Here is a 127323-nt window from a genome sequence, read left to right as displayed (position 1 = left end):
CCTTGCTGAATCAGGGTCTTAATTATAAATGCACTGAGGATGGAGGTCATTTTTATTTCATCTGGCCATAGGCTTGCTCTGGAGCCTATGAAAGTCCGGACTCCTGTGGCTATGAGTCTTCCCCTCACTCTCCCCAGCTTATTTTTCCAGCCAAGTGACGCTGTCGTGTGAGGTCATCATGATGAAGAGAGAGGCTGGGCCCAATATAATGCAGGGCTGGGAAAATCTGTACAGCGACCTTGATTTGGACGTAGTGTATCAGCACCAGCATAGGGAGCACCAAATTGGGGTGATATGTTCTTGGTCAGTGAGCAGATGAGGTGCTGGTTTCTAGTGGCCCTCTAGCATACGTAGCTTCCGAAGGAAAGCAGCACCAACATTACAGTGCCGGTGTGAGTATTTCGTGGGTTACTGCTGATTAATAATATCATAGCCTTTTCAGTCCTATTGTTCAGAGGGAGGGGAGGGAAAGAATCCCGGCTCAAGAGCAAACTTGCTGTAACCCCTTTGTTAACATTTTCACATTCCTTTAAGTGCCGCACGAAGCTTTTGAATGTTGCTACAGAGAGTTGTATTTTGTTAAGGAAGGCCACAGCAGGAGGTACTCGTTTTAGAAGGATGGTGCCATTCATGATGCTTATCACCCTTGTCATCATTTATCTCTCTTGACCTATCCATTTCCATCAGCGGTTTTTAAGCAAGTCTGCCACTGGGAACATAATCGCGTCTCATGTACACCTATTACACTTTCACTCCTAGTGAGCTCAGGGCTGTAAAGCTCTCCTCTCATAATTGACAGGCAAAAGCAATATATTTCATACAATGAAACATCTCCAATAGTCGCCAGCTGCTATTTCCAATAATAAGAAGAAAATAAAATGTAATCTAGCTAGTGGGACTCCATTAATGCAAGTGCAGTGGCGTTGCTTGAACTGGGCTACATAATTAAGAGATCAATGTTCTGACTAGACGTGTGCAATCCCTCTGTCCTTTTGGTGTTGTCTGAACCGGGGGGAAGGGGGGTCTTGCGACAAGATGTTTACTGCCAAGCACTTGTAAAGTTTGCAATAAAGAGTCACAAATCAGCCCCTGGGCTGCTGAGCTGTCAAAATATTTCCTAGTGAGTTAGAGTCCACCTAAGGTTCTGCAGCTATTGGGTGTCATGAGCTCATTCTAGAGGCATGGGTGGTTTTATTTTTGTTTTGTGAGGAAATGAAGAGAGGGGAGGGAGGGGAAAGCAGAAATAGGAGGAGAGTCCCCCTATAGAGCGCTGTCGTGAGCAATGTTTTAACTTTCACCATCAGAAAGACCAAGGGACAGAAGGAAAAAGGGGAGGGATTAGGATCTTGAGCTTTTAGAAGGCATAGATAGAGAGTCCCCAAAAAGCAGATTTAATTAGAGCTGTGAAAATCTGGGTGGGTTTGATTCACGGGGGATTCATATGAAACCCTTAATTCTGTACCTCATAAATTTACACCCCGTACATTTCACTTTGAAGAAATGCAAACTCTGAAGGCTGGATGTGACAGGATCCACCAGTTTTGGCTCAGAACCATGTGAAACCCCAGTGTTTCCACCTGAAACTCTAAATCTCTCACTGACCCACAAAGGAGTGACTATATTGTGGTGGTGGAGTTTGTTTTTAAATATGGAAATTTCACTTCTGAAACAACTCTGGAAATATTTGTCCTTTTTCCAGAAGAAATTATTTGTTGTGGCCCAATCCTGCAAATAGATGTACTGGTGCACACTTCAGTGAGACCAAGCATGGATGTTGTGGGTGGCACAAGCATGCATATGTGTGGAATTGGGTTCATTTTTGCAACAACAGTGTGACAGCTGCAAAAGGGGCTTTTTGAAAATAATTTATGGAAAAAAGGCTCCAAAATTGGAGGTGGTTTTCACAAAAAGAGCAACCAGGCAATTTTCTTTTTTTGGCTGATTCCCAGCTCTGTTCCTAACTGTGAGCCGCCGTGTCTGGACTTTGCATGCTCTGTGCCATTATTTCCACATGGTACAAAGAGAAGTAACCCTTTCCTTGGGCATAAAGCACATCTTGAATGTAAATCTTTGTCTTGCAAGTCCTGTTGGTGCTGCTGTGGCAGTCAGAGATAAAATCCAGATGGAAAACTTCCGGGGGGAGGGGGTTAATTAAGCTGTTAGACGGTAGCAATGTATTCTACAAGCCCCCTCTAAATTGCTTAAAGATCCTGAACAGAAGACAGATTTTATAGCTGCAGAAGGTGAGACTCTTGTGGAATAAAAGGGGCTTTGGGCCCGATCCTGCAGTCCTTAGGCAAAACTCCTGTTGACTCCAGTAAGAGTTTTACCTGAGTTTGGACTTCAGGATCAAACCCTCTTAAGAGTATTAGGGCCAAATTATGAGCTCCAGACTCAGTCCTAGAACTTCAAACCTCATGGAAGAGGCTTGTGAAGAGGCAGAGGCTCCTCTGATGGGAGGAGTTAGGAGCCTATAGATTTTGAGGCCTGTACCCCCCACCCCAAACCCAGTGGAATTAGAGCCATTCCTCAGGCAAACCTCGTCACACCCATCCCCAAGCATGGCAACATAGTTCCTGCATTGCCATGGGCTAGGCTTTAAGGCAAGTAGCTCAGCAGCAGCCACAAAGGGGACAAGGAACAGAGTGAGGTGGACAGTAGAGCTGAAGAAAAGAAGGAGCGGAAAGCATTCTTCGGGGCTTAAGGAGCTACAGTAGAAATCCCAATGGAAAAGCTATTAAGGCCTGGGCTACACTAGAAAATTAAGTTGGCATAAGTACAACGTAGCTAAGCTGAGCTAACCCCTGGTGTAAGGGGCTGTGTCGGGGAGGTGGATTACCTACACCATTGGGGGAATCCCTTCTGTTGGCATAGGTAGTGTGTACACTGAAGTGCTACAGCAGCACATCTATGCCTCTGTCGCATTTAAGTGTAGACAAGCCCTAAATGCTATTCTTTTTGTAACAGAGAAATGTCCCCTAGGAGGTTTCAGTCTTAAAGGGACAGGCATTTGACTGTACCCTCAGTCATCCCACTCTTACACTTGGTGTGTAGCCCCTTTAATTCACATTCTGCTTTTCAACACATTCTCTGGAGATGTCTCCAGATGAAGCTGAGAAAGGTTCCTCTTTTGCTCTAGTTAAAAGCAGAGCTTGAAGCCAAAGAGGGCCTTCCTCCCCAGGGAGGTGGCCTGTCATGTGAGCAACTATTTTATTTAGTAGGCCTCTGAATTGTACTGTTAACATCTGCTGAACAAGCAGAGCCTGAAGTAACTCCTCCATTCTTAGGAAATGTAAGGGGAAAGTTCCTCTTTGCTAAATAATTAAACCACTTAAAACTTTTCTAGGATTCAGACTAGTCACCAGATGTGTCAAGCATTTCAAAGTGGACAGAAGACCTTCCACGCACACACAGCTACTTTATTCTGTTGTCAGCAATCATGTTGGGTTAAGCGATTACAGAAGTTGGGTAAAATGCCTTCCCCTACCCTCTCCTCTTTTACACGTAAACAGGCTATTTCAGTGGCCTTGACACATGGCAACACTTCCTCAGTGAGGAGTGCCTCTGCAGCTGAGGATTCCAAGCACCCAGCAACAAAACCCACCAGCTTGATTATTTGTATCTTTTTCCTTCAGTGTGATCCGGGCTTGTTTATATTGATAGTCTATACAAGAAATAGGGTTGTCAGCTGTACAGAGATTTAAAGCCTCACTCAGGGAAGGGGAGGGTCTCTTGTTTGGGATTCATTGTAAGGCCATTTTAAAAGTATTTCATGATGGTGGCAAGAGATTTACAGTTTCACTTATTTTTAATTGTCACAATGCAGGACACTACTGATGTTACTGATTCATGTGCATGTGCTCACACACATGCACTTTCTCACTCCTCAAAAGGATTTTGGGCTCCAAAATGAGCACACTAAAATCAGATCTCTAAAATCATCTACTTGACACACCCTGTCAGAGGGCAACAGAAAAAATATACACGCCCTCTGCCCTGGAGTTAAGATGCCAGCGTTTTAACTTCACAGGATTCCCTTGCCTGGTGATACGTATAGTAGCTTTGGTAGTCTGTATATACGTTTCCATCTTCTGCTTGAATTCAGTGGGGCTACTCGGAGAGCAGAATCAGGCACTAATTAAGTACGAGGACAGTGGAGCAGACCCTGGGAACCACTGAAGTTGATGATTTTTGCATTTGACTTTTATGGGATCAGGATTTGGCCTGATGTTTCAGATTCTGTTTGAATTTTTGTTTGTTACATAGCTTCTGTGCTCATAGTATGTACAGCTTGCAGCGTGCACGCTGCTGAGTTGCAAACCATGGACCAGCCACTATGTTTAATTAATATCGCTAGCTATTCCACCGCTTATCTGGCCACCAGGGAGGGGTGAATACAGTGGCTATGAAGTCAGTGGAGTTATGTCAGGAGGAAATTTGACCCTCTCTCTCCATGTACCAAAAGTGTTGAGTCTTTTTTTGAGATGAGCCCATAGAAATAATATGCAGAATTCAGTCATCATCTTACAAATCCTTCAATTAGTAAAAGCTTTTTTGGAAAGGAAAATTTGATCGCAATCAACTTTGCCCTAGATGTGTCAAGAGCTGAGATTCCCAAGTGTCAGTTTGTAACCTTCGGATTAGAGCTGCCGTCGCTTCCTTTTTAAGATGTGAAGTAAATCTAGGTCATCCTGTGTATTTGTTTTTAATATGCCTAATTCAGATCTCATTCATGTTGTTTGCCCAAGTTTGAGATGAAAAAAATCCATGATTGGAGGCAGTAAGTCAGCATCAAAGTCGTTCTTTTAAAATCATATACCTCTCTGAGCATCTGAGCAAAGGAAGTGGTTTGATGTTTCTTCCTTAGGCAACGTTTACAGTCATTTAATATTCAAAGTATGAGAAACACAAAGTGGGTTGTTTTCTTTCAGATTTCTGCATTAATATGTTGAGTTGAATGAACTGGCTGGTGTCTAGTCACCTCTGGTAACTTGTTCTCTGGGCAATCACTGAATACCCAACATGAGGCTGATGCTCTGGAAATAGAAAAGGGGAAGTGGCAAGACATGAGGACTCTGGTTGGTCTGATGGTACTGCTCCTCTGGGCATGAAAGCATTCAGTGGGTTTTGCTTGTTTCTTGCTGATATCTCTTTGAGGGCATCAGTGCCGGGCCATTCATCTCAATGTGCAATTTTTAAAATGATTTGTCTTACAGTAGCAACTAGTGGCCCTCCCTCAGTTGGGAGGCTCCACTGCGCTTGGTCCTGTGAAACACCTAGTGAGAGACAGTCCCGGCACTCAATCCAAATAGATGAGACACCTCCACACCCTGACCTCCCCTCTCGTCCAGGGCCAGGTGAGACCTATTTTGCCCTTCACAATGTTTAATGAGGGGTACAAATCAAACCTAGCCATCCTCTCCCTGACTGTGGGTTGGTTGGTCTTGCCATGCAAGAACAGAACACGTTTTTAGATGAGCTCTCTGTCACTTTCTAATTCCAGACTGTGGAGACAAGTGGACCTGCCCTAACACTGGGCAAGGGAAGTCAGCAACAGGCCAGGTTAAAAACGAACAAACTAATTAACCCTTTCATTTCCGTGAATGGATTGGGGTCATGTAGAAATGGCTATTGAGATTGGAGCCAATTTGTTCTGACTGGGGCAGTTGGAAGAACTGCAAGGAACTATGTATTCTCAGTGAAATAAACACCACCTAAACAGCTATGGAAATCTCCACAGTGTGCCTGTGATGGGCTGAATATGTCTAGATCGATTTGCAAACTCTATTCTGTTTTCTGAATGCCTTTGGCAGGTGGACCAGGCCTTGAGTCCCCCTGCTGGAGGCTTGACGGCCCTCTCACACCTTGCCCCAGAAATGGGCAGTGGAGAGGGTCCTCCAAGCTGCCTAGAGTGGCACAGCCAATCAGAAAGGGGCTGCAGAGAGCAGCCAATCAGGGCCCAGCAGGCTATTCTAGGACAAGCTGAAGGCTAGTGTGAGATCAGTTCCTTGCAGGAGCTGGAGGCGTGTGGCTGGCTGAGCTACAGGCTCTTGAACAGAGCAGGGCTGCAGAGACCAGTGGGAATGAGAAGGAGCTCTGGGCTGGTGGCTCTCACTCAACCAGACAAGGCCCCGAGGTAAGGATGAAGAACGTGTTTGTGCTGCAGGGAATCATAGCAGCATTGCATCTTGATTAAAGGGACATGGCAGATGGCTGCTATCTTTAGGGTCTCTATGCTGGGACCTGGAGTAGAGGGCCTGGGTCCCCCTCACCAGCTACTGGAAAAATGGCCTGGGCTTTAATGCACCCCAGAAAGGGAACAGAACTCTTTTAGTGGCCCAGAAGGAGAGCTGGGGCCTGAGAGGGTGATGACATTGCCTCTAGGGCGGGAGCCTTGGATTATGGCTCAATGCCAGGGCTGAGGCTGTTTTAAAGACTGCTGGACTAATTAAAGGGCTGAGCCCAGGGAGGGCTACAGGGAAAGAAAGGCCAACTGAGGGGTACTGAGAGAGGTTCCTGTCAGACTGTTTCCCTGGAAGGTCTTTTTATTTCACATACAGACTGTGTGACTAGGCCGGAGGGCTGAGTCACTGAAGACCCACCACAAACAGAGATAGCGTGTGTGATCACATACACTTGGACAGGGGGCACTTGAGAGAGGCAAGTGAGACCCCATTACCGTGCCATTTTGGGCCCAATACAGCAGACTGGGGTCTGGGGAGCTCAGCCAGGGCTGTAACCGTGGTGGTGTGTGAAAACGAGACAGGTTGCTCTGCTGTGGCCTCGTAAAACGCTTTGTGTGTTGGTCTGTGTGGGTTACTCACTATTCTGAGGAGTTTAATTTTGGGGGGTGGTGGTGATGGGGAATCGCCTCTTGCAGTTTGATCAAGGCAAATACTAATACATGTAGATAAAACAGCAGCAGCAAAGTCCCACGGTGATGCCTAGGAATTGCTACATATACGGGGATGTTGGCCCTTGAGAGTACTTGCTGATGGCCCAAAATACTAGGGCTGTCTTGCCCCAGAACTGTGGCTATTCAATACTATGGTGGCCCCCATGTCTCCAACAGGGTGTTTATCTCACAGGCACCTGGCAAAGATGGACTTTTTTGCACCTCCCATGAAAGCACCCAAGGGAGACCTTTGTGAGCACCCTCTTCTGGAGTCCCCCCTCCCCCACTTTTCCATAGCGAGGAAAAAGGAGGAATTTTCCACTCGTGGAATGGGGTAGCAGTTCAGTCCTCAGAGGCCATGGACAGATTCCTTCCTCCCCCCCCCCCCACATTTCCACAGGAAGTCCTGCACCATCCACGTGAGCCCTTTGGCCTCTGTGCTGGCTCTGGGTTCTTAGCTCCCTTGTGACATGGTGTCATCAGGAGAGAGTCCCACCCTCCCTGTTCTATCCCCGAAGTCCTGGGAAGCTCCTGTGCAAAGCTACAGTACAGAGACTGCTGCAGGGTCCTGGGGAGAGGGAGATTTGCAACTGGTGGAGGCAATGGTGGGCTGGAGAGTGAGCCTGCCCTGCACTCACCCGGCAGCAGAGGCTCCTGTCCTGCTAGGCTGGGGCCACCTCCCCCATTCAGAGTGTTGCAACCTGGCCACAGGGCAGCTGGGCCAAGTTTGAGTGAGTGGCATTGCAACATGGCTCACTGCAGGGCCACATGACCCTGTGTGCCAGGTCGCCACACGCAGAGTGGGGAGTTGGGCAAGATCCCATGGGACAGGCACCGCCGTTGCGGGGTGAGCGTGGGATGGGCTCACTCTCCAGGACCATGTTGTACACCTCCTCTTGGCAGCTGCATAACAGGCTTGAAAAGGCACCACATTTACCCAAAGCTGCCTGGGTGCAGTTGCCCCTTTTCTCCCCTCCCCCCTGCCTTGTAGCTCCGCCATAGGGAGGCCTACCTGTTCCACCACGGTTTGCTCAGGGGCAATACTATTAAGTACCCAGCGTGCCAGAACAGGGCATGAATGGCTACGGGTGTGGAAGAGGGGCTTGTTGTCTTGCCCTGCCCGTCCGTGTTGTGACTTGGCATTCCCCAGGCTACGAGTCAGCTGCAGTCCTACAGAGATGTGATGGCCATCCTCATCCCCGAATCCCCTTGTTTAGATTTACACTCGTCTGCCAGCCCCAAGAAACACTCGCTCATCCTTCCATGTAAAGTCGCGATTCAGTGACTAGAGAGCCTCCGAGAGAAAACAAATTCCCCACAGATCAGAGGGCATCTCGTTTTGGGAGCAGACAATTTGCTGCGTGATGAGGCTTTTCTTGCCGCCAGCCGCTTGGAAGGCACTGACGGTGCAGCGTGTGTCCCAGCTAACTCCGCTTTTCTCAATGGCAGTGCCGTCGTGGGAGCGCTGCTAACAATCCTGCCAGGAAGGGGCTGTTTATAGGCTGAGCAGAAATTCCAGTGCCAAGCAGCTCGTTAGACTAGGAGTTAGCCCCATTCAGATCCTGTGTTTGTGAACTCAACCGTGTCCCCAGTGCGTGTGCATGCATTGTTTTCAAATGCCTCCTTCCCTGGGAAATGCAGTGGGAGGAGAAAGGGAATGAAGCAGCATGCTGGTAATAGCTCATCTAAAGTGATCACTCTCTTTACAATGTATATTTTTTCATGGTCTGTGTGTATATATAAAATCTCCTCACTGTACTTTCCACTTTATGCATCCGATGAAGTGAGCTGTAGCTCACGAAAGCTTATGCTCAAATAAACTGGTTGGTCTCTAAGGTGCCACAAGTACTCCTTTTCTTTTTGCGAATACAGACTAACACGGCTGCTACTCTGAAATCTGATTCCTAACATGAGAAGCTAGCCTCAACCATAACTCTTGAGGGGCTAGTCCCTCCTACAAGATCACTAATAGATTGGTAACGGGAATTTAGCATGTTTTGGCTAAGGCATAAGAACTAACCACATTGATCTGTGTACTCGTACCTGCTGGTTGTCCTATAGAGACTTTACACCTGCTTTAGACACAGCTGTAGTGGCAGAAGTCCTAAAGCCTCAAAGCTCAGGAAAAGCATTTTTGGACAAAGTGAGAAGGACTGTCCCCTCAGAGGGTTAAAACCATTGCAAATCCACCTAGCTCAGGCATAACTGTGGGAATACATGGGATCCCATTTCCCTCCCCATTCAAAATTATATGCTTCAGGTTGTACATGTTGTAAATAAAGTAGATTACAATGATCTATGAACTCTGTTTCTGTGTCCACTGATTTCTCCTTTTTAGAAGGAAATTACTTCTTGCATAAGCCCCAACATTCCTTCCTGTCTCAAATTTGTTTCCCTCCTGTGCTCACCAGAAATGAAATTTGCCACATTGGTACCTAGCAACCCCATTGCAATGGGAGATCTGGAATTCTATTTACTTGAACACCTACATATTGTGTCTGAATCCAAGATTTTGATTCGGCGCTTTATGGAGCAATGGCTTTGAGCAGTTCAGACCCAAACTATGACCGTGTTTAGATCCAGGGACCTGAGCATGCGGTTGCAGGATGGGACTAACTCTTATCACACCTTAACGTAGCGGGAGCTCTGCTGCAATTCAGTGGGAGTTATTAGTATCTGATGAGCAGCGAATCCAGCTACAGGTTTCTTGCTCGGGCCCATTCTCCAGTGTATTAATGACCGTGCCATAGCGCTCTGAGCAGGACCTCAGCTGTAACCAAGAAGCTCGTTTTAGAACAGGAGATGGGGGTGGGGGGGTCTCCCCTGATGCTCCAGTTTATGAATCGTCTCATGGGCTGACTGCCCTGCCTCTGAAATCAATCACCCCAATGAAAGCTTTTATTTCACTCCAATTTGGACTGTGATTTCTCTCCCCCCCCCCACAATTATCAGGTGCTGAAATACCTGCTCCTCTCGCCTTTAAGTGAGTGTTAATTATTTTGGCAAGCACCAATAGCTCCCCAGATTAGACTAAAGGAAATAGATATGTCATTTTCACTGAACTGGCTTGGCTACAGGGAAAAGATAAATTGGCCTGAAAGCTGATGAATTAACTATGGTGGTGTTTGTGGAGAGCAATCGTTGTCTTTGTATATTTGACAAAAATTAATTGTCTTGCCTACCTTGACTGAGTCAATGTAATCAGCTTGTCTCTGTGCAGAAAAAAAATCCATCATTTCTAAGTGATTCATTAAGCAGTATTAAAGCTGTCTCTAAAGACAAAATAATCTATTTAAGGAGGACTCTTGGTAGCGAGACAGCGGATTAACACCTCAGCTATTTTTTCAATTATGAGGGGTTTCAGTTGTTACAGTGTACCTAGTTTAACCCTTGCTGAGCTAAGTGATGTGCTGGGTATGGACAGGAAACGGGGACACTTTCAACCTAGCCAGCCAGTGACACAATGTTGCTGAGATGGATATGTACTACACAGCAGCAGGGAAAGGATTCACTTGCTTCTGACCTGCGCAGTCTAGACATCAGTGCAAACTGCACAATTCCAGCAGCATCTTTCCCAGACCTTAAATCCAGCATGGATAGAGCGTGGCTGTCCTCTGCTTCGCTCCTGGTAAAGTCCCTAATGTTAGATCTCCAATTGACACTAGACTTCAATTTATCCACCAGGCTAAAAAGAAGCAGCTCTCAGAACAGTAATTGTCAGCAATTACAGCTAAGTTTTATGTCCTGTAATGATGTGACTAAACAATTCTGCGCTTCCCGGAAACTCAGGGATGGACAATCCTCAGGCGTTTGAACTCCCATGTTGTTTAGACCTGCTCTCAGACCAAGTTCTCAAAAGTGATTTTTTTGAGGGCCTCTGTTCTTAGGAGTACAACTTGACACCCTATAAAGGGTTCTGATCTTTCAGAAAGAAACCCCTCTCTGAAAATCAGGCCCCTTTAAGGCATCTTGAGTCAAGAACCCAAAAATCACTAGTCACTGTTGAAAATTGTGGCCACTGTGGTTAAAACTCCACTGGCTGCATGCTAGTGGCTATGCTAGAAATCTCTCATTGCTCCCCTTGTGTGGTAACAGTCTCTTTTTTTCACCCTTTTTTTAACACAAGTTTCCTAAGCAGCCTCTTCTGAAGGACTGTTCCAAGAGCTGTCTGGATGTTTAAATGAATTATATTAATTGTTTTCTCCTTTAATATACTCTTCTGTTAATTCTTGCCAAGAATTTTAACAGTTCAGATCGGACTGATTTACCCTTCCAGGAGTCAAGCTGGCTTGTTGCTTAAATTATACTTCTGAGAGACGTTGTCTCATCCTGGTCTAAGTATGCAGGAGCCCCTGAATTCTGATCCTAGCTTAGATGCTGTCATGGTCATGTGTATGGTCCTGGAGGCAGAGGAGACTGTCAACTACCTTTGCGTCCTTGGGGTTCCTGGCTGCTCTGGGGGCCAAAATACCCTGTTGACTAAATTAGAGCTGTCTCAGGGAAGCTTGAATTTAGAGCATCCTCCCTAGAGCTGTCTTAGGGTGGTTCCAAAGCACAGAGTCTATGCCATACCTGCAAGCATCCCCTCTCGGCATAGTGGGGCATCACAAGGCAGGCAAGGGTGTGGCTGGAGTACATTGTATTCTGGCAATCCAGGATCAGAGTAACAACCCAGAGCAGGTTGTTCCCACAGCTGGCATAATTTAGAGCAGCTCCCGCCTTAGCCCTAAGATGATGAGTGAGGGAAATGGAAAGTTTACGCGAAGCTACCTTAGGATTAAGCCTGTATCAGTCCATACTGATTCACAGCACAGCTCTGCATATCCGTATGTTTCCCATGTTGGTTTTCTATAACTGGAAAGGCTAAATTCTGTGACCTAAATTAAAATCCATGGTGACTCTCCCTCTGCACTAAAGCATATGTTAAATGGACTGATTGAAACCTCCCTCTTTAATTCTTTTCACCTTTGTTTCCTGGTATAGCCGGGTTGTCTTAACTAGTCCAGTGAAGACATGGAGAAAACAGTCTGAAAATTATATGAAATACTCTACTGTAGAAAAATGCTGTTCACTGCACTTTATCATCATTTATTCTTTCTTTCTTTTTTTTTTTAATGTGGCAACTTCTGTACTTAGCAGACCAGAACTTCACACCTGTCTAACACCAGGGCAAACCTCTCTTTGCTACTTGGAACTGGTGAAGATCAGTCTAGTTAAGTAGAATTCATACTAATACTCTCCTAATTAAGCAGCAATCAACTGACATTTGTTATTGTTAGGCCAAACTGGTTCCATGGGAAAAATCTTAATTAAGGGTTTGTCTCCATGGGGAAATTGACCAGCATAGCTATAGTGGCATAATTATTCTTCCCTGGTTATGCTGGTGTAACTCTCCTGGGTGGACACGCTATTCGGGAATAAAAGTGGCTTTATTCCACAGTCAATTATTCCTTTCTATGCTGGTCAATTTCCTCATGTAGGCAAGTCCTATCCAGATTCCTTAATTCAAAGTGTCCCAGTGTAATAGACCATACACATCAATCCAGGATCTGACCGTGTGGCAGAAGAAGGCCAAATGCTTAATTCAGAGCTAAGGAAAACAACTCTTTTGCAGCCCTAGTTAAGATGTTTGTCCTTGCTTCGTTTCATATTTGGTTCTCTGCTCGCTCTTCTTGCAAACTTATCTGATGTCTTTATCTTTCCTTAGCTTCTCTCACCCCCCAGCTCCCTAGCCAACATTCCTCTCTTTCACTAACAGAATAGAATCCTTTTTCCTTCTCAGGCTCTGATATGCTAGCCCATGCTCCATGCCTGACTGCATGAACTGCAGATCATTACAGAAGCTGTCTAACATTGCTTGCATTTCCTTCTGTCCCCTGACGATACTTAGACAGGCCTGACCTAAATTATGAAGCCGTCTTACTTTGTTCAGTTGTTCGTTAACTTGAAAGACATGCTTAAACACAAGGTAGGATAAAGGAGCTGCAGCTTCCAGACAGAGGTTTGGACCAGTTTCAAGGACCAGAAAGCCTCACTACTATGATTTTGCTTGCCTTACTCACACTGCTAATCCCATTGATTTAAAAGGATCACTCATCTGAATAAAGACTAGGCACTGAACCAGCCCCGGGAATGGGGGCAGCAACCTTAGGCCTGACTCTCTCCTGTCTTGCAGCTTGTGTGGTTACAAGCTTGTGTGCAATATGGGTGTAAAATGCCACCTTTCCAGTCTGGTGCTGAGTTGCATGCCCTCAGCACTCAAGGCCCAGTTTCTGAGCTTAGTCCAGGCTGTGCTTGGTGCAGCTCAGCGGGGGTAGGCAAAAGTGTCGGTCTGCATTTCATCTTGATGCCTTGGGTTGGCTGGGACCTGGGCAGCTCTACTTGAGGCCCACATGCCCAAGCCCCAAGGGCCCAATCCAGCAAGCAGGAATAGTTGGAGGGCTGAGCTGCTCAGGAGGCAGGGTGGGGTAGAGCCTCTCTGCTCGCCTTCTGCCATCCAGGGAATCCCCCTACCCAGGGAGAATTCCCAGACAGCCAATCAAATTGACTTTCCAGCTGGGTTGAAGCTGTGGGAGCAGGGCTAAATGTGTAAACAGGTGTAAATGACTGTCCGAGGCAGCAGAGACTCCAAGCGCTTTCATGTGCTTGGTATGTGTATAAATGAGTTTAAATAGACCTGAATGTGTCTTTTCTCTGAGTCATAGAGTTTAAGGCCAGAAGAAACCCCAGATCATCTAGTCTGATCTACTGTATATCGCAGGCCACTCGCACGCTAACCCAGTGGAAATCAGGATCTCAATGGAAGTTGCAGATTTGCACTCTGAGCAGATTACCCCATATTCAAGGTTTTATACTGTGCAAAAGCTGGCTGGCTTTCTGCCCAGCTGTCCCTCATATCTGCCTCTCTAAGCAGTGATCAGTGCTAGCAGGGGCTGTACCTTTTGGGAGGAGGTGCATTTAGTTGTACTTGTGTTGTGGAAAGAAACCCAGCATAGAAAGTAAGGTGGGGCTTGTGTACACATCTTCCCCAACAGCATGTAGAATAAGTCTCTCTCCCCTCCCCCCGCCTTGTTGATGGTGCCAGTTCTTCATACATCACATGTAAAATAGGTTAAAAATAATAGCTATTCCCCAGGTGATGTGGCCTAATGGCTAAGCCACAGACTGGCATTCAGGCAGCCTGGTTCAAGCCCCAACTCACCTAGCTGAGTGACCTTGGGCAAGTCATTGTCTCCCTCTGCTTCATTTTCGCTGCCTGTAAACTGGGGTAATCATACTGGCCTCCTTTGTAAAGTGCTTTGAGATGTATGGGTGAAAGAGCGAGGTATTATTGTTTGGAAAGAGTCCAGGCTCTTCTCTCTCCTGTTCAATGAAGTGTCTTTCGCTCCCTCCCACCTCCCGTGTTTCTTTAAGAATTGAATGCTAATCAACCACCACCACCATCATCATTCTTAAACCACATTTCTTCCGACATGCTTCATCTTACTGAGGACTAAACCCAGGGGAAGTCTGAATTCCTATAAATTCACGAATTATTTAATTATTTAAGATTTAAAATAGATCCAAAAACTGTTTTAAAGGGTTTAAAAATAGGGAGCTAGAGCAGGACTGGATTAAGGTAATCTGGGACCTAGGCACACTCCCAAATGAGAGCCCTTGTTGGCTGTATTCCCACATGATGGTCACTACTCCATGCCGTGGTCGTGCACTATGACTTGACACTTCCTGGGGGATTTGAAGCAGTAGTGGAGACTGCCTGGACAAGAACTATTTGCAGGACTGGTGGGGGCCTCATCCCCATTCCTACTGGGGGCGAGTAAGATCCATCCCCATGCCATCATCTCCTATCTTCAGGCAGGATGGGGTCCGTCCCACAGGAGGGAAGACTCAGTCCTCACTTGCCTTTATTGGCAGGTGGGCTCCTTCTGACACCATCCCAGCAAAGCCATGATAAGTGCTGTGGCGGGGTGCACCCAAAGAAACAGGATTCAGAGTTAGCAGTCCATTGAGATGAATGGGACAGTTCACCCTTCTCAGAGCAATTGTTTCAGCCCCTCTGCAGTCTCAGGCAGACATCACTGCATCAGGTCACCTTTTTGAGGTTCTCTCCGCAACCGGAAAGCCTGGAGATCTATTTTTAAAAGTGAAAACCGAGAGACACATGACATCAGAGGACTCCAGGAACTGGGGCCCTAGGCACATGTCTATAGCTAGAGCCTATGCCTTAATCTAGCCCTGGGCCTGAATCTCCTGATACAGACAGGGCTAAGGAGAGAAGCTAGCTGACAGCTTACCTCGCCCAGTCCCTGGCGAGAGAACAAGCAGGTGAGTAAATTAGACGGGGGCTTTGTTTGCACTGTGGATTTTGGGGGAATGCCACTGAACTGATTGTAGCCAGTTGGAGCACCAGTATAAACTGGCTGCCAGCCTTCCTATAAGACATCTGGACCTGCTGAGTTACCCGAGACTGTGCTAAAGATAATGGTAGCTGATGTGTGATAAAGCGTCCTCAACATCTGGAACCAGCAGTGCTGCCGTACCCCTGCTACAGCAACAAGCAGGAGATTCCAATAAAGGCCTCAGTTACTCTGAGTGAGCGCCTGGATACGTGTGGGGGAATTCCTTCTACTGACCTTTCAGGTACAAATGCTGCATGCTACAGGCTGTACAGCAAACAAAAACATGCGCTCAGATGGGTCAAAACTACTCTCTGTTTTAAAATCTCACCCCCCAAACGTCTGCACAGTCAAGTGTTGTGTGTCGTCTTTCCCCCCCCCCCCCACCTCGCAATCACTGAGATACAATCTTTTCCATCTTGGTGAATCAAACACATAGTCTGGGTGGTGAAATGGGGAACCTTGGTGGAATGAGCACATTTTACCTTCTTTTGTTAAATACGCTGTTAATTTAAGTAAGCCATGTCCAGTGTGTTTGGTACAAGATTGTAGGAACCTGAGATTTTGAAAAATCACCCATGATTTCCTTTAAACATGGGTTATAACTTAAACAAAAAGAAGGGGTTTGAGAGGTTCTTCATTGGTGGTTGTAGTTTATTCTGTGTACTTTTACATGGCCTTGTATTAGGAAGACAAAGTAAACACCTGTAAGGCCTCAGTCCTACAATGAGCTGCTGCTGACTTCAGGGGAGCTCCCTGCGAGCACAAGGGTCTGCCCACGTGCAGCTCATTGCAGGATCGGGGCCTAACACAAGACGGCACAAGGCAGGTCTGAAACCAGCATTAAAAAGTTGAGAGAGAGAAAATGAAAATGCCCTTTCATGGAGTCCTCGAGAGGATGCCCTTATGGAACTGCGCTTGCGAAAGGAGACCGCGTGGTGGCGCCATCTGACAGCTTTCCCACGCCCTGCGATTGGCAAAACTTTTTTTTTCCCAGCTGAGATTCCCACAGAATAACGGGAGTTGTCTCTGTCTTCCAGCCCCGTGTCCTACACCAGAGACCTCCAACTTCCTTGCAGACCACGTCTCTTGGCTGCCTCCCCTCCCATTCAGGGTTATCTCCCCATCTGTTCACAAGCCCATAACGTCCCTATGGGCCACTCTCCAGCAGTGATAACTGATTTCATATTCAGTTAGGTTCATGTTAAGGTCGCCCTAGAGCCAAGCCTTAGCACAACTGAGCGCGCCTGTGACTCAGTCCCTGGCTGGAAAAGAAATATTTCCCGCTGCCTTTTCATGAGAATGCTCAGTTGGAAGCAAGGAGAAAAGCCAGGGGTAGGTGACCGGGAAGAGTTTGGCGGGGCACCGTTTGGAGATCATAGAATCATAGAATATCAGGGTTGGAAGGGACCCCAGAAGGTCATCTAGTCCAACCCCCTGCTCGAAGCAGGACCAATTCCCAGATCTCCATGAGATCTCCATGTTAAACTGTTGGACAGTGCTTGGAACCTGAGATGCTCTCAGCTGGGAGCTACAGGGGCTGCATTCACTTCTCTGGTTTGCTGCAAATTCATCTCCGGGGCTGACTCTGCTAGTTCTTTCTCCCCAGGCCTGGGAACACACAGCCGAGCCCTCGCTGTGTCCAGGCCGATCCCAAAGGTTGCTGGGGTTACAAAGTCCAGCTCTTCCCCCGCACGGAGGAGTCGGTCAGCCCTGGGAGCGCTGGCCCACGGTGGAGCTGCTTGTCTGCAAGTCTCCGGCTTGGACCTGCTCTTTGCCGGGTGGCTGGGCCCACCTGTCCCTACCCCTCTGGTCGGTCCAGGCAATGTACCCTCTAATTTTTGACAGTCCGTCTGTGCAAAGAATGTCTTCTGTGCAAATTGTTGTGCTGATGGGCAGATCTTTGTGCCTGCCCTGTTTTGCCGTGTGCAGCGGGTTTGGGATTTGCGTGCACGCCCACAGCTTAGAGGGAACAGTGGTCCCAGGCAGATGGGTGCTCTTCTGTCCCCCCAGCTGGGGTCAGTACCAGGAAGCGGGGAAGGCGGCGGAGAACCGGGGCGCTCTGTATCCGACTGGGGCCAGCCGGGCGCCGGGGCAGCCGCTGCTCGGGGCCGGGCTGGGAGCCCGTGGCCGGCGCGCACCGCTGGGAGCGCACCACTCCCTGAGGAGGCGCACGGGGGCGTGGCACCGGCGCTCCCCCCTCCCGGGCACGGGGGCAGGTGTCAGCCCCGGGCCCGGCCAGGAAGCCCCGCCGTTGCGCACGGGGAGAGCGGCGACTCCCCGAGGGGGGCGGACACCGCGCAGGGGGCGGGGGGGTCCCCGAGTGGCGGGGCCGCGCAGGAGACAGGCCGGGCTTGGCTTGACGAAGGTGGGTGTGTGCGAGCGCCCCGGGCGGCGTGGGGCCGGAGGGGGGCAGGTGCCCGAGGCGAGGCGAGGCGGGGGGCGCCCTGGAGAGGTGGGGGGACCTCTTATTTGGCTGAGCGCTCTGCCGCCAGCGTCTCTGTCCGGAGCGGGAGCTGGCAGGGGAGGGAACGGGCCGGGGGGGGGGGGGGGGAGTGATGGCTCCTGGCTGATGGGGTGGGACTGGCAGCCAGAGAGGATCCGGCAGCATGAAGAGCGGTGTCAGAGGCGGCGCTGCTCCCCGGGGAGGAGCCTGAGTTTGGGGGCTGGAGGGGCACCCCTGGGAGCGCTGCGCATGGAGCTGCCGGACGGGAACGGGAGCTGCCGGGACTGCAGCCCGGGGGCTCGCCCGTCCGCCGGGGCCACCACCGCCTTGGCCGCGGTGATCATCTTCACCATCGTCGGGGACCTCGTGGGCAACGCGCTGGTGATCCTGTCCGTGCTGAGGAACAAGAAGCTCCGCAACGCCGGTGAGTTCCGCGGGGCGCTGGGGCGCACGGCGCTGCGCCTTCAGGTGCCGGGCCAGCCTGGGACTGGGGCTGCTCCGACCTCCGCGCGGGGCTGCCCCTCCAGTCCCGGGGCCTCAGGAGGAGGCACTCGGACCCCTCTCCCCCGGCTACGTGTGGGGAGCAAACTCCCGGAACCCCTGGGCCATCTGCCGGGGGGCCTGGCGGCTCCCAGTCTGGAGCTGCGGGGAGCCCGGGGGACGCGCACTGGAACTTTGCGAACTCTTCCGCAGCGCCGAGCCCAGGGGTGTGCTCTGCGCCCCTGCACGGACGGAGCCGGGACTCAGCCAGGGGGGCGCTTGGCCGCAGGGAGCTGCCCGTGTTTCAGATCCACCCTGCGTCCCCGAGGCAGCAGGAGAATCCCAAGGGCAAGAGAAATCGTCTCACCCCAAGCCCGAGGCTGCTCCGCTTTGCAGCGGATGGGAGTTTGGGTACTGACTCCCCCACCGGAGCAGGACCGGCCCCTTCGCGCTGCAGGTTCTTTCCCCTTTGCCTTCACTGTGGCTATATTTTTGGGGCTGATTGCTCCCAGCTGTTACCGCTACCGAGCCCTCAACCAGCTCCGGGATTCCTCTGGGATCCTAAATGCGAGGGGCATTTAGGATTTAAAAATAAAATGGAAAGCGAAACAAAGCAGCAATTGTGCCCTATTGTAATCCAGCTGCAGGGTGATTATCTGCAATTAGAGGAACTGCAGAACTAAAATTTGACAATGAAGGGTATAATCAATTTCTTCCTTGGGATTATGGTTTTAATTGGGGAGCGAAACTAGTCCAAATCTTTTATTCTAATTAATACTCTGCATCTGCAATCTCTTCAAGTCACTGAGCACCACATTATTTCACTAAGATACAATCACATCAAACTTTCAGGGCTTTTTCCAAGTTGGCATAGCTCAATGTATCACTTTCCCTGACTTCCTATGTGCAAAGCTCAAAGTGTCTATTTAACATGATGACCTGATCCTGCTTCTAGTGAAGTCAGCTGGAGGAAAAGAAGCAGGATTGGGCCCTCACTTTGTGTGATTAAAATATTAAATACTTGTCACTTGTAGCATTTTTCACCGGTACTCTTTAAAATGCCTTGCAAAGAATGTGCCTGTGACTATCCCAGGCTTCTTAGCTGATGAAAAGGAGATGGGGATCAAGGTAACACAGCTAGTTTGTGACAGTGGAGGAAATAAAACTCAGGAGTCCTGACTCTCTGCTCTGTGCCATTTCCATTAGACTGTGCTGCACCTGAGTTACAAACTTGCTTTTCTTTCTCATGTTGCATTTTGTCTTCAGACGGCTCGGAACTTTTTTCCTTTCTGTCTCCCAGGGATAGCTGCAAACAAAGGACCCAGTCCTGCAGCCATAATTTTGATAAAACTCTCATTAACTTGAATGGGAGTTGTCAAGGTTCCTTCCCCACTCTGAACTCTAGGGTACAGATGTGGGGACCTGCATGAAAAACCCCCTAAAGCTTATTTTTACTAGCTTAGGTTAAAACTTCCCCAAGGTACAAACTATTTTACCTTTTTTGCCCCTGGACTTTATTGCTGCCACCACCAAGCGTCTAACAAATATATAACAGGGAAAGAGCCTGCTTGGAAATGTCTTTCCCCCACAAATCCTCCCCAAACCCTGCACCCCCTTTCCTGGGGAAGGCTTGATAAAAATCCTCACCAGTTTGCATCGGTGAACACAGACCCAAACCCTTGGATCTTAAGAACAATGAAAAAAGCAATCAGGTTCTTAAAAGAAGAATTTTAATTGAAGAAAAAGTAAAAGAATCACCTCTGTAAAATCAGGATGGTAAATACCTTACAGGGTAATCAGATTCAAAACATAGAGAATCCCTCTAGGCTAAACCTTAAGTTACAAAAAGACACAAAAACAGGAATATACATTCCATTCAGCACAACTTATTTTATTAGCCATTTAAACAAAACAGAATCTAACGCATATCTAGCTAGATTACTTTCTAAGTTCTAAGACTCCATTCCTGTTCTGTTCCTGGCAAAAGCATCACACAGACAGACAGACCCTTTGTTCCCCCCCTCCAGATTTTAAAGTATCTTGTCTCCTCATTGGTCATTTTGGTCAGGTGCCAGTGAGGTTATCCTAGCTTCTTAACCCTTTACAGGTGAAAGGGTTTTTCCTCTGGCCAGGAGGGACTTTAAAGGTGTTTACCCTTCCATTTATATTTATGACAGGAGTCTTGCCTGAGAGAGAACTGCAAGATTGCTCTCAATATGAGCATGAACACATGCGATCTGGGAGGCTGGGGTGCAAAAAAAGAGGGATCATGAAAAAGAGAGAAGTCCCATGGCAATTGTAAACACTTGCTGGTAGGACCCTGCTGTACATGTAGTTAGCATACTTGATCTTCACTGCAGTTGGTAATAACCAAATAAATGGGGAGTAAAGATTTTTCCAGTTGCTTGTCACTGTATACTTTGAACGCCGTATTGGTGGTTTTAAAACCCTACTTCCTTGACACACATCTGCGTTCAATCTCCATGACTGAAACCACTTTTCATGTTTTTTTAAATGGCAAGAAAACTAGCAAAATCAACACCAGTATCAGTAATGTCTAAGTGTGGCATTTATTGTTCCTGGGGTCCATTAGTTTGGTGAAAAGAGCTGGCTATAAATGGTTCTGCAGTAACTCTGTGTATTCCTTGCGTTGGCTCTTAAAAATGCACCATTGTGTCTGTTTCTGTAGAGGGAGCGAAACAACCTCTAGCTCTGCAGCTAGTAAAATATTTTAGATATCAAGTCGCCACTACTTGCAATGTGTTCAAGAAAGTCATTCATAACGTGGGGACACTTTTTACCTCCATGATCTCTGTGTAAATCTGGAGTAACTCAATAGAGATCAGTGAAGTTACTCTGGAATTAAAATGGTTTAATGGCAAACAAAATCTGGCCCAGACATCCACTCTATATGAAAACATTGCACCAGGCTTATGTGAGTTTAAGTATTCAGTTGACTTAAGTTTGGTTTCCAAATCTGATCCGTGTTCATGGGAAGGGACAATAGAGAATGCTTTTTATAAAAACTTGATAATCAGTAACTTGTATGTTCTGAGTAGAATGATAGAGGTGTGAAATTCAATCACTTGATTGCATTTCAGATTTTAAGAGGCCCTTTCTAGGAAAATCGAGGTAAAACAGAATCTAAATATGAACACATAGAGGTTTTTTCATTAAGTGATAATGGGGAATATTTCCAAACCTTAATGATTCTCAGGAGCTCACTGCTTTAAAAATAAGACAGAGGGATCTACTGTTAATAAATCCCATGAAAATGACCCTCTTCATTAACCGTATTAAGTTTTTATTAAATTGTTTTATAAACTGAAATCAGAACATGGCTAGTATAGAATCAACAGATGTAACTTTGGAGCAGCAACTGATTGCAGGGGACAAGTTCTGCACTCCCTCATGAGTACTATTGCCATTGGAGTGAGTGGGTCTGATCTTCATCCCATTTGCAATGAATGGCATAAATCTGGAGCAACTTTGAAGTCAAACAGGTATAAACAGTGTGAGTAAGTGGAGAACCTGGCCCCTACTTTGTCTGGCTATATCAAAAGAAGGACAGGAGATACTTCACATGGGTTTAATCAGGCCGCAACTTTATTATTAGACGTCTGGGAGTACCCGGCAGAGAAAAGTGTACAGTGCAAGTAACTCCGTGTTCATTCAATGATTACCTGGTGGCTTCTGCCAGCTCCCCTTCATTTTCCATCCACGTCCCTCAGCCAACCCACAACCACCTTATTATCCACCCTGCCTTGTAGAAGGGTTAAGGTGGGCTATAAGAAAAGGGGCTTGGCTCCCTGCTGTGCCAATCGTTGGACCCCGAACCACCCTACCTGGTTCCATTCCTTTAACCAGCACCTCCTTTTTATGTCCTTTTCCAAGCCATTTGTCCGCTCACTGGATGCTTTCTCTATGGAGTACCTGCACTGGACATCCGCCCCACACTTACAAAATAAGTTGCGACATAGCCTACCCCCTTTCCTTCTCACTGTAATAAGAACTCCTGGAAAACTCGTAGGGAAGGTGAAAAAACCCCACTCTGCCTAGATCAATCTGGTGGTGAGGGAAAAATTACTCCCCAGCCCCCACTAGAAAGGAGCGACTAGCGCGATACCCATGGCAGGTCCTAAGCAAACCTGCTAGTCGCCATCTTAAGGGGAGGGAGGGTCGGTGGGTGCTGCTTTGCCCACTGCATGGAGAAAGGGTGTCTAATGCCTGGGCTTGCCCCTTTTAAGGCCTTCTGCACTTACATTCCCAGGGGATGAGTTAGCACCACCCTCACCCCACTTTTCTGCAGCAGTTTCTGACCTCCTTCCCTCCCCCCACCCAAAGCACTGCTACCTTCCTCCAGCAAGCCCAGACAAAGTCAGCGTCCCCACCCCCTTCAGGTGCAGTGTGGTCATTTCCATGGTGATAGTCCCACTGTAGCCCTAACAGAGACCTCTAATCATTATGAACTGAATATATTTAGACTGTGACAACTACAAAATAGTGACAAATGGTTCCACCAGCCTCCGGCAGGTGTGTATTAAAAATTCTCTCTTGCACATTCCGTTGGCTTGATAACATTTGAGCTGAATGTGGATGAAAACTTTTGCTAAAGGAGCATGTTCTTCAGGCTGAAGCTCCAGTAGTACCCATCTCCAGCTTTCTTGAACACGCTAAAAAATAATAGGGCATAGAGCCTAGTCCTGGGTTCCTTGAAAACCCAAACCTTCCACTGGCATCCCGAGGAGCTTTTCATGTATGAGAATGCAGGATTGGGCCCAAGACTGTAAATAGCCGAACCATTGTTTTTATTAGCAACGAGAAGCAGGAAGAAATATAATAACACGTCACTTTAGTACTGCGACGTGGCAAGAGGGCCGAAAAGTGCACTGTGCGTTTTGTAAACAGTTCTGGCTATCTAGTGACAAGGTGTGAGTTTCTGGTAGGCACTGTGGATCTTCTATTCTTGCTTTATCCCCCAGGCGTTCTCAAAAACGTGGTTAGCCTGTTAACTGTTGCCCTGCCAGTATCTTTATATTAATTCAAGATTCACCTCATCTTAGTTTCTGAGCATATTTTCCTATTTTATTGCCAATAAGCAATTTTCTTTGTTACCAGGGGCCCAGTCCTTCAGTTCTAACTCAGTCCTTAGCCTTACAACCTCCCCATCAATTTAAATAGCTGTTGTTCCTGGCAAGGACTGAGAACCTGATGCTGCAAAGACTTATATGAATAAGCCCTACTTATGTAGGAATTTGTAGGATCTGGCCCTAACGAGGGGCTGGAAGATCAGGTCTCTGATCCTCCCACAAATATATTCATTTATGTTCAAAGTTGGGGTTTAATGAAAAGAGTAGGTTGCAAATTAGCTAGACTTAAGGGTAGAGGGCTTATAAACTGAATTTGGTGGATGCCAGATATATTAGAACATAAGAGTGGCCATAATGGGTCAGATCAATGGTCCCACTAGCCCAATATCCTGTCTTCCAACAGTGGCCAACATCAGATACTTCAGAGGGAGTGAATAGACCAGGGCAATTTATCAAGTGATTCATCAGGTGTCGTCCAATCCCAGCTTCTATCAGTCAGAGATTTAGGGACACCCAGCATGGGGTTGCGTCCCTGACCATCTTGGCTAACAGCTGTGGATGGACCTAGCCTCCATGAACTTATCTAATTCTTTTTTGAACCCTAGTTACATTTTTGGCTTTCACAACATCCCCTGGCAACGAGTTCTACAGTTGACTGTGTTGTGTGAAGAAATACTTCCTTTTCTTTGTTTTTAAACCTGCTGCCCATTAATTTCATTGGGTGACCCCTAGTTTGTGTGTTATGTGAAGGGGTAAATAACACTATCCTAATTCACTTTCTCCACACCATCTGTGATTTTTATAGACCAGTATCTTATCTCCCCTTAGTCGTCTCTTTTCCAAGATGAAGAGTCCCAATCTTTTTAATCTCTCCTCATAGGGCAGCGGTTCCCTAGCCCTAATCATTTTTGTTGCCCTTCTCTGAACGTTTCCCGGTTCTAATGTATCTTTTTTGAGATGGGGCAACCAGAACTGCATGCAGTTTTCAAGGTGTGGGTGCGCCATGGATTTATATAGTGGCATGATGATATTTACTGTCTTCTTATCTATCCCTAATATTCTGTTAGCTTTTTTTGACTGCTGCTGCACATTGAGTAGATGTTGGAATGATCCCTGATGACTCCAAGATCGGTCTTGAGTGGTAACAGCTAATTTAGACCCCATCATTTTGTGTGTATTGGTGGGATTAGATTTTCCAATGTGCATTACATTGAATTTCAGCTGCCATTTTGTTGCCCAGTCACCCAGTTTTGTGAAATCCCTTTGTAACTGTTCACAGTCTACTTTGGACTTAACGATCTTGAGTAGTTTTGTATCATGTTCTAACTTTGCCACCTCACTGATTACCCCTTTTCCCAGAACATTTATGAATATGTTGAACAGCACTGGTAAGTGTAGGTTCAGTAGCAAGGTCTCCATTGAAGTTGCTCGTATGTGGTGGTGGGAGAATTGGGTCTAAGAAGTACTGCTCAAGCCGGCAGCTCCTAGGATATCCTAGAGCATAACCCAGTGTCAGAAATGAGAGCCAGCAACTGAGCCTGGGACTAGCTAGCTCAGTCTCCAGCCAGACCAATGAACACAGGTGAGCTCCAGCAGAACTGCCTGATTGGCTGGGGGGAACCAGCAGGTGTGCTCGGAAGCACACCAGCAGCAGGTTGTTGCTTGCTGATCCATGCTTAAGCCTCTTCCAGCGATTGCTTCTATGTCTGTCTTGCTTCCAGCCTTGTTCCCTTGCCTGACTTCTGATTCTGGCTCTGACCCTTGGCTGTGTCTCCTGATTCCTGGCCCGGCTCTAACCACTAGGAAGAACTCTGGCTGTAACCACTAGGTCAGACTACCCATATCCAGGTTGCTGACACCCAGCCTCTACTGGACACACACACCCTGGGCTAGATTATAATTTACAATCTGCTCCGAGTTTGATCTAGTGTGCAGTTGCACCACCCCAGGAGCAGACCAGAGGCAAACTGTCACTCAGTCCCAGTTCCTCCCCTGGTGAAATATTTCATCCATTTCCTGAAGCTGCTTACTCCCTGCCTTTTCACCTGGCCAACTCCTCTGGACAGCAAGTTAGAGGGGCAGGGCAGAGCCAAGGCTCTTCCCACTGCCTGCCCCTCTCTGCTCCAGCCCTGCCCACTAACTAGGTAAGTTCATGGAGGATAGGGCCATCAATGGCTATTAGCCAGGATGGGCAGGGCTGGTGTCCCTACCCTCTGTTTGCCAGAAGCTGGGAATGAGTGACAGGGGATGGATCACTTGATGATTACCTGTTCTGTTCATTCCCTCTGGGGCACCTGGCACTGGCCACTGTCAGTAGACAGGATACTGGGCTAGATGGACCTTTGGTCTGACCCAGTCTGACCGTTCTTATGTTCTCACTCACAATGAGGTGCAGAGGATGAGAAGTTCCTGCTCTCATGCCAACAGCAGTTGCCCAGTCTGTGCAGTAAAGGGGGACCCGCTTCGCTATGCAGGGAGTGAAGTCTTACAGTCGAGCCCTCTACCAGTGGTGTTTGAAAGATACATGTGTGACAACAAAAGGAGCTGCACCTGTTCACCGTGGTCCCTGACACACTAACGACCTCGACAAAGAGCTGATCAGTATAGTTTATCCTATGACTCTTTTCTAGCAAATTCATGTTTTATTCTCTCTCCCCACTTCTGTATTTATAGTTACAAAAAAAATCACTATTATACACAGCAATGAATCTGTTTTTTTTTTGTAGATAGGTTTTTTTTAATTCACATCTTAATTTGCTTAATTTCATGATTACTGCGTAATTCTCACTCACACCTTTGCATCTGCTGAGGAAGCATGCAAATTTTTAGACGGGAGCTAAAGACTCTTGGGAAACTTTGTTGGACTGTGTGTCTAGTGCTATTGCTGTCTGCTGAGTATATTAGCCTCATGATCTATATTTGCAGCTCTCACTAACGCTACAGGCCATTGCAAATGTGACTTTCCCCCTCACGTGTATCCCTCATGCTTCACGACAGAATGTTTGTTTGAAACGAAGATAGAAGAAGAAATGTCAAGCGCTGCAATGCACTGGTCCATTTCACTCTGGCTTTCTTTCTCTCTTCACTTATGTATCTTCCCCTTGTGTTGTGGGATGCTGATTGCCTTAGTTATGCAGTATCTGGCACAAAAAACCCCCACTCTCTTCAAAAGTACATGTACAAAAGTACATGCCCTTCCACTGACCTATGAATGATGTTTGGCTAAATGTGTATTTGAACATTCACTTTCGAATCTGGGCACAATAATTCCTCTCTGGCCTACCAGAAAAGGGAATGGCACAAGTGTCACAAATTTAGTTCTGCTCTGAAAATTGATCATAACAATGGCAACAAGATTCCATTTTACTGTGTCTCAGTGATGCTAGATTGCACTTTCTTAGCTTCCTGGTAAAAAGGTGTTTTGGGGTTTATTTTTTCGAACTCTGAGAGCGAAGCCGTTCTTTCTGGCTCATGTTCCATCATCAGAATGAAAAGACGCTGCCTGTCTTAATGTCAGTGAAAGCTCATTGGGTCAAATGATCATTGGTGTAGCTCCAATTAAATGAACTAGTTCAACCAATTTTTAATCCATTTAATATGGGCCACGGTGACTTTTGTATAGTGCTAGTTTTTCATTATCAGAATGTCATGTAAGATTAAGTCAAATACCTTACCGAAGTCTCAAAATATTTGGCAGTACAGTTGCCTTTTAATCAACCAAACTTGTAACCTCATTAAAAAAAAAATCATTTGTTTGACAAGACCCAATTTTCCATAAAACTATATTTATTGGCATTAATTCTGCTACCATCTTTTACTTCTTTGATAATTTCATCCCATATCAACCTTTTCGTGATTTTGTGCGGAATCCGTGAGCTTATAGTTTCCTGGGTTACCACGGGCAGACACAGAATTGGATTCTGTATCCTCTCCAGAAGTTGGTCACCCTCATTCTTGTTTTGCTTTGTTCTCTTTCCTTTGCTAGAGCTAAGTCTGAACAGGAGCACTGAGGCCATTCCCATTGAGCTTTGTGGCTTGAGCCCAGCCCTATCAAGGCCTGGCCTACACTCAGCTTTTGTGTCAGTAGAATTAGTTTGGATGGGATTGTGTGGGTTCTGTTTTTACAGATAGTTACATGGTAAGGTTTGTACCAGTGTATGCAGTAATACTGGTATAAGGCACCTTTATACTGGAGTAGCTTATTCCCCCTCATATATAGTAATAACTATACTGGTCTAAAGTGCCTTTTTTCCAATATAGCCGAGCATAACTTTGCCAGCATAAAGTGGTGCAACGTGTGTGGAGACAATATGCTGAGCCCACCTTCTGAGACCTCTGGTTTTCTGTCAGATGCCAAGTATTCATCCCAGGCACTCAGCAATGCCTAGTTATCTTTGGCGTTTGAACATGCCTTTCCGCAAAGCATTCTTCTCGGTTTTTGAGGCTGATATTCATAATGCAAATCACAATGGATGTTACTTTAAACAAGTAAAGTCTGAGAGGGTTGCCAGTCTCCACAATGCTGCCCTGTGCCAGCTGCTAAATTGTGCTTAGGAGTGAAATATTATGCCCTAGGGATAGGCAAACCAGCCTAGTCCTCTGTTTGTTCCCAAACTGAAATGATTCCAAGTGTTGTGCTGGATTCAGATCCTTGTGGATAGAGGAGCTTGTCTCTCTCTCACTCTGGATTTGACTCCTTCTCTTCCTCTGTGTGACTTGTCCACCTTTGTCGCACTTCATAATCTTCCAACGTATCTTGTTTCCCTCTTCCTTCCTTTCTGCAGCAATGCAACAGGGCTTCCCATCTTTCCACCTAACCTATGTAGAGCATTACCGCTCCAATCCTCCGAGCCGCAAAAGGGGTTTGAGAGTCCCAGTCTTGCCCCTGAACAGACATCAGGTGCTACTCAGTCTGGATATTTACTTCCAGTGTCTAGCGAGTTTCCTTTAATATATTAAAACCCAGAGTTCTTCCTGGGAATGTTCCACATGTTGAAACAGGGCCCCTGAGCAGGCAGACTTGCAGTGACACCTAAATGAAGGGGAAATTAATTGAAGGCATTTTTGTTTTGGGTCTTTTGAAATGTGTTCCCTTGTAATTGTGGGGCTGGGCAAATAAAATGGGGTGCCCAGAGGCTGTGTTAGTGGGTCCCCAATTTGTAAAAGTGCCCGTTGTCTGAACTGTTCTCACCACCCTCCTCCCTTCATAAGAACAGAAGAATGGCCATACCGAGTCAGACCAGCAGTGCATCTAGGCCAGTATGAACCAACAATGGCCACTGCCAAGTGTGTCAGAGGGAATGATCAGAACAAGGCAATAACTGAATGATCCATCCTCTGTCATCCAGTCCCAGCTTCTGGCACTCAGAGGCTTAGGGATGACGCCCAGAGCATGGGGTTGCATCCCTGACCATATTGGCTTACGGCCACTGTTGGACCTATCCTTCCCACTTGTCTTTACTTCATGCTCTTTTCACCCTAACATAATCCAGGCGTTGCTATTGTTTTTATGACCCGGCTACTCGCATCTCTTGTGAAAGGTTTGCTCTCTGGATTCCTCCCCAGGGATTCTGATGGCCTTCCCACGCAAGAGCCCTTACTCTGAAAACCCTCTTTTAACAAGCCTGGTCTCTCTGTGTTCTATCAGTGATGGCTAGTCCCGTCCCAGGACCCATGGCAATTGAAGGGCTACTAATAAGGGCTGGGCTATGCTTTAGGCTTGTTGGGGAGGGAATGAGTACTTGGTGGATGCCCCAGCAAAGCCTGAATGTAAATTCCTCTTGTACAAACACTCCTGCTCCTTAAAGCTGCTGATCTGGTTTTGAATGACTGAGGGAGGCGTTGCCTTCTGAGGGGCTTGGACTGAACATTTCAAATGGAAATCCTGTTTGTCGCATGAATGAACTTTGTGCTGAATCCCAGATCCACGCCTCCGCTGTGTCAACTTTATTTATTGTCCCCTAAGGAAGGCACAGCCTTTTTTGGCAAACGATCTCTCCTCTTAGCCTGCTGGGTTTTCTTATGAAGCTCCACATGTGAAAGGAGAGCTTGGGCTTAGTGGGTGATGTGTAAGGGTTAGTTTGTCTTCTTCAACGCTTAGCCGAACAATCAGCTGGAGCGATCGTTTGCTATTTGGTTCATTCCTGCATGGCCACAAGGGCTTGATAGCCTGAGAGTCCAACATTGGAATAGACTTAATGAACGCACGTAATAGGGGGTCTGCCTCTGGGCTGCCTCCACCCCTTGGTTGTTGGAATTTTATCCCGGATGTTACAAGCCATCCGGAGAACGCTGGAACGTCTTGTGACAATGGCCCCAGTTGTCTGTAGACGGGAGCGACCATAAACATCTGCATTATAGATGAAGTCATTCCACTTTATGCCCAATATATGATGTTGGCATTTTGTGTGGAAAGCCTCCAGCTTTGCCCACTCTGAAAGGAGTAGTGTCCACGTTTCGCAGCCATACAACAGTACGGGGAGGGCACAGCTCGAATAGATCCTGACTGTGGGTTAGTTTAGTTTAACTTATTCTCCTTTAGACCTGCTTCCAGCCCTGGTATCGATTATAAAGGCGCCTCAGAGGGTGTAACTACCACACAGAGTGGGACCTGGAAGAAGGGATGTATCAAAGTCGGACGGGGCTTCTCCTTTTCGCTCATTGAATCGTGATGATAAGTAGTTTCGCTGACCTCAAATGCTCAGATATCATGAGACTGTCTAAAAATCACGAAATATTGAGGTTTTAGGTTGCTTTTTGTTTCCAAGCCTGTAGGGTTCATGTTTTCATTTTTTTTCTTTGTAACCATGATGACTAGAAACTCTTGTTATGGAAGCTGGGAGTCCTGTGAATCACATGATTCCACCAGCTAGAGCTTTAAGAAAAATGCCCAATATTGCAAGACTCACAATCCAATGGCGAAAGCTGGCAACTCTAAGTTCTAGACCTTTGTGATAGGCACTGTCCAACCTTAATAATCTGTGTAGGAGACTCTTGGAGTCTAATTTCTATCACCTTGCTCACTGCCTCTGTATTTGTCCCTGAATGCCTCATTGAGGATTTTATTTCTGCAGATATTTTCCTAGAAAGAATTACAAATTTAATCTTAATGGGGTAAGTTAATGCATTTAATGTAACTCTAGCTAAGATTTTAACAATTGGAGTACTGGTATGTATTTACACAGTGGGCAGGGTACTTGATGGATACAGCCTCTACTCCCAAGACCTTGCAGTCTGTGGCCCTGATCCTACAAAGGTACCTCACAATAGGTGGTGGCTGGCTGCCCTCTGCTCCTAGTGAAGTCAATGAGAGGATGTATTGAGTTCCTTGCCGATTTGGGCCCTGCCCTAGATGGTGCCCAGACACAAAGGGCCATTGGAAGGAAGACTGAGACAATTGTCACTTTAAATCCTTATTTGAGTTATTTATTTATTTACTAAAACAGGGCCAGTACCTGCTCTTGGATACAACATAATCAGACAAATCTAATTTTCAACAAGCTGTATTAAATGGCTCTGAAAAAGGCCAGAAGCATGTATAACAAGGATGCATTGGCTAGTGCCTGCTCAGTTACAGAGGCTTAACCGACTGACATACGTTATGATCTGTCCTGCAGATGCGCGTCTCTGGGTTAGTCGGATTAAATAATCCTGACCTCAGAGTTATCAGTTACTTGGTTTGTAGTGCATTCAGTCCAGTTAACTCTAGCGAATCCAAGCCGAATAATCCTTGGGTAAGGTAATGGGGAGGAAACAAACCATAAAGCGAAGATATTTAACCTGCAATATTAACTTTCTGTTCTTTTATTACTCAAGGGTTTTTTTTTTTTAATGTATTTCATAGAGTGGGAGGGAAAATGGTGGGAGTAACATTTGCTGTTGGAAATGTAACTAAGTCTAGACCCAAGAGAGGTTACAGAACAACCTCCAAGAATGAAAGCAACTCTGCTTCTGAATGCAAGGGGCCTCTGTTGCAGGGTCACCTGGATGTTGACATTATTCACCTTGCTTGGGCATGTTGCCTGAGTCTGTTGCACAAATGGCATTTTGAAGTGTTTTTGCTGCTGCCTGAGGCAGATCACTCCAGGGGGAAGGCATAGGGAACTATACAGAAAGGGGAAGAGAAAGGCATATTGCATTACTCTAAAGCTTCTGTTTCAGGGTTTAAGCCCATCTGTAACTATTGGAGATAAAGATTAGAGTTGTGAAAGGGTGTAGGTGGGAAATCCGATCATCACACATCTGCTTACTGTGCCGTTCTTACACGTTCTTCTGAAGCTTCTTCTGGACACTGTGTTAAGCTCCAGGTCTGAGCTACTTTGGTAATTCCTAGCCTTTAAAAGTCTCTTCCTAGTTCTGTAGAACATACCCATTACACACGGGCTATGGGGTCCAAATCCCAGTGTTTCTTTTTCTGGAAAACTTTGAAATGGCCTTATTGAACCATTCTGTTTTGATGATGCTCCAAAATATTAAATATCTATACAGAATACATCAGAACAAAACGAGTAAGGAAAATGAAATTCTCCATCTCAAATTGTTTTGGAACTTTTCCATTACATTTCATCAAAATTGACATGTTCCGGCAAAACACTTCAGGTTTGACTAAGTAGGATTTTCTGATGGGAAAACTGTTTCACCAGATTTTTCCACCAGCTCTGCTAGGGAGCATTTGAAAGCTTCCAGTCCCTACCTTGAGAAGCTGAGCCTTCCCCCAAGTCGCTGAACCAGTTCTGGCCTCACCTCTTCTCTGCCAGGAATTTACCCTCCCAACCTGGCCTTCAACCCTTCGCTTCTGGGCTCTCTCAGGCCAAGAAGCAGCAGTGAAGCTGGCAACATCAGTTAACACCAGAGGCCTGGGATAGAGGGTTGCTGGCCTTGAGATGGGGGGTGGTTCCATTAGCAAGGCCAGTCAATGGCAGAAGGACAAGGCCATGGAGTATGAGGCTGTCTGCCCACTATGAGCTGGTAAGGGGGAACTCTCTCTTGAGAAATACGATGGAAGAGGTAGGGGTGGAGGGGCACCAGGTGGCAAGGCCTTGTGAGGGGGAAGGGGCACTGCAGAACGTGGAGAGCAGGAAGGCTCCCTCTCAGGGTCCCACGGTTTGAGAGAGGGTGGGATTGTGGAGAAGTGGCACTTCCCCCTGGTTGGTGAAATACTTTCCGAGGAAAGTCCGGTGTTGATCTTGGTTGGTTTAAAGGAAAATTGATTAGACAACATTCAAAATATTCACTCTCAGATTTGAATAATGTTGAAATAATGTAAATACAGTTTTTTTTCAGAACCCACTGGTGTTCCATGACAATGCCAGCTATTTATCTGCTGGTATTGCCAAGCACGTACCCTGAAGCCAACATGCAATGGTCAGGGCTCAGTCTCCAAGCTGCACAGAGCCCTCTACTTCCACTGCCTACATTACAAGTTGAGGGTGGGCAGGACTTTGATGCCTGTCAGCCAGTCTTCCGTTTTCCAATTGAATGTCTAAGTGGCTAGTGTCTAAATTTAATTGTTTTACTTCAAATTAAGTCAGTTTCTTTTTTCAGAGCCCAGTTCCTGGGATCTGCTATAGTGACTTAAGGAGAGACATGAAAACAAAATGCATTCAGTAGTGTTTAGTCTAGGCTGGCATGGCTGGAAAGTCTGGGCTCTGTAGCCCCCATTCCATCCCCTCTCCTTCCCTCCCCTTCCACATCTCCTACTCTGCCTTTTGCTAGAGGGCAGATGATTCTCATGCTAACAGAATCCATTCTTGTTGAGCTAAAAACAAAGCCTTTGAGAATGAATACATCTTAACCTGAATAAATGAGCAGGGTGATCTCAGGGTGAACATCAGGAAAACTCATGAAGGGTAGATGGGGGGTGGAACTAACAGTTCTTCTTTCATTCATTCATGGTTCAGATCTCTCTTCTCTAGAGCCTCCTGGAAATAGTAACCATTACCTCTAAGCTGCTCAGTGCTCAGTTGTACAATGAGCATATAAACTAATATATATGGAGAGAGTGCACTTTATGTGAATATAGCTATATCTTGTAACCAGGGAATATGTTCTGGCCTAGCGAGAGATAGATTGAATGATGAGAAACCTTTCCCCTCCAACCTCTAATATGCGAGGATAGACCAGCTGCAAGTCTAGCAAATATATCCCTAGGTAGACACATTTGTATCTTATCAATAATTAAGTGTTTTGGCTAATCAAGGCTGAATCATCTCCAGGGACACCCTGACATCAGCATTCCCACTACACCCCCCCGCCTCCAACCGCTCTGCACAGCCAGCACGAGGGTCCTGGGAGCAGCTGCAGGAGCAATGTGGCTGCAAAATAGCAGTGGGGAGGGGCACCTGAACACATGCCACCAGATTTGCGCGGCTCTGCTAATCAAGTGCACAGCATATGAATCACTCCTGGACAGCTGCCTAACTGCGCAGCTTAGCGGGAACAGAGGTGCTGTTATATGTGGCTACCTAGATCAGCCTGAATCCTAGGTTAGACAAGGCCTTTGAGAGTAGTGTGGAGGTGTAAGTAAAGGGAATGAAGCAGAGGAGATCCTGGAGGACAGTCCTCAATACAGTCATTTTACGTAGTCTCTAAAAAGTTTGAAACTGATACATAAAACCAACCGGAATGGGCAAGCAACAAACAAGCCCTTTACAAAGTACTGGTCCTCTCCAGCCTCCCTTGTGCAGATCCCCACCTCCCTAGCAGTCTCTTGTCCCTTCTACATATCTGTGTTTATTGATATACCAAGAGACACATTCCTTCCAAAGCACATGGAATTCTTAGGGTGGACCATTAATCTTATGAATTGTTCGTGTGTAGCCATTTCTACCTCTTCAGCTTAAAACTGGGTCACAAGAGTGTTTCCTCCTTTCAAAGGCTCAGTCTGTTAATAGAACCAAGGGCAATTGCAGCTTTTTCTTTTTGTAAAGAGTTTGGGGTCCCAAGTACCAACAAAACTGGGCAGCGAATAGAACTGACTTAGGTGGTGGTTTGACACCTCCCCCCACGCTATCTCTATAACGTTCATAATAATAATAATATCTAGTTCTTTAAATAGCACTTTCCATCAGTAGATCTCCAAGCACTTTACAAAGGAGGTCAGTATCAGTCCCTCAATTTTACAGATGGGGAAACTGAGGCACAGAGCTGAAGTGATTTGCAGCTCTCGAGTGACTTACCCTGTATCTTCACTAAGGGTGCTAACCAGCCCACTTTGCCATTGAAGAAGAACCTGGGCTCTAACTCACTCCCTCAGCTAGCCCGGCTTTCATGCACCACAAAAATTGGGTGACACGGTTTTGTGTGTGGATGGGAAGGGAAGGGGGGTTGGGGAAATACTCGGGTTAACTCTGTGGTGAAGAGTTCCCTTCCATTTGAGAGACAATCCAACAAATATTTACAAACATTGCTGCACTATAGTGGTACCTGGACTGTGATGATTTGAATGTCACAATTTGCCAGAAGCTGGGATTGGGCGACGGGATGGATCACTTGATGATCACCTGTTCTGTTCATTCCCTCTGGGGCACCTGGCACTGGCCACTGTCAGAAGACAGGATACTGGGCTAGTGAAACGAGGCAGGATAGGATGTGGAAAAGTGCCATTTTCAGAGCTGCTAGATGTAGCTGAACAGCAGATCCAAGAAAAGGTGCCAATGAGGGGAGACAGTTGGCAGTATCATACAGTTCTATATTTGGAAGCCCTAAGCCACCTTTTTTGTTTTAAGGGCTTCTGATTGGACTCGTTCAACTCCTGGACTCTTTGCTTCCCAAAGGAAGGTTTTAATCACGTGCTGCTGACTCCTTTTAAAGGAATTGGGTGTGATTTGAATTGGCAGGTCGCGAAACGTTAAGTAATTCAGTGGCAGAGCTGCTCTCGTTCTGGCAGTCTGGATACAACCCCGCAGCAAGAACATTAATTTCCTCCCATTTACAGCATAGGAAAAGAAGGTTTCCTGTAGGTCACAGTGCCCTAATCGGTAAGTTCTGGAATCGGCACCTGAAAACTGTCCAAGAGCCAGCACCGAGCTCTTGAGTGATGTTTCTATCAAAAGGCTGGATGGTCTCCCTTTGGCTCTTAGCCTTTGTTCTGTTAGATCAATAAATAGAGGCATGTCCACAGCAACTTGTAAATCAAGGTTTATCTACCTGGGAAAAGTGACCAGCAGAACGAGAGCAGTATAATTTATACTACCATGGCGGTGCCGGCATTGCTCTAACTCCCTGTTTGGGCTCTTCACTTAAGAATACAAGTGACCTTTATTTCAGACTAACCCCACTGGAATGGAGTACTTGTGGCACCTTAGAGACTAATCAATTTATTTGAGCATGAGCTTTCATGAGCTACAGCTCACTTCATCGGATGCATACTGTGGAAAATACAGAAGATGTTTTTATACACACAGATCATGAAAAAATGGGTGTTTATCACTACAAAAGGTTTTCTCTCCACCCACCCCACTCTCCTGTTGGTAATAGCTTATATAAAGTGATCACTCTCCTTACAATGTGTATGATAATCAAGGTGGGTCATTTCCAGCACAAATCCAGGTTCTCTCCCCCCGCCCCCCTCCCCAAATCCACTCTCCTGTTGGTAATAGCTTGAGTGGGGTGGGGGGAGAGAAAACCTTTTGTAGTGATGAACACCCATTTTTTCATGGTCTGTGTGTATAAAAACATCTTCTGTATTTTCCACAGTATGCATCCGATGCAATGAGCTGTAGCTCACGAAAGCTTATGCTCAGATAAATTGATTAGTCTCTACAGTGCCACAAGTACTCCTTTTCTTTTTGCGAATACAGACTAACATGGCTGTTACTCTGAAACCCACTGGAATGGTCGCTTCTATCCCGAATAGCATCCATGTGGAGTTATAGCTGCCCCAGCCTACATTCTAGTTTTGCTGGGCAATTTCCCTGCGCAGCCAAGCTCCTACTTAAATCTTGCTGTGTTCTCTGCCTGAGACCAAACACACACAGCTGTGTAATGCAGAGCTCAGCTTCAGGGTTCGACTCCCTCTCCGTGCCTGGCATGGATCCCAGCAATGTGGCGGGTTGGTTCATTGGCATATTTGTGCCTTCCCCTCTGTTAGGGCTTGCAGGGCAGTGCTAGATGACTGGTCATCTTCCCTGCAGGTTCTCATATGTGGCATCCTTCAGGTGTCCTGCTTTGTCATTCAGCTCATTCACTGGGGCTGTGATGCACCTAGGGGAAACTGAGAGGTGTGTTGGGTTGCAGTGTTGTCAATATACTCCGCATACCTAGTGCTGTGTCTTTAATTCAGGGACTTTGGTCTCTTTGTTGCCCCTGTACCTTGTTTAGGTAAAGATCTGGATGAAAATAAATGGGCTGTGACACCACCTGGATAAGGCAGTGGGATGTACTACAGGAGTGGGTGGAGTTAGTCTACATAAATTGACTCAACCTGCCTTTCATCATTGAAGGTTCGATTGCATCCATTGCTGCTCCTGGCTTCTCAAATAAGTTTCAGTGGCCCAGGGTCCCTATCCATCTATTGCTGGCCAGGGTGCTCCTATCTAATGTGATCCTGGAAGCTATCATCCTCACCCTTGCCATCTCCAGATGCATTCTACGTAGGGTTAGCCTGAAGTCCACCTGAAAGCTTCAGCCAGTGCAGAGTGGACCTGCTCACCTCCAGTTGTTGTATATCCATCCCACGGGCCCTGTTCACTTCTGGGTGTAATTCCAGCCGGTGGTGGTCTTTAATCCCTGAATGTTCTGTGACGCTGTCACTTGCCGTATATCATGTCATGACACTTAAACTCCAGGATCCAAGAGCCTCCCAATTTTAACATTCCAGGACTCGTACCAGGGTCTCGGATGAGCATCCCCATCTTTGGAAATTATTTTCTATAGCAGCCTGACCTACGCAGGGTCTAGTGACCACTCAGGCATGGTGCACCACTCCCTTATTCTGCTTAGAACTGGATTATCTCCTAGTTTTGTATTTTAATGTGCAATGAAAGCACCGAGATGCCATGCTGATTGGCAAATACCCACATGAAACAAAAGGCTGTGTAATGTGTGAATGCTAGGTATCGAGCATACGTATGGGTTTGTATGTCTCACATGAGAGAATCTGTACATGGGCCCTTTGAGAATGATGAAAACTGAAAGGAATAAGGAAGAGAATTTAATGGAATGAGCCAGCATGACTATCTATCTCATAGACATCCCCAAGAGCTCAAAGTACTTGAGAATCTCTGCTCTAATGGAATCACAGGTGCCTCATGCTATTCTTGAAAAGAGGCAGCACAAAACACATCTGATTCAAAGCTTTTCGTCCTTCCTCTGAGTGGTAAATGACCCACTTTACAGCAGTCTAGCCATCTACTGAGAGGTATTTAAGGTGGCAAAAGAAGAAGAATAGGTTAACAATCAGAGTGAAAATTCAGTGCAAAGTTAATGCCAGGATGCCACGAAGTTGAAATCTAGGCAAATTATATGTGTTAAAGTAGTTTCAGTCCCCAAACCTAGCCCTTGAAGCCCCGCACAATTTTGTGCTTTTGAATGTATATGTCTGTCTGCTAGAATGTTCTTCACTGCTCTGTTGCTGCATGGAAAGACCATTTAGAAACTTGCTGTTCAGGAGAAAAACGTGTAACAAAAACTGTGCACCAAACAAACGTATATTTTTCTCTCTAAATGATGGTGTTGCAAGTAACAATAGTAGGTGAAACACTGTTGGACAGAAGTGATTCTTAAATTGCTGATGTCTTTAGTTGTCTAGGTAGTCATACTTGTGATAATAAATCAATGAAACTTCCGTGCCAGGTATTTTGGAAGGCGAGCCATGTTGCTCTGTCTAGTTATGTGATGTTCGTATCTTCAGTGCCAATGATATGAGAGCCTGGATAATCTTGAAATACAGGCCAGGAATACTTCTTCCAATCAGAACACATCTATATTAGAAATTCAATACCTCATGTTTATGATTTGTAGAAGGCTTGTTGTGAAGGTGACTAATTTTTCTCATACGGCTCTTGCAGGGTGACTACAGCTTGTGTTCTGTAATGGTTAATTTATAATCTTCATTGTGGTTATGATGTGAGTAGTTGGGAGGGAGGAATACCCATCAAACGGAAAGAAGAGGTACAGATTCTACAGCACCATGTTACTTATGCTCAGGTAGAACAACTTGTTTTGCTACAGAGATTCCAGAAGACCAAAGGCCAAATTCTGGGTAATATTCTCCCCTCTGGCGGTGCAAGTGACTTTTGGCTGGGGTAAGAAAATAACCAGGGGAGGGAGCTTTTCACCTCTTCGGTCTGGTCCCCAGCATCACTGGAACCCTACGAATTTGTCTCTGCCAGGGGAGGGTGAGAAGCAGGTGATCATAGAGCTTCCCCCAGCTCTCCTGCAATCTGTATGGCTCTCTGGAGATCACTTGGGTTCTTTGACTGTGTGCATGCTAGGTCAACCTCTCCTTCTGCCCCTGCTTGGGGAGGTGCTGGGTGTCAGGCAGACAGAAAGATGATCAGGAAGCTCTGCAGCTCAGATCTTGTGGTGTCCTTTCTGTTATGCATAGTGTGGGAGAGAGGGCTAGCACAATGCTTGTGCTGTGGCTTACTCTCTACCTAAGCTATGAATGTTTCAGGGGCAGCCTATATTGTGCCTTGGGTTGGCTCTCTGCACAGGGGTGTTGCTGTCTGTGGGCTCTCAGTATCAATAATCGCTGAGACCAGAACTTGTCCAGTTATTCACATCCAGGCAGGTATTACCCCTAGCCTCAATATGTGGTGTCCATGCCAAAGGAAAACACCATGACAATGGGCATTACCTGACACAGTTGGCAGTCTCAGCGGAAGGATAAAGACTGAGTAGGCCTGGTAACCTGAACTTCTAGCGATGGTCTCTGTGGATAATACAGGCACACTGCTGCAAGGCAATGTGAAGAAATTTGCACTGCTGTTGACTATGCTATCTGTGGATAAACAGGACATCATTCTCCAGCACTGTGCAGCTGGCATCTTTCGTGAGTATTAAATTAATTGGCTTAAAAAAATAGCCAGTTGTAAAAAGTCTGAGTGATCCAAATACCTCAGCTATCTAGAGAAAGGCTACCCAAGGTATTTGTTTGCTGCTGAGTCCACATGCCACAAATGTACTGTAGTGCAGAACCGCTGTAATAATGGGGGTATTAATACTCTGACGTTGGTGTATTTTTGGTGTCAGGCTATATGGAGAGGATAGGTTGGCAGTCCATGCTGCTGTAACTTCCATTTCAAATTGTATTAATTTCTTTACAATTGACCTCCCTGTTAAAATTCTGTTTATTAAATGATTCCCCAAACTTTGGAAGTCTAGCTGTATTCCGGAACTCCTCTTAATTCAGCATAGGCTTTCTTGAGTCTCCCTACATGGTCTGTGATGCCAAGTATTTTACAATTCATCAGGCATCATTCCAGTAACTTCCCACGTCTGAAATACCGAAGGGTCACCTAAATATGGTAGGGCAGCGTAAATGTTAACTCTCTGATTTCAGTAATGGGCACCCTCCGAGGAAGAGCCTATTTCAGTTCTTTAGGTCAAGTCTTTTAGACTCTACATTTATTCTGTGTCTTCCGAATACCTGTGATCTTTTAACTACTTCATTGATTTGATAATATTCTCTACAAGGCTCTGTTGGCGGGATCTTGAGAAGTAAGAAGCAACCTGAAGCTCAAAGTACCTGTAAGGCATCCCTGGCAAAGGACTTAAAGGTGTTGTAAAATATACTTAACAAAGACATAAAAGTTGTTGGTTTCAAAAGCTCTTCTGTTCTTTCCTTGAATAGTAAATGATCTACTTTAAAGCAGCTGAGCTAGTCATTAAGATGTATCTATATTAAATAGCAAAAAGTTATAGAAATAGAAAACAAAAATGTACCCAGCTAAAATGAATTTTAAAATAACTTTTGGCATTAAGAGTGACAATCCAGGTTCTGTCAGAGTAATTATGTAGGAAACCTGATTGTTAATGTCACTTTGAGAAGAGTAATATTTTTAAAAGACAGACAACTCTTGGCGTGTAGAATTTATATACAGGTGTTGCTGGTTAATCCAATATATTCATTGTGCGTCTTTGTAGCGGGGTCGTCATCCCGCTCCAGCCTGGGAGAGGTTAAAGCAGCCGTGGAGAGGGTTGTGGCTGGGAAAGGCTAGGCTGATACAGGGAAGCAGCCACAGGTGTGGCCAGCTCAATCAGTGCCCAGCTGGCCCTTGTAAGAGGGCTGTGGGCCAGAAGCTGGCAGAGTCTCACTCTGGCCTTGGAGTGGGAAGGGCTAGCTGCCTAAGAAGTACCTGAAGTGGAGCAGGGCTGGGGAAGGGAGCTCCAGCCTGGTAAACCCCCAGGCTGCAGGCCTTGTGCAAGGCGCAGAAAGGTACTGGGGCTACAGAGGGGCAGCTTGGGAATAGGCAGAGGCAGCTGGTCCTGACCCCTTGCCGATGATGAGTGGCCATTAGACTGCAGTTTGCCCCAGTGAGCGGGGGCTAGATGATGCCTGGCAGTAGCCACTGAGGCAAGGTGGGTTTAGAGGGTTGGGGAGGGGAGACCCAGAGTCGGGGTACTGCTGGGGCAGAATCCCAAGGGAAAGGGGCACTGGGGCATGGGAGGGACATGGGCCCAGCTGCAGGTGAGACACCTGCGTGCAGTTGGGGAAAAAAGCTAATTCCCAGATGACCAGCAGGAGGTGCCACACAGGTGAGTCTTCTTCTTGCTACAGTCTTCTTCAAGGAGGTCATCTTAGAACCTGCATTGCCAGGAGTGAGTTAGTGACCACATGTACTAACCAAACCCTGCAATGCACTGACGGCAGCTACTTGATTTAAAGTATGACAAGTATGTAGCAGAGAAATTTATTTTATTACGCATTTTATTTTATGAAATTTTATTACGCATTTAGGGTGTCCCTGTCAATTTCAGCAGGATCAGGATTGCACCCACATGAAGTACAAATGAAACTGTACTGGTGACCAGTTTCAATAGTTGCCCTAGCCCATATCCAGTGCTGGTGTGAGGTGGTGCAACTGAAATCATTGGACTTGCACCAGCTTAAACCAAATCTGAGTTTTCCCCCCCCTCATCTTAGATTGTCCTTTCCTGGGATAATTTATAATGGCCACTTAACAACCCAGCTCATCCCTTACAGGTGTCTGGTGGATTGGATTGCGAGAGGGACTTGTGGGTGTTTCAGGATGACCTGTGACTCTTCAGAAAGGCTGGGTAATGGGACAAGGATCCATCTCTTTAAAAAGACTGTATGGTAATGAGATCTCTCTCTTTAGTGTTCTCTAAGCATGTGGGGAGTGGATTTTGGCTTACATGTCTGTTCACTGGTAAATCTTCCAGTCATAATTTAAGGGAAGGATTGGTTAATTAAATGTCTACCTAAAAAGCTTGGCTGTTTTTAAATAGATCTCAAGCAGATGTCCTGCTCTTGGCTTTAAGATTGGCACCTCCTAGGTGAGGAGCTCTCGGACATAATTATTTGGCAGATCGTTTTGTTAAGGACCCTCTTGTAGATGGCCTCCATTGTCACCCTCCCAATCCACCGCCAGGTCTTCTGACTCTCTCTGGAGAGTCAGGACCAAGGCGACTCCAGTCTGGAGAGCAATGTGAAGCCAATGGTCAGGGTTAAACTGCATGTAAAATCCACTCTTCTTCTTCTTCTTTTTTTTTTTTAACTTGTTCCTCTTCTAGTCTTCTCCTTTCTGTTTTTTTTCTGTAACCTTTGGGTATCCAGTTAAGTAACTCGTACCATAATTGTAACAACACTGTTAGTGGTGTGGTATGTAATGGCTTTCTCTGTTGCGTTCACATCTGTTACAGGTTAATTTACCTGATGGATGAAGAAGATCATGTATGTTAGCAGTGGTGGTACTCAAGAAGCCCTTTAAAGGGTTTCAAAAAAACTGAAACGACTTTTTTTTTTTTTATTTAAATCCCTCAAGCAAATGATAAAAATTGACTTTCAATGTTTTATAATGTTTTCTGGAACTCTACTTCAGATAGCTTTGAGAAGAGACATGAAAACCAAATCTAACCTGGGGGTATGTCTACACTGTTCTCTAAGCCCAGGTCTCTGGGACCTGGGCTCATGGGCTTGGTGTTTCCAAGCGTGTGCTTGAACCTCCACACTGCATTGTAAATCTTGGCTTACAGTTGCTGGACCTGGGTCTCATGTCTGTGCTAACAAGTCCATACTGCGCTCCGCAGAACTTCTGATTCAGGTCAGTGGCTTGACCTGCCCCCAGACTGCAAAATGATGGGCCTTGGACCTGAGTTACAGCAGGACTTGGGCTCTGATCCTCCCTCACCCCAGCAGACTCCTAGGACCCACGTTCTGAGGGTTTGCTAATCCGAGTCAGACTTATTTGTGTATGGATGGAAGCAGGGTTTGGGCTCAAACCTCAGCCAGAGCCTGGGCTTAGTGAGAAGTGTAGACATGCCCGTGGTATCCAGCTAAGGGCTTAGCATTGGGTTCTACAAAACTTGAGCTGGAAAACATATGTGAACAGGATAGGGCTGGAAGGTGGGATACAAGCAGAATGTATGTTCTATCCCTGTCTTCTGTCCTGTGTCTGTCTTGTCTATTTAGATTCATCTAAGCTCTTCAAGGCAGAGACGGTCTCATATGTTTGTACAGTGCCTAGCACAAAGAGGCACCGTTCTTGGTTGGCCTCCAAGCACTATCATAATAAACATGATACTTTTTTTTTTTAAAGTGAGTCAGAATCTTTAAAATCCTTCCAAAAGCTGCAACTTCATTAAAAATTATTTGGTCAGTGTCTGGATGCCCAGTGAGTTGTACTAACGGTTTCCATAAAAATTAGAGCGATAAGAATGCACTTCATCGGATGCATAGAATAGAACATATAGTAAGAAGACGATATAAACATACAGATAAGTTGGAAGTTGCCATACAAACTGTGAGAGGCTAATTAGTTAAGATGCGCTATTATCAGCAGGAGAAAAAAGCTTTTTTGTTTTCTCCTGCTGATAATAGCTCATCTTAACTAATTACAGGCTTCAGAGTAGCAGCCATGTTAGTCTGTATTTGCAAAAAGAAAAGGAGTACTTGGGGCACCTTAGCGATTAACAAAAGCTTATGCTCAAATAAATTTGTTAGTCTAAGGTGCCCCAAGTACTCCTTTTCTTTTTGCAAATACAGACTAACAAATTTATTTGAGCATAAGCTTTTGTTAATCTCTAAGGTGCCCCAAGTACTCCTGTTCTTAACTAATTAGCCTCTCAGTTTGTATGGCAACTTCCAATTTATCTGTGTGTGTGTGTGTGTGTGTATATATATATATGTATATGTATGTATGTATATAATGTGTATATATACTTCTTACTATATGTTCCATTCTATGCATCTGATGAAGTGAGCTGTAGCTCACAAAAGCTTATGCTCTAATAAATTTGTTAGTCTGTATCCGCAAAAACAGGAGTACTTGTGGCATCTTAGAGACTAACACAGCTGCTACTCTGAAACCTGTTTAATATCCAGATGCTAGTGAGTCATGTAATGTTGACAATCAGGGGTAACACTTTGTGCTCTCCTTAGGAGTATATCCAAACCGTGATTTCTTATGTAGTTATTTTAATTTATTGAACCAGGTTATGATTTAGAAAGTTTCCTTGGGCAGGAAAAGGAATGAAAAACCATAAATCTGTTTGAACTCTAGTGGCCTGATTCTCCATTGTCTTGTGCCGTTGCTTCCTCCTGTAAAAAGCAAACAGATCAGAAGGGTTCTATTCTGCATGCTGTTGGCTCAGATGCAACTCTGTTGCCTTGCAGACTCGTGTGCAGAATAGGACCCTATGAGAGAGAACATCTGCTCTTACTTAGACGCATGTTAATCATCTGGTTTCTGTGTGGTGAGGGAACTAATGTAAATGTTATCAATATGACCTTTCTTTTAGAAATGTCTCCATATACAAAAAGCCACTTACAGACTGTCACTGTAAAATACATTAATAAAAACAACATCATTGTGAAAACATAAATCTCCCAGAAAGAGCATAGTAAATAGGCTCAGAAGGATTACGTTTCTATTAGTAAATATAGGAAAAGTTGATTTCATCATAAACACACAAACCTATTGAAAAAATATTTCCATCAACTAATAACTAAAATTTACAGATAAGAAAAATGCTGCTTGAGAACTTATTAGTTTGATTTAAGGATATTTATTTACTTTGTATAGTTTTGACATGTGATGTTGAGAATTTCAGGATGTTGTAACCATGGGGGTCCTGCTCCAAAAGGGGATCGTGTATGTGTCCCCCAAAGCTGTTGTGAGGGGGGTTTGCATGATTGCCATATTCACTTCTGTGCTGCAGAGTTTTCTGCAGCTGGAGGAGGCTCCCAGAGGTGTAGATAGATCCGATCTCCCCAGGGCTGTTGGGAGCACCCCAGCTGGGGGCTCCTAGCTGCTAGTCCAGGCCAGTGGTGGATTAACGCATGGGCCCATAGGGCTGGTGCCAAGGGACCCTGGACAATTTGAAAAATGGGTGCCCAGATCCTGGCAGGAGCTACAGGGGTTGAAGCCCCAAGCCTGGCCAGGAGCCAGGAGGGAGTGCAGAAGGCCTGAGCATGGGTGGCCCAGAGCCCGGTCAGGAGCCGTGGTGGGCAGCAGCCCTGAGCCTCAGCTGGAGCCACAGGAGGTGGGGCAGAAGCCTGGAGATTGGGCAGGAGCTTTGGGGGGGCGAAAGCCCTGAGTCCCGGCTGGAACCTGGATGTCCCCAGCCCCAGCAGGAGCCATGAGGGGTGGGACAGCAGCCTGAGCCTGGGCAGGAGCCACAGGGGTTGCGGGGGGACAACTCTGAGCCAGGCTGGAGCTGTGGGGGTGGCAGCCCCAAGTCCAGGTCCCTGAGGCCAGGCAGGAGCTGCAGCCACTGCACCCCCAGCCCCGACAGGAGCTGCAGGGGGGAGCAGCAACTCAGAGCCCAGGCGCCTAGAGCCCTGGCAGAAGCCACAAATGGGGGTGCGGCGGCAGCAGTGGGTGGAAGCCCTTTCACTAGGGAGCCCCAAGCCCAGGCAGGAGCCGCAGGAGGAGGGCGGAAGTCCTGGAACTAGGGTGCCCAGCCTAGTACCACCCTCACTTCTGCACTGCCTGTGGAGGTGGGTCTGATCTCCCCCCTCCCATAACAGCCGTGCAGGGGAAGGACAAGTCCTGTCCTTCCTCAGCTCGGCTGATTTTGGAGAGGTCAGATTTCATGGGGAAGGGCTTATTTCACGGCCTGTGACATGGGTAGGGCCCTAGTTATAAAGCTTAAATTTTTTGAATCTCAACATCTACTGTCATGAAATAGTTGTCCTTTTTTTTTCTTCTGGCAACTGTGTGAACATTTAAATGTATAAAAATTGAAAAAAATGCTTAACAATAGATGTCGATATCATCAATTAAAATTATACAAATTGAATTTGGCCAAGCCTACTTACATAAGACTGCAGCAAATGCTGAGAACTGCATTCGCTGCATTTATGAGTCAGTGGGAGTTCTTAGAAATGTGCAGCTCTGGTAAATCAAAAGCAGTCTGTTTCGTAGCTACATACACTACAATATTCATGTTCTGTGTTTCTCACATCCAATCTTTCTGCTCATCTGTAAGCAAAACTTTCATTGGCTTCAGTGGGGAGTCCCATGATGAAAGCTATTGGAATTGCCAGCAGTTAAACTGGATGCAGTCACTTCTAGATAGAGATGTACCCAGGAAAATTTTAAAGACCCCTTCTCCCCCGCCACCGCATGGTTCTTTAAGACTTAATCTGCAGTAAAGCTAACAAAGTGAGAGAATTTCACTTTTCATAGTCTAAGGAAACAAAGAAAGCGTTGTAATGAAATAGGCAAAAGACAGTGGGGCAATGTGGAGGTCCTTTTTCAGGTGCCACTGTTGGGGTACAGAGGAGGGGAAGGGACAATGGCTCTGATCCTGATCCCCCTTACATGGGTCTTACACTGGAAGAATTGCATTAGTTTTAGTGAAGTTTTACAGTGATGCAAGTGAGATCTGAACTGGGCCTATTAGGAGTTTTTGGCTGAGTAAAAACTGAAAGCACAATAGGATTTGGACCAATAAATATAGTTTAAAATAATGTGGCCGGATACTTTATTGACAAGTTCATCTAAAGTTATGCTACTAATGCTTGACGCTCTTACTGAGTCTAAATGCAGCACCTTGTGTAAAAAAACAAAACAAAACCCCACTCTTCAAACATCATGATGCGCAAACATCTATTTTAAGAGTTTAGAAAGAAATCAATAAGCACTGATAGTTAGCATAATTCATGTGCACATTCTGCATACAAATGTTTCAAAAAGCTTTAGTCTACAATGAAACTGAGTGTTTTAGCTATCAGCCAGCAATACAATACAATACTACATGAAGGAGATGGGCATACCAAACAAGCAAGGAACTTTTAAGCCATGAAGAAATCCATCAATTCAAATCAGCCGGCAGCCACGATCGTGTCCCTTTTGTTAATGCCCTATAATTCAATCTGTTTCAGAACTAATAACAGTAATCACTCCTAACCAAAGGAGGCAAATGCTGCTTCCATTTACAAGGGTGTAAATCCATAGTCACTCAGGATTCACACCCCTGCGAATGAAAGTAGCATTTGACCCCCCCTTTCCATAGTGACCAAACAGGTGTCACAGGTCATATCACTCTAGTACTTTCCCCACCTGTACAGGCTCCAGCCCAAGCCTGAACATCTGTATTTTAGACCATCCCACAGCTGCCCTGGGCTCCGAGAGTCGGTGCTGGGGGCTTTTTATCGCAGTCTAGACGTAGCCTTAGGCAAAGAAACGTTAAACAGTTTGCCCTAGGGGGTTGGGATGCAGGATATGTGCAGGGTTTGGGCTCCAGCTGGGCAGTGCTTCCCTCAGGCAGCTCCCAGTCCGTGGGGCTAAGGCAGGCTCCCTGCTTGTCCTGGCTCCATGTGACTCCTGGAAGCGGCCAGCATGTCTGGCTCCTAAGTGGAGGAGCCAGGGGTCTCTGTGCACGCCCACAGGCACCGCCCCCATAGCTCCCATTGGCCGCAGTTCCCGGCTAATGGGAGCTGCGGAGCTGGTGCTCAGGGTAGGGGTAGTGCGCGGAGCCCCCTTGGCTGCCCTTGCACTTAGGACCCAAACATGTTGACCACTGCCGGGAGCTGCGTGGAGCCAGGATGGGCAGGGAGCATGCCTTAGCCCTGCTGCACCGCCGGCTGGACTTTTAGCAGACTTTAGCATTCCAGTTGAAAACTGGACAGCTGGCAACCTTACAAGTAACCCGATTCCAGTGTCTTAGTATTGTCTAACATTTGGGGCTCTTTGTCCCTTTTCATTGTAAAACTTTGTTCTTATGCAAAAAAAAAATTCTACTACTGAAGTATATTAAAACTATACTTTGAAGCTGGTTTTCAGAGAGCAAAGTAATGGGCCTTATCTACCCACTGAGTCAATGGCAAAACTCACATTGACCTCAGCAGTGCAGATCAGGCCTCATGTGGATTTGTTTGCCAACAGTTTGTCCTATGATCAGCTACAGAAATAAAATGGGCCTTGCAAAATAGAAATGGAGAGCAGGAGTTTAGAATCAGGAAAACTCAAAGCATTTACTAAAGAAATTTGGAGTTAAAACTCCCAGCCAACCTTTTTCCCTCCTGGCGTTGACTCCAGAAAAAGGAGGGCGACTATAATGTATGCTAAAACACTTAAAATAACAACAATAATAATAGCGTAAGCTAACGACGGAATAGGCGTCCCAACAACATGGAGCCAACTGGTAAATATTTATGGCAATGAAACTTGGCTGCTCTCAGATTTCAACATTTTATTGTACGTTGTGGTACTTGGAAAGTCTGTAACAATGTATAATATTACAGATACGCTTGGTCAAAGTCCACTGAAGGAGAATTCACTCAATGTGTGTGCACACAACAATGGATAGGAGCCAGAAAGGAACAAATTAAAGTTTCAGTGGGGACCAAAGTGTGCGATAGTTAGGTAAACTGTAGAATAATGTGAGCATCTGCCCACTGGAGCATCAGGCAATGATTGATTTATTTGAGACCTTATTGATTTGTGTGGGCTAAAAAACTGAGCAGAAGGTGGGAGAATAAGAGGTAAAGGGAGAAGAGACCAAGGGACAAGAAGGAAAGAAGATGGGAGGGAGAATATCAGTGAAGAGTTTCTAGATTGTGGGATGTAGACTTACAATAAAAGGAGCTCTTATGTTATGAATGTTCTGCAGCATCCCCCAGAATGGAGAGAATTGGTCTAGCTTATCTCTTTTTGAGGGGATGATGGTTTACATGATAAGCATGGATGCTAGTTCCATATTCCCTGCTTTTCTGTGTCACAGTAAAACTCTGTTATAGAAGATAAGTTTGTTTTCCGTAGGCAGGATGGATCACCCCCATCAAGGCCAAGGTGATCGAGTACCTCTCTGAGGTATGGGCGTGCGTAGTTATCCAAATGGGGATTATCATATGTCAGAAGCAAAATATACTTACCAGTGAGTATGTGACCAATGGCATGTCCAGTGAACTGCAGAATCTACAAAGCTTATGACCTGTGGTCGGCTGATGTTCAGTAGATTTGTTTTGATATTTTGTTTTAGGTTAAATGTCTGTTGGGTGATGCTGGAGTGTGGTTTGTGTTGTCCCACACTACTTTGCATCCCCCAGAGAGCTATTGAGGTCTTAATTTTGGACCAGGGGTTGATAGATGAGTTGGATGATTTCATGACCATCATAAATCATAACTAGATAAGAATACCTTGTTCAAAAACAAAGCCTTGATATGATAGTCTAGCATTGTTTACATGGATGCTGGAGCTGTTACAATGTTGACGTTAAGCAAAAGCGCCACATCCAATGGAAAAAATTTAAATAAAACAAAATATCTTCCACTGACACTGAATCAAAGTTATGCTTCATTGGACCTGAAATAATGGCAACAGAGCAAGTGCTTTCCAAATAATTTTTCCATTTAAAATGAAGACTTCAGTTCATAATGAAGAGGAAATGCCTTCAAAGCATTCATAGCAAGATCCTTCACCATTCCAATGTGATTCTTCTTTATCACTTACCTATTGGAAGAAGTAATACAACTGAATTAGGATAAATCTCTAGAAAAGAAAACATACCAATTTCTGAGGCTGATGCAATTTGAAACTACCGAGTTCATAAAGGAAACCTCAACCTGACCCTTAAACCATGAGATTGGGAATATGATGCTCTTCTGTTGAAGCAGGGGTCCGTTCATCCTGACAATAACCATGATAATTTAATTACCTTTTAGCTGAAGAGGCAGTCCTAGAATTATAGTGAGTAATGACAGTTTATAGAGCTGCTGGCACTAGTGCCTGAGTGATAAATCACAGGCTCCGTGGACTTTTATTATGCCACAACAAAAGTGAGAATAGACAATCAAAGTTGGATTTTCTTTATAGGAAGATTGTTCACCCACAACAAGGCTCCCTGATGATAATGGTTATTTCAACCATCTAAGTAGGCTCCAGGCAGGCAGGAGTTGAGTTGACTTCATCACTGACATGCTGCAGAGGGAGCCCGTTCCAAAGGGAATTTGAATTAACTGATATGACCACATCCAGTCCTAAAATGGTTCCCGGCTTGCCACTTCTGCTGTGGGAAAACTGAAATTGAGCTGGCATTGAGTCAGCTCCGGGCCTAGCCTGCTGCTCCTGGTTGAAGTAGTAGATGATTCATTCTGCAAGCCAGCTGAACCAGGTGTAAGAGGTGAGGATTTTGCATTTTGCAGTGGCATTGCTGCTGGCATCGAGGGCTAGGAAAGGTGATGTGAAGGGATGTAGCTTGGTGGGGTCTCATGCAACTAGTTATTGTGAGGTAGATGTTGTTCAACATGTACCCAAATGCACAAAACCTGAGGTTTTCAAGAACCCGCAGCCTCTGCGTTAATTCTGGAAGGCCTGTTCTGAAACTCCTGCTGTTTGGGTTCATGGCAGCGCTTTGTGGACAAAGCACGCTACAATGTGTGCCAACTCCCAAAGCTGCCTATTGTGGAACTGAATGTACTGCACCCTGCAGAGTGCACAGTGACTAAAATGGAACAGGTTTGGACCCCTATGGCAGAGCAATTGGCTCCTGAGTAGCTAATATTCATTAAGTCGGCTCAGATCAGTAATCTGAACTGCAGAGGGCCCAGTCCTGTTTCCACTGAAGTCAGTAGGACTCTTGTCACATTTCAGTGACAGCTGGATTGGGCCTTAGTCTGATGGGGACATGAGTCTTGCATTGTCTTGAACAGGGGTGGGCAAACTACGGCCTGCGGGCCGGATCCGGCCCGTCAGAGCTTTGGATCCGGCCCATCAGGGCTTTGGATCCTGCCTGTGGGATTACCACCTCTGTGGTGTTGCAGGCCCCGTGCCGCTCCCAGAAGTGGCTGGCACCACGTCCCCGCAATCCCTGGGGAAGGCGGGGGGCCGAGGGCTCTGTGCGCTGCCCTCACCTGTGGGCACTGCCCCCCACAGCTCCCATTGGCTGGGAACAGGGAACTGCAGCCAATGGGAGCTTCGGGGGAGGTACCCACAGGTTATGGCAGCATGCAGAGCCCTCTGTCCTGCCCCTTCCTCAGGGACGTGGTGCCCGCCACTTCTGGGAGTGGTGCAGGGTCAGGGCAGGCAGGGAGCCTGCCCTGGCCCTGGTGCGCACCGCTGCCATCCTGAAGCTGCTCCAGGTAAGCAGCGCCAGGCCAAAGCCCACACCCCGAACCCCTCTTGCACCCCAACTCCCTTCCCTGAGCCCCCTCCTGCACCTCAACCTGCTGCCCTGAGCCCTCTGCTGCACCCTTCCTGCACCCCAATCCCCTTCCCTGAGCCCCCTTGTAAACCCTGCACCTCTCCTCTGCCTCAACCCCTTGCCCTGAGCCCCTTCCTGCACATCGGACCCTCTCCTACACCCTGCGCTCCCTCCAACACTCAGCCCCAGTCCTACATTCATGGCCCTGCATGCAATTTCCCCACCCAGATGTGGCCCTCAGGCCAAAAAGTTTGCCCACCCCTGGTCTTGAAGGTGGCAAGGTTGGACCTTGAATGGTAGTGAATTGTACATCCAAGGACCTTCCAGTGAGTACCCTGTCTCCCTGCCCATTCAAACCTGTGTCCCACCACCAGGGCATTCCCATATAACCCAGCTACCAGGGGTACAGCAACTGTGCCTGAGATAACTAGACCCTAACCCACTAAGGGCTTTAAAGATAAGGAATGGGTCCACCAGATGGATTCAGAACTGGATTAGCAGCCAGTGCACACAGCACTAGTGTGATGTGCTCTTGCCAGTGTGTCTTACCTGGCCTCAGGTCACTGCAAATATTGGACACACTGCAGTCTCTGGATGGGCTTGATGGTCAGCCCAAGGTTGAGTCGGCTGCAAAAATCTAATCTGGAGGGGAGAAAAGTAGGCAGCTGCTACAGCTGGGTCCACACATGAGGTGGTAAAGGAGTCTCCTCCCAGTTGAGGATGAGCTGATGGGAGCGGGTGAGGGGGTGTGTGCAGAGGAAAGGCCTATCTGCAGAGTCTAATAATATATTAAGATTACTCCATGTAAACAACTAAAATCCATGTTTTAATTATTGTTTTGGCAACAGTCTCCTCTTTGCAAAAGGGCCGTCTTGACTAACGGAGACCAGTGCCATAGCGTGAGCTCTACCTTCAGAACGCTTCCTTCTGCTCACTAGCACCACCTCTGGTTTACATGGATTGAGCTGGAGGTGGGTAGTTTTAATCTGTTTCCCTCACAGTCAGGGAAAGGGTATCGGCGTCTTTCCCTGCTTTTGTTGCACCTCACCCCACTGACGTTTTAGAGAGATTTTTGTGAAAGATTACAATTGAGAGGCTCTCTCTAAAAGGGCGGTATTATGAATAGGGCCCTCCAAATTGATGGCCATTAAGACCACTGTCTCTAGCTGGAGGATGCATGGTACCTTAACTACGGTTCTCTGTGGACTTTATTTTTTTTCATTCAAATCCTTCATGTCTCTTTGTTATGATGCCTGCATGTGCACTTCCTCTTGCCCCGCCCTGCCTCCTTCTTTTAAAGTGAAGAATTAATGTTAAAGGTTCTAGAACACCTCATTGCTGCTCTTTCTTACCGCTAGAGCTCATATGTTGAGAGAGAAACTATATAGATCCAAATCTCAGTATTGTCCCCAGGGCTGCCGGTCTAGTCAGAGCAGTCTGGTACTTGCCAACTCTGAGCCAAACTTGCTTTTCCAGTCTACTTTAGGTGGCTCAGAACATCCGGTGACCAATTACGACTTGAATAAAATGTAGCCTTCAATCATCACAAGTTGGGTTTTCACCTGTTCTGTTTTCCAGTCTGTGGGGCTATATTTGGACCCATCCATTTTCTCTTCCAACAGGGGAACATGGCAAAGCTGCCCTTCCACTGAAGAAGGCTTCTTATTCTGGTAGGCTCTTGGGCCACATGTTAGACCACAACTGGAAGAATTGCATTTGTTGCTGTGCCAGGTCAAATGACCTTGTCCAAGGCAACTGGTTTCTTGGTACATTTTTGACACTGGCCTCTAGAATGCATCAAACAGCCCTCTTTTAAAAAAGGCTATGAAAAGATGGCAGTGAGACTCAAGATGCTAGACTCAGCCATTCATCCCAATTTAAGTTTTACAATCACTGTTTTTTCGTGTCTTGCTTGTTTGCTAGATGAGCTAATAAAAATGCAAATCCAGAAAGCAATTTGCCATCCATATTAGTGTTGTGCAATCTGCCTAGGCAAGACATGCATTGTGTGCCCCAGGATTGGCTGTGCCCACAGGACAATTCCATCCGATCCCCACATGCACACATAGATGTTATTTTGTAGAACAAAATGGCATCCTCCACACAGCGTGACCTCACAGGCACCGTATGTGCATGGTCCTGCCTCGTGGAGGGCACCATTTTGAATGTGTAGAATTGCATGCCTGACTATAAATGTCTCCGCATGCCACTGTTCATCTTCTGGAATTGGTGAATTTCATTTCTGTTAGAGAGAGGGCGTTAGAATGGGTTTGTCAGAGCACTGCCAACTCATAAAACTAAGTAACAACCCATTAGCGAGCACATTCATTTACATCAGCTAAAGCCTTGTTCACCTTGAATGCCAGCAAGTGCCTTCTGCTTTTCTCCCCCCGCCCCGAGGTAATAATTTATTTAATTCAGCCAGGTTTCTATGGCACCTTTGCTCAAATAGAAAACTATATAATGGTTGCTCCTTTTAAAACTAGATACTGTATATAGCCCTCAGACTCTTAAAATCCATGTTTTAATTAGTTTTGGCAACAGTCTCCTCTTTGCAAAAGGGCCAGTATTTGAAAACACATGGGACCATATTTCTGGGAATACAGTCATAGTTGTCAATTACTACTTCTCATGCCTGTAACCAAGTGCCTTTGTTACTGTGCGTGTAATTGAGAGAGCCCTGTTTCTTCGTGTCAGCTTGAATTCCCATTCAGGAGGGGTGCTGATTCTACAGTTTACACGGCAGGCCGGATTGCAGTTAGCTTTCTTGCTTTTTTCAGTCTCCTTTTGTGTTAATGGTACTTACTTAGGGCTGGATCCTGCCAACACTACCCAGGATAGTATTTGCTATCCTCAGTAATCCCATTGACTTCAACAGGACGGCTGAGGGTAGTAGACCCTATGTTGGATAGATAGTAAGTGTTTGCAGGATCCAAGTCAGGGCAAGGGATTAGCTTCCCCAACATGGGGCTGAGCTAGTGAAGAAAAATACCTCTGACTTTGATGCCAGCAGGAACCTCTCAGCAATGCCATATATTGCCACTAGTTTTCCAGTTCTCTGCCATCTCAATAACGTTATAACACGAGTCACACAGCAGATGAGTACCAGTGATATGTTGGGCTTGGATTCATGCTGAAATGCCCCTTTACTTCAAAACTCACCTAGATCAATATCTACTGGGAATAGCTATAACTCAGAGTCTGCACCCCCATGGGTATCTACCTCTCCAGAGACCTCATAATTCCTTGTGGGGTTCAGGATACATCCATATTTCACCTTTAACATTGCCAGACTTGCTCCTCTGGCAACTGGAGTAGGAATCAATCCTGTCCAGGAAGCCAAATGTGGGCATCTTGTTGGGCTTTGGAGTCCCCAGGCCATGTGGGTCTGCGCCTCCTCCCCTTACTCCATCTTCCCCTAGGGTTTCAGCTTTCTCCAGTGTAAACTGGGCACACGAGGCAACCACAATTCCAAGCAAACACAAATTACTGTCTGTCCCTGGCTGCTCTTTGTGATGTGGCTGGTCTGAGTCACTGCAGGGTAGCTGATGTGGGCTGGTCTCCTGGTAAAGGCACTGCTGGGCACAGTTTCTGCTGCAAGTTTGTGGAGCACTAGTTCCCACTTATACGCAGGTGTGCTGCTTTGGTGGGCAAGTTTTCTAGGCCATGCCCTCAGTGCATTGTTTTCTGGCAGGTGTACCTCATCTGAGCCCCAGGGCTCAGTCTTTACAGTCTCAAGCAACCGGTTTTAGTGGTGCAAAGTCATTGAAAATTTAGCCCAGCAACACTCCGATGCAGAAACTGGAGGCACTGCCCTCGCCATCACTTCAAAGCTGCTGAATCGTTCGAAAGTGGGGTCTGGTTCAGGAGGCTGCATTATTGGAATTGGCCAGTTGGAGACCAGCATGGTTTAAAATGCTGCCAATACCCAGAAGCAGCCAATACATACCATGTCTCCGCCTTTCAGGCTGCTAGGCTGTGAAACAAGTAGGATTTATTTACCATAACATGCAGCCCCTTATCTCCTGTAATGACCAAACAATGTGGGAATTGTCTGGAAAGTACTGATAAGAGGCCCACTAAGTGGGACAAGCAGAATCAGTATATTTCTGTCAGAGAATGCTTCAAGGTCCTTGGTGTTGCTCCAGCCATACAGCATAAAGGCTTATTCCCACAAACTTCAGATAATGGCATAGAGAGTACACGTATAAAGTTTGCAGATGATTCCAAGTTGGAAGGGGTTCCAAGTGCTTTGGAGGCTAGGACTAAAATTCAAATTGATCTGGACAAACTTGGGAAATGGTCTGAAGTAAATAGAATGAAATTAAATGAAGACAAATGCAAAGTATTCCACTTAGGAAGGAAAAATCAGTTGCACACATACAAATTGGGAAATGACTGCCTAAGAAGGAGTACTGTGGAAAGGGATCTGGGGGTCATAGTGGATCACAAGCTAAATATGAGTCAACAGTGTAACGCTGTTGCAAAAAAAAGCAAACATCATTCTGGGATGTGTTAGCAGGAGTAATTGTAAGCAAGACATGAGAAGTAATTCTTCTGCTCTACTCCACACTGATTAGGCCTCAACTGAAGTATTGTGTCTGGTTCTGGGCACCACATTTCAGGAAAGATGTGGACAAACTGGAGAAAGTCCAGAGAAGAGCAACAAAAATTATTTAAGTTCTAGAAAACATGAGCTATGAGGAAAGACTGAAAAAATTGGGTTTGTTTAGTCTGGAGCAGAGAAGACTGAGGGAGGGGGAACACAACAGTTTAAGTACATAAAAGGTTGGTACAAGGATGATGGAGGTAAATTGTTCTCATTAACCTCTGAGGCTAGGACAAGAAGTAATGGGCGTAAATTGCAGCAAAGGCAGTTTAGGTTGGATATGAGGAAAAACTTCCTAACTGTCATGGTGGTTAAGCGTTGGAATAAATTGCCTAGGGAGTTTGTGGAATCTCCATTGGAGATTTTTAAGAGCAGGTTAGATTTAGTTCTGCCATGAGTGCAGGGGACTGGACTAAATGACCTCTTTAGGTCCCTTCCAGTTCTATGATTCTAAGACCAGCTGTGTGTGGGTGGTCTTATGTGAGATCCACTTGGAGCTGTGTGAGCAGCAGGAGAGTTTACCAGGAAACCAAGACATAGCAAAGTCTGTTCTTGAGGCAGAGTTGCTCCCTGGGAACCAGGCATTTGTTTTGGGCTGAGATCCCTAAAGAGGGGATCCCCTGCATGCTGCTTGTGATCATCTCTATTCCATGATTGGCATAAATTAAACAACTCACACTTAGACTATACCCAAACTCCACATCACTGTTTCCTCCTCCACTGAGAAGCTGACCTGCAAGGCCCTGGATATCTGCTATCGCTTCGCTGAGGGCAATAGTATGTACTTGTGTAGCTTGACTAATAATTGACTTTTAAATGCATATAGCATGGTTTCTTGTGGTGAGATCTCTACACACTTTGCAAGCTGTAGACAGGAATCCCTTTCTGCTAATGCAGAAAGGCAAACACCTCTGGGGTGAAATGTGGCATGACTCAACAGCATACAGCTACACAAGAGTTTAGGGCAGGAAGTGAAGAATTCCATATCCATTTAAAACTACAGAAACATGCTGAATGTAATTATCCAAGTTAAGACTTGGCCAAGCGTAAGAACTCTACTCTTAAGGTGTGTCTGTACTGCAGTCAGGGTGCATAATTGTGGCAAGTGTAGACATACCTGAGCTAGCTTTGATCTAGCTAGCAGGAGCACCAAGAGCAGTCAGGTTGCGGTCGCATGGGCTGTACAAGACTGTTTGGGACCCTCAGAAAATTACTTAGGTGCCAAGCCTGTGCTACTGCAATTTGACTGCTATTGGGAGTTAGATCAAAGCTAGCTGAGGTATACCTAGATGTGCTGCAGCACACCTCCTGGTGGCCGTGTAGACACACTCCGCGGCACTCTAAGGGTATCTAATGACCCCAAGCGGTCATGAGCTCAGTTTTACATCACAACACAAATGGCCTCTGACACCTGGGTGGGATATTGGCTTGATCCTTAAAGGGAAGAGCGCTGCCTACTGACTCTCCAGCACTAGGTCCCGCAACACCAACATCTCTGCTCTCCTTGGAGGGCTTTCGTCAAAACCCGGCTTAATTCAGGGGATTAGAAAGGATCCCAGCACAGGACAGTATGGTTACGCAAATTGCTCCCTTTACTCAAATTGCATGGATCCCAGCACAGGACAGTAAGGTTACGCAAATTGCTCCCTTTACTCAAATTGCATGGTGTCCTAAGGCTGGTAGGAACTCTTCCACATCGGTATCGACTCTTCAGTGTCAAGCGTTCAGTTCAGTGGAACGACTTGTGTGCCTAAAGCTGAGCACATGCATAAGTATTGGCGGATTTGGGGCTGCAGTGACTATTTCCTACTGTATTGTATTTCTGTACCACCTGTCATCTAATACCAGTGATTTCAAACATCAGTGAATGCAGGGAAGTATTCTCTACGCTTTCCAAAGGGGAAATGGTCCAGAGAGAAAGTGACTTGTTCCAGGCCAGGCAGCAAGCCAGTGCGCAAGTCATCACTGGAAACCAGAACTCCTGTTCCCTCCAGTCTGTCGCTCTAATGACATCTGTACTTCCTCCTGTGCATAACAGATTGGTTGAGTGTGCTCAGAGCAGAGGGTGGAACTCGCCTCCGATTAGCTGAGTGTGAAGGTGGCTTGCAGTGCATTATTTCCAAAGGGATACAGAATTCAAAATGACATACTGTGTGATCCTGTGCACTTCTGGAAGACAACAGCCAGTAACTTCTACTCTTACTTTACACTACAGGTTTAAAAAAAAACCCATGGGCATGGCCATTCTTCACCAGGCATGGAAGAACATGGTTCTTTCCCTTTCAGGAATTCCAATGTTGATAAAATGTAACTCACTCTCAGTTAATATTTAACTGTCGTATTTGTCTTATCTGTAGAGAAGTCAGGAGCAACAATACTTACTGTACTAATTCTAAACATATAGTACCCCCCAAAAAAGTGGGGGGGATGACGACCCAAAAGTGGGGGGGACACGATCAGATTTATGACTTTGATATTGGAGTGCTGTAGTTAATACCAGATTAACATCTTGTGACAGACCCAGACCAGTGGGGTACAGGAGTCTGGTAGAAAGCAAATATACTGGCCACTGGATGAATAGTTTTCTGTTGCCTGAGTGACCAGAGCAGGGGCTGCCCTAGAGCAGTCAGGAACCTGCTAGAACCAATTAAGACAGGCAAGCTAATCAAGACACCTGGAGCCAATTAAGAACTTTCTAGAATCAGTTATGGTAGGCAAGCTAATCAGGACACCTGGTTTAAAAAGGACCTCCCATCAGTTCGTTGGGCACATAAGGAGCTGGGAGTGAGGGGATGTGCTGCTGGAGGACTGAGGAGTACACGCGTTCTCAGATACCAGGAGGAAGGTCCTGTGGTGAGGATAAAGAAGATCTTGGGAGGAGGCCATGGGGAAGTAGCCCAGGGAGTTGTAGCTGTCACGTAGCTGTTCCAGGAGGCACTCTGGACAGATGCATTCAACAGGGCCCTGGGCTGGAACCCAGAGTAGAGGGTGGGCCTGGGTTCCCTCCAAACCTCCCAACTGATCAGACACAGCAGGAGTTGACCTGGACTGTGGGTTCCACCGAGGGGAGGTCTCTGGGCTGTTCCCCGACCTACATGGTGGATCAGCAGAGACTGCAGGGTTTGTTCTTCTCTTTTTCCGCATGCGGGCCAGTGATGAGGTTATCTGAGTGAACGGCAGATTTGAGCCATGAAAATGGCCAAATCGAGAGCTGCCGTGAATCTCTGAGGCAAGCAAATCTGCCAATAAGCGCAGGACCCACCAAGGTAGAGGAGGAACTTTGTCACAATCTGTAGAGTTTTAGTAAACGCTCTGGGATATGTTACCTTTTTATATCTAAATCTTTACAAGGTTCTTGAGTTACTGTTAGGACTGTAGCACTAAAAGCTTTGTCTGTTTTCACAAGAAATTGGATCCTTTACACAATTTGATTGCATGATATTTCAAAACTAAATATGAAAGGAGGAAAAATGGGTCTGTCGTTGGGTTCCCTCTGGTTTAGCATCTTGGTTTTTTGGCTAGTGTTGCTGTCTTTGGGGCCTGTTTAGATTGTCAGTCATACGGAGCTTTAATGAAGTGCAACATTTTTTCCCCAGCTGTTCTTTGTCATTTAGTATAAATCTGCCTCATCACAGTTTGTTACCGAATGCATAATAAGGACCTTAAGTATGAAAAGGCAGCACTTGGCATGCGTTTCCACTTTATCACTAGCATTGAAGTAGCAATTGCTCATATTGGGAAGACTGTTGCTGGATTCAGGAAGGACTTGGAATTTCTTGGTTCGGACAACAACCCTACTCCTGTTGCTTCTGTGGTGCAGTCTTAATTAGCAATTAAATTATGTTCCCTGTTCTTGTTCTACTCTGAACCCTGGGCTTTGACATCCGCTGGAGATGAAGGCGGAGTAAATAATGCAGCCAACCAAACATGCTTCTCCTGGGTGCACATCTACAGAAGGTAGATTACACTGATTACACCCTGGTCTTGGTTTACAGTTTAAACTGACCGAGTGACATTCCTCACAGTGGTGGAAAATTCACACCCCCGAGGGCTGTAGATAAGCCAACCTAATTCCTGGTGCAGATGCAGCCAATGGAAGGATTCTTTCACCGACCTAGCTACCATCTCTCAGGGAGGGGGACTGCCTACACTGATGGGGCGGGGGGGGGAGAACCCCTTCTGTCGATGTAGGAAGCATCTGTGCTGTGGGTGGTACCACAGCATCGGGGCACCTGTGCTGCTGTAGGGCCCATCGTGTAGCCATGCCTGCTGAGTTTCACATTGTATTATCTCTGGGGAGCTCTCAGAGGCAGGGAGAGAGCTGTTCTGCAACCAGTTGACCTTTTTCCAGGTTCTTAGGTCAGTTACACTCCCTTGTCATTGGAGAACATCACCCAGTATTGTATAGGTGACACTATCTGACTCAGATGATGTCCCCTCCCATTGTACTCCATATGCCAGGGCTGTTTCTTGGGCAGAACAAACAGGTGCAATTGTTGGTATGTCTGTGTTCTGCAGGAAAGTAGTGTCTGCCCTGCCACTCAGGGAGACACCCCTTAGTTTAATTACCCTTCCTTAGGGTCCCACCAGGCATGTTTGCTGGGCTCTATTCTGCTTTTATCAACATTCTCACTGGCTTCTGATAATGCACCATGTCAATTTTTCTGACATTATTTCTGCAAAGCTCTTTAATGCAGGCTAAGTCTGCGTCTTAGATGTCTTGTCACGCTGCTGCTCACTTTTGTGGTTTGCTCACGGAGCCTTTTACAAAGCGTGAGCTCTTTTAATCTACATTGATAGCATGCCGATTTGATCTTTGCTGAGGCTGGAAATCCTATTTCTTTCTAAATCTATAGTAACAAACCCATCTTTTGTTGCCTTTTTTCAATGGTATGTGATTTGTAAAGTGTCCTTAAGGATTCAGGGTGAAGTTGCCATACAGCAGTTTGTGTTTGTTTTTGCGGTTTTCTTGGGTACCATATCATCTCGGCAGAAGATAGATTATTAAACACAAGTTATTTTAGTCCCCTGAAACAGAAATACTTCATTGGCAAACTAAAATGTGGAGTTTTGATAAACCAAACACTAATGCAGTGAATCTTACCTGAGAGAATCAATTGGGAGGTGTGTGTGGGGGGGAATAAATTGGGAGAGGGGCTGAAACTATTTTTATGATGCCTCTTGAGTAATAACTCTTTAAAAACAGGAAATTGCCACACTAAAGTAATTACATTTAATTCAAAAAGGGCTACATTTTCAGGATGGCCTAACTGAAACCTCTTTGTGGGTGCAGATAACTGCAGATTCAAATTGTGATTTGGACCCACAAAAATGGAGGGGTCAGCATCAGAAATTACAGACCGATTCTCTCCCTTCTTCCCCACTACAGTCACCTGATTGGAGTTGGACAACCCAGAGGCAGTTGAAAACTTTGCAAAAATTCCAAAGTTTTCAGGAACTTTTTAGGGTTTCACAAAACTATTTGTGTGACTGTTTCTTTTCTATAAATGGGGAGTAGAGGAGAAGGATGGAAAAGGAGGTAGCTGTTAGGCATTCATGCAGAATGAGGTTTTTATCAAAAGCTTAGTAATCATTACTTGTCTCTCCTTGTTGGAGAGACGTGGAAATGAAGGCATGTCCCCTAAAGTTTACAGCATTAAAAATCACTACAATTTAAAAATGCAGAACTAATTTCATCTTACATACATCCCATCATTCTGTCTGGCTGGGGAGAATTCACACACTAATGACATGAGGATTCATGCCTTCACCTTCTAGCTCACTCAGCTGGTCTATCAATGTATTTAGGATTAATATGGCTTTTAAAAACTTTTATTGGGGGTGTTGGACAGAAGTATTAGGGTATTTAGGGTTGTAAGTAACAAGAATTCATGATCTAGTGTGGCGATGTGACACTCACCCCTGCAGCGCTTCCTGTGTTGTCCTGGGAATTAGCTCTTTTTTTTCAGCCTTGGAGCACCCTCTGCAGGCCTGTGTCCTGCATGCCTCAGGCCCCCATGTCCCTCCCGGACCTCAGTGCCCCTTTACCTTGGGTGCTGCCCCCTGGCCATACACCCACTCTCTGGGTCTCCCCACCCCAGGGAACCCCTACCTTCTATCCCCACCTTGCCTCAGTCTATGGCTACTGCCAGTCACGATCTAGCCCCCGTTCACTGGGGCAGACTGCAGTGTACAAGCCATTCATCATAGGCAAAGGGGGATTTGGACCTGCTGCCTTGGCTTACTGTGGGCCGCACCTCTGCAACCCCAGTACCCTTCCTGGCCTTTCATCAAAGGCCTGCAGCCTGGGGGGTTTCCAGGCTGGAGCTCCCCCAGCCCTGCTCCACTCTAGATGCCCAACCCTCTCTATTGCCAGAGAGAGACTGCCTGAGCTCCTGGCTCCCAGCCTCTTTATAGGGCCAGCTATGGCCTGATTGGGGCATGGCCCCAGCTGTGGCTGCCTTCCCAGTCAGCCTAGCTTTTCCCCTGCCCCAGCCCTCTCCAGGGCTGATTTTAAGCCCTTCAGGGCAAGAGCAGGTGACCACCTGGCTACAGGAAGGAGAGGTCAGTCTGTTCAGGCTGCCCTGCTGGCTGGAGCGCCCTCCCTTCCTGGGCTGCTGCTGTTTGGAGCTCCCTGCCTCCCTCCCTGGGCTGTTGCTGCTGGCTGGAGCTCTCTGCCTCCCTCCCTGGAGGGCTGCTGCTGGCTGGGACCCCTTCTGGGAGCCACTGCTGTTGCTATTGCTGTGGGGAAGGGGGGCCTTGCCGGCCTGTCCCCCCCCTCCATCCCCACCCCTTTGGAGGGAGGAGAAGCGAGGACCCCACCACCACCACTGTCACCCCTTCTGCCTGGGTCCTCGCCTGGCTGGCTGCTGCCCGCTTGCTGCTGCTGCTGAGCCAGCTGCCTCGTCGAGGAAGAGGAAGGCCGCTGCGAGGAATTGTGGAGGGGGTCGGTTGTTGGACTGAGTGACTTTAACAGCTGTGCTCTTGGGGTGGTGGTAGCCTTTTGCTGCTGTGGGGGGCCGGGGAAGAGGCGTGGAGCCCTCCGCCAGTCTTGCTGCCCCCCACCACATCTTCCTTCACCACCACCCCTTTTTGCCACCGCCCCCTCCACCAACCCAGCTGACCATCAACACCTGCTGCTCGCTCCTCAACGGGGCTGCTTGCTTCTTCACCCACCACCATTTGGGACTGTTTCCAGCAGCGAGCAAAGACTGCAGTGAACCCCACAAGCGCTCATGGGTCCCCCCCTTTTGTTTGGACTTGGTCTCCCTCCCTCAGTTGTATTTGGGTAGGGGGGTCTCCCCGTTACTCCCCAGCCCAGTTTTCTCCTCCCATAGCTCCCTGGAAGATTTTTCCCTGGTTGTTTGCCTGTCCCACCCTGGCCCCAACCTAGGTTCCTGGGTTTCTGTGTGCCTGCCCCACCCCAACCCTTGCAAGTTTGTTGCTTTGCCTGCCCAGCCCTTCCCCAGGAGTTGGGTTCACCCCCTTGTGCTCTACTTGCCCCACCCTCAGTTGTTTGCTGTTCCCCCTGACTCCCGCTGATCCCTGCCCCGCCTAACCCGCAGTTTGGTGTGCCCATGTCCCCTTTCGAAGTGCTTGTGGGCCCCCTCCTTTTTAAGTTATTTACCCTGATCACTGCACCTCCCCTGATGCAATTATAGTCCTTCCCCTTCCGAGTGCAGCCGGAGGAGCCAGCGCTGCACCCGTGATTGTCTCCCTCTCCTTTGTTGTCCCCGTGTCCTCCTGTTGTTAGCACCCTTCTCCCCTGCCTGCAGCCTAGTGGGGAGGAGTGGTTGCTTCTTCCCTTCCCCCAGGTGCCCCCTACAGTTCCCCCCCCTCCCCGCCCACACTAGTGCCCTCCATCCTGCCTACAGTCTAGCAGGGAGGAGTGGTTGGCCCTGTCCCACCTTCCCTATTCCCAATACCCTGTTTGCTGGACCCTCCTCCCCTGCCTGCCGTCTATTGGGGAGGAGCAGTTGTCCATTGTCCCACTCCCAATTTAGGGCCTCCTCCTGCCTCTTTCCACCATGGAGGAGGACCCTGCCTCTGCCCCTGGCCCCATCCCTTCCCTTGCTTCTGCCCCCACTGCTCCCATAGTTCCTCCCCTGCCAGCCCCTGCAGCTACCCTCTCAGCCACTACTAGCTTAGACTCTGCTGCTGCCATGGCTGCCCCTTCCACTGGCAAAAAGGGCCAGGGGAATAAAAAGGGCAAAGGCCCCGCCCAGAAAACACAACATCCCATTGGCGGGGCCGCCCTCCTTGCCGTGGCCCCGACATCTGCCGCAGTCCCTTCCTCCCCAGCCATTCTCTCCGCCAGCTCTGGGGGCGCTCCATCTCTTGCCCCCAGAGCGTACGCCCAGGTAGCCACCGCCCTCCCGCATGCCGCTGCGCCATCTGCCCCGACTGCCACCTCAGTACCATTTCTGGTGGCCAGGGCCCCTTCCCCCTTGCTGACCAGGAGGCATGGCGTCTGCTGTCTCCTGGTGTCCACCTCGCCCCACGTTGAAACGTACGGGCGGGCGTTGGTGAGGGTGGTAGGATCCACGGCCATCATGGCGGCCTCCAAGATGTATGGTAAAGTTGTGTTCTTCCTAGTGTCGGAGGCCACCGCTCAGGAGGCGGTAGAGAAGGACATGGCGGTGGGGGGCGTGTTCATTGCCCTAAACCCCTGGAGGACTTGGGCGTACAGGTGGTATTGACCTCTGTCCCACCCTTGCTGCCCAACATTGCCCTGTTGCCTTCCCTCCCCACCCTGGGGAAACCCATCTCCATCATCAGCCCTCTCCCACTGGGCTGCTAGGACCCCGCCCTCTGCCACATTCTCTCCTTCTGCCAGCAGGTGCAGATTAAGTGCTGCCGGCGATGCGTGGTGGGGTGGCGCTCGAGGGGTCCTTCTTGGTGCCCTATCAGGGGGCCCATTACCGGGTCCACTATTCAACAGGGGAGGCCCGGTGCTTTCTCTGCTGGGCGACAGGGCACGTCTGGAGGGACTGCCCCCTGACCCGGCCCAGAGGAGCATATGGGACCCCTGAGACCTGGGAGGGCGCCAGCCCTGCCACCACCAGCGACCCTAGCAGCCCAGCTGCCACTGCTGCTGCCCCTCCTTCCGTGGAGTCCTCCTCAGCACGGACTACAAGGTCATAGCGAAGGCCATCTCACTGCGGCTGGGGTCCGTGCTGGCGGACGTGGTCGAGCCCAACCAGACCTACACCGTCCTGGGCTGGACCATCTTTGACAACTTGTATTTGGTCCGGGACCTCTTGGAGCTGGGGCGTAGCGATGATCTATCGTTCGCCCTCCTGTGCCTGGACCAGGGGAAGGCGTTCGACAGGGTGGACCACGGGTATCTCCTGGGCACCCTGCGGGCATTCGGCTTCGGGCGCCAGTTTGTGGGCTTTCTCCAGGTGCTGTATGCTAATGCGGAGTGTCTGGTCAGGCTCAACTGGACCCTGACTGAGCCGGTCAGCTTCGGGTGGGAATACGGCAAGGGTGCCCCCTCTCGGGCAAGCTGTATACTCTGACGATTGAGCCCTTCCTCCGCCGGAGGTTGACAGGGTTGGCACTTCGGGAGCTGGAGCTGCGGCTGGTCCTGTCAACGTACACCGATGATGTGCTCCTCGTGGTCAAGGACCTAGACGACCTGGTGCGGGTGGAGGCCTGCCAGGCCGTTTATTCCGCAGCCTCCTCCGCCCGGGTCAACTGGGTCAAGAGCTCTGGCCTGGTGGTCGGGGACGGGTGGCAGGCGAACTCCCTCCCACCCGCGCTTCAAGCCATCCGGTGGAGCGTGGGTCCGCTGCTCTATCTTGGCATTTATCTCTCTGCCACGCATCGTTCTCCGGCGGAGAACTGGCAGGATTTGGAGGCCAGGATGGATGAGTGGCTGCGGACATGGACAGGACTGTTCCGGTGAATCTCCATGCGAGGGAGGGAGCTGGTGTTGAACCAGCTGGTCCTGTCCATGCTCTGGCACCGACCCAACACCCTGAGCCTGGCTCCAGAGGATGGCTCTGGAGTTCTTCTGGCCGGGGCTGCAGTGGGTCTCTGCAGGGGCTCTGAGTCTCCCCCTGGAGGAGGGAGGACAGGGCCTGGTTTGCTTGCGCAGCCAGGTCCATGTCTTCTGCCTCCAGGCCCTGCAGAGGCTCCTTTACAGTGCAGATAGTCCGGCGTGGAGCACGTTGGCGCACACCTTCCTCCGCTGCCTCCGAGGGCTCCGATATGACTGGCAGCTTTTTTTTCTCCATCTGAGAGGCCTTCTGCGAGACCTCTCCGAGCTGCCGGTCTTCTACCAGGACCTCCTCTGGACCTGGAAGCTTTTTATGGTGACCAGGTCATTTGTGGCCACCGAGGGAGCGGACCTCCTCGTGGAGCCCCTGCTACATAACCTCGATCTCCGTGTGCAGGTGACAGTCTCCCTTGGTGTGTCAGAGGCTGGTCCTGGCAGAAACTGCAAGAGTCGGACCTCCTGGACTACGACAGGGGGGATTGGGTGGAGCCCCGCGCGCTTGGACAACACATGGGGCTTTCCACCCTTCCGAGCCCTAGGTGCATACTCCAGGAAGTGAAGGCCGCCTTGTCACCCAATTCTCTTGCTTTCCTGCGGCGAGCCCTGCGAGAGGGGGTTCCCCGCTCACCCCTGGCCCTCCGGACATTTTTCTTGGGCCCCTGTTCCGCGAGCCCCCCCCGGCCTCCCTGCTCCCACACTCCGAGTCAGCTGCTTACCCTGCAGCCGGTCCGGTTCCGAACCACACCCAGAAACCATCTATACACGCTCGTGCTCCATATGTTACATTTCCTCACCCTCGTGTCCCGCCCTGACACCAAATGGCGGGACTATCTTCCTCACCCTCTTTAGGTGGAGCCCCGGTGGGCCAGCCTTTATTCCACCTTGGTTCCACGGCTCGCCGGGGACATTAGTTGGCGGCTCCTTCATGGAGCCGTGAGCACGGGCGTGCACCTGATGCGGTTCACCCCTACACCTGAGGCCTGCCCCTTTTGCAGCGTAAGGGAGAACCAGGCGCACGCCTATCTCGAATGCGCCAGGTTGCAGCCCCTATTCTGGCTCCTCCAGAACCTCTTGTTGAGGTTCTGGCTGCACGTTTCCCCACACTTGTTCCTTTTTGCACACCCTATCTGTGGCCCCACGAAGTCACAAGACCTCCTCATCAACCTCCTCCTGGCTCTGGCCAAAGTCTCCATCTGCAATACCAGGAGGAGGATGGTGGACGAGGGGGTGCTCTGCAACTGCGGGGTCTATTTCCATTCCTCCCTAGTTTCACGCATCCGGGCAGAGTTCTACTGGGCAGCGTCCGCTGGCTCCCTCGACAGCTTTGAGGAGCAGTGGGCGCTGTCCGGGGTTCTCTGCTCGGTGTTCTGATCCGGTATCCTCATTTTGAACCTCTGACCCTCACTCCGGTCCCTGTTTTTCCTTAGTTGTCCCCCATAATCAGTTGGTCCCTGGGTCCAGTGGTCCCTCCCGCAAGGCTGGGGAAGGGGCCTTTAGTAGTGGGTGGAAGTGCGCCCACCCACTTCCCGGGTTTTTCAATAAGACCCTGCTATGTCTATATATATTCCCTTTTATTACTGGTCCAGCTCTAAATGGCACTATCTGAGATGCACTGAAGGCTGAAGCAAAGTCTTTCATACCCACCACGAACTGAATTTGTGTCTTAAAATCAACAAATGTTTAGTATTCAAAGACTTGCTCTGTGCCTCCATGGTCTGTAATGAGGCACATGGCTAAAGCTGCACATTACCACTTTGAAGGCTGTAGGTATAGAAGTTAAGTAGCTTAAGTGTAAAAGAGGAGAAAAATCCCTGTGATTTTTTTTTTCTGGGTGATGAAAGTTTAATGACAGTACAAAGGGAAATAGTGGAAAAAGTCTGAGAAAACACTTGAAAGCACCATCGCCTGGTGGTCATTATAAAACTTAAAAAAAAAAAAGTCCGGGCCCACCCTTAAAACCCCCCAGAAGCGAGAGTTGGGTAAGCTTTCCAAATTTAGGCTGCCAATCCAACGTTATTTGCATTTCTTTGGTCTGGATCAATGGGCTTTCTTTCAAGATTTTGTCCTTTCCTGGTTTTGGCTGAGATGAAATGTATGTTTTTTTTTTCTATTACTATGACAATAGAGTAGTTGTTTTCAATCTGTGGTCCACGGACCCTTGGGGGTCCACAAACTATGTCTAAGATTTCCGAAGAGGTCTGCACCTCCATTCGAAATTTTTTAGGGATCCACAAATGAGAAAAGGTTGAAAACTACTGCAATAGACCAATGGCTCCCAAATGGGCTCCCAAATGGGGTTGCACCATCAGCAGATGGGGTTGTGGTGATCCCTAGTGTGCAGAGGATGCCATTTGGCATCACACAGTGTGACCTCACCTGTATGGTGCATGCGAGGTCATGACACATGGAGAATACCATTTTGCTCTACAAAATGGAATCCTCCATACAGCATGACATTACATGTACCATATGTACGAGGTCATGCTGTGCAGAGGGTACCATTTTGCTCATAGAGGTCTGGGGTCCCGGGAGGAAATAGTTCATTAAAATGGGGTCTTGCCTGCAAACATTTTGGGACCCTCTGCAGTAGAGCCTTTTGTGGCAGATGTTGTGCATACTCTTAAGAGATGGTCCTTGTTCTAAGGAGCTAATCTAAATAGACAAAGCCTGGGTGGGGAACAGAGACACAGACAGGGGTGACTTGTTCAAAGTCACACAGTGCGTCAGTGGCTGAGCCAGGAATAGAAGCCAGATCTCTTGACTCTCAGTCCAGGGACTTACTCATTAGATCATGTTGCTGACCCAGTAATTAATGGTCTTCTTCAGCGTGTAAAACTGAGTGCCAGAGCAGTTCCACATGCAATGCAGTTACAGCATCAGGCCCCCTAGGGTGGAGAGCTTTGACGTGCCTTTCTAGTTACTTCTAATGGCTTCTCCCTATCATTTCAGGGTCTCTCTTCCTGTGGCATCTTGCCTACATTCTAGCCCATGAGATGTTGTCTCCACTGTTTCCTCTTTGAAAAAGAAACCCTAGAGCACACCTATTGCTCTACTGCAACATTGTCCTAGGCACATAAGTCTATGTGAAGAAACAATTGGCAGGATCTGTAGTGGGTCTTCAAGTGCTAAGCTCCTTGTTCTCCTTTTAATATCCTCACATGTTCAGTCTTTCAAGAACTTTTTCCATCATATTTGTCATCAGCAAAACCAGAGAAGCAGATTTCTTTCAGCAATAGGTCTAGTAGCCCAGAATTTCCAAAAAATCTGCAGCTCCTTGTCATGCCTAGCTTGTCCCCAGATTTAAAACTATTCCATAAACCCTGAGATATATTTGGAGCAAAGATCTCACCACTAGCCTGGGAGCGGAACTATACCAGCATCACTTGTGCGAAAACTAAAAAAAGTCCTTTAGAGCTTGTGTGGTCTCTTGATTGACTCAATTAAAAAAAAAATCCCTCATTGTTCGTATTGGACCCCAGCCAATATGACTTATGCATCTCAAAAACGTTCCCAGGTGAAAGGGACTCTTCATTTCTTATGGGATTGCTCAAAGATTTTGAAAGAATTGGATGGTCCCTGAGAGATTTTTTGTTTCAGGTTCTAGTTTTCCACCTAAATGTGTTGCTTTTATGCATTTAATTCCTGGGTTCTCTTGCTGGCTTATGTGGCCTTGGGCAGGTCATCAATCCTTTCTGTGCTCTCATTTTCATCTTTTGTGATATGTGGGAAATAATGCCTGTCCCTCAGCAGTGTTGAGGCTTACTTACTACTTCACAATATCAGCTAACGCCTGAAAAACCATGTTGAGACACTCTGATGACAAAAGCTGCATAATGGTAGGATATAGGTGATGTAGGATACATTCTTCATGGCTAGGTCCACAGATCCTACAGTAGCTCTTGAAACCCTTCTAGCTACTAGAGCTAGAACTAGCTTGGGACTGAGAAGAGCTGAGAGCTTGCTGTTATGGAAGAGAAACAGAACTCTCAATGGACAACTTGGGCTTCTGTGCAGAAAGAGAAATTAGAATGGTTTTCTTACTTCCTGCTGCAGTAACAACTAGGTCATCAATCTCTTCTTGACCTATGTTGAGTTCAGTCCTTATTACCAGAACCTCTGTATTTAGTCCTGAAAAATTAAATGGAGAAGAGTTAGGGTTGTCACCTCTACTAATTACTGTATCAGATGTGCTTCAACTGAGTCAGTTTTGGTCATGTCCTCAGAAAGTCAGGCTTACTAAGAAGTTCAGATAAAGTGGATAACGTTTGAATAAATAGTTGCAGTTTCTCCAAAGACCTTGGAGTTACTGTGGGAAAGGAATCGGCTCCACGGTGTGTTTCAGTATTTTAGAGCTGTAAGTATGTGTATAAGGTAACACTGCATTGTATAGTCCTTCTTTTTTATGCCAGAAGCCTAGATTTTGCTCTGTTCTGCTGCTGTGCATCTGGACTAATACCGCTGGTGTCAGTGGAAATAGACGAGGTCTGTAATTTTCTAAGAAAGGGAGTGAGATGGAGAGCTGTGCAAATGGATTTTTTTTCAGTTAGATGGCAATTTTGGGAAAAAACCCTTGTTTTGGGGGTGAAGAAAACACTTCCTTTTGACACAATCCACACATTTGTAGTTTTTGATTTGGTCCATTTTTACATAAAACTAAAGGAAATTTTGAAACGAGCTTTTTTTTTTCAAACTGAAAAATCAAAATATGTTTAGAAAAGGTTGAAATGAAACTTAATTTTGGGGGGGAATTGTTTTGTTTGACATGAACAGTGAAATCAACACTAATTTGCAAAACATTTTGTTGCCAATTTAGCATTTTGCACCAAAAAAAGTTTCGTCCAAAAATTTTCCTCCTAGTTTTAGGTAGGTACCCAGATCCCATTGATATACAGTGGGAATTGGTTGCCTAACTCACTTATGCTCCATTGAGAATCCCAGCCTGCGTATAAACCAGTATAACAGATCAGAATCAGTTCTACAAGAATCATAAGCCATATGAATCTGTAAATCAGGTACTGTATATCTTGTCCATACTCTGGGTTTTATCTTTTCTTATCAAGATTTGCATACTCAAGTAGAGAAGGACTCCAACAGCAGAATATCTATCTGGATTTGAAACGTTTTCAAACTTTGGCGGTGGGGGTTGGGATGCAAGGTTCTGATGCTGATCCATTTCTAGTTTTAAGCTATTTCAAATCTGAAAATGGCACAGTAGAGAATAATTTAAATCTTAATTTGAATGTCTCTCAAATTAAAGCCCCAGGAGTATGACTCTTAGCATACATAATAATATATTTGGCATTTCATTTTCCTTCTGATTTACATTTCCTTGGATGCCTGTTGATGCATACAGAAGATCTTGCAATGATTGCAGTAGGCTTTGAAATCCTACATAAAGCATATTATGCACCCAGGGTGCACTTATTAATTAATATTTTAATAAAATATGACTCAGTGTTGTGGAAGACTTCCGACATTATTTGTTCCACAGATTTAAATCTAACCGCTATTAATTTGTCGCCCTTTCTCCTGAAAGGATTTGGCATGATAAATTCAATCATTGTCTATACAACATTTTAATCATGAAGTTTCTGTTGTGGCTGGTTAACGGTGAAATAGTTTAAGGCCTTTAAGTGCACATAACAATTTCAAGATGTTCTATGCTGGTTTTCGCTAGCTGTATGTTTTTTGCTTTATGGGGTAGTGCCAATACAAATTGGCCAAATTAATATCTAGTGTAACAACTGAATTAATGATTTATGGCTCTCAAGGTAATGGACCTGATTCTCCATTGCCTGGCACCTGATAGTCACTTTGCACTGGTGGAAAAGTCTGTTAGAATGGTAGTTTTGCATCCAGTTTGCCCAGGTGTCGGTGCCTAAGCAGGGTTAAAAGTTGTACTGGCCCCAAAATGGAAAATGTTCTTTAATGAAAAATATTGAAGTCCTCTTCTTCCCTCCCCCTCTCCAGATTTCATAAATAAACAATGCAAAATTTCCACAAGCTTCTTTTGGAACTTTGTTCCACTTTGCCTCTGAAGGGAGGAGGGAAGGAGGAGAGAGCATGTGGAGTGGAATAAAGGAAAAATTATGAAAAATGTACAGTTTTTTGGGGGTTATTTTCCAGTTTTGTCAAAAAATAAAACTTCTAAAAGGTTTTGGTGGAAAATTTTAGACTTTTTTTGTTGGGCATGGGGGTGAAGGGAAGAGGCCATCTTTCTTTTTTGGGGTGGGTTGGGGAGGGGAAGGGAAATGTCAACCAGACTTAATTGTATGTGGAAAATCAGGTTTGGAAATCAGGGGAGTTACATCAGGATGTAGCCCAGTACACCTTTTAAATTAGAGAAGCCTGTTTTGAGCAAACCCACCTCTGCTTTATCTATAATTGCACCTATACAGGCTATTGTCTAACTGTGTCTCTTTTCTTCTTTTCAGTTATTTTCTCTTCTCTGTCCCTGGGTCTTTTTCTATGTTGCAATATTATTCTCTTGAGCACCTCAGGTTCTCCAATGTTGCTGGTGATTTTAGACCCACCCTTCTGAGCTCTGCATAGAATCAGACCCTCCTTTCCATGCTCAGGATGGCTTTATGGTCAAATGGGGCCTTAGCTTCGTTTCTCCATCCCCACTTCCTTATGAGTACTTGTTTCCCTTTCCCCCTCTTTAATGCTGCTTTCCACACCCTTCTCTTCCATTGCTTAGTGACTGGGGACAGAACTAATTCTCACACAAGGCTGTATACTTTTGGCCAGAAATGGTGTCCATTATGTGGAATATATATACCAAGAACATAGTAAATAAATATTGTGATAAACACTGATCTGTTTAAGCAGCAAAGACCTGTGACACCTTATTGACTAACAGACTTATTGGAACATAAGCTTTTGTGGGTGAATACCCACTTCGTCAGATGCATGTAAACTGATGTTTGTTATAAACCTATTCACCAGTCACGTCAATGGGGAGCTGGGTGCATATTTAGTGGGGGAGAGAGACCCTAACTGAGGTCCCCAAAATGACTTCAAACTTCAAAACTGCTTCAATATTTTTGAAGTGTTCAGGGTCATGAGGCTGTATCTCAGTTTCTGCCTTGCTTGGAGAGAAGCATGAGCTTGGAGTTTAAAATATTTTACAGTCTGTAGAGAGGTTAGATGCAAAAATGGAGGAAGAGGACTTCTGAGATTTCCACCAAGGAATTATTATGCAGACCTCCTTTCAGGCACCTGCTCACTGGGATGTGGTATGTATTGGCCTCAGCCTTGCTAACTGCCCCCAAGCCCTGAAGAACGCTGCCTTCACTTGGCCACCAAATAGATCAATCAAAACCCAGACTGTTCAGGTGACATCTGAATGGCACTCTTGACATGGTAGCGCAGGTGTAGGATCTGAATTAGCAGAGACCTCGTGAGGCTGTGGTACAAACTTCCTCTGCCAAATGTGAAGTCTGAGTGCACAACTCCAGAGTAGTGGCCTTGAAGAAAATCTGAGGGTGAGGAATATGGCTCAGAAGGACATAGATTCCCCTGCTGGCCCCTCCTTACCAGTTATTTTATACAGCACTTACCTGATGCAGTGTTTGAGCTCATAAATTACGCTGTTGTGTTTAAAGTGGCTAAAATGAAGAAGGAATTTTTATGTTAACGTTTCTGAATTAGATAAACATTCAAGACAAACGCAGTGTGACTCGGATATGATGCGATGGTAAATGTTCATGTGCTTGTGGAATGTGAATTGAGACCTATTCACACTGTAACTCCTCTGGAATTGGAGTGGTAGCATACTTCATGATGGCTTTCTTTATTTCCAATGTATATTGTGACCACATTCTTCTCTGTAGGGTCTGATCATGACACTGTCACTCATGTAAATTGTGCTTAAAAGCACGATTAAGGAATACTCTCGTGAATGGGGAGTTTGCAGGGTCAAGCCCTTGAACACTGTTTCCCTGGCAGTTTTATGGGGCAGACCTTGAGTTTTCTAGTGTAAATGAAGAGTAAATCCTTCAGTGAGTTTATTACTGATTTACAGTAGTATACTTGAGATAGATTCTAACTCTCAAGGAGTAGACCTTATTTGCAAAATTTAAAATGTATAAAGGAAGGCTCCTAGCTAAAACCCTTTCCTAGTAGGTAGTTAGCAGTCTGTACCACTACTACTGTTATGTTATCCTCTCTAAAATGCACATGCATGCCCACTCCACAGCCAATAATTTCCAGTGTGCTCTATTTATAATGGTCATGAGTAATAGGAACATGGGAACTTCTTAGAATGGAAAGAGGCCAGACAGGGATGTGTAGGACCATCTATTGTTGGACTCAGGAGTAGTATCCGACAACACTCTTTTCTCTTTCAACTAATGCCACTTAAATTGTTGTTCCTCTTCATCTCCCCGCATTGTAGCTCTTGGTAATTTATTTCACATGTTAACTTTTCATCTAAAAGAGAAATTCTGCTTAAATGTGGTGGCTGTCTTGTTTTGGTACCAAACCCTTTGTGCTTGTTGAACATAGTGTCAGATACAACCATTGCACAGTTTAGTGCAAACATTATAAGGTGACAATGGCAGAGGTCTTTCCTGAGGCCACATTAATAATTGAAGCCCCAATTCAGAACAGCATTTAAATGTTCTTCAGTATTATCCCAAACTGTGGCCTTTATACCTTATGACCAAAGCACAACCCTCCCCAGATTCGCTCTGGTCTGATACTATTTTATTACTCTCTCTCTTGAAGATACCTTGCAAGACACAAGTTTGTATGTTTAATAGGAAAGTTGAATCTGATTAGTATAGTATCAGTGGGAAGGCAAAAGCAACTAATACATTACATGGTGGCAAAGAAGCAGGCTTGGATGAGTGCTTGAAGTGCATGCTACACAAAGTATTCTGATAAATTTATATTAACTTCCTGAGACAGTTGTTTTCTCACATCTAGCTGAACCTTCCATTGCCTATCGTCCAGTCTGGGAACATGAATGATCACCAGCTATAGACTTTGAATACTGCTCAGACCAGCCAGCTGTCTTTAAGATCAGAGTCAGAACAATTACTCAAACTCCAAATTACTAGCTGCTCTGCTCAAAAAATGTAGTTTTTGTAATGATCTCTCTTGGACCAATAAGGGTCTGTGCAGAATCAATGACAGTATGGCTGTGCTCTTCCAAGAAGCTCTGGAATAAAGACATCTGGGGTTCCATTTTTTTGTATCTACGATTTCCATATAAAACCTGCTCAGCTTACAAGCAAAAAGAAGTTTCCCGTTGTCGAGGGTTCCATGCATAGTCCCTTTTGGGTGGCCTACTTTTGCCAAACTGGCTCTCCTCTGTTTAACTCAGAGTAGACCAGTTCATCAATTTAACATAAAATAATTATTCAGCCCCTAAGCTCTGGGCTTACTGTCTTCCTTATCTCCCATTTGTTTACTTGAAAACAGCCTGAGATAGGGCTATTGTCCCTCTGCTGTCCCAGGCCCGTCTGCTTCCCCTTCTCTCCTGCTCTCTTTCCTTTATAGCTGGGTGTGTTTTCCTTATTGGTCCCATCTGTGGGGGCTTGTCTCCATGACTGGCAGTTCTGGCTGCTATGCTGCAGCGCAATCAGCCTGGCTTCCTGTGGGCGGGGAAGACGCGCGCTCTCTCCCTCTCTTCTACCTAGGTTCCGTGTGGGGTTTGTAAACTCCATGATACTCCGCCATCTCCCACTGCCAGCCCTGCAAACAACTTGGACTGGAGAGAATCATGGCTAATATTATAGGTCCTGCAGGTTAAATTAAGCCTTTGGTTACAACTGTGCAACATTCATTGCTTACAGAGGATTTCTATGCATGTAGTTGATTGGGCCTGACGCTTGATACAAAGTTTCTTAAAGATGCAGAAGAAGGAAGAGCATTCAGCTCCCTTTTTTGTTAGTTGTTTGCTCTGCAGAGCTAACAGGAACAGTTAAGCATTATTTTTGTCACTAAAGTTGGCTACAAATTCAGCTCTGCCTTTGGATTCACACTGGTTAAAGACCTGTTCAGTAGAAAGCTGATACCGGCATGTGGTCACTTTTCAGACTAGAAATGCACTTTAACCAGCAGCAATAGCTGAAGAGCACTATTACATCTCTTAAATTGAGTTCAGACATTACTTCAGAATGGAGGGTAAAACAAAACTGGCCAACTGAAAAGAAAAATAGCAGATTTTAAATTAAAAAAAATAATCTAAACCTTAAATGCACGAAGGATAATTATTAGTGATGGGTGAACCAGTTCATATAAAAATGTGAACTTCTACTAAGTGGTGGATTTTTCACCCTTTGAGATTTCAGATCGAGACTGGATGGCTTTCTGTGAGATATGCTTTACCCCAGCACAAGTCATTGGGTTCAATACAGGAGTAACTGGGTGAATTTCTCTGTTCACACAGGAGGTCAATCTGCATGATCTAATAGTCCCTTCTGGCCTTAACACGAAAATAAGAAATTACCCAGACTGTTGCTCCGTACATGAATCAAGGGTGAACTGAGCCTTTTTGGATGGTTTAAAGATGGGGTAGTGTAACTATATATTTTCATTCATGCAAATCTCTGAATTTCCATAATGCACTTGTGTCATAAATATAAAGGGAAGGGTAAACACCTTTAAAATCCCTCCTGGCCAGAGGAAAAACCCTTTCACCTGTAAAGGGTTAAGAAGCTAGGATAACCTTGCTGGCACCTGACCAAAATGACCAATGAGGAGACAAGATACTTTCAAAAGCTGGGGGGAGGGAGAAACAAGGCCGCTCTCTCTGTCTGTGTGATGCTTTTGCCGGGGACAGAACAGATTCTTTTTACTTTATTAAAATTCTTCTTTTAGGAACCTGAATGCTTTTTCATTGTACTTAAGATCCAAGGGTTTGGGTCTGTGTTCACCTATGCAAATTGGTGAGGATTTTTTATCAAACCTTCCCCAGGAAAGGGGGTGTAAGGTAAGGGAGGATTTTGTGGGGAAAGACGTTTCCAAAGGGGCTCTTTCCCAGTAATATACCGGTTAGACGTTTGGTGGTGGCAGCAATAAAGTCCAAGGGCAAAAGGTAAAATAGTTTGTACCTTGGGGAAGTTTTAATCTAAGCTGGTAAAAGTAAGCTTAGGAGGTTTTCATGCAGGTCCCTACATCTGTACCCTAGAGTTCAGAGTGGGGAAGGAACCTTGACAACCTGAGATGATGAGCTGAAGTGTTGGTGACCCATGGAAAAAACCCGTCTTTCCAGCTTTATGGGATGCAATGTGAGACACATTGGAAATCTTGTGAGCAGACTTGTCCTCGCAGTATTTCCTAGCCCAGCAGTGCAGACTCGAAGGGGTAGGATTTGGAAAAGCACTTTAAATTTGGTCGTTTTAGCCAAAATGAAGTAATAATTGGACTAGATGCTCAGCTCTGATTTGGAGTTATGCTGAATTATAGCAGTTAAGGATCTGGTTCAAATCTTGTTTAAGAGCAACAGAATTAAACAGACCTGAACTAAGAATAAGTCTAAAATCCGAGAGCAAACCATGAATTTAGTAGTGTAACAGATTCACACCCCCCTGCCCCCAGCAGCTAAGCAGTGTAATACACAGGATATAAGAGGTAAACTTTAATCAGACCCAAGTGCTTGGTAGAAATTAATAGGCTTCCACAGTATACAGTGAGAGCTTTTATTACTCCCTAGAAATATATACTCCTTACCATTACATTTAATATTAAATAACAGGCTGGCAGCCGGTCAGTGTCTGATATATTGGAGAGAACAGTTAAGGATGACAACAGTCACCATGGAAAAAGTGACACCATGTATGGCCATCCCAGAAGCCCAGGTAGAAATTCAGATTTAGCACTGTAGGCTTTCTGATGGTGTAGTACAACTTCATTCCAGAAGCAGCGCACTCAGTTAGAGGGGGACCAAACCTGCATTCATTTGGTGCAGGAAGCAGCATTGATAGTTCCATCTTTAAGGAATGGTCATTAAAGTGAGGAAAAAGCTCTGAAGCAGTAGGTATCTCAAAGCATACCCATAGAAGAACACCTATTGACTCCAGCCATTCCATGACTTTTGAATTATTCCAACATATCTCAAAGGCCCTTCACTGCGGGAAAGGAAAACTTTGAATTAACCTGGAGTATCAGCATTAAACTTTCTTATTTGGAAGGACCTTCACTGTGTCCTTGAATTCAGATAATTCCATTTCCTTTAATCTTACCTCCCACAGATGCATAGACCATTATGAGATTTTTTCTTTACTGTCCGTTCATTACCTCTGTATCATTTTACACTGCACAGCCAGAATTCTGGAACATTTGGCAGGTCATTTACATTTCCTGTTCAACAACAAGAAACTACACTTTATCCTAACCTAAATCCTGATGTAACAATAACCTCAGAGAATTGATTTTTTTTTATTGCCTTCTTAAATGTGCAGCTATAGTACTGAACAAGCATTTGTGGAATATAGAATTAGCTTGCCTTACATAGGCTTTTCACTTGCTTATATTTAATTTGCTCAGTGTCGTCCACCCACACCATGTACGTTATAGCAGTGTTCTTAAAACGCTATATTTGTATGTGATAATGGAATTGATCCTAGTCCCATTATCGAAGGACTGTTCCTAAAACCCCCTTACTCAAGGGGGTTCAAATGAATCGTTAGCCCCGCCGAGGCTATAGCTACCTTGTGGAGCCTATGTCGACATAGCTATGCTGGCAGAGCCCCCTATGGTAGATGCAGTGTGTACCGATAGTTTTTCTACCGGTGTAGGAGCACAACCTCCCTGAACAACATTGTGCCCACAGAAGCACTGTTCTGGGGATTTTGTGGTTATAGCTCTGTCACTGAGGGAGTGTGTGGGTTTTTTTGTTTTTTGTTGTTGTTTTTTTTTCAAACCCTGGCCAACATACCTATAACAATAGAAGTTTTCAGTGTAGACCAGGCCTGCTGTAATGATACAAGGCCTACACACTACAGTTAGGGTTGCCACTTTTTGAATGGCACAAAACTGAACACACCTGCCCTGCCCCACTCGCTCCATCCCCTCCTCCCTCTGTTGCTTGCTCTCCCCCGCCCTCACTCATTTTCACCAGGCTGGGGAAAGGGGTTGGGGTTAGGGTTCGGGGGCAGGGGGGAGGATGAGGACTCCAGCTGGGGGTGCAGGCTCTGGGTTGGGGCTGGGGATGTGGGGTTTGGGGTGCAGGAGGGGCTGCAGGCTCCCGCTGGGAGTGAGGGCTCTGGGGTGGGGCCGAGGATGAGGGGTTTTGGGTGTGGAAGAGGGGTTCAGGCTGGTGCGGGCCACAAATGAGGAGTTCAGGGTGTGGTAGAGGGCGTCGTACTGAGGCAGGGGGTTCAGGTGCGGAGGAGGAGGTGAGGACTCTGTCTGGGTGCAGGATCTGGGGTGGGGTGAGAGGATTGGGGTGTGGGAGGGGGTGCAGGGTCCAGGCAGTGCTTGCCACAGCTACCAGGGAGTGGCCACCAGGTCCCTGCAGTGCAGCCCCTAGGCGCATGGGTGGCCAGGGAGGCTCCATGCACTGTCTCGCAGCCACAGGTGCTGCCTCCGCAGCTCCCATTGGCTGCAGTTCCTGGCCAATGGGACCTGTGGATCCAGCACTGGGGCTCTGGCCGCCCATGCTCTTAGGGGCCACAAGGACGAGGTGGCCACTTCTGGGATCTGCGCAGAGCTAGGGCAGGCAGTGAGACTGCGTTGGCCCTGGGTCCCCGTGACACCGCCGTCCGGACTTTTAGCGGCCCGGTGGGTGTTGCCGACTGGAGCCTCCAGAGTCCCTTTTCGACCAGGCATTCCAGTCGAAAACCAACCGCCTGGCAACCCTAACTACAGTAAGGGCTTGCAGCGTGAGGCCCAAATAATACTAGAGTATTTCCATTACTAACCCAATACATCATAGCTGACAGTTACTACCACAGAGCATTAGTGCTGTGTGCTGTCTGTAGAATATGAAAGAGGAGCGCTAATGTAGCTTTCTGGAAGCTATTTGTATGAATTTTCCTTTACTTTAGAGAACTGATCTGTTGTGTCAGTAGAATGGAGGTCAGTGACATATAAGTGAACATGCATCAAATGGCTAGTTAAAAACATTGAGGGAGGGGGAATATCAAAGCTAATGAAGAGATTGTTGTCATGTGCTGAACAAAGCTTTTATGATCTTATAGTTTGCTTGGGGGCAAACATTTAATTTGTTTCCTTTTTGCAGCTTACACAAGCTTTGATAGGTTAAAAACCTTGCGTTAGGTTATAATAAGCCTCCTTCATAGTGATGGCCAGTGAAATTGTTTGCCAAGCCTTAGATTTGCCTCTTTCTGTTGGTCTTTTAGCCTTACTTCTTATTTATATTTCTTCCAAAACATGTTTCTATTTTTCTGTACAATCTGAGAGTGGAAGCTTATTGTTTAAAATGCTTTTGATTATGTGACAGTAGTCGAGATTGTCAAATCAATCACCCCCATAAACCTTTAGCTTTGTCATTGTGTGTCTTGGTGTGTTTTTACCAGCATAGACTTTTGTGCCTGCTGGGACATATCTTTAGTTGTTCTGGCTATGATAAAAAATGAAATAAACAAATGAATTTGATCTCGAGCTAACAAGTTGCCAGTAGTTTATCGGTGTTTTGCTTTTATTATGGAAGTTAAATAAAAGAAAAACACATCAAATAGGACGCTTCAAAGTTTGCTGCCAGGTTTGTGTGTGGAAAGAATAGAATTGTTGGTAGATAACACCACCATTTCTTTCAAGCTGCAAATAATACGCATTTTAATATGGCTAAATGTATACATTTAAGGACAAAGAATGTAGGTCATACTTACAGGATAGGGGACTCAATCTTGGGAAGCAGTGACTCTGCAAAAGATTTGGGGTTGCGGTGGATAATGAGCTAAACATGAGCTCCCAGTGTGATGTTTTGGCCCAAAGAGCTAATGTAATCCTGGGACTCATAAATGGGAATCTGGACAAGGAACAGAGAGGTTATTTTACCCCTGTAGTTCATACTGGTGCAACTGCTGCAGGAATACTGTGTCCAGTTCTGGTGCCCAGAATTCAAGAAAGATGTTGATAAATTGGAGGGAGTTCAAAGAAGAGGCACAAAAAATTAGATTAGAAAACATGCCTTATAGCTATAGACCCAAGGAGTTCAGTCTATTTAGCTTAAGAAAGAGAAGGTTAAGGATGACTTGATTACAGTCTGTACCTACATGGGGAACAAATATCTAATAAGGGGCCCTTCAATCTAGCAGGAAAAGGTATAACACGATCCAATGGCTGGAAGTTGTAGCTAGATAAGTTCGGATTTGAAATAAGACGCAAATTTACTGGTGAGAGTTATTAACCATTGGAACAATTTAGCATGGGTCGTGGTGGATTCTCCATCAAGTTACAATTTTTAAATCAGGACTGGATGTTTTTCTAAAAGATCTGCTCTAGGAATTATTTTGGGGAAGTTCTATGGCCTGTCAGGTCAGACTGATCACAACGATCCCTTCTGGCCTTGGTATCTAATCTATCTATCTATCCTAACTTTTTTTATCCTCAGTCTAACATAATTTTCTAATATTTCAATTTCCTTGATGAAGGAATGTGGAGGCGGTGTGTGTGTGTGTGTGTGTGTGTGTGAGCAGAGCTTTGTATGGACAAAAAAGGACAAGGTAATTACTTGCCTTTCATCTGACTTGCTCAGGTGTATCGAACAGAGACAGTTTAGAGAATGTCAGTTCCTCCTAAGTGGGTGGATGTGAGGTTTTTTTTTTCCATCCAGCATTTAAATCAGGGATTCCTATGATGCAGCCAGAGGGCCAAATGTGGATCCATGGCCCAGGACTATTGCCTCTGTAATTGTAAGGAAAAGAGAGAGCTCCATAATTAGAACTCAAACATCAAGTATTTTCTATTAATCCATCAAGGCAAACCGTGAAAATACAATGCTTATTTGTATTTTGATGGTCATTTATTCTCTGATGAAAATGATGCACATTTGTATGGAAGCTGAGTGCAGCTTTAGGAATGCAGACAGAGATTGCCAAAGAAGACTTTCAAATATTGGGCCCCTGGATCGAAACTGCAACTTTAAAAGAACTGAAGTGTGGCTTGTATTATACCGTCCCCATATTAACCCTAATTTTAATAGCTGTTTGGATTTCTGGCATAAAGAGAAGCAATAACTTCTGTTTATATTAGATGACAGTCAAAACCAATTGTGATGGGGCAAGGCCAGATGGCTATAGAAAAGTAGTGGGAGATAGATACATTAGCTCCAGGCTAAACAAATCCCTGGTACCAGGATAAGTTAAATGCAGCTGCTCCAGGTCAATTAAGACACCTGGGGCCAATTAAGAACTTTCCAGAAGGCAGGGAGAAGGCTAGGTTGATTGGGACACCTGAAGCCAATCAGGGGCTGGCTGAAACTAGTTAAAAGCCTCCCAGTTAGTCAGGTGGGGGTGGATGTTAGGAGCTGTGGGAGGAAGTTGTGCTGTTGGAGAGACTGAGTAGTACACACCTTATCAGGCACAAGGAAGGAGGCCCTGAGGTAAGGGTGAAGTGGAGCTTGAGGAAGTGGGGGCTGCTGTGGAGAAGTAGCCCAGGGAATTGTATGTGTCATGTTTCTAAAAGGTCACCTACCATAGCTGATACTATTAGGGTCCCTGGGCTGGAGCCCGGAGTAGAGTGCGGGCCTGGGCTCCCCCCTTTGCACCCCTCCCCCCAATTAATCAGTGAGACTGGGAGACAACAAAGACTGTGCAAGGGAGGATAGATTCTCCTCACCTCCCTCTCTGGCTTATGGTGAAAATGGCTCAGTAGACTGTGACCCTTGTCTCTAGAGAGAGAAGGGTTACATGGAGGGTCACAGTGAGCCTCTGAGGCTAGCAAAATCCACCAGGGACCCACGGAGACAAGGACAGATATATATATAAAGGAAGTTCCTGCTAGGAAGATATAAATGTATTATTTGCAGGCAGGATTCTTAAAGGGGGAAAATTGTAAAAGGATTCTATTGTGACAACTGTGTGATCACTCTAGGTTACCTTTAATATTAAATGGAGCTTTATAAATTAGAAGTCTGTACAGACTGGCAGCCCCATCTTACATACCTGTACTTTCCTGAGCAGCCTCAGAGAGCTAGATTCTGATCTCATTTACTATAAGGTAAGGAAGAAATCAGCATCCTGCCCATTGACTTCAGTGAGTGCCTGACCACACGAACAGTGCCTTTGATGTTAAGGAGACTGCTTGTGCAAATAAACACGACTCATGTGAGTAAGGATTTTCAGGCTGAGGCCCCATCCTGCTAAGGCCCCTTCTTCTTGCAGGAGAAGTTCTTATTCATGCGAGCAATCCTGTTGGACTCAGTAGGACTGCTTGCATAAGTGTTGTAGGGCTCTTTGTGTTTGACATTTTGAGGCCCAGATCCTTAGCTGGTGTAAACTGATGTCGCTGTGTTGACGCAAATGGAGTAATGGCCATTTCCACCAGCTGAGGTTCTACCTTTTGATTCTGCAAAATTACACTCCCATCATGAGTGCTCCTTTAGAAATTAGGGTGGAAGGCTTAACTTCACTGGGGCTACTTGGTTGAGTAAGGGTTTCTCAGTATACAGGGGATATCTTTATCATTTTAAACCCTGTTTCTAATAAAGCCATCTCTCCTTATCCCAACCCAGGTGCTCATAGTGACACACAAAGAAACCACTATCCGAATAACAAACATTCTTGTATGTTCCAATACACAACATAATCAAATAACTCACCCCTTCCCCTTTCTGGGAACTTCATATCTTCATCTAATTTTGTCTCTAATTTGATTCCCCTTTTACTCAACCACCCCAATTTTGTGAGCAGATTTGAGCAAAATTCACCACTTCTCCAGGGGTCTGCAAAATGATTTGGTGCCTGATTCAAAGCCCATTGATGTCAATGGAAGTCTTTTTCTCTTGACTTTTGGTGGGTTTGCTGTCAAGCCTGTTGACATGCCAGCTCAGGTAGGGGATATCTAGACAGAGGGTTATCCCAACTGCCATGGAAGACTGTACTAGCTCAGCCATGAATTCTTTGTCAGGATCACTGGTAGCATGACTTGTCTCTCCCTGGCTTCTAATAGCTCTGTTACTTCTATGTATACTTAAGTGATGCTAAAGGTCTGAAACCGAATGTGAAATACCCATTGTGCAGTGAAGCTGATGCTTTGGAAGAGAACCCCTGTAATTTTCCAGTTCATTTTGGTTTAATGTGTTTTCGCTGTTTCCTATTCTCAGGTTTCAGAGTAGCAGCCGTGTTAGTCTGTATTCGCAAAAAGAAAAGGAGTACTTGTGGCACCTTAGAGACTAACCAATTTATTTGAGCATAAGCTTTTGTGAGCTACAGGAGCTGTAGCTCACGAAAGCTTATGCTCAAATAAATTGGTTAGTCTCTAAGGTGCTACTTGTTTCTATTCTCATAACTTTTAAAATGAAAAATGGCTTTTCAATTAATACAAATATTTTGTTTCCTTGGAATTTTATTTTTTTACTAAATAGCAAAAGTAGAATTTCTCAGAGGTTTTTTATAACAAATTTTAGTGAGAAACTTTATTTAAACTTTTATTTCTTGGGAAACTTCAACAATAATTTTGAAAAGCTTCTTGCAAAAAGTTTGGCATTTATGACGGACTCTGCTCATTTTTTGTCTTCATTGGATTATTTCTTCCCTTTGTTGCTTCTACACCTTGCAAATTTTCCCTAAACTTTGTAGCACATGATAAAGTGTGAATCCCACCTCTTCCTCCTCCTCCCCCCCAATGTGACATTTCATCCTCTTGTCCCCCTGCTGAACTCAGCCTGCACCTGGTCACGTTCTTGACTAAGCACGGCTTTGTGATCTGCCCAGTCTGACACTGGAGGTGCTTCTGTTTTGAAAGGAAGAAGACAACTGGTGTTGGAGTCTCAGGAATTGTCTACACCCGAAAGGTAATTCAGATTTAAAGTGCAATAGCTATTCCAGAAAAATTCCATGTGTAGACAAACCCAAAGGGGTTAGTCTCCAAAAGCCGCTCTTTTTTTGGAGCTCTTGTCCCTATCTTCAGTCCTGCCAGCCTTCCTTCCTTCCTCACCACTGCTGCTTTTTTCTTTTCAAATCTTTTCCAGACACCTGTATATTTACTTTGTGGTTCATGCTTCTATTGGCAAGGCAGTAGGCAGACCCTTCATACATTGGGCAGGTGCTATCAGTTGCTGACTAGCTTCCTCTCTCTGCTGCATTATAGTGGCTGTTCTGCAGGACAGGTTATACAGCTCTCTTCCTTTATTCCTTCATAGAACGCATAGATGGCAATGTCTGCAAGACAAAGAATTAATTGGAACCAGAGTATTTTCAGAAGAAAGGGGGATAACATTTCAGTCAGGAGGAAGGTACAACCCAGACCGTGGCAGAGAGAAGCTTTAGTAAAATAGTCCAATTGAACCTCAAGAGTTCTGATCTGGCAAACAAACTATGTGAAGACGGCACAAAGGGTTCATCTCAATTCACTTGTATCTTACCATATATAATGCTGTGTAACAGGCCTATAGACTGTAGGTCACATCCCCTTCTAGTTTCTAGTTCACATGAGCTGGTGGTCTCCTATGGCTGCTAGCTCAAGCAGTAGACGTCTGTTCAGGTGGTCCTGGCTTCAAACATTGCTGATGTGCCATAGTGGAGGTTCTTGCAACTGCAATCCAGGATCATAAGAAAATACTGTATCTAAGCAATTGTGGGATTCCACCCAGAATAAGCATAAAAATGGGAAAGATTCTTAACCAAGCAAGATCCCTTCTTAAGAGGAAAATTCAATCCATAAGCAAGTGTAGGTTTCACCTTGTCACTTAAAACCACCATGCAGGCAAACCAACAGGCATTCACTTTTTTTTTATTTCTAAGATCAGATTCTTGTGAGTGTTCACATTTCCCATTGCAGCTGCAAGAGATTCACAGAAGACTGGGATGGGGATTGGCCCAGCATTAACCTTAGCATTTAATATCTTCCCAAGTTCTCTGCTGTCAGGGCTGTATGTTATACCTTTGAGGTTAGAATCGGAGAGCCCTTGTGTGGGCTTAGAAACCTTTCTCTGGGGAGGAAAATAGAGGGAGCTTGAAGATTTCCCTGTAACTCAGAAAAGTGAGGTCTCGTGATGAACCCATTATCATACGGAGGGTTCAGAATGAATGGCGAATAACAATGTTTTGTAAGGCTAATTAGTTCTCCTTTCAGTGTAAATCCAATGTAGCTCCGCTAACTTCAGTGGTGTTACTCTGGATTTACACTGGTGTAGCTGAGAGATTGGCCTGTCCATGTTAATTTTTCTTTGCATAACAGTAGCTCTGAGGGACATGGCCCCACTGTGCTAGGTGCTGTATGAACAAAATATTAATGTTCGTATGAGAATTTTGATGGGAAAATCCTCAGGATCAGAAGCGTCTCTTTCTCACTATTGAATGTAAAGAGAGGAGTTTAATGATCTATGATTATTACTTTTTTTTTTTATTCACGGCTGCTCTGTTGAAGACACCCAGTACGAGCATGCAGTGCTAACTCAGTTGTGTCTGTTACAACCCTAAAGAATTCTTCCTGGTGAACTTTCTCCAAGCTAGTGTACTGGCCCCAAACCTTGGGTCCCACGTGCTCCTGGTTTGCTAGGGCTGGGCAGATTTTAGTTTCTGGCTCTGGGCCAGTAGGCACACTCCAGGTACAGACCACATGTCTGATACCCCTCTTGGTAGTGGGGACCCCACAGTAGAAGCACCAGCTCTCCCAAGCCTCTGCAGTAGCTGTTGAACTCTCCTAGAGTTTCACTGAAACTGTGGACCCTCTGGTGTAGTTTCTCCCTTTGGGGACTGTGTGGCAGTGAAAGCAAAGGACACACAGACTCTGCACAGGAATTTGTAAACACACACACACTTTACTCTTAGACAGCACAAGGGCTATACAGAGCCACAAAAAACAACAAAACCTGCCTGCAATCCCTGTCTGTTTCATCACTAATCCAGGAGCCCTTTGGCATGTGGTCAATGTCTTTTCCAAGTGGTCCAGTATTCCTCCTTGTCGCCTCTGGTCCTGGCGTGCTCCCCACCCTCTATGCTAGAGTGACTCCTTTTCGTAATATTGCAATCCCCTTTGTCAGGTGATCACCCCTATCGGCATCAAGTGATCTGTTGCTTGGTTAAAAGCCCACCTGGGAAAAGTAGTTTTTTAATTTTTGTTTTTTGTAGTAGTTAAATAGCTAGCTTATGTGCTTAAGGGGTTTCTATTTGAATGGAAGAACATCCAGGTTAATGAGCCTTGATCGCTTTCCTTTGTTAGCCTTCCGCTGGCTGCAGAAACTTCTCCTGACACCACCTGAGGTTTGCTAGGGCTGGGCAGATGGGGAGGCTGCAGGGCCAAGGTGAAGGCCCAGAACCATTTTACAATCAAACTGGCATTCACAAAACAAACTGGAGTTCGTATTTTTGCTATAGATGTATACAAACCTATGCTAACCTGTCACCATCTCTCTTCTCCCTTTTTTGTAGGTAACCTCTTTGTCGTCAGTCTGTCTGTAGCAGACCTAGTAGTAGCGGTGTATCCTTATCCTCTCATCTTGAGTGCCATTTTCCATAATGGATGGACGCTGGGAAACATGCACTGCCAAATCAGTGGGTTCCTCATGGGCTTGAGTGTCATTGGGTCCATTTTTAACATTACAGCCATAGCAATCAACAGATACTGCTACATCTGCCACGGCCTGTGGTACGATAAACTCTTCAACCTGAAGAACACCTGCTGCTGTCTTTGCCTCACCTGGATACTGACCGTGGTGGCAGTTGTGCCAAACTTTTTTGTTGGATCCCTGCGATATGATCCCCGGATTTATTCCTGCACCTTTGCCCAGACTGTAAGTACATCATACACCATAACAGTGGTGGTGGTTCATTTTATAGTCCCCCTGTCTATAGTGTCATTCTGTTACCTACGGATTTGGATTTTGGTGATTCAAGTCAAGCAGCGGGTAAGACAAGAATCCAGGCAGAAGCTAAGAGCGGCTGATGTTCGGAATTTTTTGACCATGTTTGTGGTTTTTGTCCTCTTTGCCGTGTGCTGGGGGCCGTTAAACTTCATTGGTCTTGCTGTCTCTATTAATCCTTCGGAAGTAGTGCCAAAAATTCCAGAATGGCTCTTTGTCCTGAGCTACTTCATGGCCTATTTTAACAGCTGTCTCAATGCTATGATATACGGGCTTCTCAATCAGAATTTCCGAAAGGAGTACAAAAGAATACTACTGACTCTATGGGCTCCGAGGTTGCTGTTCATCGACGTGTCGAAAGGTGGGATGGAGGGACTGAAAAGCAAGCCCTCCCCAGCTGTAACAAACAACAACCACCAAGCCGAAATACACTTATGAAATCAGAGCAATGCTGTGTATTCTGGGGTACAGTTGTGTATATAGTATGCAAAAGCTTTTCTACCTGTACATTTAAAAGCTGATATCACGGGGCCCAATACCGCCAGGATTTACTCATCCGAGAACTGGGTCCGTTCCTACACATGGTGTCTGAGTGCCTTACTCACTCACAGAAGTACAGCTTTGAGTAAGGATTTCCAGGATGGAACCCACAGGCTTTATTTTTTCTATGCCATTTTTCACCACGTGCCTAGGTGACTTTGATGCACTTGCCACACTGCTTCTCACAGATGGTTAGTACCTAAGCATTCAAAGCACATGTAGATGCAGTTGTAGTTGAAACTATAAGACCTGGCAAAATTAGCCCTCTATTTTGAATATTTTTTCTAATTCCATCCTTTTAGCATTAAGTAATGCTGAACCAAACGTACAAGATCTGAGCTATAAACTGCATGACTAACTTTGTACCTTTTTAGGTTAGTAGGATTAGTCAGTGGTCACATAATATGGGCATGATGGCTTCCACTGTCTCTTTAGGGTTTAGTAACTAGCCAGTATGAGATGCAAGGCAAGGCAAAAGCACTGTTTTTGATTGAATCTATACAGATGTTGAGTACACTTGCACTTCCTTTTCCAGGCCGTGAATAAGAATACAACAAGCGACCTAATCTAATTGCAGAAAGAGGTTCCGAGCCTAATTCTAATTTTAGGCAATATTCAGTAACGGCCTGCATTCATTCCAAACATCTCTCAGAAGTCCCTGTCATGTGAATGTAATGAACTGTAGCAGAATCCCATCCTTTTAATTCAGATGCCAACTTTTAATAAATAAATAGAAAGGAGAATTCAGTGAAAATAATATTTGCACTTGCAGACAAAGGCAGAAAGAAAAGGGAACGTTCATCCCAAATATGTCTCATTGCGTGTGCCCATTACATGAATGCAATGAAAAAGGCAAGTGGAGAGTTTTTTCCTTCTTTTTACTCTTGCACAGAGTCACAATATGTAAATGGAGGTGTGGAAGCTAAGTAAAAATATTTACACGCCCCAAAAAAGAGCGGGAACATACTCATTTAAAGCCCGAGCTCTGCCCCTTTGTGGTTGCTGTCAATGCACTGCAGTATCGTGTAGGTCCGTGTTACAGGCGAAATATATGCACAGTGGGCAGAGTTGAGGCTTCTTTAATTGGTGGAGGGCTTTGTCTGTAAATGTGAATTTTTTTTTTTACCCTTAGACCAAATTGAGTTCCTTCTTGAGGTCTTTTAAAAAAACTGGTAGCAGAACAAAAAGTGAACTACTCCTGCTCTCAAGCAGTCCCATTAAATCAATGGGGAAAAACTCTGCTGTCAGTTATAGGGTGTGCTTCAGTTCATACCAGTAGAATTAGGCTGGCTTTACGTGGGTGTAACAGCGACACTGAGCCTGCTCCTGTTGACGTCAATGGGAGCTACGCTGTTGATATTGGTGGGGGCAGTATCTGTCCCTTATGGCAGTTTAGCCCAATGAGACTAGTCACATAAATAAAGACAGAAGGATGTGACCTGGTCTCTTGTCAAAGAAAGGACCCAATTCTGCATTAGTGAAATATATATTTTTTGCCATTCATGTCAGTGGGAGCAGGATTTGGCCCACAGGTCTGATCCTCTGAGGCACAAAGGCCAAGATTTTTCAAAGATTTAGGCACCTAATGGAGACAGGTGCCTAGTGGGATTTTCAAAAGCACTTAAGCAGGTTAAGCACTTCATTCTCATTGACGTTAATGGAAGTAGGGAGCTTAACCTGCTTACGCCCTTCTGAAAATCCTACTAGATGCCCACCTGCGTCTGTAGATACCCTGAATGCTTTCTGAGAGTTGCTGAACATAGCTCCCACTGAATTCTGTCAGGGAGAGGACTTGGGAGAAGTTGTCCGTTGAGGGACGAAGTCCAAAACAATGTACACAGCACATCTCCTCCTAAATAAGCAATAAGCTGTTCTGTGGCTTGGCTTATTGCAATACAAATTGTATTTACAGGGGGCTATGACCATGTGGTACTGCACATTTTCAGACTCTGTCTCAGCCACTTCACATGATAATTGTGTTTTAAATACTTGATACAATTATCTCATAATAGGAGCTAAACTGAGTCATGTTTTTAAAAATTGGCCTTTGGCTCTTCAGAGTATGGCCAAATAAGGGTATCTGATGTGGGAATTGGTCCTTTTCGCTTCAAACAATACCCATCTGAATGGATTTATATTGTTCTATGCAAACAAAAAACATTGAGTCAAACTTGGATGCAAAAAGCACCAAGGAATTCGTAACCACAGGGTTGAGAGTTCAAGTTGTACTCGCACAGCAAGTTCTGTTGCGCTGTGATTATCGTTTCAACTGGTTTGCAATTAGTTGTTCATTAGAATCACATTTGCAAATAATATCCTTAAAAAGGAGCATATTTCGTTTACTAAGACAATCGTATGGAATCCTTTAAAATTTGCCAAATGTCTCCAATTCTCTGTGCCCCACTACTGAGATTTGATCTCCTGGATTCTTTCTCTTGGTAACAGAATGTTCAGTGAAGGCCATGTGTTTTTTTTTGTTTTTTTTTAAAGCTTGCATTTTGCATTATGTCTTATTCGAAACTCATCAGAAATAACAGCCAGTCAAAGTCAGAATAGAACTTTTTAACGCCAAAGACACTCCCGAGATTTGACTGCTTGGGATATCTGATCTAGTCCTGTAGCAACAGGACTGCGTTATGGAGCCCAAACTGCCTCGGTGGAACAGCACTCCAGGCCTGGGCTGTAGGAATTAGAGGTGGCATACTCCTATGCATCGAGAACAGTTACTGCTGACGTGAACTAGACAATGTGACAGTACAATATTCTTGCTGCAGCCAGTGAGCACCCTCAACTCACAGTGAGGTCACTGAGAGCTGCAGGTACTCAGGGCCATATGGGGACATGGTAGGTATCTACTGCACTGCAACTGCAGGTCCTTTAATCAGCTGGGCAGCACCTGATGAACACAGGGTCTGATCCTGCCCCATAAGAGTGGGATTGGGTCCCTTAAAGGAACTTAGCGTATCCTACAAAATGTAAACGTCACTGTAGTGCAATCATTTCAGAAGCACTTTGCGTGTCTCAGTGTAAGTTAAGGTTGCCTGTAAATGACCACAGTGAGGTAGCAGCCGTGGTTGGGACCTTGAGCCAAGCTGCACTGAAGTTGATGTCTGCAACATAAAGCAGGTTAAAAATGGAGAGTTCAGCTTTGAGGGGAGAACCTGGTGCCATGATGCCGAGGGTGCTTGGAGGTATAGATTGACTCTCATATTAAATTCATTTAAGAGTGCCCCAAGAAGGAGTTCCTTGTTTGAATTTCTGGTTATGGCAGCCTAGAAGAGACTGCTAACTGGGTGCCAGGAGCTTATTTGTTAACATTTGTTTACTGGAGAAAAGGGAAATGGATCTTAAATTGGGGATCCTGAGGAAAAGTCTGTGTTTCCCTATTGGAATCCAAAGTGGGGTTTTGAAAGTGATCCCACAGCTTAAAAGGAGCTGTGTCAACTGTGGATCTGGCCTTGAGCCTTGGAATGTGAAGGTCGTATTGGGATCTCCCTTACGCCAGTAATAAACCATTTACTCTGGATTAACCCTGGTGTCCCTGAATACTGAATTTGGGCCATAATTTTAAAATTGCCATAGTAGCCATGAGTGAGAGAATTTATTGCCATGAAGGGAGATGAATCTCTTGCCATTTGATGATGCCAATGAATGTTTAATCTATTTAAGAAGAGGTATTTATATACAACTCTATACAGTGTTTCCATTTCACCATTTGGCTAAGAATTCTTCACTTTGCTGATCTATTGCTGTATTTGTTCCCTTTATCTATCAAAACTGTAATATAACATTGGATTGTTTCTTCTTTTTTAGCAAATATGTTTTTTGAAATAAATATCTGAAATGACTCCTTGGCTTTTGGTTATGACTAGAAAGCAGATTGATATGAACAGGTACAACTGGTTAAAAGTGGGAACTGAATTTTTCCAGGACGTACATGAGCCTTGACTGCGAAATTCCAGTCTGGAATTAGAACACCCAAAAATCTGGGGAATGTCTTCAGATCCCTGGTTATGGTCCAAGTCCACCTTCAATACAGGAGGATGTTGGGGAACAGGAGTCGTTATGCAATGATGTCTCATTCATAAGTGGGGTGGGGAACTCCCTTGCTCAGAACTACTATTGACTGGGATGGCTCTGGGGCCCTTTGCCAGGTGTGTTTGTCATCTAGTTGTGGGATGCCGTCTACATCTCTTTATTACCCATTTCTTGTCCTCTCCTGAGAGATACTCTATAAAATTATCAATATGGCTGCAATGGTGCAGAGGAACCCTTTTATAAAATAGCAGAAGCAGACTATAAATTGTGCTACTGACAGATTTTTTCAGAGTTGGGATTTAGACCAGTGTGTTCTCCATGCAGTAAATGAATATTCACTATCCTTCTGGATGTGAAAACAGGCATTCATACACTAGGTTATTAAATCACTAGTGAGGTCTTACACAGGAGTCCTGTATAGTTAGGCAGGATTATTAAATTATCAGTGTAAACTGATCTTTCTGCCTGTAAGCATGCTGGCATCCCTGACTTCTGTTAAAATCTCTAAAAATAATGCTATTTCTTTTATTGAATTAAAAATTATTTCATGGTTTCTGTATGCATCACTCTGGGATGTATTAGCAGCCATGTGTGGGCAAGACATGAGAAGTAATTCTTCCACTCTACCCAGCACTGATATGGTCTCAACTAGAGTACTATGGCCAGTTCTGTACATCACGCTTCAGGGAAATGTGCACGAATTGGAGAAAGTCCAGAGGAGAGCAACAAAAATGATTAAAGGTCGAGAAAACATGACCTGCAAGGAAGGATTGGGAAAAAAAAATTGGATTTTGTTTAGTCTGGAGAAGAGAAGACTGAGGGGAGCACATAAGTCTTCAAGTACATAAAAGGTGGGGTGATAAATTGTTCTCATTATCCACTGAGGACAGGACAAGAAATAATGGGCTTAAATTGCAGCAAGGGAGATTTAGGTTAGACATTTGGAAAACCTTCCTAACTGTAAGGGTAGATAAACATCGGAACAAATTACCTAGGGAGGTTGTGGAATCTACCTCATAGGGAGGGTGGAGGGGTTTAAGAACAGGTTAGACAAACAGCTGTCAGGGATGGTTTAGATCAGGGGTTGGCAACCTTTCAGAAGTGGTGTGCCGGGTCTTCATTTATTCACTTTAATTTAAGGTTTCACGTGCCAGTAATACATTTTAACATTTTTAGAAGGTCTCTCTCTATAAATCTATATATTATGTAACTAAACTATTGTCGTATGTAAAGTAAACAAGGTTTTTAAAATGTTTAAGAAGCGTCATTTGAAATTAAATTAAAATGCTGATCTTATCAGTGTAGTGCAGTGGTTCTTAACCTGGGATGCACACACCCCCTGGGGGTGCGAGATGCCCTTTCTGGGGGTGTGAGACAGGCAAGATTTATTTTTTAGAAGGCAAATTATCAAAAACACAAATTAAGCACAGGCATATAAGTACCACTACTTTGTTTCATCAAACCTATGTATTTATTAACATAGATTTTTTTTTTAACGATTACCGTAATATACAAAGTTTTCAAGTTTTTAAGCTAATTGTAGTGTAATTTTGATAAGGGGTGAGAGAACATATTTTGAGAACTCCAGACCATGAGCGGGCTGAGTGGGGCTGGGTGTAGTGTATTAACAGAACCCCAGACTGGCGGCGGGCTGAGTGGCTCAGCCCGCTGCCGGTCTGGGGTTCCGTCCGCCCGCTTCTGCCAGCCGGGGTCCCGGCCGCTGGCCCCGCTCAGCCCGCTGCCGGTCTGGGGTTCCGTTCGCCCGCTTCTGCCAGCCGGGGTCCCGGCCGCTGGCCCCGCTCAGCCCGCTGCCGGTCTGGGGTTCCGTCCGCCCGCTTCTGCCAGCCAGGGTCCCGGCCGCTGGCCCCGCTCAGCCCGCTGCCGGTCTGGGGTTCCGTCCGCCCGCTTCTGCCAGCCGGGGTCCCGGCCGCTGGCCCCGCTCAGCCCGCTGCTGTCCTGGGGTTCCGTTCACCCAGGCTGGCAGCCGGGACCCCGGCTGGCAACAGCGTGCCAGTAAAAATCTGCTCGCGTGCAGCCTTTGGCGCACATGCCGCTGGTTGCCACCCCCTGGTTTAGATAATACTTAGTTCTGCTTCAGTTCAGGGGAGTGGACTGGATGAGCTATTGAGGTCCCTTCCAGTCCTACATTTTTATGATTCTGTGTTCATTCCATTGAAATGTACAGACTATTCAGATTTTATGAATGGCAGTATCCGTGTTTGTGCTATCGTGCTCTGGGCGTACATGGATTCCCAATGGTTAATGGACTAGTAAAATGAAAACTGCTTAAAAACGAGTGCAGAAGAATGGCAAGCGGCAAGTTACCATGTTTGATTGTGTTGATTGTGTTGTGAGGACTTATCATTCCTACCGGCACCTGTCACAGGATAGGTTTTGGAAAAACATGTTAAAGAAGGTATCTGAGGGACACAAAGGGATGAACTTTCAAATGTGAGGATGGTAGTTTATCTAGAAAAATGCATGCTCACCCCTTGCGCATGCAGCTTGGTTAGGTGTGGGTTAGATTCACAAAGAAACCAAGGCATGGAGATGCTCAGCATCACCACACTTAACTTTTAGGTACCTAGAAAATCAGCGGGATTCTTAAAGCCTTAATTTCGCTTCTAGGCTCCATATACAATGAATGGGAGGAGAGAGGATTCTCAAAACCCAGTGTACTAGATGGCTCCTTGTCTAAGCTAGACAAGGAGAGATGCCAAGCCAAGGGGATGTGTGTGTGGGGGGGATGCTAAGCCCCACCCCTGCTTCAGAGATAGGCACCTAAGTCCAGACAGCAGTGAGGTGCATCCCTCTGTTTGGGATTCTCAACTGCAAACCCTCTCTTGGTGTTAGGTGTCTAGACTGTTTTTGCAAGAAGCTGGTGGGGGGGGCGGGGGGGCGGGAAGGAGCAGGAGGATGATTTCCCTCATAACTTTTTGCACAGTGACTGGGGTACTCACCTGGGCTATGGGAGACCCCTAGTCCAAGTCCCGCCTCTACCTGAGGGGGAGAAGGAATTTGAACTGGAGTCTGCCACCTCTCAAGTGCGTGCTCTAACCACTGAGCTATGGGACACCCTCACATAGGGTGCTCTGTCTTCTCTGTTCTCTCTCTCCTATTGAAGCTGTTCCATGGTGGATAAATAATGTAAAGACTCATTGGGCCAGAGAGCAAGTGAGCAGGAGAATGACTCTGTAGCCTAGTGGTTAGAGCACTTTGGTGGGGGACCCAGGATCCAGTCCCCCTGCCCTGCTCCTATGATTTTTAAATTATAGAGCCAGAGTGGAGCAGCTTCAACAGGATAGACAGAGGGTGCCCTACATTGGAATGTCCCATAGCTCAGCAGTATAGGTGCTCTCTTGAGAGGTAAATCCCAGTTCAAATCCTTTCTCCCCTTCTAGTGATGGTGGGAAGTCTCCCAGATCCCAGGTGAGTACGGGGCTAACTGTTTTCTCCCCCACTGCCATCATTTTGTGTAAGCTGTTCTATAGTGGCCTGACCTGCTAGGTGAGGTTTGAGCACAGCGACCGGATCAGGCCCCATAGGTGAGTTAGGTGGAGGAATGCCTATCTTCCCCTGGTTCATGCACGCTCTGGGGGGTAGGTGTCCGGATGCCTGGCATGGAGCTGCAGTGCATATGCTCAGGGGCAGAAGCATAGGCTGCCTAGAGATCTTCTACTCTAAGTTTCAGAGTGACAGCCGTGTTAGTCTGTATTCGCAAAAAGAAAAGGAGGACTTGTGGCACCTTAGAGACTAACCAATTTATTTGAGCATGAGCTTTCGTGAGCTACAGCTCACTTCATCGGATGCATACCGTGGAAACTGCAGCAGATATTATATACACACAGAGATCATGAAGCAATACCTCCCCTCCCACCCCACTGTCCTGCTGGTAATAGCTTATCTAAAGTGATCATCAAGTTGGGCCATTTCCAGCACAAATCCAGGTTTTCTCACTCCCCCACCCCCATACACACACACTCACTCTCCTGCTGGTAATAGCTCATCCAAAATGACCACTCTCCCTACAATGTGCATGGTAATCAAGGTGGGCCATGTCCAGCACAAATCCAGGCTCTCTCACCCCCCTCTGCCCCCCCCCCCGGACACACACACACACACACACACACACACACACACACACACACACACACACACACAAACTCACTCTCCTGCTGGTAATAGCTCATCCAAACTGACCACTCTCCAAGTTTAAATCCAAGTTTAACCAGAATGTCTGGGGGGGGGGGGTAGGAAAAAACAAGGGGAAATAGGCTACCTTGCATAATGACTTAGCCACTCCCAGTCTCTATTTAAGCCTAAATTAATAGTATCCAATTTGCAAATGAATTCCAATTCAGCAGTTTCTCGCTGGAGTCTGGATTTGAAGTTTTTTTGTTGTAAGATAGCGACCTTCATGTCTGTGATTGCGTGACCAGAGAGATTGAAGTGTTCTCCGACTGGTTTATGAATGTTATAATTCTTGACATCTGATTTGTGTCCATTTATTCTTTTACGTAGAGACTGTCCAGTTTGACCAATGTACATGGCAGAGGGGCATTGCTGGCACATGATGGCATATATCACATTGGTGGATGTGCAGGTATACGAGCCTCTGATAGTGTGGCTGATGTGATTAGGCCCTGTGATGGTGTCCCCTGAATAGATATGTGGGCACAGTTGGCAACGGGCTTTGTTGCAAGGATAGGTTCCTGGGTTAGTGGTTCTTTTGTGTGGCATGTGGTTGTTGGTGAGTATTTGCTTCAGGTTGGGGGGCTGTCTGTAGGCAAGGACTGGCCTGTCTCCCAAGATTTGTGAGAGTGTTGCGTCATCCTTCAGGATAGGTTGTAGATCCTTAATAATGCGTAGGAGGGGTTTTAGTTGGGGGCTGAAGGTGACGGCTAGTGGCGTTCTGTTATTTTCTTTGTTAGGCCTGTCCTGTAGTAGGTAACTTCTGGGAACTCTTCTGGCTCTATCAATTATTATCAAGTATTTAGATGCACAGAGTGATTTTTAGATGTGTACAGTGTTCAGGAGCAGCTATGGGGGGCTTTTGTGACACCCAGTGGGACCTGTCTCTAGGATTTAGGCACCTAAATTATTTTGTGATTCTAGCCTTTTGTGTTTAAGAGAAGGCTTTGCGGGTGAAATTGGAGGAGAGGGGGTGGTAGTCAGGCACTATGTTTGTGGAGATGCACCTACTCCATTTCTCTCTGGAAATTTGGCCCCAAATGTCTAACTGTTGTAATTATATAGCAGTATTGGAACTCCCAAGTGGTCCGTTGGGGAAATTAACTTCCCTGCACACACTCCAATTAAACTGAGTCTTTGATTCATAGAAAGCACTGCTATTAGGAAATTGTTTCTGGGGAGCATTTTAAATAAATGAACATTTGCAGTTCACAGCTGAGTCACCAGGTGGCATGTTAGTTTTATAAGGGAAGTTAAGCTAGGGAGGCTCTGGTTAGAGTGAGTGGAGTCCGGATGTAGCTAATGGGTGAAATGTGATAGGCAAGTGTCAGCCCCTTTATGGAGCAGAGCTGCACTTTGAGGATTGCACTCTGGGTTGAGCTGACCAAATAATTCACAATGAATAATTTATTCAACAAACTGCACTCTTTTCTGTCCACAAATTGTTCTTGAAAGTCTCGAATTTCTTCATACATTTCTTCAGCCGATGGTTCTTTAGTTTGCAGATCATTTGCAAGCAGATAACTCGGTATATTCACAGTGTCAGTCTGTGGTTGGCTGGTAACGTCCCTCGGTATTGTTTCTGGTCCCTAACTGGATGGATGACTTGAGTAAGTGAAATGAGAATGCAATGGTTGAATACACAATTTGAAATTTGCACCATGTTTGTTATGTGGATTAGGTGCCTTGTTTTTATTCCCTGACCAGACAACCTGCATAATGAACAAATGAATAATTGTGGACAGTTATTGCTGTGCTGTGGGTCTGGGAAGCCATGTTTACTGGGTGTCAATGACCCTAGATTAAATGTGTATGGGAGTTTTGTTGTTTAATTACCAGCCCTACAAATTCAACATGGGCTCTGAGAGTCCAGCTTGGATTCTTTCTGGTAAATGCATGACTGCCAGTAATAAAGATTGTGCAGACTAACCTCTGCCAACTCTTTACACCTGTGCAGCCCTCCTGAGGGTAAATTAATCCCTGGTATAATTCCATTGACTTCAGTGGAGTTACACCGTGATTGAGTTTATGCTCAAATAAATTGGTTAGTCTCTAAGGTGCCACTAGTCCTCCTTTTCTTTTTGCGAATACAGACTAACACGGCTGCTACTCTGAAACCGTGACTGAGTTTTCCCATTGTATTAAAAAGTTGACCTCAGTTACACACAGGCCAAATTTGGTCCTGCAGTTGGAACTTAGTTACCAATTTTGTTAACTTGGGAGCCAGCACAGACTCAAACTCTCTCTCCCATAGACAGGTAGTGCTGCTGTGCTAAGTGGAGTAAAGAGGTGGCAAAAACTAACATTTGTTGTTTAAAATAAGAAATATAGTAAAACCTCAGAGTTACGAACACCAGAATTACGAACTGATCAGTCCACCGCACACCGCATTTGGAACCGTAAGTACGGAATCAGGCAGCAGCAGAGGAAAAAAAAGAAAAGCAAATACAGTACAGTGGAGTGTTAAATGTAAGCTACTAAAAGAATAAAGTGAAAGTTTAAAACAAAAAAAGTTTTGACAAGGTCAGGAAACTGTTCCTGTGCTTGTTTCATTTAAATTAAGATGTTTAAAAGTAGCATTTTTCTTCTGCATAGTAAAGTTTCAAACCTGGATTAAGTTGCTGTTCAGTTGTAAACTTTTGAAAGAACAACCCTAATGTTTCGTTTACAGTTATGAACCGCCTCCATTCCCGAGGTGTTTGTAACTCCGAGGTTCTACGATACCGAATATCCCCCAGGGAGTCGATCTGAGTGAGAAGGTGCCATTTGTTCAGTCGCTTTTCAGAGCTGAGCCATGTGTTAAGGTTAACCCATCTGCCTCTCCTTTTGCTAACCTCCTCCCTGGAGCATTGCAGTTGATTGTATCTGTTGCTTTTCCTGCAAATTCAACAATATCTGGGGATATGCAGAAAACACAATTTTATACTAGTTACATATCTTAAAATATGTTAGTGGTGATCCCTCAGAACCTACAGCTGAGTGGAAATGAATGAATAGAATTGTCTTTAACAAAGAGACTGTATTTATTTTTCATGCAGAGTTTAACTGATGGCTGATAAAGCTATAACTGTAAATGACACACAGGTTCTATAGCTCAGAAACACTGGCAAAACTGCACTTGCAGTGACTATTTTCGAAATTGCTATTTGTCCTAATGCAGGTTGCTTCCAGGATTAATTTGTACCAAGAAGCCAGCTGATAATGAGCAGTTGCAGATGTATTCAGTTTCTCATTGGAGAAATGTAAATTAATGCACCTAATGAAATATTCATTGTGAAAACCCCCTTTTCAGTGTTATAACTAGATAAGTGTAGTAGAAAGAATTTTTTTGGTAAGAACACTGAGAGGGGATATGCAAATAGTCATTAGTAAGATCTGTAAAATCTGAATCACTCGCTTATGAATGAAAGCACCATCACATTGTTTCCATAATTGTTACTTTTTGTGACGCCTGTTTGTAATATCCATTATTCTTGATGTAATCAAGTAGCACACTGTAGATCTGAGAGAATTTGTAATAGTGTTGAATTGTTAGTATTCAAACCAAAAAGAGTGTCACCACAACTTTAATTGAAATGTGATTCTTCATGATCTCCAGAAATTGGTCTTCTGGTAGGCTTCTAAATTCAAATAACTACTTCTGAGGGCTTGGGAAACGTGAATGTCTTTGAGATGGGTAGTGAGAGCTGTACCACCACTGCTGTCTAAAATTACCTCTTAAATAAAGCTGAGCCATCAAACCACATTATAATCCTTCCGTTGAAAGCATGTCCCAGATCTTGTATTTTTGTTAGATTATTATTATTATTTATTACTTATTACATCCTTCTCATGTCAGTGTCGGTGCACAGGATGGAAACTAATCTCTTCCATCCTTAGTCATTAGCTGCTGCTTCCGTCTGCTCGGTGGTGTTGGGAATGACTGTCCTGCCCTCCTTGCCAAGGGCGGCTCGTAAGGTTTCTCTTGGGCTCCCTCATTTCCTCATACCAGTTGCTTTCCACCTGACAGATTTTGTACACTAGGCTATTTTATATGTAATGACTATATTTAATAATTCATATTTTAATAAATACTGACCTCCATAATCTTGTGTGATACATGGGTACTTAGTTTCCCCGCAGCAATGTCCTATAGAAATGAAGCTGACTGCAAACTGATTTCTAAATCAGAATAAGAGATTCACTTATCTCTATATAGGTTCCCAAGGTGCTGGAGAAGCTGTACGGTATTCAGCAGCTGCTGGAACTTGCCTTCCGTTCTGCAATACAGAAGCAACGCACACCAGGTTTTTAAGGCAAGGGATCAGAAAGCATCCTTTCCAACTGAAATGAGGGGCAAATTGAATACAGCAAAAGATGTAACCACAACGAATTCTGAAGAGAAAAGTAATAGTACAGCTACAAATACAGCAAACTAACCCTGACTGTGGAAACATTAGATCCACAGTGCTGCTGGTGGTGAAATAAATGTTTCATAAGATCTTTTCCTTAAATGAGTTTGAGAGCATTTTCTATGACCTTTATCAATCTTTTGGAATGGTGGAAAACCACAATGTCAAGCCATTCTGAAGACTAGAAAATGGTTTTCATTGTACTTATGATGTTGTACTTCTAGGTATTAATAGAGTAGTAGTTTAATGGCAGGGGTTGTGTTGTTTTTCAGTCCTAACAATGCATGCCCTATTAAACGAATGACTAACCCTTCCTCCTGCCTTGTCTCTCCCCCCCTTTCCCACCCAAGCCTTAGGAGGGAGGCAGTACCAGCAAAGGCCTTCACCTTCATCTTCTCAGGCCCAGTACTGCAGAATTAGGGAAGCTGGAGGAGGAAGGAGTAGACCCGGGGTTTGCCTTCTGCTTCCCTCTTGTGAAAATGGGATCAGCTGTGGCTGCTCCTTTTCCCCTCTCCTCCACTCCCCCCTTCCCCAAATACCTCTGTTCTCTGCCTCAGTGGGAGGGAAGTTTAGCTGCCTTTCCCCCCATCAAAACTTTTTGCCAGGGTCACATGTAGCTTGAAGGCTGGAGTTTCTTGCCTCATCGTAGGAGTGGGTCCAGCAGGGGTTTAAGTAACATTACATCAGAGTTGGGTACATTGCATGGATGCCCTACTGAGATGTCATGTAACTGGGCTCTCTGGCTACCCTGGGGAATCTCCTCCCCCTGGGGCAGAGCCTGCCTTTGCAGAGGATGCTTGCGTGTCTGTACCCCACAAAGCCAGAGGGAGTGGCAATGGTTACTAGATTCATGAGCCCCGTTAAGGGTTGCTTCCATACTCCAAGGAGCAGGGGACTGCAGGCCCACATTCACCCTGTGTGCTCTCCGGATGCATCTTTGTTCAGGGCCAACCTTATGATAAACAGGGCTCAAAACAAGAACAGAGACTGATTGCCTGGGGATGGAATTAGCCTTGAGTTGCCACCATTCCAACAGTCCTGCTGCCGAGGAGATGTGCTGTTGGCCAGTGAGTACTTTCCTTTCTACTTCTCTAGCCAGAATTCTCAGAAGCTCCCAATGAGGTGGGGCCCCAAGTTAGTTATAAAGCTAGCCCTGCACTGGAGTAAATGCTCACACGCTTGTGTTCACACTGCCTCAGAAATCAATTGAGAATGTTACACTCCAGGGATCAAAGTACTTTATTCTGGAGTTCGCAAAAAGAAAAGGAGGACTTGTGGCACCTTAGAGACTAACCAGTTTATTTGAGCATAAGCTTTCGTGAGCTACAGCTCACTTCATCGGATGCATACTGTGGAAACTGCAGAAGACGTTATATACACAGAGACCATGAAACAATACCTCCTCCCACCCCACTCTCCTCCTGGTAATAGCTTATCTAAAGTGACCACTCTCCCTAAAATGTGCATGATAATCAAGGTGGGCCATTTCCAGCATAAATCCAAGTTTTCTCACCCCCCGCCCTTTTCCAAAAACCACACACACAAACTCACTCTCCTGCTGGTAATAGCTTATCCAAAGTGACCACTCTCCTTACAATGTGTATGAAAATCAAGGTGGGCCATTTCCAGCATAAATCCAAGTTTAACCAGAACGTCGGGGGGGCGGGGGGTTAGGAAAAAACAAGGGGAAATAGGCTACCTTGCATAATGACTTAGCCACTCCCAGTCTCTATTTAAGCCTAAATTAATAGTATCCAATTTGCAAATGAATTCCAATTCAGCAGTTTCTCGCTGGAGTCTGAAGATTTTTTGTTGTAAGATAGCGACCTTCATGTCTGTAATTGCGTGACCAGAGAGATTGAAGTGTTTCCGACTCGTTTATGAATGTTATAATTCTTGACATCTGATTTGTGTCCATTTATTCTTTTACATAGAGACTGTCCAGTTTGACCAATGTACATGGCAGAGGGGCATTGCTGGCACATGATGGCATATATCACATTGGTGGATGTGCAGGTGAACGAGCCTCTGATAGTGTGGCTGAGACGTTCTGGTGAAACTTGGATTTATGCTGGAAATGGCCCACCTTGATTATCATACACATTGTAAGGAGAGTGGTCACTTTGGATGGGCTATTACCAGCAGGAGAGTGAGTTTGTGTGTGTGGGGGGGGGGGCAGAGGGTGAGAGAACCTGGATTTGTGCTGGAAATAGCCCAACTTGATTATCATACACATTGTAAGGAGAGTGATCACTTTAGATAGGCTATTACCAGCAGGAGAATGGGGTGGGAGGAGGTATTGTTTCATGGTCTCTGTGTGTATATAATGTCTTCTGCAGTTTCCACAGTATACATCCGATGAAGTGAGCTGTAGGTCACAAAAGCTTATGCTCAAATAAATTGGTTAGTCTCTAAGGTGCCACAAGTACTCCTTTTCTTTTTGCGAATACAGACTAACACGGCTGTTACTTTGAAACCTATTCTGGAGTTGTTCGTCTTAGGTTATCAAGATGTATTTACATAGCTTAACAGAACTTCAGGAGAAGAGTAAAAACTACTTCAAAGACAAGTTGTAGGTTTTACTAGTTGGTAGCTAGAGCTGGTCAAAAATACTTGTGTTTTCTTCCCCACAGCAGAAAATGTCAACAAAAATGGAACTAAAATTTGTATTTTTTTTTTCTAAAAAACAGCCCAAAACTATTTGGGAAGAAACCTTTCGGTTTATAACTGAAAATTTTGATTTGGAAATGTTGCTGCAGTGCCTCATATCCTCATTCTCCTCTATGGGCCAGGCTCCCTGGTTGGGTTATGTCTCCCATGCTGCCTCAGGGCTTGTTTACACTTTAAACGCTACAGCGGCACAGTTGCGCTGCTGTACTGCTTCAGTGAAGACGCTACCTACACCAGTGCGAGGCATTCTCTTGTCCGTATAGATAATCCACCTCCTTGAAAGGTAGTAGCTAGCAAGGCTGATGGAAGAATTCCTCTGCCAACCCAGTGCTGTCTACCAGGCGACTTAGCTTACCTGGGTTTCACCCCTGCGTGAGGTAGTTAAGCCAACTGAACTTTCGCGTGTAGACCAGGCCTTAGTTTCTCCAGATCCATGATGTACCAGGGTTGCTTAGGGAGTTTCTGGTTGTGGTGCATCATGGGAGATGTACTCTAGATAGGGAACCTGGCTCATAGAGGAGAATGGGGACATGAGCACCCAAACTACAGTTCCCTGAGGTGCTGCAGCAGGGTTTCAGAACTGATATTTTGCTTTTTGGATTAAACTCAGAAACACGTCAGTTTTCAGGTGTTGCATTTTTTTTATTTAGGTCAACATTTTCTTCAGAAAGCTGACACTTCTCAGGAAAAACTTCGGTTTAGTCCAAAACCCGAGTTAACTGTTATGAAACGGTTTTGATGGTAAATTCCCCCACCCCGCTCTAGTGGTAGTGACTCCATAGTTAAAGTTACAGTGAGGCTTTATTCTTTAGTGAGATTTAAAACCCTCTATTCACCCAGCTAAATATCCCATTTCAGCACCACCGTTGCCACACTTAACTCCACCACCCCATTTTAAATTCCTAAGGAAGCTTTCACCCAAAGTCAGTCTCTTGTTCCAATTTGAAATACTTAGATCCTTCATTTCTTATATTTGGCCTTGCTTGCCTTCCCTTCCCCATGCCCTGCATAAGAGCACTGACAAAGGATACTTCTCAGTTCACTCAGGGATGGATCATAAGAATTACATGCCTGCCTGCAAAAGGAATTTAACAATATACTTGTAGCGGAGTGGTCACCCCTTTCTGGCTCAGAAAGGGTTAAAAGCCAGCCTTTGGAGAGGGCTGGGGCTGAGAGCCAATCAGAGCTGGCCAAGCTGGTATAAAAGAGAGCAGACCAGAAGGGGGTAGTCAGTCTGGCTGCCTGAAAGAGCAACGAGTACCTTGGACAGCGCAGTGCTGGGGACGGGCAGGAGGAGCCGAGGGAGCTCCAGCCTGGCAAACCCCCAGGCAGAGGCCTTGCTGTCAGGGCCGTAGGAGATATTAGGGCTGTGGGGAGGCAGCCAGGGAAGGAAGAGGCAGCAGGTCTAACCCCTTGGCCAATGATGAGTGGCCACTTCAAACTGCAGTTCACCCCTGAGGGAAGGGGCTAGTTGAAGACTGGCAGTGAGTCACTGATGCAAGGTGGGCTTAGGGGATTGGGGTTCCCCAGGGAAGGGAGGACCCTGAGTGTGGGGGCACTGCCGCAGGGCAGTACCCAGAAGAAAGGGCACTACGGACTGGTGAGGGACGCGGGGCCTGAAGTACGGTAGTGGAGATAGAGGGCGCTCCAGGGCTGAGAGAGCTAATTCCCGGATGACCAGCAGGAGGCGCCACGGCGGTGAGTGTGCCCGCTGTGCTACAATACTTATTTATAAAACAATGTTTCCCCTTATTTGCCATGTATGTTTTTTTTCATTTATGGCAAGATAAGCCATAAGATATACTAATAGCTGCCATCTAATTCAATTCTGACACTGTGTCTCAGGTTCTGCTTCACCTATGATTACACATAGGGCCCTGTTCCCACAGTATTTGAGCACCTCCATCATTAATAGATATTTTATCTTCACGCACCCTTCTGAGGTAAGGGGACGTCTTATCTCAATTTCTGGGCACAAGATAGAACAAGTGACTTGCCCAAGGTCACAGAGGAAACTTTTGGCTGAGCTGGGAATTGAGCTGTGATCTTTTAAGGCCCAGGCTAATTCACTGTGGACTAGACCATCCTTTCACACATCCTATATGATGAGCCAGCCAGCCCTTTCCCCACCAGCTTTCTATGGGACTGATCAGGCATGTGCTGAGTGGGAGTCCTGGTCCAATGGTCCTTGTTTTCAAGTAAGTAATAATAAAATAGTGAAGGAAAAGGTAAAAACGATGGGTCCAATCTAAAGTTCATTGACTCTAATGGCTTTGGATCAGCTGCTCTTAGTATAATTCCTTTTCTTCATTTTATGTACCTATATACACATTTTCCCCACAAGGCATCAGTACCAGTCAATATCTTTGTACCACAAGCCTATGTATAAGCTCTGACTTTGTGCAGGGTGCTTCAGAACAAAAGGCAAATGCAGAAACTGTTAGCAAACTAAATAAATGTGTTAGTCTCTAAGGTGCCACAAGCACTCCTTGTTGTTTTTAACGTAACAGGTGCCCTTTGCGGGGGAGAGGGGGAAGAGTGTTATCTTGTTTGTTCAGATACCTTGCTGACTTAAATTGCTCTGTAACCTAAAAAGCACACATGGAGCAATTAAGGGCGATATCTTATAGATTTACTTATACTTCAGAGACTGAAAATCAATATGTTGCACACAAGGGAAACTGTGTGTGTGTGTGTGTCCATCCAGAAGCATTGATCTGTTTGTGATTGCTGAGGGGCCATCGTGTAACAAAATTGGGATGTGATGGGAACGGCACTTCAAGAATTAGTGAATGCAGAGTGTAAAATGATCTTTGCTTCAGCTGCGGTAGAATTACTTTATTTTCCTTAACATTTTCAATCGGAGATAGGAAGCCCATTATGTTTTTGTCATGTTTACAGAACTGCATAAACAAAGTGCATTTAGGTGGCTGACCTTACCTAAGGGAAAGACCTTACCTTTGGTCTTCTCAACAGTCTTGTGGGAGGGGAAAAGGCAGAGCTTGTATTTGCTCAGCAAGGAGGTTCAAGTACTGCAATCTAGTCACTATTAGCACAGTTCTCTTAAATACTGATCGGGCAACCTTGGAGGTTTTGTAGGCTGTTTGTATAAGAATCTGAAAGTGCAAATGCTTCTCCCAGAGGATCAAGAACTCTTTAATTAAGAGAGCGAGCTAGAAATCTCATGAGTAGTTTGTGACGTTGCACTCTATATGATTTTATGGAAATGTGCTAATGAGTGTGAATAAAATGTAACTAGAATATGCTTCATGCAAAAGGTCTCTTGTAAGGTATCATTATAAAGCTTATCTACGGAGTGTGGTCATCCTATTTATATAAATAGGATCACTCTTGTATCTGAAACTAGAAACATGAGGTATAACTCTGAGGGCCTATTGTAATTATGCAAAATGTGGGCCATTAACAGTGGTTTGAAATCTTGATGGCTCCCATCAACTAGGACAATTGACTGTAGATGTCTGTGTTTTCCTTGTAAGTATTCCTTCCTGTATACCTGTGTGCTGGCAAGTGGGTAATGAAGTCTTACAGTGACGTGTGATCATCATGTCAGCTGAACTGGAATCCATCTTTAACCTGGTGCTTTTCCATTTAGAAGGAGGGGTAGGAACCCAGGGATTCCCGCCTTGTGTAAAAGATATATAAGGGGATGGAACAGAACAAAAGGGGCTGCAGTCATGAGAAATCCTCTAGCTACCTCGTGAGTTGGAACAAGGGCTTTACCAGGGGAAAGAATTGTGCCCAGACGAGGAAGGCATCCAGTCTGTGATAGAAGCTTATTGAAACATCTCTGAGCGTGAGATTTTATCTGTATTCAGTTTTCTTACTGTATTAGGCTTAGACTTGCATGTTTTATTTTATTTTGCTTGGTAATTCACTTTGTTCTGTTTGTTATTACTGTGAACCACTTAAATCCTACTTTTTGTATTTAATAAAGTCACTTTTTACTTATTTATTAACCCAAAGTATGTATTAATACCTGGGGGATGGGCGGAAACTGCTGTGCATATCTCTTTATCAGTGTTCTAGAGGGTGAACAATTTATGAGCTTATCCTGTATAAGCTTTATAGAGGGTAAAACGGATTTATTTGGGGTTTAGATCCCATTGGGAGCTGGATATCTGAGTGTTGGAGACAGGAACACTTCTTAAGCTGTTTTCATTTAGGGGACATGGTTCAGACCTGGGTCTGTGTTTGCAGCAGGCTAACATGTCTGGCACAACCAGGCAGGGTTCTGAAGTCCCAAGCTGCCAGGGGAAACGGGCTTACAGGTAGTCTCAGCACATCAGTTGGCAGTTCCCAAGGGGTTTTCTGTGATCCTACCCATCACATAGTTCTTTTCCACGGTACCTAGAACTTCTTCATTCTCTCTGCTTTGAAAGTAACACAAGAATAGCCTTTTTCGTGGTCTCTTTTTGCTTCTGGTCCCTTCAATAGCCAGGAAATTTAGAGGCAGAAATGGGGATCTGGGCAGGCAATACCCGAAGAAGAAAGAATTTACTTGTAACTGGATCTTCAAGATGGTGGCCTGCACAGATCCAAACTCCACATCTTCTCTTTTCTTCTGACGGTCTTCAACTTTTAAGGGTACAGAGAGAAACTTAAGAATGGTTGTTAGTTTTATACCTTATATACACACTCTCCCAAATGCTTACCTGAGGAAGCATGTGTGGTATCTAATCGCCACTGCTCACCTAGAGGCATGTTCATCCCAAAAGTACTTGGTACATCATTTTGAACAGTTACAACCAAGTGGCTTTTTTAAAAAAAAGACACTGAGCTGAACAAGAATAGCACGTTCAGATACCCTAACGTGGACAATTAATCACAAGAACTTCAGCCTTCATGCTGCAGAGGAAGTGGTAGTCAGCCTCTTGAGTTGGAAAGAAATTTCCCCCTATGGAACAGCATTCTAATATTGTCCAGGGCTGCATACCTTGTACAGGCTTGGTTGGAGATAGGGTATTCTTTTCCTGCATCGCAATTCCTATAGCTCTATTAAAGCAGAGCATCTGCCCAGGTTTTCAGCCATAACTCTGAATTCCTTTACTTCTATGTATTTGAATTCAAGGTGTAACATTGTTTTAATGTGGCAAATTAATCCATAGTGTAATTCCATAGACTTCATTGGAGTTACATTGGGGCAGATTCGGCTGTTAAACCTTTTAGCTGCTAATTAAATGGACTGTTCCTATGTAACCTACAAATCAGTCCATATTCTCCTATCCCTGCCAGGTGGAATTACACAGGGATTGCCGCAATTAGCATTTCTGAATATTTTAGTTTTAGTGCATCTATAACTATCTTAGACTGACCATTAATAAATATTTTAATGAGGTCTAATAGAATTTACGTTTGGCTTAACAGGGATGTTAAGTTGATAAAGAGCTCGGTGAAGAAGAGTAAATTAAAACTGAGCTCAGACACTATTTGAAAATTTAAAGCCCAGAGTTATTCTAACCATTTCAAAATTATCCTCCAGGTCCTTTGAAATATACCAAGTCCATTTGTCAAGAAAACTTAATTCGTATCACAGGCACTGGTTTAAATTCCAATTTGGTCAGATTGATGGTGACGCCCCCACTTTCCCAGCCTTAATTTGTATTGCTTTTTACTCAGTATTTGGAATTGATTTTGACTTTGTGTGCCTTACAGCAACTTGGAAAGGAGGGGAACGTGGTCTGGTGTTAAGAACACAGGGCTGGAGACTTGGATTCTATTTCTGGCTCTGCAACTGATCTGATGTGTGGCTTTGAACAAGCCAGCTAATGCCCGTGCCTCAGTTTCCCCATATATAAAATGGCGATGATGATTCCTTACATCATAGAGCACTGAGGATGGAGCAATTAAATGGAATTATACTTATAGCTGTGCCTTTCTAGGCTCAGTGAATCCTACTCTCTTACATCCTACCTGAGCCAGACCTTTGAACTAGAATCCACAACAAACACAGTCATTACCCCGGGAGTTCTGACACTGGACTAAGCCATAAGGTGACATAAGTCTATTAGACAATTGTAGATTCAGTATCTGGGACAAAAAGAAGAACAGAAGTGCAACCACTGCAAAATGAAACTTGCCACAACATCCCAGTCTAAGAATTTCAAGGCCAAAGTGCTGCTGTGTAAAAAAACAAAACAAAAACAAAACAAAACAAAAAAAACCAGGAATACACCTGGAGGTATGTAAACCAATGAACAAAGGACATGTCAGCTGAATTTGGGGCCTGATCTTACTAGACCATGGAACATCCACTGAATCCAACCCCCCTTGTGCACAAATACTTCCCATTACTTGGTGTATGAAAGCGTGTCCTACCTGAAGTACAGTATCAATATTTCATGTAGAGCTTTGATATAGTTTCATTATCTAGAGTAGCATAAGGGATAATTTGCCTGTTGATGATAGAGAATGGGGAGAGGGTATTTTAATATGACAATTTAATGTTAAACACTCAGGCCAGAAATTTCAGTTCCCTTAAGCCTGTATCCTGCTAGGTCCGTAGGGATGGAGCATAATATTTTGCCTACAGATGTTAAAAGTATTGTTTAGGCACCTAGTTTAAAAAAAGGTGTATTGAAAGAAATCGCTTGAAACTAGCAGACTGTATGCCAAATTTCATTTCATCATGTGTGTAATCATCAGAAACACGTTAAGGTGTCCAGTCAAACCAGTTCATAAATTCCCTCAATTACATTTGCTGGAATTAGTTGCTCCAGAGACCTCGTTGGGCCTTGTTCTGATCGGACTTAAATCTAGTTTTATACTAGTGTGTGCAACTGCACTTGCTGATTTACACCTGATTTAGAATCAAGCCTATTTTATTTTATGTTGGTGAATATTAGTGGTAGTAATTAAATGTTGAGCTATAGGATTCCTGTTATGACACAGCTAGTAATTGCGCGTAACTAGCAGTGAGCATGCATATGTATTTATAGATTAAATCCTACTATGAGCATAGAAAAAGAGTTGGACAGAGGGCTTGCTTCTCTTTTCACAGCAGTGTAAAAGATAACGCCATTGGCATCAATAGTTACACTAATATAAATCTGGTGTGGGTAAGAGGAGAATTGGGCCCCATACAGATATAGTTCTGTCGGCTAGAAATGGACTATTAGAAGTTGTATTAATGGCAACAGAAAATAGAAGGGAGAAGTAATTTAATGATACAAAGATAATTACATAAAAACAACACGTCTTAAATTGATTGCTATGGTAGTTGCTGCACAGATACTATTAATCAGATCAGCAATAAGAAATTTGTCTGAATAAGAATAACTAATTCAGCTGGCATACGGTTATGAATTTAGATGGGGACAGCATGTAGAAACAACTACCTGCTTATGAAGGTAATGTGGGAATTACTGAGGTCTGTGTTATACAGAAGGTCCGACTATGTGATCAGACCAGTTCCTTCTGATCTTAAAATCTATGAATATTCCTTTAAGCTATCCTATATGTGAGGTGGATACTTTCTGAACTGGTGGGGTTTTCTGCTTACCAAAAAAAAAAAAAAAAATGTAGAATTCAGAAGAGTTGCTTAAATTTGTACCATTCCAGGCTTTTTAGGGAGTAGTTCAGTTCCAGGTATCTAAGATTATGTCTACACTACAAGCTAGGGGAGTGGTTCCCCTGCTTGTGTACATGTACTCGTGCTAGTTCTCATTGAGCACTACTGTAATACAAATAATGTCTGTATTTATTGTTCATTTTTCTTGGAAGCTAAAATGTAATTTTTTTCTCATCAAGCTGCCTGCTGATAACATGGGGAATAAATCCAGCTGTTAAGCAAGTTTAGACCAAAAGCTTTAAGAAACTTCTGTTTACTGTGCAGTGGAGGGAACACTCTCAGTAAATAGGCAAAAAGGCGTACAACGTCTACAAAGCTGTACGTGACCAAAGCTTGCCCTGAAAGCTCTCTGGTCATGTTATATACATGGTCAGTCAAACAATACAGGAGCTACATAATTACTCAGATCAGTAGCCCCATTGAATTCATTTGGGATGCAGGATTTAGCCCATTGTCTCCCTGCAACTGGGTGACTTGCAGCATCCAGCATGCTGCTTGGAAAATATCTTTCGAAGAACTTCCACAATACCTACAGACCTCAGTGGCAGTCATAGGTGTGCCTCTCAGGATCTGGTCTAGAGAATTTAAAATAATAAATAGCATGAAGTAAGTATCCTAAGTTTGCTACGAGAAAGGTATGAAGCTGATCTGCTCCCTGCAGGAATAATTATCCCCCTCCAAGCACATTCTCTCCCCGACTCCCCCCGCGCCTTGTACTGAAAATGACTTTCATTCTCCCCCAACTCATTCCTGCCTGTTACTGTCTTGTCTGGAGGCTGCTAAGGTCGCTGTGGTACTGACTGTCTCCTAATGATAAACATTGCCTACCCCAAAGGAGCCAGGGTTGGAAATGTTACGACGAAACTTAATTGCCTTGAAAAATGCCGATTCGCTGAAGCGAAATGTTTTTGCCGCATCTGTTACGGAGTTGACGAAACTGGTTGAAACACCGTGTCCAACGGGCCACAGCTCTGCAGCATAGCACCTGTGAGCCCAGGTTCTTGGGGCTGCTACGCCAGCTGCTTTGCAGCAGTGATCCTGCCAGCCTCAGCAAAACCCAGGTGGAGCTTGGTCTCTTGGAGCGGCAAGGCTCCTTGCTCCAGGGAAGAGTCTAGGCCCCTGGGGAAGACAGAGCAAACAACAGATTTAAATCCTTGTGTTGTGCTCAGGCACGCTGGTGATGAATTTCATATAAGGACCTAGAGAGAAACAAAAAGTACATTCTGTATCTCATTAAAAACAGAGGGCGAAGTCCTGGCCCAGTTAAAGTAAATGGCAAAACTCCCGTTGACTTCAAGAGGGCCAAGAGCAGTGAAAGAGCCTCTACTGGCCTTGTTTTCCCTGCTCTGCTCTGCCATTCAGCCTCAGCCCTGGGCTTTTCTTCAGCATAGACTGGTGCTGGTGCCAAACTGTGTGTTGATTTTGTGGGGACAAATATCTACAGCAGACTAGAATAAGAGGTGATTAATTAAATCCGCAGTGGTTCAAATGGGGAAAAAAGAGTTAAACTTTGTTAACATGGCTGAAAGGATAATGCATGATCTTACGGCACATTTCGTATTTTTATGTTCTAGAACACTGTCTTTCTTGCTTTCTTTTACTTAATACTCTTTTATTTAATGGACCATTAACAAATTCTTTCTATTTTATCTTTTTCTGAGCTGGCCACAGCTAATCTTTCAAAAATAAAACAAAACGCCCCCTCCCCCAACGCTTCCCAAATCTTACTCATGGCACAACTTCAGCTCTGATTTCAGTGATTTATTATAGCTGTGTTGCTCACACCACTGTAATCAAAGGGTTGTCAGCATTTCCATTATAAACTTCTCATCCCAGGAATCTATTAACTAGTCTGTAAAAAGTTTGCCTCGGGTGGAAACTGGGCAATTATGAAGAACCTTTGTCATTTGCTGTAAGAGTGGAACACACTCAGAGTACGTAGTTTCTTGCTGCTTATGAAGTATGCTCTTAAGGCTGATCCAAAGCCCACTGAAATCCATGAAAAGACTCTCATTGACTGCAATGGGCTTTGAATCAGGCCTTCCTCTATTTAGTTAGCATAAGGTTTTGTGCTGCTACTCATCATGGCAGTATCCCCATGAAAGATTGGCAACAACAAGGTCTCTAGTGGATTTTACGGCGGCTCCAGCTCTTCTTCCTTTCAGAGTTGCAGAAAAAGCTCTGCTTGGAGTTGGGTATCTCTTTCCATTTTTAGTGTGGGGGATCGGAGGAAAAGAGGAATGGATGGTAGTGAAAATGTTGCCTTTGTGCTAAAATGAAAGTGTTTTATACTGTGCCAAAATATCCCGTGCATCTTCAGTTGAAAATAGCAGCAAAGAGTAAGTCACAGTAAGTAATTATTAGTAGAGATGAACCCAAACCTAAGTCCTGAGCCTGAATACCCTTAACTTTGCAATCTAACCTTAGATCTGGATTCAAATAACCCCTTCCTTTGGGCCTGCTGAGAGATTTAGGTGCTCAGTATCCTCAACCCTCTGTCCCCCTCAGTTCCAAATCACTATAATCTTATGGTAGGTGCACAGCACCTTCCAGGATTTGGCCTTTTATAACTGACCCAGCCAAAATCTCAGAATTAAGTGCACCTGAACACTGGAGGGTTTGAAAAGTCTGGTGGGCATCCTATTTTGGTAAGGGTGTCTCTTTAAGCAATGCTTCTTGAATTGTGCAAATATTTTTTTAAAAGACATTGTCTTGTATTAGAGAGAAGTTTTGGGTGCTGAAGAATACAGGACTGGGTCTGTGAGGTCAAGTGGAGCTAATGTCCAATTGAGAGGATATTTGTGCACTTTAAATACTGAACTGAAACTAAGGAGAGCTGGACTCAGCTCTGCTACAGACTTTGTGTGTGACCTTGCGCAAATCACCGAGGGACAGATTAAGACTTTTGATGCCTAATGCCCGTTTAAATCAATTGAGTTAGGCACCTAAATACATCTAAAAATCTGGCCTTTCATATCTCTGTGCCTCAACTCCCCATCTGTAAAATGGGAGTAATAGTACTCTTTATCTGTCGTCTCTTACATTTAAAGTTTGTTTGGGCAGGAAGGATTCTCATTATGTGTCTATCCTGCTTAGCATCATGGGGCCCTGGTCTGGGTGGTACTTGGATTTGCAAGGGGGCTATGTCCGTTTGGGATTTGCCAAGATTTGCTGGGGCCCTTAGGTGCTATTCTAATGCAAATAATAATAATTGTCAGTTTTCATTTTATAAGCGTCCTTTAATTTGTTTGGAGGTGTTTAGAAAAAAGCTTCGAATGTCTGTCTGAAGCTTCATGATCTCCTGTGAAGCTACTTAGATTAACTTTGTGTTTGGTGTTGACATGCTACATTTGAAGGTTGAGTTAAGAATTTAAAAAAAAAAAATTCCTGTCAAAAAAGAACAACCTCTTCAGAGCAGAAAGTAATGTGAGCATTAATCAAAGCTTACAAGTCAAACTGATGCTGTCAGTTTCAATAAGAGGAAAGAAACGCCACAAAACTTGAAAAGCCAGATCCTGCCCTGTGATGGGGTGAACCAGGCTCAGAGGCCCCCTGCTGGAGGCCTCAGGGTCCTACCACACCCTCTCCCAGAAAGGAGCAGTGACGATAAGTCCTCTAAGTGGCCTAGAGAAGCTGTTCAGGAGGCAGCCAATTGGGGAAAGGCTGCAGGGAGCAGCCAATCAGAAGATTGCAGACCATATAAAAGTAGCTGCAGTGCCAGAGTCAGGCAGTTGCTGTCTGGAGCTGGAGGCGCATTGATGGTGTTCCTGGCTGGCTGAAGGACGAAGTTACAGGACTGCAGACAGAGCAGTTGCTGATAGGGACTGGTGGAGCTGTTGGCTGTCTGCAGGAACTGAGTACAAGACTTTAGCCCTACGGTAAAGGTGAAGCATTTATGTAGGTGCTGAGGCTGCAGCGAAGTGGCCCAGGGAACTGTAACAGTATAATGAAGAGTTGAGTTAAAGCAGTATGTGGCTGCTATTCATAGGGTCCCTGGGCTGGTGCCCGGAGTAGTGGGCGGGCCCGGGTCCCCCCACCTCCCATTAGTCACTGGGGAAATGGCCTGATTATTGGACGGTATTGGACTTTGATACACCCCCAGAAGGGGAACTGAACTATTTAGTGACCCATCTGGAGAGCTGGGGCCAGAAGGGCTCAGCGAGGGCAAAACCATTGCCTCCAGGGAGGAAGCCCTCGGGGTACGGCTTGATACCAGGGCTGGTACTGTTTAAAGACTGCAGACTGAGATTTACCATTGAACTGTTTTATCCTGGAAAGGGTTTTGTCCATAGACTGTGTGTGTGACTTGGCCGGAGGGCTGAGTCACCAAAACCACCTGAGAAACCACTGACAGGACTCTCTCCATCTGGCCACGGGGTGCTCACAGATGAGTGCCACCCATTACATGCCCACATTAGAGTCATTTTAGCTAATCAATTCCATGGGAGCAAGACTGGGCTCTGTGTGTGTGTTCCATTATTTCTGGCTAAAGCCTGCTCCCACTGAAGCCAGAGGCAACAATTCTATTGACTTCAATGAGAGCAGGAGTTGGCCCTTGCGCTGGATCAACAATAACATCGAGGTCTCAGAGCAGAGTTTATTCAGTCAGAATTCCCACTGACATCATTTACCTGAGTAAAAACTGAGTGAGGACTTCAGGGTTTGGCTCTCTGCCAAACTCTTTGTCGTGAGGGACTACTAACATTCATCATCACTAGCAATATGTAGCTAACCACAAAGAGATAGTTTGGTCATTGGTGTCTGATCTTTCCACATTGGTATTTTCCTGAAGTATTCAGGTCATGCAAGGAAGGTTTCAGAAAGCAGAGCATACCTCTCCCATTGACTATTTTAAACAGTACATTTGTAAAATGAAGTCTCAAATTTTGAGGAATTCCTTTAACTCAGAGCCATTTGTCTGTGTCCTGAGTCTGTTGCTATGTGAGTAGCCAGTGGCAGATAGCAAGCCGTTTTTTGAAAACGGTGTGCTTCCTACAGCACGCTATTGCCTTCCAGTTGTTGCAGACGCTCTGCAGTGTAACTCAAGGAGGAGTGTTACCGAGAGAAGTTACAAAACAGCATTTCCGCACTGGATGGTGAGGGGCTTACCAAAGAAGAAACAATGAAACCATGCAGTCTTTTAGGGCATGCACTTATTCACTGCAGTTTCCATTTGTAAAGCAAATTAAGTAACAAATATTGCTTGCTGAACAGTAACCTGCATCTCCGCTTCATAGAGAGAAGTTTAAAGGAGTCAGTGCAGACCTTTGGTCTCTAGTGATCTCTGGTTAGAGCAGAAGTTTCAGCTGTATAATTTGTTTTTAAGATGCTTATTTTTGTCAGTTTTTTACAGTGTTAAGTGACCACCAAGTTTGAGGTGTGTCTCTCCGGTTTGGCACTGATTTTAGCTCCACCAAAGGAATAATTCCATCATTTCCAATGCATTCAGCTACTATACGAATGGTGTACTTGTGGTGGGGATATACAGTTGTGGAGGCAATAAGTGCTCCAGGCTTATTGCTTAGATTTGCATGACTGTACAATTTCCTGAACACACTTTCCTGGGAATGAAGGATATAAAAATTCAGAAGAACAAAGTGATTTCCTTTGCATGTTTGGAGTAGGTGAAGAACGTGCTTTGAACATGCATCCAGACTGGCAAACTTGTAGATACACTAGATACACATGTAAGACATGGTATGGGGTGAATACAGTACAGTTATCTTCGTCATCTATTTGATTGGAGCTTCAAGGCACTACTAAAATCTGTGCTATTTTTATATTTCTCCTGTTCTAAGCCCAATCAAAGGCTCTTCTTCCATTTTCCCCTCAAACTCTTTCTCTCCCCCAGGGCCATCACTCTTCTAGGCACCATTCTTCCTTTTGGGACCCATCAACATGTGCTCTTCAATGTTTGCCAGAATTTCTTTTGGGTGATGGAACACACATTCTCCCCCAGGGACATTATGTATTTCTTCTTGCTGTGTTCCCAGCCCCGTTTGTCTGGGAAAAGAGTGACTGGGACTGGAACTGGAGTCTGCTACAAAAAAAAGCCCTTGACTTGACTTGGCCATAGCTGTATTAACACACAACCCCAAGTGTCTTGTTGGCATTATAGAATCCGCTGGCAAAAGTTCATTATTGTTTTAAAGCCTTTATTTTTAGTTTGATATGGAAAAATAATGCAAAGTTGGCTAAAACAGGGATTGTCTTCGAAGCTTAAAAGCAAATCCAAACAATTTTTTTATCGTATTTGGCTAAAAACGAAGTGCTTATCTACCACATAAAAATATTGACAAATGATGCTCCACAATGCTCCTGGCAGGATTGGTATTATTCCCATATGGCAGATGGGAATGAGATCCAGAGACTGTTACAAAGCGGCCTGTGGCGGGACACTACTGAGAGTATCAATTTAGGACAAATTCCATAGAGCAGGACAGTCACAGCCCAAGGCTGGGGGTTCTTCACTACTCAGGCACACCAAACCAGCCAAACAGCGAGGACTTCAGTTTTACCCCACTGCCTAACCAGAAGTCATACAAGCAATTCCCTTAGACACTCCAGTTTCCTGGTATCCCCACCAGCACCGCTCCTTATGGGGATGAATAGTCATGAAAACCAATACCCCAGTAAAAGTTAAAATTGGTTAAATGGCCTCAAATACATACAACAATTGCAAAGTTCTTAGTTCAGGCTTGTTGGGATTACTGCTGATTCAAACTAATTAAGTCTCTGGAGTACAAACATCCCAGCTCGGATGGGTTGTTCAGTCCTGTATTCAGAGCTTTACTTTCAAGCACAGTTCCTCCAGAGGTCAGAAGCAGGATTGAAGACAAAATGAAGGGATTTCCAGGGCCTTTTATATCCTCTGCCATGTGGAAGGACCCCTTTGTTCTTACTGTGGAAAATCACAGCAGCAAGATGGAGTTTGGAGTCACATGGGCAAGTCACATGTCCATGCCTGACTCAGTTTGCAGGCAGCAGCCATTGCTCACATGCTACCTTGAACGTTTCCAGGAAGGCTCCTCAGATGTGGATTGGAGTCTCCCAAGGTCCACTGTCAGTTAAGTGTTTTTTGATTGGGCACTTATTCAGAATAGTCCTTTCTCAAGAAGCTGACCAAATGCTTCACTGATGTTACTTAGAATCAAACACATTGAGATACAAGTGCATAGGCAATATTCATAATTTCAAATACAAAAATGAAACACACATACAGATCACATAATCATAACAAGCAAATTACAACCTTTTCATAGACATTTCACTTGACCTCCTTTGTACAAGATTTGGTGCACCTATTGGACCTTCGTTTCAACAATGATCTATATGGTCACAGTTCACGTCAATAACGTCACATAGGGCTACGTCTAAGGCAATCATATGGCCTCCCACTTCTGTAATGCTTGAGCACCTCATGATCTGTAATGTGTTTATTCTCACAACACCCCCATCCAATAGGTTGTGCTATTATCCCCATTGAACGTGTGGGAACTGATGCACGCAGAAACTAAGCGACTTACTTAAAGTCAGGCAGGGACTCTGTTGCAGAGCAAGGAACAGAGCCCAAGTCTCTCAAATCCCCATCTAGCACCCTAACCTCTGGACCACCCTCCTTCCTCATAGGATCTGTACTATGTTTTCCTCTTAATTTCATACCATTGCTAGTGGTATCTAGGGTAGGGTGTTCATGTAATCTGGCTGCAGGTGTTTCAGCTGCTATGTTCAGAGCAGATCTAAACAACATGCTGGAGGCTGCTAGTGGCTTCTTTATATGGACTCTCCCATCGCTGCTACGCTCAGTGAAGATGTACAAGTACTAGCAAGAGGGGGACATTTCAGAGGAAAACTGTATAGCCATAGGCAAGGCCAGAGAGGTTAAGTGACACATGTAAGTTTCATAGCTAGTGAGTGAATGTAGCTGGCTCCCAGTCCTGGACTCAGGACACTAGACCATGCCGCCTTTCTAAGCAGACACACACCATGGTTTAAAAGGAAATTGTTAGTGAAGTTGGCCAAGACCTTGAGGTGTAGCGGTGGCTATTTATGGAAAAGGATGGGTGCTTAATAAAAGTCCCATAGAGCATAACTGTAATGCTACAACTGAGCCCCCTTTGAGAGAAGAGATTTCAGTGACAGTCATTAGAGAAACAGGAAGAGAAAGGAAATGACTCTGAGTTCTAGAACACATATTAGCATATCAATGGCTTTATGAGCACCTTCCGCGTGGTCTCTTGCTCAAGCCAGAAAATTTGCTACAGCAGCAATAGGAGATTAGATGGGGGAATTGAAAAACCAAGGAGGAACAGTTGGAAAATAACAGCTGAAAATGTAGATCTCATTAACCCTTAGGAATCTGGCTTAGTCCCAGGTGGATGCAATCTGTGACTGGACTAATTTCCAAGGGACTAGGGTAGCTCTTGGGGGATGTTGTGCTACAAAGGTGAGAGCAGCTTACCTATTTTTTGCCCTTTGTTAGGATCACACAGAATCTCTGCTAACATCTCCTGGGATCCCAGTTCAATAAAGAGATTAAAAGGCAACAGTGAAGATACAGAGCAGTTTGCAATCAAAACAGCATTCACAAAATGGGGCTTGAAGTTTGATATAGGCATGTTTGCACTAAATCATCACAGCCCCTTATAGGCGTGAGCGATGATGTTTAGTTCTGAATATGTCCATTGCTTAGGAGTGGTGGTTGGATCTGTGGTTCCATTTTGGGCCCATCTCTGTTGTTTAAACGCCTTGCTTACTGACACTTGAGTTGCACCTATGTTAACTAGTGATACATCTCCAAATCAGGGTCACTTTCATCTGAACCTGATGAAGAGGGAATCCATATGATTCCCAGATTCTTAAAGTTCAGTTGATACATTCTGTCATCATGGAGAACGGGCTTGTTTTTAAATAGTTCTATTTTGACGAGTCATTTAAGATTCCACTCCACAAGTGTCCTCAGGCAAAATTAGGCATTTATATTGTATCTGCATTATTATGATCAAATATCATTAAATGAAACAAAAATTCATCAGTTGTGGATAATATATTGTTTGGGGTCTGGCAAAACAGGCTAGAAAATGGGGATCAGAAATTAATTTATGAAAATCTCAAAACATTTTTGTTGTGGTTGAAGTTCTGTTATCTTTTGTTTCTGCAGCAGCTGTCTCTCTTCGGGATTAAAAGAGATAAAATATTTCATTTCTTTTTGAAACTGCTCAGCATTTTATTTTTTTTTAAGAAACTAGGTTATTGTAAGCTTATGTCTGGGACTTAGGTTTTTATGTTAGCGATTCAGGACAGCTTCACCCCTCTCTATTACTGCAGCAGATATGTTACTTGCTACATAAAGAAATAGACAGCACAGGCTTTACTTTGTAAAGATACTAAATATTTCCACCTAAACTATTTCCCACTGAGTAACTGGGAATAGCATGGATATTAGATAAGAAGGTGTCATAAATATAAAGGGAAGGGTAAACCCCTTTAAAATCCCTCCTGGCCAGAGGAAAACTCCTCTCACCTGTAAAGGGTTAAGAAGCTAAAGGTAACCTCGCTGGCACCTGACCAAAATGACCAATGAGGAGACAAGATACTTTCAAAAACTGGGAGGAGGGAGAGAAACAAAGGGTCTCTGTCTATATGCTGCTTTTGTCAGGGATAGACCAGGAATGGAGTCTTAGAACTTTTAGTAAGTAATCTAGCTAGGTATGCGTTAGATTATGATTTCTTTAAATGGCTGAGAAAAGAATTGTGCTGAATAGAATAACTATTTCTGTCTGTATCTTTTTTGTAATTTAAGGTTTTGCCTAGAGGGATTCTCTATGTTTTGAATCTAATTACCCTGTAAGGTATCTACCATCCTGATTTTACAGAGGGGATTTCTTTACTTCTATTTACTCCTATTTCTATTAAAAGTCTTCTTGTAAGAAAACTGAATGTTTTTTCATTGTTCTCAGATCCAAGGGTTTGGGTCTGTGGTCACCTATGCAAATTGGTGAGGCTTTTTATCCAACATTTCCCAGGAAAGGGGGGGTGCAAGTGTTGGGAGGATTGTTCATTGTTCTTAAGATCCAAGGGTCTGGGTCTGTAGTCACCTAGGCAAATTGGTGAGGCTTTTTACCAAACCTTGTCCAGGAAGTGGGGTGCAAGGTTTTGGGAAGTATTTTGGGGGGAAGGACGTTTCCAAACAGCTCTTCCCCAGTAACCAGTATCTGTTTGGTGGTGGTAGCGGCCAATCCAAGGACAACGGGTGGAATATTTTGTACCTTGGGGGAGTTTTGACCTAAGCTGGTAAGATAAGCTTAGGAGGTTTTCCTGCAGGTCCCCACATCTGTACCCTAGAGTTCAGAGTGGGGGAGGAACCTTGACCGGAGGTAAAGGAAGGGAAGGGCTGAAAGCAGAGGGCCCAGTATTTTACTGGCGGCACAGCGTGCACTGAAGCTTTGCAGAGGACGAGCAAAAGAGGGAAGCGATGAAAGATTCGAGGTCGCTCACTATTCTGTGGGAAGCTGAAGGGAAATAAATGGGTTCGCCTCTAAGGTGCCACAAGTCCTCCTTTTCTTTTTGCGGATACAGACTAACACGGCTGCTCCTCTGAAACCTGGAAATAAATACGTTTCCCCTAAGTGAAGGGCAAATGAGTTAACGAAGAGCAACTGAAACTTTGCTGCCCCTCTCAAACCAGTGCCACCAGGACAGGAAAACATCTGTCTGTGCTGGGGGGGAGGAACATGGGGTTGGGTGGCTAGCTGAGGGGTGGGACAAAATGCTGGAGGAGTTTCAAACCAATCCTGGCCTGTCACTGGTCCCAGTTTCTCCTTGATCCAGCAGAGGGAGCAGTAAAAGGGGTGACACAGAAGCTGCCTGGTTGCTGGCAAAGCAGGCTGCACGGTGTCCTCTGGCCGCAGTTGCAGCCTATCCCAGCCGCCCATCTTGATGGCTGACACCTCAGTGAGGATTCAGGAGTGTGTGACAAGGCTGCTCAATGCACAAATGTCATGCTAGATAGGACACTTGGCAGTCCCGGTAATAGGAGTGCATTACAGCACATAGTGCTATTGAATCTTGGCTGAGGAGCAGGTTGAAACTGCTGTGTTCTGGGTGCAAGTCATCAGGTTTATGGAGTAGCAAAGTGAGTAGGATCAAGATTGTACCAGCCCATCTCCCAGTTGGGTTTTTATTTTCATGCTTGGTGCCTTCGCTCTAGCGCTAGTTTTGTGCTCAGTTGGCAGCTGAACCATAGATCAGGGTCTCATCGCATGGAGGGAACGTGTCAATGAATCCAATCCCATTCTAGCCTACTTCCCTCCGCTTCCCCACCACAGGGCCTAGTCCTTGAAGTGCTTCCTTCAGACAAAACTCCCATTAAAGTCAATGGGAATTTTGCCTGAGTAATGAGTAAGATCTTCAGCATTGAAGTCAGAGCATCTTCAATGAGACTGCATAATGTTGTATAGAACAGGAGCAAAAATGAAGCCATCTGTAATGCATAATAACTTTATTGAACCTGCTCATTTATGAAAAAATACATGTTCTCATTTTTCTGTAGATGGTGCTCTACACATTAACTGTCTACATATCAAAACAATCTTTTATATTGCATCCTTGTGACAACTACTGTGGTTACGGCTGCGTAAGCATTTCCAGTCTATCCCTCTGATTTCAGCTGCTTGTTATTTTTGCTTAACATTTGCTATTTGGACTAAAATTTTCCAAGCTTGGTGTCCTGGCCAAAGTTTTTGTTTTTGTTTTGACTGCTGAATTCAGCAACGTTTAAGTCTGAGGAGTGGGTGGTGGTAGAGGAGGATCAGAAGGTTTTGTTTTTTAAGTACAGGGCTAGCACAAAAAAAACAGCTGGGGGCAGAAAGTTTAAATTTGGCATGGAAATAGCCCCTTGGATATAAAATGTACTTTTGAATGCCACAGTAAAAACTTTATTGATTTGCCCTATTCGCATACTTTTTCCACTGAATTTTCTTCCTAAGCTTGTGAAGTCAGAAGTTGTACATTTGTGCATGGCTAACATAGTTACATCAGTGAAGATACACAGCAGATGAGGCAGGACACAGTGAATGGGTGTACAAACTAATCCTTTGCAAACAGGATTAAATTAATGTGAACTAGGAGCCTTCTAGTTCATGCCTGCAGTGTCCACCCAAGGGAGTTCCAGTGGAGCACTTGGGCGCACACTGCTATTCAAACCCCCGTAGTCTGAACCGCAGGGAAGTGCTGACATACAGCCTCACGCATCTGAAGCTATGTTAGGCTACCTTAATAGGGATTTTCAAGATAACATGACTGAAAAGCACACCCTCTTTACCTGTCAGGACATACCCAATGGGACTCTCGTTATCACTTCAAATGAGCTTTGAGATCAAGCCCTTATGCTCTTTTGTGGCTATTTCCTGATCTGTAAAACTGTATTTAATTTTTGGGGTTGACAGTAACTCCCTGTCCCACAGGAATGTTTGTGAAGTGCTTGGATGGAAGGTTCAATAGAAGTCCAAAGTATCTATTACCACTATTTTCTTAAGGTCTGCAAAGAGACACTTCCAGTTGAGAAATGCTTAGTACAGCTGCTATCATCCCGCCTTATGGCTCAGCAAGTTCAGTTGCTTCCTGTAAGCGGGGGAATCGTCCCGCTATTGTGGGGAACTTTCCTGGCTTCTGTACTACCCCGGCGAAGTGGGCCAGCGAAAGGATCTGAGTCCTCGCTCCCACTTCCTTTACCCAGTGGACTCCCTACCCTTGAGGACTCCCCTTCCACTCTCCTGTCTGGCAGAGTCCTTGTAACCCCAACAAGGCTGGGCCCAGGATTCCTGGGGGGCTCGACCCCCAACCCTGCTGTGGTCACCTAGGACAGGGGCTAGGGTGTCCCCACTCTGGGGTACTCTCTCTGCACTGGGCACTTCTCTGACCCACTGACCATTACATACAAGTTAAAGCAAATGCAAGTTATTTAATCAACAATTAATTTTAAAAAGAATAAGGAATAATGGGAAAGGTTAAAGGAAACACATCACCCCGCTCTGTAGCAGGGAACATCACACAGTGTCTCTGGAATGTCCGGGCAGTTCACAGTCTGCTCCTTGTAAGTCCCAGGCCTCCTTGTCCGGCCCTGGCTGTGCTGCAGGGATGCTGTGGGTTGGACACTTGCTCTGGTGGTGGCCACACGCTCTCAGGCTCTAAGTGGTAGGACCCTTCTTCCCAGTGTCGCCCCTGCCCTGTCGGGGTTACGATCCAAGCCTGGCGCAATTTCCTGGCGCAAGTGCTAGAGGAGCCAACTAGGGGGGGTGCTTTTCTTGACCTGCTGCTCACAAACCGGGTAGAATTAGTGGGGGAAGCAAAAGTGGATGGGAATCTGGGAGGCAATGACCATGAGTTGGTTGAGTTCAGGATCCTGACGCAGGGAAGAAAGGTAAGCAGCAGGATACCAGGAAAAGGACTTCAGGAAAGCAGACTTCGACTCCCTCAGGGAACGGATGGCCAGGATCCCCTGGAGGACTAACTTGAAGGGGAAAGGAGTCCAGGAGAGCTGGCTGTATTTCAAGGAATCCCTGTTGAGGTTACAGGGACAAACCATCCCAATGAGTCTAAAGAATAGTAAATATGGCAGGCGACCAGCTTGGCTTAATGGTGAAATCCTAGTGGATCTTAAACATAAAAAAGAAGCTTACAAGAAGTGGAAGGTTGGACATATGACCAGGGAAGAGTATAAAAATATTGCTCGGGCATGTAGGAATGAAATCAGGAGGGCCAAATCGCACCTGGAGCTGCAGCTAGCGAGAGATGTCAAGAGTAACAAGAAGGGTTTTTTCAGGTATGTTGGCAACAAGAAGAAAGCCAAGGAAAGTGTGGGCCCCTTACTGAATGAGGGAGGCAACCTAGTGACAGAGGATGTGGAAAAAGCTAATGTACTCAATGCTTTTTTTGCCTCTGTTTTCACTAACAAGGTCAGCTCCCAGACTGCTGTGCTGGGCATCACAAAATGGGGAAGAGATGGCCAGCCCTCTGTGGAGATAGAGGTGATTAGGGACTATTTAGAAAAGCTGGACGTGCACAAGTCCATGGGGCCGGACGAGTTGCATCCGAGAGTGCTGAAGGAATTGGCGGCTGTGATTGCAGAGCCATTGGCCATTATCTTTGAAAACTCGTGGCGAACGGGGGAAGTCCTGGATGACTGGAAAAAGGCTAATGTAGTGCCAATCTTTAAAAAAGGGAAGAAGGAGGATCCTGGGAACTACAGGCCAGTCAGCCTCACCTCAGTCCCTGGAAAAATCATGGAGCAGGTCCTCAAAGAATCAATCCTGAAGCACTTGCATGAGAGGAAAGTGATCAGGAACAGCCAGCATGGATTCACCAAGGGAAGGTCATGCCTGACTAATCTAATCGCCTTTTATGATGAGAATACTGGTTCTGTGGATGAAGGGAAAGCAGTGGATGTATTGTTTCTTGACTTTAGCAAAGCTTTTGACACGGCCTTCCACAGTATTCTTGTCAGCAAGTTAAGGAAGTATGGGCTGGATGAATGCACTATAAGGTGGGTAGAAAGCTGGCTAGATTGTCGGGCTCAACGGGTAGTGATCAATGGCTCTATGTCTAGTTGGCAGCCGGTATCAAGTGGAGTGCCCCAAGGGTCGGTCCTGGGGCCGGTTTTGTTCAATATCTTCATAAATGATCTGGCGGATGGTGTGGATTGCACTCTCAGCAAATTTGTGGATGATACTAAACTGGGAGGAGTGGTAGATACGCTGGAGGGGAGGGATAGGATACAGAAGGACCTAGACAAATTGGAGGATTGGGCCAAAAGAAATCTGATGAGGTTCAATAAGGATAAGTGCAGGGTCCTGCACTTAGGATGGAAGAATCCAATGCACCGCTACAGACTAGGGACCGAATGGCTAGGCAGCAGTTCTGCGGAAAAGGACCTAGGGGTGACAATGGACGAGAAGCTGGATATGAGTCAGCAGTGTGCCCTTTTTGCCAAGAAGGCCAATGGCATTTTGGGATGTATAAGTAGGGGCATAGCGAGCAGATCGAGGGACGTGATCGTTCCCCTCTATTCGACATTGGTGAGGCCTCATCTGGAGTACTGTGTCCAGTTTTGGGCCCCACACTACAAGAAGGATGTGGATAAATTGGAGAGGGTCCAGCGAAGGGCAACAAAAATGATTAGGGGTCTAGAACACATGACTTATGAGGAGAGGCTGAGGGAGCTGGGATTGTTTAGCCTGCAGAAGAGAAGAATGAGGGGGGATTTGATAGCTGCTTTCAACTACCTGAAAGGGGGTTCCAAAGAGGATGGCTCTAGACTGTTCTCAATGGTAGCAGATGACAGAACGAGGAGTAAAGGTCTCAAGTTGCTGTGGGGGAGGTTTAGATTGGATATTAGGAAAAACTTTTTCACTAAGAGGGTGGTGAAACACTGGAATGCGTTACCTAGGGAGGTGGTAGAATCTCCTTCCTTAGAGGTTTTTAAGGTCAGGCTTGACAAAGCCCTGGCTGGGATGATTTAACTGGGAATTGGTCCTGCTTCAAGCAGGGGGTTGGACTAGATGACCTTCAGGGGTCCCTTCCAACCCTGATATTCTATGATTCTATGGCCTGCAGAGCCTCTTGGCTGAGGCGTCTCCGTGTGCTGAGCCCACTGCCCAGGGTCCCCCTCAGTCTCCCCAGCTGCTCTCCGCACCCAGCTCCGGACTGCTCCAGCCCCAGCTCCACCACTCTGTCTCAGCACTGCTGCTGCTCTGCCTCCAGCTCCCTGGGCTGCTCCTTTGGCCCCTCTGGCTCTGGTTGCTGCAGCTCTGCTCCCAGGGCAAGTCTGCTCTCTCTGGGCTGTGCCTCTGGCTTTGGGGCTGCAGCTCTGCTCCCAAGACTGGGTCTGCTCTCTCTGGGCTGCTTTTCTGGTCCCTCTGGATCTGGCACAGCTCTGCTCCCCAGCTTAGCTTGGGCCCCTACTTTCTCCTTAGCTTGTCCCCACTCTGTCTGACCCAGGCAAATCCAGTTCACACGGAGGACGGGACCTCCCTGGCCTCCTGACTCCCTGATTAGCCTGCCCGCCCTGTCATTCAGGCTGACCTGGAGTATTGACCTCTCCCCATTGTTCCTGGGGCCTGGCAGTCTCAGGGTCCTGATTCCCCATCAACCCTTCCCCCTTTTTAGTACTGGGAGCTAGCAACTAAAACACCCCCACTGAATGTTAGTAAGGGGGCAACACTCCCCTTACATTCCTGTGGACTGTCAGGGTCTTGCTTTGAGCCTTAGCTACA

The 127323-nt window shown here is 45.5% G+C and overlaps 1 protein-coding gene across 1 annotated transcript; it reads left to right on the top strand.

Annotated features, from left to right (window-relative positions):
• The first annotated feature begins 17986 nt into the window (after positions 1-17986).
• Positions 17987-88072, top strand: GPR50 (G protein-coupled receptor 50). Its single transcript, XM_073358717.1, has 2 exons — positions 17987-18161; positions 87204-88072. Exons 1-2 carry the CDS (start codon positions 17987-17989, stop codon positions 88070-88072), a joined length of 1044 nt encoding a protein of 347 aa, XP_073214818.1.
• The last annotated feature ends 39251 nt before the right edge of the window (positions 88073-127323 follow it).

Source organism: Lepidochelys kempii, chromosome 9 (genome assembly GCF_965140265.1).
Source record: "Lepidochelys kempii isolate rLepKem1 chromosome 9, rLepKem1.hap2, whole genome shotgun sequence".
NCBI classification, from domain to species: domain Eukaryota; kingdom Metazoa; phylum Chordata; order Testudines; family Cheloniidae; genus Lepidochelys; species Lepidochelys kempii.
Note: the sequence above shows the minus strand (reverse complement) of the source record. Positions and strands in the feature narration are given on the sequence as shown.

Excerpts from the sequence above, each read along its gene's own strand:
- GPR50 (XM_073358717.1), top strand. The coding sequence starts at position 17,987 with ATGGAGCTGCCGGACGGGAACGGGAGCTGCCGGGACTGCAGCCCGGGG. Across the intron at positions 18,162-87,203 it reads CAAGAAGCTCCGCAACGCCG|GTAACCTCTTTGTCGTCAGT; the intron begins GTGAGTTCCGCG and ends CCTTTTTTGTAG.